The following is a 139,756-nucleotide window of genomic DNA, read 5'->3' as shown; positions in this document are numbered from 1 at the left end:
GAGCACCAGAGAAAATAAATGAATGCACGCTCCGTTAAATCATTACCAACTTTCCTTCCACTTCAGAAGTCGCTGAACCTTCTATCACGTGGCAAAGCAACCCAGCCAACAGGCCTCTCAGGTCTGTTCAAGTTAATGATTTATTGATCTTGTTGGCTGATGTTTTCACTTAATCCTTGGGCTTGATTTAACTGAGCTTCGGTAGTTAAAAAAAAAAAAATAACAAAACTAGTCAGTCTTGCTAGAATTCTAAACAAAGAAAAATAAGCCTCCTTGTTTATAATCATCTACTGTGGGGCCATTGGCTCTGTGGATCCTAGCAGGGGCCCCAGTTCAGGAGAGAAACAGTAATACGGAGGAGGGAAAGACCAGCAGGTGGGCAGCTGACTCCGGTAAAACAATTCTAGTCTCTGACCTCTGGCTGAGCCCGACATCTCAGCTTCGGATTGCCTGAGTCATAAGTCTCAGGGGGAAGCCAGCTGAGAGTTGCAGCAACCAGTTCCTGCTACCAGAGACTGGGAGGGTGAGCCAGCACCTCAAGTTCATATGCAAATGAAAGTTACACCCAATCCACCAAAAAAAAAAAAAAAAAAAAAAAAGCCTTTTGAGTTTCCTGAAAGGTCCAGACTTCTAGAGGCTTTTGCTAAAGATCATGTGGCCACCAGTTTATTTCACTTGATCCTTAATCCATTTAATCACTGGATTATTTCACAATCGATTTGATTTATAGCATAAATGCAAATTAAAGAAGAAGACTGTAATACAGTACGATGCTCACATGTATGAAGACATCTCAAGGAAAATCTAACTTGTGGGGGTTTTTTGTTTGTTTTTTTCATTCCAGTATAGTGAACGTACAGCGTTATATTGGTTTCAGGTGTACAATACAGTCATTCAACAATTCTGTGCATTACTCAGTGTTCATCATGGTAAGTGTACTCTTAATCCTCTTCACCTATTTCACCCATCCCCCACTCACCTCCCTTCTGGTAACCATCTGTTTGTTCTCCACAATTAAAGAGTCTGCTTTTGGTTTGTCTCTGTTTCTTTGTTCATCTGTTTTGTTTCTTAAATTCCACATATGAGTGAAACTATATGGTATTTGTCTTTCTCTGACTGACTTATTTCATTTAGCATTATACCCTCCAGGTCCATCCATGTTGTTGCAAATGGAAAGATTTCATTCTCTTTTATGCTAATATTCCATTGTATATATACACCACATCTTCTTTATCCATTCATCCAACAATGGACACTTGGGTTGCTTCCACAACTTGGCTATTGTAAATACTGCTGCAATAAACATAGGGGTGCATGTATCTTTCCAAATTAGTGTTTTCATATTCTTTGGGTGAATACCCACTAGTGGAATTAATGGATCATATCGTAATTCTATTTTAAATTCTTTGAGGAACCTCCATATTTTTTTCCACAGTGGCTTCACCAGTTTGCATTCACATCAACACTGTACAAGGATTCCTTTTTCTCCATATTCTCACCAATACTTGTTGTTTCATGCGTTTTTTGTTTTAGTCATTCTGACAGGTGTGAAGTGATATCTCATTGTGGTTTTACCTTGCACTTCTCTGATGAGAGTGATTGAGCATCTTTTCATGTCTATTGTCCATTTGTATGTCTTCTTTGGGAAAATGTCTGTTCAAGTCTTCTGCTCATTTCTTAACTGGGTTATTTGGGGGGGTGTTATTTGGGTGTTGAGTTGTATAAGTTCTTTGTATGTTTTGGATGTTAACCCCTTATCAGAGATACCATTTGCAAATATCATCTCTCATTCAGTGGGCTATCTTTTTGTTTTGTTGGTTGCTTCCTATATTGTGCAAAAGCTTTTTATTTTGATGTATTCCCAGTAGTTTAATTTTGCTCTTGTTTCCGTTGCCAAAGGAGACATATCTAGAAAAATGTTTATATGGCTAATATCAAAGGTATTACTGCCTATGTTTTCTTCTAGGAATTTTATGGTCTCAGGTCTCACATTTTAAACCTCTCTGAGCTTATTTTTGTGTATGGTGTAAGAAAGTGGTCCCATTTCATCACCTTGCATGTAGCTGTCCAGTTTTCCAGTTTTCCCAGTGCAAACTGTTGAAGAGACTGTCTTTTTCCCATTAACTTGCATCGGGTTTTTTTGTTTTCCTTAGTCAGAGCATGTTCCAGAAGTCACCTGCTTCAACTTTAGGGGAAGAAATCACCAGTGGGGTTCTAAAGTAAGGGGAAGCATGTGGAAGGCAGATTGCCCTGGAGTTCACACAAGGGGCAGGCCTCAGCCCCTCTGCATTTGAAGTGTTTAGCTCTCTAAGGAGGAGGAGGAAATCCTACAGGTGCTCACCAGGTGCCTCCTGAAACTGCATCCAGAAAAGTAGAAATAGCCAAGCAGTAAGACCTATGTCCCTGCGAGCCCCTGAACAAAGCAGAGGCCAGCCTACCTCAGCAATCCACGTGACTGGCACAGACCTCATTTAGCATCACACTAGCATCCCTAGTGTGGGAGGTACAAGACCAGGTATCCTCACTGACCAGGGCCACCATGTGAATGCAAGTGAGGCTAAAGAGTTCAAAGGGCTGTGTTTTCCCAGAGGAGGCAGCCATTCCTCAATTGTGGAAAATTTCTGAGGCACCTGAGTGACTACTCATTCATTTTTTTTAAGATTTATTTATTATTCATAACAGACACAGAGAGAGGCAGATACACAGGCAGAGGGAGTAGCAGACTCCTTGCAGGGCACCTCATGCAAGACTCAATCCCGGATCCCGGGATCATGCCCTGACCCAAAGGCAGAAGCCCAACCGCTGAGCCACCCAGGCGACCCTCTAATATGTTCTATAAACAAGTAAAATAGATTTCAGTCTTCCTTCTAACAAAGAGAGAAATTTGTTCTTTCTTAGCCATAGTTTAGAAAGGTAGGTGTCACATGTCATTAGTGTTGACACTACCTACACTTTTAAGATTGCTGTCATATGTGGAACAGATTTTATTGAGCTTCTGTCAGCATGTGATAATATCCATAATCTGGGCCTTTTGAGTTTCCTTTGTGAACTGATTAAATTTTAATACTCTGAAGGAAGGTCAGTCATTAACTGGTTTTTCAATATAAAGAGTTTTGTAAAGAAATTTCCATTGTCTTGATTTCATGAGAAACCAGTGAGAAACTCTTTGTATTCATCAAGATGTTTAAGATTTACTTCTCTTTCCTTTTTTTAAAAAAAATTTTTATTGGAGTTCAATTTGCCAACATTTAGCATAACACCCAGTGCTCATCCCGCCAAATGACCCCTTCAGTGCCCATCACCCAGTCACCCCATACCCCTGCCCACTTCCCCTTCCACTACCCCCGGTTCATTTCCCAGAGTTAGGAGTCTCTCATGTTTTGTCTCCCTCTCTGATATTTTCACTCATTTTCTCTCCTTTTCCTTTATTCCCTTTCACTAATTTTTATATTCCCAAATGAATGAGACCATACAATGTTTGTCCTTTTCCGATTGACTAACTTCACTCAGCATAATACCCTCCAGTTCCATCCATGTCCAGGCAAATGGTGGGTATTTGTCGTTTCTAATGGCTGAGGAATATTCCATTGTATACATAAACCACATCTTCTTTATCCATTCATCTTTCGATGGACACCGAGGCTCCTTCAGTTTGGCTATTGTGGCCATTGCTGCTATAAACATCGGGGTGCAGGTGTCCCGGCATTTCACTGCATCTGTATCTTTGGGGTAAATCCCCAGCAGTGCAGTTGCTGGGTTGTAGGGTAGCTCTATTTTTAACTCTTTGAGGAACCTCCACACAGTTTTCCTGAGTGGCTGCACCAGCTCACATTCCCACCAACAGTGCAGGAGGGTTCCCCTTTCTCCACATCCTCTCCAACATTTGTTGTTTCCTGTCTTGTTACTTTTCCCCATTCTCACTGGTGTGAGGTGGTATCTCATTGTGGTTTTCATTTGTATTTCCCTGAGGCCAGTGATGCAGAGCATTTTCTCATGTGCTTGTTGGCCAGTGACTACTCATTCAGTTAAGCATGTCCGATTCTTGGTTTCAGCTCAGGTCATGATCTGGCATCAGGCTCCTCACTCCGTACAGAGTCTACTTGAGATTCTCTCTGCCTCTCCCTCTGCCCCCGCCCCCCCCCCCCAAATAAATAAATCTTTAAGGAAAAAAAAGTTTCTGGAAAGCATGGCTCTGACACTGACCATGTACAGCAAAGATCCATGGCAATAAAAAATGATTAAACTTTAGTTTTGATACCTAACCACTTACCCCTCCTCACCTTAGGATTCCATAACCCTCAAGTTCCTGAACAATCTGGGACAATCTCCTGAGAAGGAGATACTGACCTTTCTGCCAGTCAAGGTTGTTTGGGTTTTTTTTCTGCCAGTCAAGCTTTAATTCTTTAAAGAAATGAGACCATGTTTGCATTCACAGTTAGGGAAGTAAGTCACACCATTAACACCCAGAATACTCCTCCAATGGGCAAAGCAGATACTGCTGCTTCCTGAAGACAAATTGAGGCTTAAGGAGATTACATAACTGTTACATAGAAAGGAGATTATGTAACTGTTACATGCAACAAAAGGACTGGAAGTACCCACACCCCGTTCCCAATATTTTGATCTGATAGGTTTAGGAGTCACAGTCTTGCTTTAATAATTAGTTCATATTGCCTCACAGATGAAAGATGGGATATTATGGCCAATTGCGCCATAAAAATAATCATTAAAAATAAATACTGCAAATAAATTCCCAATTTGGCCAGCTGAGACCTTGGGCAGATCCCTTGAACCAAAACCTTCCATGTCTACAAAATCCACACAGTGAGGGCTTGACTTGTCTCTTGCAACTGCAGAATTCCCATAATCTGAACAAAAATGAGCCTTGAGCATAAAACAGAAATTAAAACAGCCTCACAACGGCACTGCCGGGTATTATTATCCTGACTGTAAGAAAAGATAAGAAAACTAAGGTCTAGAGGGACAAACCCTCTTAGACAGGATCACTCCTCTTGTAAGTGGAGAGCCAGGAGGCATGAACATCTGGCTGCAAAGCCGACACTCATTGACACCCTACATTGCTGTATCAGTTATTCATATAAGATACTGCTTCTTGGGCTCCCCTGCCAGGAGGCTCCCACTATGATTTAGTCCAACATATTTGGGAGGAACCATCCATCATTTGCAGACTAGTGAGAATTTGTTCATATATGGCCATCCAAGGACTGTGGTACTTGGTGGAGAGCTGAGAATGCTGCTAATTTGGAAAGACATAGTATTTGACAAGTATGCCTGGAGGGAAAATAGGGGCTGCCATAGAATGTGGGAATTCAGGCACTTGAAGATTCTGGAAGGTAGCTCAGAGCAGCAGTTGCAAACCAATGGCCCACAGATGTATTTTTTGGTAGCACAGCACATTTTTATAATTGAATGAGTTGCTGACATTTTTTAATGTTTTCTTTTTTTTTAAAAAAATCCAGATTTCCAGCCCAGACTATGCATATCCACTTAACAACAATAAGCTGGAGCTGAGGAGCCATGTCCCCCTGCATCTTTACTTCTCTTCAGTCATGATTCCATCTCATTTTAGGAGCTTCAGTCATCATCCACTCCCCCAGGGACATCTGCGGGGGTCGAAGACCTGGTCCTAGAGACTTTGAACTGGAAGAGGAAGGAGAGTGGCTCCAGCAGGTAGGATGGGGAAAGTCAGACAGGGCAATAGGACAGTACTAAAGATAACTTCCCAATGATTCCAAATTTTGAACATAAGACTGGCCAACCCCTGTGCCATGAAGAACCCGCAGGCTCAAGCTAAGCAAAAAGATAATTTAAATTAATATGAGAACTAAAATTAATTAATTAATTAATTCAAGGACTAAGATCAGAGTACTGAACATTAGCCCAGGGCCACTCCACCTGCTCAGTTTACCTGCTCCGATATTGCTCTGCCTCTCTGATATCTCATTACCAATCTTTGTTTAATTTCCAGATTCTCTCCTACCCTATTTCTCCAACAAGATTCACTGAAACCGTGGTCTTGTGACTCATTCTTGGATTCTAAACCACTTCTGTCACAGAGTCAGTGACGCAGTTGTGACGATGCTGGCTGGATTATTCTGTAAGCTTCCCTCAATCACAAATAGTTAATGCTCCACATCACTAGCCATCAGGGAAATACAAATCAAAACCACAATGAGCTACCACCTCACACCAGTGAGAATGGGGAAAATTAACAAGACAGGAAATAACAAATGTTGGAGAGGATGTGGAGAAAGGGGAACCCTCTTGCACTATTGGTGGGAATGTGAACTGGTGCAGCCACTCTGGAAAACTGTGTGGAGGTTCCTCAAAGAGTTAAAAATAGAGCTACCCTACGACCCAATTGGACTGCTGGGGATTTACCCCAAAGATACAGATGCAGTGAAAAACCCAAGACACCTGCACCTCAATGTTCATAGCAGCAAGGTCCACAATAGCCAACTGTGAAAGGAGTCATGATGTCCCTCAACAGATGAATGGATAAAGAAGATGTGGTATATACACAATGGGATATTACTCAGCCGTCAGAAAAGACGAATACCCACCATTTGCTACAACGTGGATAGAACTGAAGGGTATTATGCTGAGTGAAATAAGTCAATCGGAGAAAGACAGTCATCATATGATTTCACTCATATGTGGAATATAAGAAATAGTGAAAGGGATTATAAGGGAAAGGAGGGAAACTGAGTGGGGAAAAAATAGAGAGGAAGACAAACCATGAGAGACTCCTAACTCTGGGAAACAAAGGGTTGCAGAAGGGGAGGTGGGGTGGGTAAGGGGATGGAGTGATTGGGTGACAGGCAGTAAGGAGGGCATTTGATGGAATGAGCACTGGTGTTGGTGTTTGCCAACACATAGTTGGCAAATTGAATTTAAAGAAAATATTTTAAAAAGAAAAAAAAACAGTTTATTGGGCAAAGGTTGTCGGTCTCTGTATTGGACTCAGCAGGAAAAGAATCTTAGCTGAGAATTCAGAACCACAGCTTGGACCTTACTCAAGCCCAATATATATATTCTGTATATATTATCTTTATAATTCAGAAGCCCAGAAATTAATATGAAAGTTAGCCCCAACCTTATGATACCTCTGAGACTCCAGGCAGAAACACATGAAATCATTCTAAAGAGAAATCCTCAAAGATTATACTACAGTCCTGTCCCCAATGTAAAAAACCCTTGAATAATCAGCTCTCAATTCAAAATTATGAAAAAGACTGTCACTGAGGGGCACTTGGGTGGATCAGTCAGTAAGTATCCAACTCTTGGTTTCAGCTCAGGTCATGATCTCAGGGTCATGAGATCAAGTCTCTGGTTGAGCTCTGCACTCAGTGGAAAGTCTGTTTGAGTTTCTCTTCTTCTCTCTCCTCCTCTGCTCCCCACCCCACTCATGCTCACTTGCAAGTGTACATGCACATGCTCTTTTTCTCTAAAATAAATAAATAAATAAATAAATAAATAAATAAATAAATAAATCTTTTTAAAAAAGAACTTCATTGAAATACAAAAATTCAGCTGCTGAGCTAAGCATCAAATTCAATATAGCTGAGTAGATACTTAGTGAACATGAAGAGAAGTCTGAGGAATTTACACAGCATGAAACACAAAGAATTAAAAAGATGGAAAATGTAAAACAGAGCTTAAAGGACATGAAGGATGGGAATGATGGTCCAACCTGTTTCTAATAAATATTCTAATTGGAACTCATACAATAGAATACTATATGCTGTGACAAGAATGAATAAATAACAAATACATACAATAATATGGATGAATTTCAAAAACATAATGTTGAGTGAAAGAGACACAGAAATGTATATGTCACAGATTTCCATTTTTATTAAAGCTCAAAAAGGAAACTAATCTATACAGATAGAAGTCAAAATGATGCTTATTCTTGATGGAAAAGGTAGACAGTGACTGGAAGAGCCTGAGGAGGCATTTGAAGTCCTAGTATTATTCTATTTCTCTTCTCTCTCTCTCTCTCTCTCTCTCTCCCTCTCTCGGGGGGAGGGGCAAGGGGAGAGAATCCCAAATAGGCTCCACACTTAGTACAGAGCCCAACATGTGGCTCAATCTCATGACCCTGAGATTATGACCAGAGCCAAAATCAAGAGTTTGTCACTTAATCAACTGAGCCACCCAGATGCCCCTGTTCTATTTCTTGACCAGGGTGATGGTGAAACAGGGGTGTTCAGCTTGTGAATACTCATCAAACTGAACACTTATATGCATTTTCCATGTATTTTATACATCAAAAAATTTACATTTGTAGGAAAAAAATAAAATCTTGTGATACAATAGAGAAAATGTGCAAAAGCAATATTCTTGGATACAAAGGCTGACATTTTTCTGGAAGTGACAAAAGGCATGACTCTGCAGACTCAGAACAACAATGGATCCCAAACAGAATGAGTAAAAAGAAATCCCCACCTGGACATAGTGTAGTAAAACTGCAGCAAACAACAGAGATCTTTAAAGCCACTAGCAAAAAAAAAAATAAAATAAAATAAAGCCACTAGCAAGAAAAAATATATATATTATCTACAAAGAAAGCACAATGAGATTGATTACAGACTTCACAATGATAACAAAAGAAACTGTAAGGCACTGAAATGATACCTTCAAATTACTGAAAGAAGGTAAGTATCAACCTGGAATTCTAAACCCAACTAAAATGCCATCTAAGAGTGAGGACATTCAAAAAAAAAAAAAAGAGTGAGAACATAATAAAGACATTTCCAAAGAGTCAAGATTAAGTGTATTTGAGGAAGAAGGAAATGGAACACAGAAGAGTAAGCTACAAAATGCAAAGGAGAGAAATAGTGGGTAACGAATAAGTAAATCTAATGTCATGGCAAATTTCAAGTGTGCAAAAATAAGAAAGAGAGTTGTTACAGATTGAATTGTATCTCCCCAAATTTCCTATGTTGAAGTCCCAACCCTCAACACCTCAGAATGTGACCTTATATGGAAATAGAATCATTGCAGATGGAATTTGTTTGGCTAAACTGAGATCATTACAGTAAATCCTAATTCAAAATGACTGGTGTCCTTGTAGAAAGGAGAAATTTAGACAAAGGAATATACACAGCAGGGAGAAGACCACATGAAGATCAAGGCAGAGATCGGGATGATGCCTCTGCTGACCAAGGCATGCCAAAGGTTTGCAGAAAGCCACCAGAAGCTGATGAGAAGCATGGAAAAGATTCTCTCATAGTCCCTAGAAGAAACCAATCCTGCCTTGATCTTGGGCTTATAGCCTTCAGAGCTATGAAACAAGAAATCTGTTATTTAAGCAGAGGAGGAAGGAATCCATCCAGCTAAAAGCCATTTTCAAGAGACACACCTACAACAGAAAGATTTGCGATGATTAAAACTAAAGAGATTTACTATACACATACTAAAAAAGACCTGTCAGAACTATTGTGGTAAATGGAATGGTGACCCCTTCCCCCCACCCCCAAAGATATCCCTGCCCTAATCTCCAGGATGTATGAATATGTTAGGTTACATGGCAGAGGAGAAATAGGTTGCAAATGGAATTAAGGTAGCTAATCTACCCTTTAAATAGAGAGATTATCCTGTATTATGTAAGTAGACCTGATGTCATCACAGGGGACCTGAAAAGTGGAAGAGGAGCTGTCAGAGAGAGATGTGACTCCGAAAGAACCGCACAGAAAAATGTAACATTGCTAATTTTGAAGATGGAGGAAAGGTGGATGTGAGCCATGGAAGGAGGTGTCCTTCCAAATCCAGAAAAGGCAAGAAAATAGAGTCACTGCTAGGCCCTCCAAAAAGGAATACAGCCCTGTCAACACTTCAGTCTTAGCCCCGTGAGACCAAGACCAGGGCAGACTCGTCACATACAGCACTGTAAGATATCAAGTTATGTTGTTTTAAGCAACTAAATTTGTAATGATTTTTTGCAACAGCAATACAAAACTAATACAACTACATTAATATAAAGTTAAATATACTTTGTATCCAACTGAATTCTTAAGGATAAACTGGTTAACACCTAACCGTCACCCCAATGTTGTAACAATTCTGCACCTGGATGTCCTTGAATGACCTTGCCTTAATATATGTGAAGCAAATATAAAAGCATTACAGAGAGGAATTGAAAATGTAAGAAATCTCTGAAGAACTGATAGATTAAGCAGACAAAAGGTAGTTAGGATGTAGAAAATCTAAACACACAATTACAACTTTAACTGAACAAGGAGAACCCATTGAACTTTATTTACTTGGCTCTAGTCTTAAATAAAAGGAAATTATGAGATTGTGCTTAAAGAAATTCAGGAGCATGTCTTGATATAAAAGCAATGTTTTAAGAAAAATTGGAAAATGCTACATAGTAAGTATTAGGAAGCTTCAAAATATGAAATCCCATGGTTCTTCTATTTCTATAGTTTCTAGATAACATTATCATGAAAATTCTGAAATATTCTTACAGGATAATTTGAGTTGAAGGATCATGTGATTGTGGTTCGGAACAGCTGAAAAACTGTGAGTTCAACTCAAATTGATGGGTCATTGCGGCTATATAACGTATGGGTGTTCTTTTTGTATCCAGGTGTCACGGTACCTCACCAGCAGCCTAAAAAACTGCACAGAAAATACTAAATTAAACAAATTAAAAATTCCTGGTGAATGACCATTGAAAAGGGATGAACCTGGTTTTACAGTGCAGCCAGATGAAATGCGTTCCCTACAAAAGAAAAGTCATCATTCCAAAGTGAAGTGTTCACATAGAAGTAATTATCTTAGCTCTAGCTGATTGCTTGGCTTCATAAAAGGGGCAAATTACCCCAAAGAGTAACAGCTCAAATTAATTTCTTCTTTCAGATATCTTCCTCCATTTAGAATTGATTCGAATGACACAAGTGTGCCATCTAGCCCAGGAAGGCCTGATCCATTTGTGAGACGTATTCTGTGAAATCATAAGCTGGAAATGCAGAGGATACTAGGTCACCTGAAATTTTCCTTACTTAACTCAGCTTGAAGTTCCCCTGCTTTCAACAAAGCTAGCTGACCACCCATCCACATAACAAAAGCCAAATGAATGTGCAAGAATTGCACAGAAGGACACTCGAAATGCACACTGTGTTGTTATGTAGCTTTCCTTTATTGCAAAACAATAATGAAAAGACACACATCTACATTAGCTTTCGGACATGGGAAGTCCCTAAAATTCTTCATGTTGAGAGCCAAGAGGTAATGGAGAATAAATAGCAGTGGGGTCTTCCAAGCTGAGGTAGCAGCTCTCCAGAGCCAAGAAAAAGCTTGGTCAGATTGGACAATGATGAATACCACAGTTCTACATGGTTAGAAGGTACAGCAAAATGGAGCTGGCAATGTGGCAAGATACAAGGCTAAAGAAGGAAGCAGAAGCTGCCTCTTATTTTAAGACAATTGTTCTCAAAGTAATTTAGCATTCATCTGCATCACTTGGAGGGCTTATTGAAACCCAGTGTCCTGGAGCCCACACCCAGGATTTCTGATTTAATGGATCTGGGATGGGGCATGAGAATTACGAGTCTAACAAGATTCCAGGAGATGTTGATGCCCTTGGCCCAGGAAACCTCACTATGAAAATCACTGCCCTGGGATGCTTCTTTAAAAAATAAAAAAATAAAAAAAAGATTTTTTTTTTTTTAAATTTATTTATGTGTGAGAGACAGAGAGAGAGGGAGGGAAGCAGACACACAGGCAGAGGGAAAAGCAAGCTCCATGCAGGGAGCCCGATGTAGGACTCGATCCTGGGACTCCAAGATCACTCCCTGGGCTGGAGGCAGACCAAACCACTGAGCCCCTGGGGTTGCCTCCTGAGATGCTTCTATGTTATCTTCAATGTTTTGGAAATAGAAAGGAGTGGAAGGCTTCTGGAGATACGTCATAGATGAACAGTGCTCGGTGCCTACAGAGGGCAAGATTGTGAACCAGAGTCAGAAGGGTGTGCAGGGGCCTTGATGGTGAAGACATTTTGAAATAGTTGAGGTGGGAAAGAAGAGAAAACCCAGACCAGGGGTTCGTAGGTACACAGCTGGTTATTTTAAAAGCGTGGATGAGATTGGAGATGATACTCTGTGGTGGCTAAATGTTATCAGTTGTCTGACTTTCCCTAGCAGGATGAGGAAGTGTAGGGGTAACAGAGAATGAGAAGCAGTGGTTTAGGTACAGGACTAGAGTTTTCCTAATTACTGAATAAAAAGAAGGGGGTAGGATGCCTGAGTGGCTCAGCGGTTAAGTGCCTGCCTTCAGCTCAGAGTGTGATCCTGGAGACCCGGGATTGAGTCCCACATCAGGCTCCTTGTATGGAGCCTGCTTCTCCCTCTGCCTATGTCCCTGCCTCTCTCTCTGTCTCATGAATAAATAAATAAAATCTTTAAAAACAAAAAGGGAGGGTGAGGCAAAAGGAGGTGAAATGTTGGACAGTGGTATGCTATTGTGACTTATAAGAAATATATATTAGGTCACTCAGATGACCAAAGTATATTTCTCATATATACCTGGTCTTTTTCCGAGGTTCCTAACAAATCCCAAAATCCTTGGAATTTCTTGAGCAATGGGAGCATTTTTAAGAAATATTTGGTCTCCTGTCCTTAGTTCCTGAGAAGCTTCAGAGCCATAAAGTGAAATGTGTATCTTGTTATTCGTAACAAGTCCCTTCCCACCACCATAAGTGGGTTTATGTTAATGAGGTGACTTTTGAGAAGCTTCTAAGGATGAGGGCTGGTAGAAAATCAACCCTGGGGACAGCTAGCTGGCTCAGTCAACGGAGCATGCCATTCTTGATCTCAGGATTGTGAGTTCAAGCCCCAAGTTGGGTGTAGAGTTTATTTGAAAAAAAAAAGAAAGAAGAAAGAAAGAGAAAGAAAGAAAGAAAGAAAGAAAGAAAGAAAGAAAGAAAGAAGAAAGAAAAAGAAAAAAAGAAAGAAAGGAGAGAGGAAAGAAGAAAGAAAGAAAGAAAGAAAAAGAAAAAAAGAAAGAAAGGAGAGAGGAAAGAAGAAAGAAAGAAAGAAAGAAAGAAAGAAGAAAGAAAGAAAGAAAGAAAGAAAGAAAGAAAGAAAGAAAGAAAGAAAGAAAGAAAGAAAAAGAGGAAGGAAGGAAAGAAAAATCAACCCTGAATAGAGTTTAGAACATTTACTCCCACCCCCTGAATTTCTGATGAGGAGAGAGGTTGGAGGTTGAATCAATCATCGATGGCCAATGAGTTAACCAATCATGACTGTAATAAAGTCTTCATAAAAACCCAGCATGAAAACCCAGTCCAAGAGTTTCCAGGTTGGAGAACGAGAACCTCCGTGCCTGACCCTAGGATAAGCTCCTTTGTTCAGGACCTCACCCTGTGTATTTCAATCAAGCTGTTGATTCCTAGCTTTCAATATCCTTTGTAATAAACTAGTAACCTGGTGAGTAAAAGGATTTCCTGAGTTTTGTGAGCCACTCTTGCAAATCAACCAAATCTGAGAAGGGGTCACGGGAACCTCCACTCCGGAGCCTGTTGGTCAGAACTACAAGTAATAGTGCAGGCTGACAATTGGCATGTGAAGTGGGAAGCAGTGTGGTAGGACTGAGCCCTTCACCTGTGGGGTCTGGTTACCTCTCTGGATAGTATCAGGATTGAGTTGAATTGTAGAACACTCACCTGGTGTCAGAGAATTGTTTATTGTCGGTGCAAGGGAAACCACACCCCCACCACCCCACACATTGGAATTGAATGCGCAGGACGTTCTGTGTCTAAACTACTTGGGAAAGGAAACTAAGACCAGTGTGTTCTGATACACTGATAGAAAAGCCAAGAGCAGGAGTCTGGAAGTCTTGATGACAATGTGTAAACGTGTAGTGGTAGTCATGGAGGGACAGTTGTAACCATAAGTTGTGACTTCAGAGTAATAGGTAAGCCAATGAATCTCAGAGTTAGAGAAGTTCCAGGCTAGGGCAGGAGTGAGTGGATGGGCTCCACGGGCTCTGAGAACCCCTTGAAATAATGGAAAATATTATGTGCTCTCCAAACGATATGTCTCTGAGGGGCCATTCACTGCTTTCATCTAAATTTCAAAAGACTTTCTGACCCATAACTGTTTAAGAGTCAATAGCAGAAGAGAGTGACAGAAATGGACTGGAGGTGATGGTGTCTGGGTTTGAAGAGTCCAGATAACCATGGAGCAGAGCATGGAGAGAAAAATGTTACAGAACTATCTATCACAGCCACTAACTCAGGAAAAGAACAGGTGAGCTCCAACCCCAGGGAACCAGAAGGGGGGCTGGACAAATCGAAAGCATAGCTCCTGGCTCTGTTTGCCAGCACTGTTGATGAATAAGCTCAGACAAAATCTTCACAAGAGAAGCCAATAACACAAGGGAGGGGGGTTTGGACAAAGAAATTTATTTCAGGTGCCAGCAGCCAAGGGAGGTGGCAGGCTCAAGCCTTAATAACTGACCTCTCGGCCTGCAAGATGGACAACTAGAGTTTTATAGAGAGGTTCAGGCAGATACATGCAAGAAAGCAGTCAGGGAGCATGTGATCATGGGTGGAGGTTGGTAGGTTCAGCCCATTATCAACGTCAGAGAAGGGAATGTGTGGGATGTGGTCTTCTAGGCATTCCATTGCTATCACGGCTTTTCTGGCCTGGTGGTTGGTATGTTCTGGGTCATTGCAAAACACCTTCACCAGTGCCTCAAGAAAGTGTGATAAGAAATAAGAACAATGAGTTTCAGTTAGAGCACGAATGAAGCAGTCTTCTCTATTTCAGGTTTTAAGTGTTGGGGTCTAGAGTGAAGCACGAGGTCTCACTAACAAAGACTATAAAGCTGGAAACCAAAGAATTAGAAAGCAGAAAAATCACAGAGTAGACAGGTGGTTGCGGTGGTCACCAGAGATAGCAGTTATAAAAGCACTTTGCACACAGCCAAGTACTTCTAATTCTATACAGGTTATTTATTATTTTGATTTTATTTTCTGATTACTAAAATCAAAATTCCCACTTTGGAAATTATTGAACATACAGAAAGGTTTTAAAAAATTTGAACAAATATGACAGAACTCAGATTAGATTATTACTGTTAATTCTGGTAGCTTTATGGTAAAATGATGAATAGCCAATGTACCAATGTGATCTTGGTATCTGGAAAGCCAAAAATCAGATTAAAGCAGCCTAAAAGAGGAAAGCCCTCTCTGTCAGGCAGCATTCACTCACAGGGGCCACTCAAACTCACTACTCCAGCCAGATAAGCTTGTGATTACAAAGACATTTATTACTATTATAGAGTCATGCCTACAAATAGTGAAAAAATGCCTGCAGATCTCCAGACTCTTGAGTTTTCAGTTGGACAGATTTCCTCTATAGCTCTAGCCTTTAAGTACTGACATCTAAATTTTACATTATATTTCTATGCTCAGCCCAGAACCCCACTTACAAATTTAAAAATTCATTTAGCGGGTGCCTGGGTAGCTCAGTCAGCGAAGTGTCTCACTCTTGATTTCAACTCAGGTTATGATGTCGGGCTCGTGAGACACAGCCCCGGATGGGGCTCAACACTTAGCTTAGTCGGCTTAGGCTTCTATCTCCTTCTCCTTCTCCCCCTCCCCACTTGTATTCTCTAAATAAATAAATAAATAATAATGTGGGGTTTTTAAATATTTTATTTATTTACTATAAAAATCCTATCTTCCAATACAAAATCTTATTTCCAAGTAGTTGCTTGGAGAAATCATAAGTGCAAATACTGCTTTTAAAATACATCTATATTTTCAATTTTTCTGAGCAGGAGTCTGATTGGTAGATAATCTCTCCATGTGAATAACACACAAAATTTGGATGCAACTCATTTTCTCCAACAAACAAGCTATTCATCATTTAGTGTAAAATCTTGACACTACAAATCCTGTGGTTCACATCAAAGTCCTTTTCTTTGAGTTTAGGGCCTATGGCTTGACTTTTTTCTTCCTCCCTTATTTTTAAACCAAATCATCTGTTTTCTAGTCTGGGTACTCTTAAGAACCACAAGAAGAGGGAGGTGGGTGGGGGATGGGCATTAAGGAGGGCACTTGTGAGGAGCACTAGGTGTTACATATGTAAGTGACAAGTCACTAAATTCTACCCTTAAAACCAATATTACACTGTATGTTAACTAAGTAGAATTTAAATAAAAACTTGGAAGAAAAAAAAAACACAAAGAAAATCTGGGTAGAAAATCTGAATGCAGATGTTTGTAATTTTTCCCCAATTTTCAACATTAGTTGCCTCACCCACACCCAGTTCAACAGCATTTTTTAGTCACTTGCCTTTAAGTCTTTCCCAAAGCATTCATTAAGTTTTCATCAAAAGAAAGACAATGCTTTCATTTCACCCTCCTATTTTATCAATTTATATATTTCAATAAATTATGTAACTATAACAGATATGTCTGGCATAAACACGTACAGAAATCTGATTCTTGGTGAGCACAAATCTCTACAGGTGGGGCCTTAAGGCACAAATGAGTAAGAAAGTATCTCACCAGAGAACAGACTCTGGCAGCCATATGTTTTAAAAGAAAAGTAGAGAATGTCAGTTAATTCACGAGTCTCATAAGAGGAAGTCAGGAGCATTAAAGGAAAACAGTTAAGAGAGCTTGTTATATATGCCAAAAAACAACAACAACAACAACAACAAAAACCAAACAAAAAAACACAGACCTTACAAATCTATTTTAATGACTGATGTCCAGAACACTGGCAACAGCACCTTCTGGTGAGGTTGTAGAGCAATAGAAGCTTTCATTCATTGCTGTTTGGAACACAAAATGGTAAAGCCACTTTGGAATACAGTTTGGCAATGTTTTACAAAACTGAACATAGTCTTACCATAGATCCATCATGACCCTGCTATGTATTTACACAACTAACTTGAAAGTTTACACCAATAAAAAAAACCCACACTTGAATATTTAAGCAATCTTATTTATTGCCAAAAATTGGAGGTAATGAATATCCTTCAATAAATGACTATATGAATGAACTATCATTAGGTCTTTTCAGTGTAATCACATTTATATGAAATCCTAGAAAAGCCAGAATTGTAGAGATCATAAACAAAACTGTGGTTTCCAAGAGTTTGAAGGGAGTGGGAAGAATTAAAGAGGTAAAATATAGAGAATTTCTTAGGGCAGTATAACTGTTCCATATGATGCTGTAACAGTGTATACATGACACTTTATATTTACGAAAAATATTTTGGTATTCACCAAAACTCTATAGAACTTTACAACACAAAGAGTAAACCTCAACATACACAAACTTTAAACATTATTTAGGTGGTCAGAGTACTCTAGGAAGGAATGGGGAAGGTGTCAAAAGATTCTGTGTTATAAATGTATAAAAAAAAACCACACTGAAACAGGTGGAAGGAAAAAGTCTTTACCTAAATAAATTTAGAAATGAGTAGAGTCTAAGGCAAAAGGAACTGTAAACAAATACTGTACTTTTGTTGAAAAACTTTTTTTACATGGAGATATGGGCTAGCAGTTCTGAAACCACAATGCATGGGGTATAGGAATAGAACAACGAAGTACGTTGATGGTGGGAGCCAGGTCTCTTGCTCTTGGACTGGGGGGTTACAGAGAGCTAAGCAGATCTGACCCATGCAGTAATGTTGGAGATGTATAACCCTCCAAAATATTTAGGAATCCATACTGGTATAAATAATGAATGGATGACAAGAGACAAATCTCCCATGCAGAAGAATTCCAAATAATTTTTAGAGATAAAATGAGAATAAAACTCCTTAAGTATGTGCTGTGCACAATGATTTCCTTCCAAAGAATGCAGCATGAAGAGGGGGAGAAAGAGAAACTTTATGGAAGAGATCCCCAATAAACACTACCCCAGCCATGTGGTCAAGGTCAATATCAACAATCCTAAGTTATGTTGATAATATGTACCCTTGATGTTTTAAGAATGACCTCTGTGATCTTCTTCCTCAAAACCTATAACCCCCATCTAATCATGAGGACAAGATCAGAATCTCAGTTTTATAAAATATCTGACAAGTACGCCTCAAAGCCATCAAGGTCATCAAAAATAAGGAAAACCTGTCACAGCTAAAAGAAGCCTAAGGTGACACAATGACTAAATGTAAGTGGTGTTCTGGATGGTACCCTCAGAAAGAGAGAAAGAGAGAGGGAGACATTAGGTAAAACCTAAAAAAAATAATCTGAATGAAGTATGGATTTTAGTTCATAATATACCACTATCAGTTTACCAATTGTAACAAATGCATCCTACTAATGTAAGATGCTAATAATAGGGGAAATTGTGAGTAGAATATATGGGAAGTCTATGTGCCACCTTCATAATTTTTCTGTAAATCTAAAATGGGATATAGGGATCCCTGGGTGGCACAGCGGTTTGGCGCCTGCCTTTGGCCCAGGGCGTGATCCCGGAGATCCGGGATCGAATCCCACATCGGGCTCCCGGTGCATGGAGCCTGCTTCTCCCTCTGCCTGTGTCTCTGCCTCCCTCTCTCTCTCTCTGTAACTATCATAAAAAAAATAATAAAAAATAAATAAAATGGGATATAAAATAAGAGGCTTTTTTTTTAAGTCAGCTGGGTTAGAGAGGCCTCTCACTAGCCAGGAAATCTTCTTTTTTAAGAAAAAATATTATTAAACGACTAATACATACTGATTAAACATCTATTCCTAAATCTTAATCCTACTAATAAAATTACAACTTGACTAAATAGATAGACCAAACTTCTGTTAAAAATGTGCTGTGTAACATTTGCTAATTTGGAAAAGATGAGAAAGAAAATGTTTTAGCAGAAGAAAATAAATAAAAGATTTAAAATATAGATGCAATTACAGTATAAAGTGGATCATTTATATTCATTCAGCAGAATCACAGAAGATTTTAAATGTCATAGATAGCAATGAAAAGTGACTGAAGAAGCAGTAAGAACCCTGTGTTAATTGTATTAAGGGTTTGTTTTTCTAAATCAAGTGCGGGAATGTATGTGTATTTTTTTAAGATTTTATTTATTTATTCATGAGAGACACAGAGAGAGAGAGAGAGAGAGAGAGAGAGAGAGGAACAGACACAGGCAGAGGGAGAAGCAGGCTCCATGCAGGGAGCCTGACATGGGACTCGATCCCAGGCCTCCAGGATCAGGCCCTGGGCTGAAGGCGGCGCTAAACCGCTGAGCCACCCGGGCTGCCCTGTATGTGTATTTTATAGCCAGGATCCAGACTTAGTCACCCTTTTCCTCCCCTGGCATATGTATATAAGGTGAAATAGCCTACCTCAGCCACAGCAGTATACATACGACCCTGATTGTCCTGATAGTCCTACTGTGATCATGAAACACTGCCGGCCTTTTGTTTTGCCATTACTCTGTTTGACTTTATTATAGGCTACATGGTGGATACGACTGCAGCAGTGGAATGGAATGATGCTGTCCTTGAAGGCTGACCCTGTGGAATAGCTTATGCAAATGCTTTGTGTAAGGACATCCTTCAGAACTCTCTCGGATTATATCCCAGAGACCTACTTATACAGTGCCAAATTGTTCTCTACAGAGAATAGTGTGGTGGTCAAGTTCATTTAAATGTAAATGGCTTACTGTATTATAATCCTAGACAATAAGGGAAGTTACATTGTGTCCTAGGTTAAAACAAGGTCCTTGAATGGCACCATCTTACTAGAACTATGCACAGCTACAGATGAGCGGAGTCAATTGCATGCACAAGAACCAGGCTCACGGAACCATAAATTGGTGCTGTGTAATCTGAAAAACTATGAAAAGGAAGCTAAGCTACCTTCCCAGAAGAGAAGAGAAGAGAAGAAAGGAGAGAAAGTCAGAATGACCCTTCAATTGCCTAGGATACCAGCATTGCCCAAGTGCCTAACCATTCCATGAAAGAAAAAATGCACAGTTTCTGTCTATATAACCTGGTCAACCATGGCTGAGTGAATAGCTTATCAGTAAACTGTAGGCAACCAAGACAGGAATATACTACAGGCAAATAATACAGGGAGGGGCGGTAACCATGGAGAAGGGGGACATCTGGCAGTTGGGATGGGAACGCATCCAGGAAAAGTTGGGTGGAGTTGGTTGGGAGCACCCATGTAATGGTTACATATGGTGAGGGAATACCCAATGCTTAGGGTTTGCAAAGGCTCTGGCTCATTTGGTTTCTTTGTGAGTTGACTGTTACACCCTGAACCATCAATAAGTAAATAGCGTTCACCTCACCACAAAGCTTGCTTGTCTACAGTGTCCAACTAAGACAAAGAAATTATAAGGGCCCAGTCATGCATAACCTACTTCAAACTGTGAATGTCTTGGAGTTCGTGGTCAAGGGATTCATGCCACTGATGGAATGCCCTAAACAATAGCCAAGAGTACTAGGCAATAGTTGTTCTCTGCCGTGTTGATGAGAACATTTTTTTAGAAGTGATTCTTCTAAAACCAAACGTTCTAGAAGCAGGCCAAGGGTAGAACCTTTGGGACACATGCAGAATATAGTACAGATGTCACCAGGGATCCGCTCTGTGCAGCTGTTCAGCTTTCATAGCCACGAGTCTTCTTGGATATTTCTGGGCCAGCATTAGTACCCATGCTCTGTGCATTCCTTATGTTGTCTGCCTAACATTCTTCTTGCCCTTTCTGAGAAAGTAGCTGACCTGGTGTGGAACAGAAGCAAAGGGCTTCATGCTGTGCTATCTCCCTAAATAGCTGTGGTTTGTCTTTAGACTCGCACAGAGCTACACAGCAACAGTGGATCACATTTGACCCTAGTATAGGAAATTACTGGACTAGACTAAGCCTGTCCCCTTAACTCTAGATCCAAAAATCCAGTGGATGACATTAGCACTTCTAAACCTAGAAATGTCCTTGGACTCATGGGATAAGATAGCATCATGGAAAGAGTGCTAAACTGGAATTGGAGGACTTTGTGTCTTATTATCGCCCCTAACTTAGTGATCTAGGACAAGGCATCTAAACTCTGAACCTTCATTCTTGGAATCTTCAAAAACAGGAGCAGGAATGTCCTGGATGGTGTCCACTGGCTCCTCTAGCTTCCCTCTCCATCCTGCCTTCTGTCCTAGGAGGCTGGCTTGTAGGAATCCCATTAGTCTCTTTGGCCCTCTACCTTCTGGTTGGGGCCCTCCAGCCCCAGGAGGAGGCTAGGAGGAGAACAGAGTGTGAGGCTGGGTGTTTACCCCCTGCTCTTTTCTGTGGGGTCTCCCAAAGGTCACTTCTCTCTAGGGCAGCCCTCTGTCCCGTCTTCTCCCAGCTGCTGGTCTGCTGGGGTAACCACACCACTGTTACTAGCCCTAAGGGATTCCAACATCCTGTGTGGCTTGCTAGCCCTGCCTATGCTTTTGTAAATGCTTTCATTAAGTTTAACCCCCACTGCATGCACTCTCATTTCAGAGTGCAAACTGTTTTCTGCCGTAGCCACAGCTAATACGATGAGCTGGATCAGAGGCATGTGAATATCATGGGGTGCCTCTGAGGTTCAATTTGCACTTTGACTTGAATTTTATGGATGCTAACTAAATCCCATGAAACCAGTTTCCAGAGCCCCATTTAGGAGTTTTTGGATTTTTCAAAATACCTTGACAGTTCTCTTTGGTTGATGCTATCATGAGTCTATAGAATACATTTCAACTTAAAGGGATATTTTACTAGCAAAATTCTACTTCATTTGTTTTATATACCAGTTTCATATAAAATGTTTTTAAGATTTTGAGAGAGAGAGCAGGTATGAGAGGCGGGGGGAGCAGAAAGAGAGGGACAAGCAGACTCCACACTTAGCCCAGAGCCCAGTACAGGGCCTGATCCCAGGACCATGAGATTATGACCTCAGCTGAAATCAAGAATGAGATGCTCAGCCAACTGAGCCACCCAAGTATCCCCTTTCTATTTTTTCAATGATTTTGTTTATTTGAGAGAGAGAGCAGGGGAAGGTAAAATTTTATTCGAAAAGAGGCTTTAATGCTTTAAAACGTTTGATAACCACTGGTAGATAGCTTCTAGTTCTCTTCCAAAATTCTAAGACTCTAAATATTACACTTTGAGGAGATGGGCAAGACTAAGCTTCTACGCAATGAAATAGGGTGACAGCCGCCAGTGGCAAAAGTATAGAGAGAACTCCACAGACCATTTCCACCCCTGCCCAGGGTGACAGTCACTGGAGATACCTCGCGAAGGTGATAGAATTCAATAGAGCATCCCTCCCTACTCCTTTATTTCCTTAGCTGAAACAGCTCACTCTTTTCCTCATCAAGATCTCTTAGTAATAATACTCATAGCCACCTACCATTTCTTAACCTACTACGTGTCAGGCTCTGTATATTTGTATTTGTATTTGTATTTGTATTTGTATTTGTAACTGCTTCATATTTGTGTATTTGTAACTGCTACCTGACATTACCACTAATATACAAAGTATAATGCTGGCAGCCCAGTTCCCCTAACCAACGGGAAAGTCCAATCCCCACCCCTTCTGTCCACCACAGTGCTACCCCCATCTACCCCACCTTCTCCAGGAATCTCTGTGCCTCACTAGTAAGGGAGGGGCTTCCCACCAGTCCTGACTGCTTCCTTCTCCTCCTGCTGAAACTCAGTCAAAGGCACTTCACCCCAAGCTAGACGGAATCTTCTTTTAGGTTATTCCCCTGAGCTACTTCCTTTAAGGTCCAACTCTGCCCTCAGGAGAGCTGGGTTGGGATATTTAGAATGCAGGGAGCCTCCGCAGGGACCAAGAGACACACCTGAACCCCGGACTCTTCACTAACACAAGGCTGTAGACAGCTTCCACCAGCTGCTACAGGTTACACTCCTTTCTACCCTATTGGTAATTTTAGTTTAGGGTCTTTATTACCTTGTCCCTGCTGAGAGTCCTGAACTTTCTGGAAGAGTGTTCTGAATTTTGACTCTGGGGGCAAGGGGTTAGGGTCTTGGTCTCCAAGGTCCAATGCTCTTCATGCAAGTTGCTCAAGGTTCATCCAGCTCTCTGCTTTCCACAGAGTAGGGGATGGGGAGAGGCCAGTGGAGTGCTCCCAATCCCCTCTTCCACTCCCTGTAGTAAGTCAAGTCTCCTCCGAAGTGATGTTTGCAGTCTCTACCAAGAGCTGGCCAAGGTTTTAGGGCCTGAATCACTAAGCACTGAGAACTATACACATCCTGTTGACTCATCTCCATCATCTCCATGTTCCAGCTGAGGAAGCAGCAGCTCTGAGACGTGATGGGCCTTGCCCAAGATCACCCAGTGAGCCTTTAAAATTAGGTCAGTTGGGTTCCAAAACTCAAGCTTGGTCCACAAGGAGGCTCCATACTCTAAGCACCTCTCTTTTGCTCCTTTAGTGTGGCTACAATAACTGAGTAATAATGATGGTTGAGCTCCCTCGGCTACAGCACACAGTGGCCCTGGCCCGACATCCAGGAAAAGGCTTATCTGCATCTTCTTCTTTTAGGGCAGAAGAAAATGCAAACAGTTACTCCTACTTCTAATTTCTATTATGAGCAGAAATCTCTCGAATAAATCCTACTGCTCTGACTTTTAAATTAATCTCGTATTGTCAGGATACCAGACTCTAAAATAGAGCACTGAGGGAGCCAGGGGTAATTTTAGAATCACAGTGAATTACAGAGCAAACAGAGGCTCAAAGTCAGAGTAAGGCAAATGTCTCTGATGAATGAGTTAGCAAAAAAATTTGTTCCACTTCAGTTCAAACCCCTGAAGTCAGACTATGCTGTTTTTAGAATATGTAAAGGTTCTGCTAAGTTCAACTCAAGTTCAGTGGTGTAAAAGAAGAGGCATACTCAGTTGTCGTAATACAAGAGAAGAAGCTCAGGCTTTGGAGGCAGGAAAGGACTCCGATCCCAAGGATGCATTATTTCACTTCTCTGAGGCTCAGAATCTCATCTATAAAATAAGGACAATACTACCTACTTTTTTGTGAAGAGCCAAAGAAATCATAAATCCCCGGCCTCAGGATAATCCTGCCACACTGAATAAGCATTCACTATTTTAATGAATAATGGTCCAGAGCACTTGATATTCACTCAGAAGTACTCAGTGAGGGTTGGTTCTCGAAGTTAAAGCCTTAGGTGTTGACTCAGATCATAAAAGGGAAAGGATAAGGTGCAAAAAAGAGAGGGGCCTAGAAATAGATGGTGTGAGCAGGACAAACAGACGAGGCAAGGTCATGGCAGGAACCCAGGAGGAACTACAAGGAAGTGGCTTCCCTTCCCACCCTCTATACCACCACCTCCTCCCACCCTTGCCCCCTCCTCTCTTCTCCACCCTCCATCTCCCACTAGAAACCGGAAATCAAGGGACTCCAGGTGATGCTATCTACAAAGGCCAGCCAGCTGGGGAAGAGGGCAGGAGGGAAGGGTAAAGAGTAGCAGCAGAGAGGTGGAATGGGGGTGGGGGGGAGAGAAATACAGGCCCTCGACTCATAACTCTGTAAACACCTTCAATCTGTCTCTATCCCTGACAGATAAACTATAACGTAACACCACATCTTTTAAGACAGTCTGTTGTTCAGAATCTCCACAGAATCTAACTGGCATTTCCCCAGCTGGCCTGAGTGGAGTTTTACTGCCTGCTGTGTCACACGGTGAGCACATTGTAAGACCAAACAAAAACACCTCAGTAGCTCTATCAGATGGCAAGGAGCCACCACACTGTTGCTTTTAGAAATTCCCAAATTTGAAAACAACTTAAGAAAATACTTAAAAATTAGAAGATTCTTAGAAAAAATCTTAAAAAAAGAAAAGGAGGAAAGAAAGAAATGTCTATGATGTCTGCTCTGCTTCTCTCTCTGCGTCATCCCTTTGTAGGGACAAGAACTATTTCAGCTCCTTTTGTGAGGACAGATGTGCCCTGACCTACCTTCCCTCCCTGACCTCCCTGAGCTATCTTTGAAACTGGGTCTGCACCGGGGCCCGCGTGTCCTCAAAAGCCTAGAGCGAATCACCAGGCCCTAAGGACCAAGGTATGTAGCTTTTGCTTTTCAGGCCTGCCTACCACTGGATATCCACCCAACCTGGGCACAAGCATGCACACACACACACACACACACACACACACACACTCAGCCACATTTCACACTGTAGTCTGCAATGACCTCCAAACTTGGAAAGCCTAAGTGTGTCACCCAACCTGGAGCGGAAGCCAAACTTCCAGGGTGAAGCTGGAGCCACAGCTCCACTTTCTCACCTGAAGACCCACAGGCCAACAAACTCAGACTCACAGACCCCAGGGCCCCAGTGTAGGGAGAGGCCGTGCAGTTCATGGACATTCTAGTCAATGCAAAAAATCTATAGCTACTGCCCAGCGTGTATCAGCAGTTCTTCCAATTTTTTGCATAAGACAATTTTCCTCTAGGCCTGTGCAAAGCATTCTTTGCTAGCAGTGTCCCAGACCTTCTAAATGTGAGGTAAAACAGGGGAGTCTTAGACTTACCCTCTGGGATCCCTGGGTGGCGCAGCGGTTTAGCGCCTGCCTTTGGTCCAGGGCGCGATCCTGGAGACCCGGGATCGAATCCTACGTCGAGCTCCCGGTGCATGGAGCCTGCTTCTCCCTCTGCCTATGTCTCTGCCTCTCTCTCTCTCTCTCTCTCTCTCTCTGTGACTATCATAAATAAATAAATAAATAAATAAATAAATAAATAAATAAGAAAAGAAAGCTTCCCTTTAAAAAAAAAAAAAAAAGACTTACCCTCCCCCTCCTCACAGGGTTCCACTAGCTAATGTATGAATTGAACTATAGGAAATTGCTGTTGTTTTTAAGGTAAAAATGGTCCAATGTTGGCATTCACATAATTCAACCTAAGTCCTAGAAACCATAGTCAAAGGATCCATGTTATGAATGGCTTGGAAAAATGCCTAACAATATCCCAAAGACAAGTCTTTCTGGGGAAACTGGATCAGAAGAAGTACATAACTGGGACCGAGATGGAGTTTCCAGTTGTCTTTGCCTAGAACTGATGGCCAGGGCTGTGACTTGTCTCCCTCCAGAGTATAGCAAGAATGGAGGTCCTCCCCAAACCAGGGCACCCACCAAGGTATGCTGGTGGTCTGGAGGACTGCCATAGAGGTGACAAAGTGGGAGGGTTGTCCCTTTCTGTCATTTTAAACTCTAGATAGAAGCCACCCCACAGGTGGCCCTGCATCAGCCTGGGATGTGAAGACCATCAGAAAGCACAGTGTGGTTGTGATGGCTCATTTTATGTCAACCTGACTGCACCATGGGGCACCCAGATTAAGCATTATTGCTGATGTGTCTGTGTTTGCAGAGGACGTTAGCATTTGAATCAGCAGATTCAGTAAGGTAAATTGCCCTCCCCAATGTAGGTGGGCATCATCCAATCCATTGAGAGCCCAAATGTAACAAAGATTGAAGGAAATAGGAATTTGCACATCCTCCTTTTTTCCCTCTGTCTTACTGCTTAGATTGGGGTATCTCATCTCATCTTCTTCTGCCTTTGGACCTGGATTTATACCATTGATCCCCCTGGTTCTCAGGCCTTTGGACTCAGACTTTTTAAAGAGTAAGCACATGTCCATGAGCCCAGGGGTGGAGGGTGGAGGGAGAGAGAGAGAATCTTAAGTAGGCTCCAGCTTCAGCTCAGAGCCCAACTCAGGGCTGGATCTCATGACCCTGAGATCATGACCTGAGCTGAAATCAAGAGTCAGACCCTTAACCGACTGAGCCACCCAGGCGCCCCTGGGACTCAAACTAAATTATAGCATTGGCTCTCCTGGGTCTGCAGCTAAGCTGAAAGAAGCATTGATCCTGCCATGGTGAGGGGAGAAGCAACCAGCAGCAGAAACCTGGGGTTGACTCCCTGACCAGGGAGTTAGATGGAGGCTAATGTAGAAACTAAGGGTTTCTAGAACATCAGCAAGAACCAAGGGAAGGCCAGGTCACCCGGGCAGGCTACTAGTCTCTATGCAGCTGTGAGAATAGATAACACATTTTTTTTAAAAGATTTACTTTTTTATTTTAGAGAGAGAGCATGAATGGGAGGGGGAGAGGAGGAATCTCCAGCAGACTCCCCTCTGAACACAGAGCCTGATGCTGGGCTCGATCGCACAACCCTGAGATCATGACTTGAGCTGAAACCAAGAGTCATGCTTAACTGACTGTGCTACTCGGGTGTTCCAGAACAGAACACATTATTAACCACCAAGATTACAGATCCAAATGTGGCAACTAGAGCTAGCAGGGAAACCAGCATCTAACAAAGTTCTGTGAGTCACTCCATACTCCGTGCATGCAGAAACTATCTCAGGCAGGTGAGAGAATAGAATACCTACAAGGGAAACCAAGCAACTCTTGTAAAAGGTGCACATACTAAAGAAGCTGCTTACATTTACTAGATAAGACAATATTTTTCCCCACTTCTCCTTGGGGGATGTTTGGGAGGAAGAGGAGGATAGCTGAAGAAGAAAATGAAGAAATCACATTTGCCCTGACATCTGAGGACAACGTGAGCAAAATCTGTGACCCTGCTAATACATACTTCTTCAATTTATTTTGGAGAAACAAAACTGAAAAAGCCTACACTGCAGTTTTTACTGAAACTTGGCACAAGCTACTATGAATTTTAGTTTATACCAAATATTTATCTCATCTGAAAGGTTCAAGATACAAGACTGTACAGGATTAAGTTTTCAATCCCAACTCTTCATGCCTCCTTGTATCCTGTAACCCTTCACTCTGGTCCTTCATCACATGATTCTGAAGTTAACTTCTACACAAAAGATTGTGTGAACCTCCCCACCCTTGCCATTCGCTTTGGACATGTGTCTTGCTTAGACCAAAGAGCTGCTGGCAGGGACTTGACCTGTGGCTATATGGAAGCTGGTTCTCTATTCTTCCATCACCAGAAGACAACAGGCCCTCAGCAGCCTGCTGATACCAGAAGGATGAGAACTACATGGAACAGAGCTACCCCAGTCAATCTGCAATAGGAAACAAAGTTGTCTCAGGTGACTCGTACATTCATAATGTTTATCGCTATAGGACATTGAGATTTTGAGGTTATTATGCTGCTGTAGCTGATGGCAAAAAAAAAAAAAAAAAAAAAAAAAAGACTTTAATGTGACTTCATCTATCAATATGGACCACAAACACAATATTGGAAAGCAGAGTATCTTTCATTTTACCTCTGACCAACACTGTTAATAAAGGGAAACTATCCATTCAAATAATAGAAATAGAATATAGACAAAATTTCTTCACTCCCCCTCCCCCCCATAACCACAATAAAAATAAATCTGACTGACAGGACTTTTCACTTCACTAGAAAAAGGAAGAACACCTGTCTGAACTTCATATCTTTCAAATGAAGTATGCTATTATTTTTAAGATTTTATTTATTCATGAGAGACACAGAGTGATAGAGAGAGAGAGAGAGAGAGAGGCAGAGACACAGGCAGAGGAAGAAGCAGGCTCCATGCAGGGAGCCTGATGTGGGACTCGATCCTGGGTCTCCAGGATCATGCCCTGGACTGAACACGGCGCTAAACCACTGAGCCACCCGGGCTGCCCTGAAGGATGCTATTATAAGGGATAGAGTAATCTCAATGAAATCTGTGATATGAACTCACTTTGCAAACTCTTCCTGACTAGGTAATTTTGACAATACATGGTGCTGGTAAAAAAAAAAAAAAAAAAAAAATGAAGGCAAAGAAACAGGTGAGTAAAACACATTTAGCCTGGAACACCAGAACCACGCACCGTCTGAAACAGTGAGATCTGGAGGGAGGTCGGGGGCTGGCCAGGAGAGACTGAGCAGAACCAGGAGGTGGGGCTGGGAACCTTCTCTACATCAGTGGGAGCCATTACCTGGTCTGGAAATCTGCTCTGTTACCTGCTGGGCCTGTGATGGTGGCAAGTGATAATCGCCTAGCTTTAGATACCTTGTCTGTAAAACAGAGATAAGACTTACTTATGCTAGTTGTACTGGGAACAAAATAAAAGCCATATTTGAAGCACCTAGCATACCTGGCCAGCACATCCTGCTCTACAAATGGTAAGTTTCCGTTCTACTGAAACATGACCCAGGGCAACATTCTTCCTCACGGGACAATGGTGAGCCAGAGGGAAAATAGGGAGGAACCTAATGTTCAACAAGAGGAAATGGCAAAATAAATCCTATTACATAAACTCAGTGGGATATTAAGAAGCCATTTTAAAAGATAAGTATGAAGTCCATAAAAAACTTAAAAATGGTTTGTTTAAAAAGACAAAATTCTAGATGTACTCTGATTATAATTATGTAAATATATGGGCTGCACAGAAAAGATATATGGAAAAAATAAAAATAGAATACTAAAATCATGAATTTTTTTGGTAAGTTCAACATCGTTAGTTATTAGGAAAATGCAAATTAAAGGCACGATGAAATACCATTATACACCCACCAGGACACCTAAAGAACTTCAGTGTACCTAAGTTACACCTTAATTTTTAAGAAACAGATTATTAATATTAAATAATTTAAAAATTTTAATCAGAAAAAAATTAGGAGAAAAAGTCGAGCAGATTTTATCTTATCTCTCTTTTCTCTCTCTGTTTTTTTTTTTTTTTTTTTTTTTTTTTTAGTTTGGAGAACTACCTGATGTACTCAGTGGGAATACATTTCTGAAACAAAAACAGTTGGCCATTTTTAAACCATTATGCAAAGCATAATGCAGTTAAATCTATTTTTGATTTTTTTTATTTTACTTTATAACATTGGACAATCTTTTCCAGATACTTCTGAGCTATAGTTTGTAGGTTAAGAATTTTCTGTGCTTCATTTGGGCCATAAGAATTCGTGAACAAGATCCTGCTAGCATTCAAAAACATTTGGGTATTTTCAGGAATATGTAAAATGTTTGATGTAGTATTCCAGCCTAGGCTACCTTATGTACTTGATGTGTTCGTAGATTCTTTTATGGTTAATGCAATCTCTTTTGTTGCAAACATTTCCCCTTATTTCACTTCTATCTTTTGATTATATATTGTATTCTAAAACATAAATCCTTAAAACCAAAGTTCCTCACAATTTAGTTCAAGTCACTGATTTGTCTTCTGTAGTCTCTTGAGCTCTGTCTCTCCAAGAGTTAAATTTTTGTAGAATGGACTTCCAAAGAGACACATTGAACTTCAAATTGTAGCTTGTCTGGGCAGTTTAGTTTACTTTGTAGATGTGGCAAGAAGCTTGTCTACAGAAATCCCTTCTCTAAGGGCTCAGGACTTGCCTTTTCACAATCAGTCCCAGATATTCTTGGGATCCCAGAACTTCCTCCAGAATCTGCCACCACCACCTCCCTGATCCCCTCCACTCCAGGGAGAAGAAGAGTAGGGAAGTTCTCCTCTGCAAGTATCTGATGGTTGGGGCAACTCCTGACGACAGTGACCTCCCATTACTGTTTATGACAAATGGGAATGGTTCCAAAATGGTGCCATCCCCATTTCTTTGGTAAATTCAACTTACATCAAATAATCCAACAAAGACCAGTTACTAACCAGTTCTCCTAATGAAATGGGTTTTCCCCTTTGGGACAAGAAGCCCAAGGAAGCTTTTCCTCTACCTCTGCTTGTGCTCACCAACCTTCCTCCCCCGATTTTTTACCTGGCATCTGACAGGTCTGGAAATCTTTCTGGCCCTCCTTCTGTGCTCACTGCTGCTGCTTCCCACACTGTGTGCATTCTGCTACTTCACCATATGAACTAGAGTCAGAATAAAGGCATTTAGAATTCCATACCGATATGCCATTAGAAAGGATCTAGGCCTATGCCCTTTGGGAAGAAGAATTGTTTTTATAGGCATGAAGGTGCTGTACTGCATTAATTTACAATTTCCAAAGGTAAAAAATAATCAAATCTTTCAATAACTATGACCACAATCATCAAAGTCAGATTACAGACTAAAAGAGTGTAATCAAAGAATGGTACGATGAGTTGTCAACCCAGCAGAGCCTCTTACCCAGCTAAAAGAGTCTGGGCTGAAAAAGAGATGTATACAATACCTCTCTCTGGGGGCTGCTCCTTACACACTACTTGGGCAGCTGACCTATTTCACTGTCGGAAATAAGGACGTGAGCTTGGATGTAATATTTTTTTTCAACATCTGTAGGCTTGAAAATAAATAGTTTTGAAAACCTGCAGCTCAGCACTTGGCATTTGACCAGAACTTTCCCAACTCCCAAAAGCCAAATCTGTTTTCTATTCCACTGTGGGGTGCCTCATTTCTCTTTCCCAGGAGAAAATGTGATAAAAACTAGAGGATTTTGTTCAGAGGACATATAATGGACGCTTAAAATGATCATAGAATAATAGTTTCTTATGGAAATTGTAGCGGGTCTAGGTTTTTCTAAAAATATGCATATAAATATTAATCTAGCACCCCAGTTTTTATTCTCTTTGATCTCGTCATTAGTAGATTAATGTCAGGTAGGAGAGATTAACACAGCTAACACAGACTAAATCACATGTCTTTTAGTATAATTATTTGCAGAAACCTGAGGATAAATTTTATAGTATCATGGATATCAGACCTTTATTCAAGAGGGGACAAAAAGATCTGATAATATACATCTTTATATGAAAATTCATTTTTTATCAGAAAAATGATAAAAATTGATTTGATGTAGCCTTTTAAATTAAAAAACAAATCTCTACAATGGGAAAAGAACTCAGAACAGTCCTATATGCTAAAATCTGAAAGTACAGATTTAGACTATCCTTGAGGGGTCAGATTTATTTCTGTGAGAATAATCTGGAAAACCCCTGTACAAACTTAAACCATCACAGAATTCAGGGTGGCAACAGGCCCACCACAAGGCCTATTAATTTTACACATGTACGTGTATTATTTTGACCAAAACTTTAAATGAGATCAAAATGTTTAAAAATGTTCAAATCAAAAGCAAATTGTCATTTCCAGGTTGGCCTGCAAAACTGGTTGTATAACCACCTCTGTAAACATCTGAAAGCACCCCTGCTTCTGTTAACCAGTTCACAGAGTCCTTGAGAAGGTCAGCCAGCTGTTCAGCTGCTTCCACTGGCCCACAGTGCAGCCCAGAGACAAAGTAAAAAAAAAACTGTTGTTCCCAGGCTAGACAAAGCTGCCAATGAAGAATGTCCCCATGGACACACCTCTTCTTTGAGCAGGTATCAATACTGTCACCACCTTGTGGAGCATAAAAAGGTGATTGCACATATGTCCACCCCATTGAGCTAGCTGTCCTCCTGCCTGTCTTATGCTGTAAAATGGGAGTTCCCTAGTTCATTTATGAGGTAAAGGACAGACTAGGATGTGTCTTGTCTGTGGGAAAATCTGCACCACTGTCACCTTCTCACAGGTCATCATGGAAAACAAAAGAGCTCTGGCTAAGCTGGTAGAAGCCATCAGGGCCAATTACAATGAGAGATATAATAAGATCCACCATCAGGGGGATGCAACATCAGAGTTCCAAAAAAATCCAAGGCTGTCATTGCCAAGCTGGAAATGCAAAGGCTGAAGATCTTTGCCCACCAAACTGGGATAAAAGTCCAATGTTAAGCATTCTGAACATAAAAAAAAAAAGAAATTATCCTTCAAAAAAGTTCAATCTCCTAATGATCTCTTCACTCTCCAAGTTCACATAGTACTATGCCTAGAACATGCAAACTCATGCATGAATACTTATGGCTACATGTTGTTTTATTAATTGGGTTAATGGGAGTGACCTGTCTTCTCTAGCCCAGTTACAGTCTACAAATTCTCATCTCCCCAAGTTTATGAAACATTCTTCGTCACTCTACTTTGTAAATACTCAATGGATGTCGTATCTCTCCAATCAGGCTGCAAGTTTATTGAGGGGAGAAAGTGTATGTTACTCATCCTTGGCCTAAATTGATTTAGGGCTAAGATCAATTTTTTGCTGTTCATAGCATCAAAGTTCCTAGAACAATTCTGCTCACACAATAATAGTTTGGAGGCAACAAGCAATGCCAAAGAGCATCCCCCAGGTACTCCATGTGCCGACACCATCTGCCGACATCCCCCAGGTACTCCCAGCTTCTGCAATTACCTCTACACTACAAGTGGTGAATAAGTTAGTAGTTCCAATAATACCATGGTTGAGGACTACTTATAAGAGTCAGCATAACACTAGTCTATGCTACAGCAACAAATGCCAAAATTTCAATGCCTTATCATGGCAAGAGTTCCACTCCTATTTATAAAATGCCTAATATAGATGTTCTTGATGTGGTGACTTAATAAGAGTCTGCTTCCATCTGTGGCTCCTCCATGTCAAAATGGTCACCACCAAAGGGAAGAAGATTTTGAAACCTAAGCTTGTTTTTAACTGCCTTGGGACAAAAGTGACCAATATCCATTTTGCTCATAGTCCATTGGCTTAATGTAGACCCGTGGCCCCAACTCAAGTATAAGCAGGCTGAGAACTAGAAGAGTCCATGGAATATCTGGTGGAGTATTGCTGTCTCTATCATGCAACTGAATTTTTTAAAAATAGAATCAGGGGGCCAGTTAAGGAATGCCACTTGTATAGAGAGATGACTCTACCCACATTGTTATGTGACAATGGTATTATGTTTTATTGTATCATTGAGTCAAGAGCTCCACCACTTTTACAAGATCCATATTAATGTAATTGATTTTCTCCATTTTGAAGGAAAGTAAGCCCTATAAAGAAAATGTGTTTTCTACTTCATGCAAAGCAATGAGGTATTATGAGTTGGCTTTGGAAAAAAGTTCTTAAAATAATATATCAGGCTCATCTGTTGAGGCCGTCCCTTTGCTGCAGCTTGCTATTGCCCAGTTTTCTATCTCTTATAATAGTAACCAGCTTTGAAGCCAAAATAAACTCTCTAGTTGTTCTTCAGAACACCCCATCTGCCTCATCCTTCAACACCAGGAGTACTTCCAGAGCTCTTAATGGCTGTGGCAAGGAATACTATAAATCAATTGTCATATGGCTTAATTCCATCGAGGCTAAAAAGATGTGCCTACTTCATCACAGTCGCAGGAATATTCAAACTTTTTAATTTCACACAGTAATTTTTTTCAGATCACTAGCTTAAGGACATCTTTGAGATGGTAAGTGGAAATAGTTATTTCCCAAGCAAAAAAATCATCTCGTTCTCTGAAAAACACCCCTTTGGGATCAAAATAATATCAAAAGAGAATAGTCACAAGAGTAAGTTTTATATCTATTAACAAATGCATTTATTCTATTTTTATGCACACAATAATAATTTCCTTATAATCCTTAGTTCATTAGAAAATAAAAAAGAATGGCAAAACTCTATTTTTGTAAATTATAAATAATGTTTTTATAACTTATAATTCTAACTCCTTAAAGGTTATGACAAAAAAAGTTATAAAAATCACATTGATGTTCTCCCAATATTAGAAAATTTGGAAATACACAGGTAAACACATAATCAGAGTATGGCATACAGTTGACTCTTGTTTCTCTTTATAGTTCCTCATAGAGCTACGAATGGAACTTTTCTTCTAGAATCTCTTCCAGGTGTCTTGTGATGGCATCACATTCAAATCAAAGAAATAAGGGCTGAAAAATGCCAGCAGCTGGCAAAGGCACCAGAAAGAAGCTATTCTCTTCTTGCAGTTTCTGCAATCACTAAAATTGGAAAGTGGTTACCCAGAATCAGAGTGAGGTAAACACACCCCCACACGTGCAAACACGTGTGCACACAAACACTTAAAAACATGTATACGCTACAGAAAATGCGTATGTGGATTCTTGTCTTTTTACTGGGCTCACTTACTGTATCAGTTCAGATGCTTTTGCATGTGATTTGAAGAAAGCAGAATCCATATTGTCCTAAACAGAGAAATTAACTGACTAACTAAACTAACTGTAATTTTAAATCTAAAGCAGTGCTTCACAAACTGTGTGGTGAAGGACAACAATCAACAGTGGTTCTAATGCACAAGACTTGTACACAATTTGCATCACTTGCAACACATCCCTTTTTTGGACAGCACTCAAACTGGTCTATAGAACTATACAGGTCCACTGGGTGCACACCCACATGTCTTGGCCATGTCAAATCACTGCAAAAGCTTTTCAATACCACTCTCAATTTCTGTGCTTATATATCACCCTACATTTTGAGCAGCACTGGTCTAGACATAGGGTAGGCATCAGTGACTTGTGTTCCATCTTCCCAATACTCAGGTTGTCTTCCTCTGTGTTCCACCTGCCTTTGGGGACTGGTAAGGAGATGTATGCCATGGTTCCAGTACACATTCCAGTCTATCCAGGAGGAAGACAGGGTTCTTTTAAAGGTATACCCCAAAAAAGCAAAGAAGAACTCTCCCAGGAGACCCTGATAAAATTTTTCACACATGCCATTGGTCTTAGCTATGTTACATTCCTGTTCCTGAGCCTGTTACAGACAAGAAAGAAGGCATTGTTCTTACATCAATTCAGCTGTAAGGGAGCTGGATCTGGGGTTCCATTCTTGGGGCAATGGGTTGCACAGGAGAAATAGTCTCTGAGAAATAAAATTAGGTGTATGTGGTAAAGGAGGGAAGGAGGGATGGATGTTTGATAGGCGATCAACATTGTTGGAAGCATAAACTAGGCTATTGGCATCATCAATAGTCTAAGGAAGGGTTATTAAATAGCCATTAGTTTAATAGCCATGTATTGAGCTTGGGCAAACAGAGAGATTGACTTGTCCTAGAATTCCGAGCACCCGTGGAAGGGACTATGTTGACTCAACTTTCTCTAAACATCTGTGGCCAAGAGATCGAATTTCATAGAACAAATATGGCTGCTTAAGAGAGAGGGTGTTTGAAAGAATGGTGGGGAAGTGGGAGAAGTTACCTTTAGGGATTTAGGGGAGAGAAGCTCCCAAGGAACGAGGAGTCATGTGAGCTGGGCAGATGCCACAGAAAGTGTCTCCTGCAATAGTTTAAAAATTAACTCTGTAACTCCCCATTCCTTAACTTTCTTCCAAAAAATACAGTCTGGAAAAGGAGGAGAAAAAAGAGTAACTTTATAAAAGTTAGACAAATTCCAATAAAGGGACATCCTACAAAATATCAGAACTCTTCAAAACTCTCAAGGTCATGAAAAATAAAAAAGTCTTGGTCACAACCAAGAGGCACCTATAGAGACAAGACAAATAAATGTAATGCAGTATCTTGAATGTGACCCTGGAGTGGGAAAAAATTACTAGATTAAAAACTGAGAAAATCTGAATAAAGTATGGACTTCAGTTAATAATTTATCCACATTGGTTCATCAGTTATAATAGATGTACCACACAGATGTCAGGTGTTAATAATAGGGCATGGGGAGATGGGAACTCTATCTGCTCAAATTTTCTGTAAATCTATAACCATTCTAAAAAGTAAAGTCTTTGAAAATTTTTAAGTGCCTGCTACTAAATAAATGGCTAAAAAATGAACTTTAAAAAGCATATTGCAAAAGAACATATCTAAAATAGCAATTAGAAAAATAAAAATGTATTCAACCCTGTTAGTCATGAAGGAAATGTAAAATAAACCACAATGAAGGATTACCCACCCATTAAATGGAAAAAATTTAAAAGACTGTCAATTCTAAGTGTCAATGAGATACGGAGAAATTACAATTCCTATACACTGCTGATGAGAGTATGAAATGGTGCAACCACTTTGGAAAACTCTTTGTCAGTATTTATTAAGGCTGAACCTACACATCCCCTATGAGCCTAAAATCCCACTCCTGCATGTGTGCATGCATATATTTGCTTATATGTTTGTATTCGGAAAAATACAAACACGGATGCACCCAAAGGTAGATACAGAGTATTTGTAGACATATTCAAACTAAAAAAGTGGAAATTACTCCCAAAAGATCATCAACAATAGAATAAATGAATACAATTGTATGATATGCAAATAATGGCATGTGGCAATGAAGTACTACAAAGTGATAAAAATGAATAAACTCCTGCTACACACACAACATGCAAAATTCTCACAAATATACTGTTGAGCAACAGAAGTCAGAAACAAAAGACTTTACACTGTAATTCCTATAATTCAGAACAGGCAAAACTAATCCAAGGTGATAGAGGTCAGGGCACTGGTTACATTTCAATAGTGATTAAGAGGGGCTCAAAGGGGACTTCTAGGCTGAAATGTCCTGTTTCCTTTTCCTTTTTTTTTTTTTTTTTTTTTTTTAAGAGAGAGAGAGAGAGCACACCAGCAGAGGTTGGAGGGACAGAGGGAGAGAGAGAGAATCTTAAGCAGGCTCTGTGATCAGCATGGAGTCCCATGCAGGGCTCCATTGCACAACTCTGAGATCATGACCTGAGCTGAAATCAAGAGTTGGGCACTGACTCAGCCACCCAGGTACCCCAATAATGTTCTGTTTCTTAATCTGGGTGCTGATGATGTGAATCTGTCCACTTTATGAAAATTTACCAAATTTACCAAATCGGCTCACTTTTCTCTATATTTGTAGTACCTCAATAAGGAAGGTTGTTTTATTTTTTTTTCTTTTTAAAGATTTTATTTATTTATTCATGAGAGACACAGAGAGAGAGGCAGAGACACAGGCAGAGGGAGAAGCAGGCTCCATGCAGGGAGCCCAATGTGGGACTCAATCCTGGGTCTCCAGGATCACACCCAGGCTGCCCAGGAAGATTGTTTTAAAAATTACCATAATTAAATGTACACCAGTGGATGGATAGATAAGCAAAATATGGCATATATATATATATGGATATCATTTGGCCTTATTTAAAAAAAAAAGATTTTATTTATTTATTCATGAGAGACACAGAGAGAGAGAGGCAGAGACATAGGCAGAGAGAGAAGCTGGGTCCATGCAGGGAGCCCGATATAAGACTCAATCCGGATACTCCAGGATCACGCCCTGGGCCAAAGGCAGACGCTCAACTGCTGAGCCACCCAGGGATCCCTCATTTGGCCTTAAAGGAAGGAAATTCTGATACAAGCTACAACATAGACGAACCTTGAGAACATTATGCTCTGTGAAATGAGCCAGATGCAAAAGGACAAATATTGTATGATTCCACTTATATGAGGTACCTAGGATAGTAATTCATAGAGACAGAAAGTAAAATACGCAGTAGTAAAATAGTAGCCCGGAGCCTCAGGGGGAGAGTGGAAATGAAACGTCAGTGTTTCATGGTACAGAGTTTCAGTTTGGGAGGACAAAAAAAGGTTCTGGAGATGGACAGTAATGAGGGTTGCACAGCAATATGAATGTACTTAATGTCACTGAACTGTACACTTAAGATGTTTAAAATGAAAAACTATATTTTCCAAATGAACATAATCATGATAAAGTATGGTAAATATTATCGTGGTGATATTACTCAGAAATGATAGGTTTTATAAGTAACAGGTGTGTTCTCTATTCTCCAGAAACTCTGATATATATTGAGCATTAATAACAATGTAGGCTAACTCTAAGTAAAAGCTCAGGAGGTGATTAGTGAAGAACAGGGAAACTCTCCAGAAAAAGCATAATTTGAAGTCCTTTTACAAGAAAGGGAAGAATCTGGCTGAGAGGAAGTGTGGGTGACGTTTGATCCAACAACACTCTAGGAAGATTTAAGCTTCTAACTGACTTTGGATTTGAATCTGCTTGAGTTGGATTCAAGCAGAGCACTGGTTCACTAACTCTGACTAACCTTGCAGTGGCCCACCACCCTGCCCACACCTTTGTAAGTAAACTTCCCTGAGTTACCCAAATTTGAATGAGCCACCTGTGTCTTGTTGGGACCTGGACTGACGTATGGAATCAAATTATAAGCCACCAGATTTGGAGTCAGCCTTGGGCAAAATTAAAAAGGCAACTACAGATCATGTGATACCCAATGAAAAGACTTGGAGAAAACAGTATGTTGACATACAATTTGCAAACTCAAAAAGGTGCTGGTTATTACCCTTCTTGGTAAGATGAGAAGACAGAGATAGTCAATATAGTTCAGACTTTCAGAGCAGAGAGCAGGGCAGGAAAGGTGGAAGGTGGATCTAGAAGGGCAAAGGGAAGCTATCCAGCATATTCAAGGAAAATGCTACAGAAGGTTGTGAGGTGGGTCAGTTGTGATACTCTTGGCTGTGAAAAAGAGTAGACCCAGTTAATAGAAGTTAATAGGAGGGATTTATTATTTTACAGTAGGTCCAGAAGAAAGGCAGTTTCAGAGTTTCAAACTTCAAAATTGAGTTTCAATTTCACCATGTCCTTAAAAGCAAGGGGCTTTCCAGGATGCCTGGGTGGCTCAGTGGTTGAGTGTCTGCCTTTGGCTCAGGGCCTGATCCCAGGGTCCTGGGATGGAGTCCCACACCAGGCTTCCTGCCTGGAGCCTGCTTCTCCCTCTGCCTGTGTCTCTGCCTCTCTCTCTCTCTCTCTCTCTGTCTCTCATGAATGAATGAATGAATGAATGAATGAATGAATGAATGAATAAATAAATAAATAAATAAATAAATAAATAAATCTTTAAAACACACACACACACACGCACACAAGAGGCTTTCCATATCACTGGCATGAAAGCAAAGTCTCCTTTCTGGGCCACAAGATGGCTGTAGATGTTCCGAGTGTCACATACCAACCCAACAACATGGAGCCAAGAATGAGAGTTTTGCCTTCATTGTTTTGTTTTAGTGAGGGCTAAACTCTCCAAAAAGAATATCCTCAGATCTTATCAGCCAGAATACTGGCCTACACTATTCCCTAGCAATTTAATTGACACTGTCACTTAAAGTTATCATGATTGACCTCCAAGACTCAGGGCAGAGGGAGCCATCAACTCAGGGTTCTGTCAACAAAGGGTGAAATTTTCTGAGGGGTAATATCCTACATGCTCATCTCAAGAGAGGATAACACTCTTTCCTCAAAAGATAGGGTTTCTCATAGCTTCTCCCTTCTTTCCACAACATGGATCCCCCAAAGTCATGGAAAAACTTTTCAGTGAGAGAAAGATTGGAGATTTCTCTTCCTCTCTGCACCCCTACCTTTAAGAAAGTGTAATGTGGGGGGGGGGGTTACTTAATATTCTTCTTTGATTCATTCCTTCAACAAACATTTGAGAACTTGTATCCAACTTTAGATAACAAAAAAATAAGACAAAGTCCCTGAATTCTGGGAGCTCACAAGAGATGTTAAGAGAGTGACACAAAGAGAAGGGACAGGTGTTTGCAGTCAGACAATAAACAAAGGTGGTCTGGAGCTACCTTCCACTCTGGAGAGCTGGGTAGGCATTGGTTGTAAACCAAAGGAAGCCCAGAAGATAGTTGCCTACGACTTATTTTAGACTCCATCATTAGAAGGGAGAAGCAAAAACCTTTACTAGGGTAAGAAAGTGGCAAGGAAGCAGGACAAAGCTTCAGGACAAAAATTGTGATTGGCAGAAGCTCTCGCTGAAGCTGAGTGGGATGGTGGTGATTCATGCAGGACACCCCCTCAAAACAAGGCAGGGAGGAACATGGCAGGACATCCTAGCCAAGGGACACCATAGGAGAAAGCCTGGAAGTGGGAATCCCAAAGCTAAATGTATACACCTGTGAGATTAGCCTCCCTTGGAGTAGAAGTTGGGGGTTAGAGGATAGAGAAAAATGTGATCAGAAACTACTCTTCATGTAATTCATTCCTAAATGAATGGTGCTAATAAATGACTGTAATAAAGATGATGATAGTGCTGATGCTGGTGGTGGTGGTGATGGTGACCCTGATGAATGACTGGTCAATTTTTAAGCCCCTTAGTTTAGTATAGGTGTTCCCTTGAGTACTCTTACAGTGCCACCTACAGGGAAACTTGAGAAAACTTGACCCTTTCGATGGACCCATAAATTCCTGAAGACCTGATTGATGCTTTCTGAGTAGGATGTTGTTAAATATTAAGCTAAGGATTTGTTGGGTTTTCACCCATACCAATATGAGCACTATATCCTGTTTGAAATGTTCCCACTTCGGAAACTTGCACCACCCCACCAGTTAATGAGCTTTTCTATACATAGTTTCTTCCAGTGTATAATTACTGGCCTGGCTTTATATTATTTTAGGATAGTGTCAGCAGCTAATTGTGGTACAGTCTGAATGCTCTGAAATGAGCTCGGCTGAGTATGAGAATAGCTCAGCAAATTTAGGGCTGTGTGTGCATCATTTTTAAAATCTATTGTTTAGTAGGACACTGAACATGGCAGATTAATGGTGGAGTCCAATTCAAAGGGCAAGCAACTATAGAGTATGACCTGCCTTACATCTCACTTTGAACTTCTCATTCCTCAGTACCTACTTGCCACACTCAAATACCATTGGACTTGGGTCTGGCCTAAGTGTACCAGGAAGCCTTGGGTCCTGGTGTTGCTGAGTCCCCAGACGTATTGCAGGCTCCAGCATAAGCAGCAGCATGTATTCCCCACCTTTCCATTCCTCTGGGGGCAAAATATGGGAAAAATATCTCTGTCATCTTTTGTCTCTCTTACATACTATTCCCTTAGGTATTAGGGTAGAGGAATGGAGTATCTGATGGATGAGTTTAAGAAAAGGAATGAACATTACTGGCTCGGCCACTCATTCCTTCTTTCTGTATGTCCCTTCTCTTGTGATCTTTTTGGGGGAAGCAGCTTTAAAAATGGCTCCCAAGATCCCCACTTCCTGGTACTCACTCCCTCATACAATCCCTTCTCCTTGTATAACTAGTGACTTGCTTCTAGCAAAGACAATATGCCAAAGTGATATGATATCAATTTCAAGATGAGATTATAAAAACCTATGACCACCATCTTGCTTATATTCTTTCTTGTTTTCTTAGCTTGCTTGCTTGTTTCAATGAAGCAAGTTGCTGTGTTGGAGAGGCCCGAGTGGCAAGGAGCTGAGGGTAGCCTCTGGCCAGCAGCTAGCATGAAACTGATGCTTCCTGCCAACAGCCCACGAGGAACTGAATCCTGCCAGCAACCACATGAGTGAGGTTGAAAGGGGATCTTTCCCATTTGAGCCTTGAGATAACAATAGCCCTGACCAATACTTTGCCTGCAGCCTGTAAGAGATCCTGAAGCCAAGGAGCTGACTAAGCCTTCCCAGATTCCTGAGCCACAGATTTTGTGAGATAATACGTGTGTGTCAAATAACTACATTGTGGGATAATTTGTTACATAGCAATTATTAACTAATATATATTCCTTGGCCTTTTCATCATTGATCAAAGCCTTTTTTTAAATTTTTTAATTTTATTTTATTTTATTTTTTTATTTATAATAGTCACAGAGAGAGAGAGAGGCAGAGTCACAAGCAGAGGAAGAAGCAGGCTCCATGCACCGGGAGCCCGATGTGGGATTCGATCCCGGGTCTCCAGGATCGCGCCCTGGGCCAAAGGCAGGCGCCAAACCACTGCGCCACCCAGGGATCCCAGATCAAAGCCTTTTTTAAAAAAAGATTTTATTGATCTATCCGAGAGAGGAAGAGAGAAAGAGCACAAGAGGGGGAGGGGCAGAGGGAGAAGCAGGCTCCCAGCTGAACAGTACTTGATCCCAGGAGCCCCGGATCATGACCTGAGCTGAAGGCAGATGCTTAAGCAACTGAGCCACCCAGATGCTCCTTGTCAAAGCCTTTTGTGGATAGCTTAAATAAAAACAGAGACGAGTGTGACTTACACAAATTTAGGATAGTTTACGGAAACATAGCAGCTACCCCACCATGCTAGGCAGGCAACATCTTGGCTTAAACCTAACTCAAAAAAAGAAAATGTTCATGCAGGTGTCAGATTCTAATATTCCAATATCTTCTTTCCAGTTCTTTCTGAATGTTGTCTGCACTATCATATTCCAAAAACATATTCCAGTACAAGGGAAGGGAAGCAAAAGATACCTAACATCCCTTCACTACCCACAAATCATCTCTCCAGCCTTGACTCTCCATTATGCTTATTCATTCAACATTTAGTAAACATTTCCTATTCTGACACTATTGTGGTTATGGAATTATAAACAAAAGAAATGAAGCCTCGCAACGGCCACATTTTAGCGATTGGGGCAATAAACAAACAAGCAAAAATACATATTGTAATGTCAGGTAGTGAGAAGTGCTATGAATAAAAATAAAATGAAGTAAGAAGGAAGTGAATGGCAGAGTGGCATTGGGAGGAGGGGCAGGTAGTCCAAGGAAGCATCTCTACTACTGGAATACTTTAGGAGAGATCTGAAAGAAATCACAAAGCAAACCCTGAGAAAATCTGACTGAAGTATATTCTAGTCTGATGAAAAAGCAAGTGCAAAAAGTCTGAGGCAGGAACAAACTTGGAATGTCAAGAAATAGCAGGAAAGCCAGCATAGCTAGAGCAGAATGAGCAGTTAGGCATGAGAGCAAGAACGTAGGAGAGATGGGGAAGGGCTTAATTGTAGAGCTTGGTTGGCCATTGTTAAGGGTTTGGGTTTTGAGCATGATGAAAGACTGTACGGAGTTTGAGTTTAGATGATTCCAGATTACCTAACTTTTGTACATGGAGAGAAACGAGCTCTTAACAGTCTGAGATATTTCTGGTAGAAGGGTAAATTGATAGAGAGCCTTTGGTAGGCTCTTAAAAAGTTGAAACGTATATACTCTACAACGTGGCAGATCTATTTCCAGTATATAACATGGAGAAGCCACCACACATTTACACAAGGAAACACACGTAAGGATGTTCATTGTAGTATTGCCTTCAGTGGCAAGACCACTGAAGGGCAATTGAATAAAATAAGATATATTCACTTGAGAGCTATTAAAAAGAATGAACAAGATCTATCTACATGAGCATGGATATGTTTGAGAAAAAAATGATAAGTGGAAAAATGAACATGTAAATCAATATGAATAATATCATTTATGTAAGTTGAAAGCAATAACCCATTCACAAGCAAGTATTACATAGTAGCTGTAGACGCTTAAATATACATATGTAAAGAAAATAAGGAATTAATTGAATGGACACCTATCATAAACTTATGATAGCAGTGGCGGGAAAAAGACTGGGACATGAGATCAAATGTCACTTAAGGTATATCTGCAGTATTTCATTTTTTGCAAAAACAAAAAGGCAAGCGTAACAAAAATACTCTATGTTAGCTCCAGGTGGTAAGAAACATGTGCCTTTTATACTACATTTTTCTACCTTTCTATCTATATAAGAAATAGCTCAGCTGCTCTACAGCAAGTAGTTGGAGCAAAAGTAAAGTCATTTTGCATACTTATGGCCACATGAGATTATTTTGCCTTGAACAGGTAAAATCAGGTATCTTTTTTGGACTCAGGAAGATAAAATGTTTTCCAGCCTTTTGGTGGGTAAAGTAGGCCTCTTAGAAGCCACATGCGGTCTCTGAGGCTTTGGGTCTTTGCACTCTCTCCTGTGAACGCTCTCCAGCAGCCTCAGAGCCAGGGTCAATGACGCTTTCATCATTTTATGTGAAGAGGTCTGTTCACACAGTCCTTAAACCTACATCCGATCAATTAATTTAAAAGGAAAAAAAAAAAAACCCTCCTCCCCGTCCCTGGGATGAGATCCAAGGACTGAGACATCCTGTGGGCTGAGAGAAAGTTTAAACCAAAATAAAGATTTAAGCCTTTAATCCATTGATTTCATTCAGCGAGGGGGCCTACATCAAAACTTGTCTCACTGGTTGTGAAGACTAGAAATAAATAAGCAAATTTAATTACATTTTCACCACAAAGCAAATCAGTGGGTACATCCTCTTAGTGCCTGAGGGAGGGATGTGGGGAGGAGGGGGATCTGTTCCTTCCTAGGAACTGGCACGTTTGTTTGCAGAGCCTCCTGCAAGCTGACACAACGGCCCCTTCTGCTGATGTGACAAATGGGCCCTCACGTTCCTTTGGCTCCCCTCTGGCACATTTCTACCAGATCTTACGTTTTTTTTATGCTAAGAGTTCAACCTCTGAGCCTGCATCCATCCATCACCCCCGCCCATTCAGTCTCAGGCAAACAAAAAAGGTTTTCCTCCTCTTTGATGTGGCAAATGAGACATTTACTGTTCAACCCTCAAATATGAGAAACTTGACATTTCTCTCTTCTTCTGAGTCAAGTGGATCATTTTGGGTCCCCTCCAGCCCACTCCCTAAATGAGCCTGGAGAGCCTGGTTAGGAGAGGATGTCTCCCATTTTTCACAGAATTATGTGAGAATCCTGAAGCCAGAAAACCAGAAGAGGGGCTGGTCCAGGGTTTGGACTTTGCTTTGTTGCTGGGGCTCCCTCTGGGCTCCTAAAAGCCAGGGTCTCTCAACAGACCACCCTGTGAAGCACAGAATCCTCCCCCCAACCGCCCTCCTCTCCAAAGCTGGCCTTGGCAGGCTTCCTGCTGTGATGATCAGAGGGGTGGTTAAATCCACAAACAGGTACATTCCTCCAGGAAGGAATCCTGAGATGTGTTTCTAAAGGCCCAGGCTGGGGGGATCCCTGAGTGGCTCAGCGGTTTGGCACCTGCCTTTGGCCCAGGGCGCGATCCTGGAGTCCCGGAATCGAGTCCCACGTCGGGCTCCCTGCATGGAGCCTGCTTCTCCCTCTGCCTGTGTCTCTGCCTCTCTCTCTCTCTATGTCTATCATGAATAAATAAATAAATAAATCTTAAAAAAAATAAAAAATAAATAAAAATAAACACCCAGGCTGCCACCCAAATTCAAACTCCACCTTTCTGTTCCTGTCAGGGTGAGGGGGAGAGCTTCTGTTTCTCATCCCCTTTGAGACTATGGAAAAATAAAATAAATATGGATGACCAAGTTACACCCCAAAATTGAACTTTCATGTTTAAATGTCTTCTCTCTTTTTTCAAGACCTCCACACCAATGGCGATAAATGAAACAGATACAAAATGTTGAAGTGTATGCATAAATAGATCTAATTTTTTAATAAGAGGACATATATTTTGCAGATTTTGACATGTTCATATCTCTCCTGGCCTTCTTCCTTTTTATAACTGCAACTCCCAACTGTGCCCATCATCCCACGTCTGTCTCCCCCAAACTAATAAGAGTGCCATAGCTATGAGACCATTCTGGAGTATACTAGTTTGTATTAATTATTTAAAGAATTCATTATCAAATGTCATGCTTTATTATGAACATAAATAATCTGTGGCATGCTTGATGAACACCACAAAGACCTCAATTCAACTGCATCTCTACTGCAATATTATTTCAACCTTTCCCCACCCTCTAAACCCAGCCCCAAACCTGTTTCACCCTCCACCTGTGACTCCCCCTACCTGCTTCCATTTCCCGCTGGGCTCTGGTCCCATCCTTTCTCTGGCTCGCCCTAAAATGCCAGTGTGACCAAGTCACTCTCTCAGTGCTGCTGACGGCCTTTAGAATAACAAGTACAATGCACCCCCACCCTGGGAATGTGGTATGGGTTGCATGTTCACCGCACACACCCCGAGCTCCAACCAGCACAGATTCCCCTAAATGCACTCTACCATCTAACAGCCCCCATTTCCTCCATTCTATTCTGCCTGTAATACCACTTTCTCTGCCTCTGTCTTCCCACTCCTCTCCCTGACACCTCAGCTTCATGGTGTGTTGACACAGCTGGGCTCTAGGTCCAACTGCTTGGGTTCAAGCCCAATTATACCTCTGCTAGGCCTTGAGCAAGGCACTTAATTTCTCTTTGTCTTAGTGTCCTTATCTGTAAAACTGAGATCATAATGTGTTAATAAAATGTTAATTTAATTGATGATGAACTGATTATAAATAGTAATAGCAGCACCTATTCATAGGATGGTGATAAGGATTCGATTAGTTAATACCTTAAGTGCTTGAAGCAATGGCTGGCACTAAGGAAAACCACACTAACAGTTCATGTCCAACTTGATCTCCTCTGAGGTATCCCCCTCACTCCTCCAGACTGCCTCCAGCACCTTGCCTCACTGTTATGGGGATGGTTTGCTTAGCATTAGTGCATTCCCTCAGATCAGTGATTTCTTTGTCATTAGTTCTGTGCCCATAGTGGCTCATATTACAATGAAAACATATTGGAGTTCAACCAACCCAGGGTTTTCCAACACCCACTGCACATTAGAATCACCTAGGGAGCTTTTAATATGCTTCCTGGGCACCAAGCCAGACCAATTATAACAGGATCTCAGAGGATGGGGCAGAGACTTCAATATTTTTTAAAACCTTCCCTAGGTGATGAAGAACCCCTGAGCTAAACCCAGGTCTAAATCTCAACTCCCTCACTTCCTAGATCTAGGACCTTGGGCAAGTTACTATAAAGCTCCCACAGTCTATTACCACATCTACAAGATGCGGATGGAAATGTCTATTTGTAATAGGAACATTCAGAGGGGCACCTGGGTGGCTCAGTCAGTTAAGCATCTGACTCATGATTTCAGCTCAGGTCATGATCTCAAGGTCCTGAGATCAAGCCCCACATCAGGCTCCTCACACTGTGAGGAGTCTGTTTGAGATTCTCTCTCTCCCTCTCCCTCATTTCCTCTGTTCACTCATGCAATTGCATGCACTCTGTCTCTGAAATAAATCTTAAAAAAAAAAAATAGTGACACTCAGAGTGTGATCCCACCACAAATCAGACCTCCACACAAAGAGATCAGAGTATTTACTTTCCTGCCTGCTACCCTGGCAGGTTATCAGAAACGTCTTGGGTCTCTCCATCAAATGCCGAAAAACTCCTATTGGACAGACGTTTCCTATAGATAGAACCATTTACTCTTATTCTAGTAACCATGACCTTCCCTTGCCTCTTCCAGTACTGGGGCCATGATGGCTTCCTACTCACTCCATCCTCACAGCCCTTCAGTATTTGTTGGTTCTCTTCAACTCTATCCACACTTTCATAAATAATCCCATTATTAAAATTTCCATAAGCTCATCTGAGTGTGCTATCTATAATCCTGCCTGATTATAATATGGGACAAAAACACTAAAGAGGGGGAAAAAAAAACAGAAAAAGAACTGGAATATATGGTTACATTTTTTTTTTTTTTTTTTTTTTTTATGGTTACATTTTAGAAAAGTATAAACAGGGACACCTGGGTGGCTCACTGGTTGAGCGTCTTCCTTCGACTCAGGTCTTGATCCCCTGGTCCTGGGATCGAGTCCTGCATCAGGCTCCCTGTATTAAACCTACTTCTCCCTCTGCCTGTGTCTCTGCCTCTCTCTCTGTGTCTCTCATGAGTAAATAAATAAAACCTTTATAAAAAAAAGAAAAGTATAAACAAAAACAAAAAACCCTCTTAAACCCTATCTTTACTTGCCAAATATTCTTATGGCAGCTTGAAAAGTCCTCTGAGTATCTATTGTTTACTATATGGAAAAATAAATAACCAGATTGTAGTCCATGTTTCTCTGAGACTTTATTTCAGACCCTTTTCTTCTTCTAGTTCATTCTTTTCTTTCCTTTACAATTTCTTGTTCTTTTCATATTGACAGAAGTCATCTGACAAGATTGCAGTAAAGATTTAAATGAGGTACTCCATGAAAAACGTACCTTGGGGGAAATAGTCTAACAGAATGGTCTCAGGCTTTGGTGCCAAAGTAGATTCAAAATCTGAGTCCCATTCCTGGTTCTGTTAACTAGGACAAGTTGCTTATTGCTTCTAAAAATGGGGTATGAATGGTATGAATTCCTATCTCATGGGTTGTAAGATGCTACATCATGATAATTATAATAGTTAATATTTTTTAATTCCTTTACAGGTCAGGCATTGTGACAAGGACTTTATATATGTATTTAATTCTCACAAAAACTCGATGAAGTAGGTAGTATTTTTAATCCCTAAATGAGGAAACTGAAGACCAGGGAGGTTAAGCAATTTGTCCAAGGTCAAACAGCTAGCAAATAACAGTGTTAGGCAATAATATATGATGTAAGTTGCCTAGAATGCATATTAGGTACATGGTAATGACATCCTCTGATATTTTGATAAGTATTAATTTTCCCCTCCAAGGGAAAAAACAAAACAAAACAAAACCAAAATGAGTTCAGGACAATCTAGTAAAGTTTCTAAGCTAAGTAGTTTTACTACTTTTTCTTAACCCAGTAGCCTGGAACTTAAAAATGAGCATAATGCTCAGTGTCTCACTCCTGTGAATTTTCCCAAGATAAACTATATCCACAAAAAGATGTATACAAGAATGTTCACTGTAGCCTTATTCTTAATAGCCTCAAACTAGAAACTTCTCAAAACCCATCAACATAAAAATGGAAAAAATGAATTATGTAGCACATCCATGCAATGGAATACTAGTCAGCAATAAAATGAAATGAACTACTGATATACACAACAACATGGATGGATCTCAAAAATATTATATTTAGTGAAAAAAGGCAGAAAATGCACCCCCTTATTCCCATCCAACAAGAGAAAGTAAGGGGCTTGTCACTAGTTATCTTAGAGAACTTTCCTAAAAGCAACACTCCCTGCATCTCTTTGGCCAGAGTTGGATCACTTGCCTGTTCATGAACACATTCCCTGGTCAGGAGGCTTCACTTATTCTTGTAGCAGTGAGGCACACCGATGAACTAAGAATAATCTCCCCAGCCCACTGCTGCTACTTAAGGGAGAAGAGCGGATTTTGGAGAGGCATTCGTAATATCCACTAGGGTGATTGGAAGGTCAAGACTGGAGTATGAGGCTTAGCCCAGGTTGTAGAGAATAGTAACAGACTGCAGAATTTGAGTTTAACATAATTAGTAGGGAAAAGAAAGTGACCTGGGGGAAATAACGATTGTAGTATTAAGGGCATTTTCTTTTTTCCATCTTTGCTAAGATAGAAGTTAGTTGAAATGGAATATACACATTAGCACTAGTATAAAAGAAACTGTGCTGTCCTATCATTTAAAAATTTATCTTGGGACACCTGGCTAGCTCAGTGGTTGAGCGTCTGCCTTTGGCTCAGGTCATGATCCTGGGGCCCTGGGATCAAGTCCCACATTGGGATCCCCACAGGGAGCCTGCTTCTCCCTCTGCCTATGTCTCTGCCTCTCTCTATGCATCTCTCATGGATAAATAAATAAAATCTTTTAAAAAAAGAAAGAAAAAAAAGAAAAGCTCATTGGATTTGAAGTCATAGTTTCTAAGCCTGGTTCTGTGGCATGTTAACTGTATAAACTTTGACTCCCAAGTCTCTTAACACCTCAGGGCCATCATTCCTTTATCAGTAAAATAAGAATAATAATGAGCAATTTCAAATATATTGTTATGAGAACTGTAGTGAAAGATATATTTATCACTCATTCTATCTATATTTATCAAGAATTTATTAAACACTTGCAATAAAATTTAATAATATAATAAAAAAGTAAGAATAAATGATGCTAAGAACACGAATCCACTCAATAAGTCACTGCTAAGCTCCTTGCTTTGACATTATTCTCTGCAAGTCATCTCTGGCTATCTATGCAACTCTACGTGTTTTGTTTTGTTTTGTTTTGTTTTGTTGTTTTTTCTGCATCCTTGAAAGGGGCATGTCCTCATGCCTTCATTCACCCAACAAACATTATTATGGGGGGAGTATGAAAGGCTGCTCTAGCATTAATGCTTCTTGCTTTCACGATGTGACTGAATTTAGTTATCCAGACAACCTGGCCCCCCCACTCATGATACAAACAGTGTGCAGAGCAGACCAGCACCCTCCTTAGTGCCTCTCCTTTTCCTAGATGACTTAGGATGTCTCCATTAGGTCCATGGAAACTGAAAGGAATCACATCTGTTGTTTGCTATTTTCAGAATCTCTTTAGGAAAAAAAAAAATATTTGAATGAATGGCAAACTTCTGCAGTTTTCCTTAGGACACTATGCCCTTCTAGTTGAGATTATAATTAAACAGAATCTAGCTATTTCTTTTTGATGCTTGCAAAGGTCATTGATATTCAGTACTCAGATATATTTCTTTACACCATAATGAAATGAAGCAAATTAGCCTGAAGAGAATGGATAGCTAACAAAGCAAGAGTTGCAAATGACCAATAAATGTATAAAAAAATTCCAGGTCTTTTGAGAGTGAGGATATCCAAACTAAAATAATAATGAAGCATCTTTTGTCACCAAGTAAATTTACAAAGATGAAAAAGAATGGTAATGCAACGTGAGGGAATTCTCAAATAGAAGTAGGTCTTTGCATTTTTCTACTCTCACAACTACAGCATTTTGCTAGAGCTATAACATTGGGACAAACTTCTTGGAAGGGAATTTGGCAGTAAATATCAAAATTTAAAATATGCATATCCTTTCTCCCAGCAATTCCATTTCCAGAACTATATAATAAGGAAATAATCAGAGATGTGAGTATATTTGCATGTACCAAGTTAATTCATTCCAATGTTATTTATAAGTGAAAAAAGTTGTAAAAATTCCAAATATCCAACAGTAAAAAATTTTAATACTATGTAGTCATCATGTTGTAGAAGAGTATTTTATACTAACATTGAGAAATATATACAATATAACAAAGGTTTTTATTTAAGCCACAAAATTGTATATACTATGATCCTTCTAAAAAACATGTATGTGTGTGTAAAGGGGAGAGCAAAATGGTGGGACATATGCAAAATAGTAACCCTGGCTATCCTACAGTTTTAGAATTAAAGGGATCTTTAACTCTTTTTTTGCACGTTTTTCAAGTTTTCTGCCATGAATACTTATTTCCTAATAATGGAAATGCAGGGAAAAAAGCATCTTGTGATTCTTAGACTTTTATCAAATTCTCCTTTACCTTAATCCAAAAGTACAAAATAAGTAAAGTTTAAAATAAGACAACACCATATTATTAAATTATATCTTACAGTATATTAGGACAAGGTCCAATTCTTACTACTACCTCTATTCTCTAGATTAATCTTTTCAAATTTAAGCTCATCTAACTAGGTATAACTAGTCCTCCTATGGCAAGTCTCAGATATATTCTCAAATCCATAGTCCCTACTGCTACCAATATTATCTTCTTTTTAAAATAAGTTATCTGGCTCTCTGCTCCTCCCCGTTCGACAGACAGCCGCATCTTCTGGTGCAGGGCCAGCCGCGTCCCCGAGACACGATGGTGAAGGTCGGAGTGAACAGATTTGGCCGTATTGGGCGCCTGGTCGGTCACCAGGGCTGCTTTTAACTCTGGCAAAGTGGATATTGTCGCCATCAATGACCCCTTCATTGATCTCAACTACATGGTGTACATGCTCCAGTATGATTCTGCCCACGGCAAATTCCACGGCACAGTCAAGGCTGAGAACGGGAAACTTGTCATCAACGGGAAGTCCATCTCCATCTTCCAGGAGCGAGATCCCGCCAACATCCAATGGGGTGATGCTGGTGCTGAGTATGTTGTGGAGTCCACTGGGGTCTTCACCACCATGGAGAAGGCTGGGGCTCACTTGAAGGGCGGGGCCAAGGGGGTCATCATCTCTGCTCCTTCTGCTGATGCCCCCATGTTTGTGATGGGCATGAACCACGAGAAGTATGACAACTCCCTCAAGATTGTCAGCAATGCCTCCTGCACCACCAACTGCTTGACTCCTCTAGCCAAAGTCATCCATGACCACTTCGGCATCGTGGAGGGCCTCATGACCACCGCCCATGCCATCACTGCCACCCAGAAGACTGTGGACGGCCCCTCTGGGAAGCTGTGTCGTGATGGCCAAGGGGCTGCCCAGAACATCATCCCTGCTTCCACTGGCGCTGCCAAGGCTGTGGGCAAGGTCATCCCTGAGCTGAACGGGAAGCTCACTGGCATGGCCTTCCCTGTCCCCACCCCCAATGTGTCAGTTGTGGATCTGACCTGCTGCCTGGAGAAAGCTGCCAAATATGACGACATCAAGAAGGTAGTGAAGCAGGCATGGGAGGGCCCCCTCAAGGGCATCCTGGGCTACACTGAGGACCAGGTTGTCTCCTGTGACTTCAACAGTGACACCCACTCTTTCACCTTCAACGCCGGGGCTGGCATTGCCCTCAATGACCACTTTGTCAAGCTCATTTCCTGGTATGACAATGAATTCGGGTACAGCAACCGGGTGGTGGACCTCATGGTCCACATGGCCTTCAAGGAGTAAAAGCCTCCTGGACCACCAGCCCCAGCAAGAACAAGAGGAAGAGAGAGGCCCTCAGCTGCTGGGGAGTCCCTGCCCCAACTTAATCCCCCAACACACTGAGAATCTCCTGACCTCCAATTTACATCCTAGACCCCGAGGAAGGGGAGGGGCTTGGGGAGCCCTACCTTGTCATGTACCATCAATAAAGTATACTGTACCCAGCCAAAAATAAAATAAAATAAAATAAAATAAAATAAAATAAAATAAAATAAAAGTTATCTGCAGGGTGGCTCAGTCGATTAAGCAGCTAGGTCTTGGTTTCAGCTCAGGTCATGATCTCAGGGCTGTGGGATCGAGCCCCACATCAGGCACTGCACTCAGTGTGGGGTCTGATTGAGATTCTCTCTCTCACTTTCCCCCTGTCTCTCAAATAAATAAATATTTTTTAAAAATTTTATTTTTGTTTAAGATTCATTTACTTATTCATGAGAGACACAGAGAGAGAGGGGCAGAGACACAGGTAGAGGGAGAAGCAGGCTCCCCATGGGGAGCCCGATGTGGGACTGATCCAGGATACTGGGATCACACTCTGAGCCAAAGGGAGATGCTCAACTGCTGAGCCACCCAGGTGTCCCAATATTTTTAAAAGGTTTTTAAGAAGAGTAAGTTATTTGTTTGTTCTTTACAATGGGTAATATATGCAACTGGAACAAAAACCCAAAATGTAAAATAGGCAGCTATGCCTCTAAAATATTTACATATATATTGTTTTCTTACCTTTTGATAGAAATAGCTTGTGCTTTTTATTACACAGGTGTATCTCTTATCAACTGATGTTAGGTTGATGCAATTGTCCATTGTTATATTCCCAATATTCTCCTTCACTTTGTTTTAGGTATGTTTTCTTCAGATGCAGGTAGTCAGGTTTTGTGTAGTCATTCAATCAGAGTCTTCTTATTGTTGTTATTAGGTGAAGCTAACTCACCTACATTTATGAATATGAACGGTATGTGTGGTCTTGGTTCTGTCTGCCTATTTTGTTATATTACTAATATTTTCATTGCCTTTAAAAATACCCTTATACTATGGGCTATTTCTTTAGTTTTATTTTTTTTTAATTTTATTTATTTATGATAGTCACAGAGAGAGAGAGAGAGGCAGAGACACAGGCAGAGGGAGAAGCAGGCTCCATGCACCGGGAGCCTGATGTGGGATTCGATCCCAGGTCTCCAGGATCGCGCCCTGGGCCAAAGGCAGGCGCCAAACCACTGCGCCACCCAGGGATCCCCTATTTCTTTAGTTTTAGTATGTTTTTTTAATAGTTGGAAAATGTCATGTTTTTGTTCTAATGGGCACATTCATAACTATAATTTTGCTTTTCTAATTATTTTGTATTTTTCTATTCTTTTTTATTAGCTAAGAAATGAAGATAGCACAAAATTCAAAAGATATAAAAGAGTGTACAGTAAAAAAATGTCTCCTTCTGCCGTCTCCCAACACTCATTTCTTACTCCTAGAGGTAATTATTGTTATAGAATTCTTTATAGCTATAATTCCATACAGTTTATTCAATCATTTGTTTTTAGACAGTGTCAATCAGGGTGCCTGGGTGGCTCAGTCAGTTAAACATCTGCCTTTGGCTCAGGTCATGATCTCAGGGTCCTGGGATCAAGCCCCACATTGAGCTTCTTGCTCAGCGGGGAGCCTGCGTATCCCTCTCCCTCTGCCCCCCCTCCTGCTCGTGCTCTCTCTCTCTCTCTCTCTGTCTTTCTCTCAAATAAGTAAATAAAATCTCAAAAAGAAATTTTAATAGACAGTGTCAGTTACTCCTATTGTAAGCAATAATAAAATATACTTCTTTTTTCTTCCACATCGCCACCATTGCCTTATTTTTGTTAATTGAAAATTGTTCTTGCTGTTTATCCTTACATTCTTTAAATATATTTTACATGTGTTGACATGTTAGATTTCACTGATTTCTTGTACCTCTAACATCAAGCGTTGCAATTACAGTATTGAGATTACCTCCAATCTTCTTACTACTCATCCTCCCAAATTTTGATAGTTGTGTCATTTCTACACTGTCAGAGTTTATAGTATGTATTTTTCACTCTTCAATCATTACATGAGTTCTGTATTAGTCTTAATCCTCTGAGTAGGATTCACATTCACACTATTTTTCCATTGAGCTTTCATTGGGCTGAGGTTTGTTCTATAGTAGTTTCTTCAAGAAAAGTTCACCGAAGCTAGAGTTCCTATATTCTTGATTATTCAAAAGATTTGTATGTTGTTTATATACTTAAAAATTGTGACTAGGAAAAAAATGCTTGAGTCACTCTTTCTCTAGGGCTTTTGTGAACAAAGCTCCATTGTCTTCTAACACCAAATGTTCTGCAGAACAGAGGCCATTCTGATCTTTTCTCCTTTACAGGTGGCGTAAGTCCTCCCATCCCTCACCCAAAACATGCCAAAGATTCTTGCTTCATCTTTGCAGACCAGTAACCCTACCAGGGTGTGTATTGCTGTTGATTAGTCTATGTCAAATAATTTTAGATAAACAGGTCTTTTCAAACCACAGAGTCAAGTCTTCTTTTACTACTACTAAATAAATACCTGGAATGTTTGTTTCTTTTCTGGGACAACTGAATATTCAAATCCTCTTTTACTCTTGGAAATGTTTCTAAACATACCTTTAAATATTTTTCCAGAGTCACCTGGGTGGCCCAGTTGGTTAAGCATCTGCCTTCCGCTCAGGTCATGATCCCCGGGGTCCTGGGATCGAGCCCCACGGCAGGCTCCCTGCTCAGCAGGGAATCTGCTTCTCCCTCTCCCTCTGCTCCTCCTTCCCCTGTTCATTTTTTCTCTCTCTCTCAAATAAATAAATAAAATATTTAATAAATATTTTTCCAGTCTCCTGAATTCAGTTCTCTTTTTTACATAACCACTTATGCATTATGTTAGGATGCTTTGTCTTCCCATTGCTCTCAGTTTCTTTCTAAGCCTTCGTTAGTTTGCTCATTTGTATTACATTTTGTTTGCTTTTCTCAGTGTTATCCATATGCTCCTTTGAGCTACTTTAATGAAGCTTTTATTTCTATAATAGTAAAAATTTATTTTCCTCTTCTTCTCTGAAATCTGTTAGTTTGTTTCATCTCCTTCTGTTGCCCTGCTATATTTTTCCTGAATTTTGTATATTTCTTCTCTGAGCTCTTGTTTAATAGACACCATCGAATGGAGCATGAATTCGCTGTGATTTTTAGTTATATAATGGTGCTCATGTTTGGCCACAATCTTTACTCTGAGGTAATACTTTTCTGATGAGTACTTTTTCGTCTCCCAATTGGTTGCCCTCGTTCCTCACTCTTCTTTCAGGATCCTTGTATAATTATGATTATACGGTTACAATTTGTTATAGGTTGCAAATTACAGATTACTGATGTTTGGTATTAGTCATTGTTAGATAATCAGTTCCTCTTACACCAATTACAGAAATTTCATAAAAGAGGGATGAAATTTCTAGAGTATCTGGTTTACAGTTAGGGTCCTCTGACACAGGATTTCATGCAAGCGAGGTGTTTTGCTTGTTTTTTGTTTTGTTGTCATTTGTTTTCTGTTTGGGGTTGGATTTTTTGGTGTCTACTTTTCCGCAATCCAGACTGGTAGCTTCTGTGCTACTCATAATAGAGTCTCGCTCTACTCCTCCTTATGGGTAAACTGCTTCTGGCAAATATGATGGGTCTGTGTGTTTCCCTTTGTTCCAAATTAACCGTAGTTGGTTTTGCCCTGCTAACATTCTGGGAGCTTTGTGCTCCGGGCGCCCCATCTCTTGACACCCAAGCCCGTATTTTACCTTCCCTGAATCTGGCCATCCTATCTCACATCTTGTGCTTCAGCATTACAGCTGTCTCCTCATCTATTCAAACATGGAGGGTTTTTTTTCTCTGTTTATTTTTATTTTCAGATATTTTTAGAGAGGAGACTGGCGGAAAACTTTCCTACTGTGCCATTTTAAACACAGATATCTCATTTTCTTTATAAAACACAGAGGGATTTTTTTTAATTATTGCATAAAGTGCAAAACCTTGCTTGCATATGCCCTGTGTTTCATAATCAGACCCCAGCCTGTTGCTAGACCTCCTCTTTCCTCCTTCCTCGCAGTACTTCTATACTGGCCACAAGACAATTTTATACATCATCCATGGAAAACATGTTTTCTTCTCCTGAGATGCATAACATATATAAACTTTATATATACATAGGATATAGAACAATCAGAGGCCAGCCTGATCTTTCCCCGTCTCGGGAGCTCAAGTTCTCCCTCCTTTTGCACCCCAAAAATGCCAAAGATTCTTGCTTCACCTTTGTGGTCAGTAACCTGACAAGATGTGTAATGCTGTTGATTACTCTAGGTCAGATTTTATATTAAAGGATGTTAATCGTACTTGATAAACATTTCAAGATAAACACAGGATTTAGATATAGAGAGAAAACACTCATGAAAGAGTGATCATAACTATCACAGAGAATATTTGACAAAACAAAACCAGATTCTCCCCTGAAGACATTGAAATGTATGAATCAAGAAGTCCTAGGTTTTACATAAGAAAATAATAATTTCTCCCTTTCTCCAATTCCTTTATCAATCTGAGATCCTTTTTTTTAAACAAAAGAAACTGTTCTTACTGAATTATACACACAGATAAGTGCACTAAGTCATAAGTTTACAGCTCGATGAATCATCACAAAATGAACACATATTTGTTATTCCCACCCATATCAAGAAACAGCATGTCTGGCCCCCAGAAGCCCTGCATGGGCCACTTTCCAGCCAGTACTGTCTCTTTCACCACAGAGGTCTCCAATATCCTAAACTGCTGATCATACAATGTGCTTTGGGTTGAGCTTTTTCACTTAGCATTATGTTTGAGATTTATCCATTTATCCGTGTGTTTGTTTATAGAACTAGTTTTTTCATTTTCTTTCTGTATAGCGTTCTGTTGTGTAAATATATCACAACTGATTTATCCATTGATGCGAACTTGGATGTTACCAGTTTGGGAGTACAAAGATGCTGCCAATATACGTTATTTTACATGTCTTTTGGTGAATATATATGCACATCTCTGTTGTGTATACCCGAGAGCAGAGCTGCTGAATAATAAGCTATATATGCCCAGCTTTTAGTAGACACAACTTCAGTATTCCAAAGTAGTTGTATCAAGTACAAGGCTCTTCTGGAAAGATCTTATGCCCATGGTGAATTTGCATCAAGAACTTATATATCAATTACTTTGGGACTGTAACAAACTATACCAGAATGCAATGGCTTAAAACAACTATCTGGCTATCATTCATGATACTGTAGGCCTGTAATTTCAAAGGCTAGGCCAATCAGGTTTTTTGCAAGGGTCATTCATGTGGCTGTAGTTATTCAGTGGCCCTACTCGGGTCAGATGGGATAAAATGTCCTCACTTAGGTCTTGGCTGAGCCATAAATCTTCAGCAGGCAAACTTGGGCTTTTCACATAAGGCAACATTCCAAAAAGACAAGAGCTGAAGCTGTAATATCTCCCAGGCCCTAGGCTAGGAAGCCATATGCCCTCACTTCTGCTGCATCACATAAGTCAAAGTCCATGATGAGGCCAATCTCCATTCAAGAGCAGAACAATAAACCCCACTTCTTCATGGGAAGGCCAGTAAAATATTACGCTCATTTTTCCAAGCTACTATCATCTTCTACCTGAATGCATTATTTAGTTTCCTCCCCTATGCAAAACACATTCATCCCACCCCAGGAACTCCACATGTCTCATCCAACTGTGGCATCATCCTCACCAAGATCTCACCATCTGTATCAGGTCCAAATGAGGCTCCCTGGGTACTTATCCTCAGGTGCACTTCTCTCAGTCTGATAACTACATTAATTTAAAAAGCAAGTTTCTGCCCCCCCCCCATACACAGCCCAAAAATATTAGTAAAGCAGAATAACCATAGTAGATACTCTGAATCAGGAGGAGAAATTGGAGAGGCATCGAAGTCATTGTTCCATGGCCATTCTGAAATACAGGCACAAGAAGTAGGGAATATTTCTTGATTAGGGTCCATTGCTGCTCCCTGGGTATAGAAGCATCCAGTCCATTTCTCTCAGAGACTCTTAGTTCTACACCCTGCTGTCTTGGCTTGGCCGTCTGAAATGAATTCTCTTTTCCATCAAAAATGGCCCATTTTGTAGCTGAGTAGCTTTTTCAGTCTGATGCCTACCTATAGAGAGTTGGGAGCCAGTTTTGACTGTCTCTGTCCCCTTTAGACTAAACTGGCAATGTTTCTGCCAGCAACATTCTCTTTAAAATGTTGTGGATTTCCTGTGATTCTGATACAGGTCTACTCAATGGGGCAAAAGTCACATTTATAATTCCGTGAGAGACAAGTCTCTTTCTATGTGGGGTCCTAAGTCAGGCAGTAGTGGGACAATGCTGTCTACTGAGTCTATCTGGCACTGCCTTCAGAGTATGACATTACAGCCACACACTTAATTTGGACCTTGGCCCCAGTCCTCATTTCATTTTGAGAATCTTTAATTGCCTATGGACAGTGGGGGAAATAAATGAGTTTATTTTCCAGGCCAGCAGCTGTTGGATCTTTTATATTTTCTCTAAATTATGCTTGCAAACTAAATAGTTGCAATTTGACTTCATCTGTGTCTTCTTATACCTTATCATATGCATTTAGGACCAACAAACTGACACTTCAACATCCTGCCTGGTGATTTCTTTAGCCAAATCCAAAAGTTTATTAGCAGTGTGTCCCATCTTCCAAGTTATCATAGACATCATAGTTCCAACTTCCATAGTTATCATAGTTTCACAAATTGTGGCACCGCTACATAACGCCACCTGCCACTTACCCAGATTACCAGAGGAGCTTCCTCTCAGTTTTTCCAGTCTCCACAAACAGTTGCTTTGCACACATTCAGCCTTTACTGAAAGTTTTTTCATCATTGTCTGATCTTTCTCTGGGGCAGGATGGTCTATTCAGCTATTAACCTTAAGAGATGAGGTAATATCTCCCTGGGGACAACGAGCAGGCTTGGTTGCTGCTTCCTCTAAGAATAGTAAGTTAATAAATAAAATATTTGTTTAAGGGGGGAAGGATGCTCGAGTGGCTCACTTGGTTAAGCATCCAACTCTTGATTTTGGCTCAGGTAATGATCTCAGGGTCAGGGTATCAAGCGGCCATATCCAGCTCCACACTCAGTGCTAAGTCTGCTTGAGATTCTCTCCCCCCCATACTTCTCCCCCCACTCTCTCTCTCTCAAATAAGTAAATATAATCCTTTTGTAAAAAAAAAAAAAAAAGAGTAGTGGGTTCCCTATGCTCTGTGCTTCTCAGCTGCATCTGACACCCATTGCATGGAAAATATTCATCTGAGCCACACCACATTGACCCCAGGACTTACAGGCAAAGAGAACCAAAGCAAATGTGCTGATGCTCAAGCTGCTTGCTCTGCCACGAATAGAAACTGTTCTATCTCAGCCCTGGGCAATCTGTGTGTATTACCAGCACTTGTGAAACAGCAACAGGGAAGTAGGGAAGGATCAAGTCCCTGACCTTACAGTCTCTGTCTCCAGAAGGCATTCTCAGTTTAACTTTCAATAAATCTTGACTCAATACTACCAAAGTCTGGCCATGACCTGCAAAAAACATCTCGCTTCCCAAAGATAAAATTAGAGGCAGCATTTTTTTCCCCAAATTCAGGATTATATCAGAATTCAGAGATTGAAGCAAATCGTATTGATGACTCTGTGCTCACATTGCTGTGTGTGTCCAGAGATGGCCTCACCTCAGATCAAGTGAAATACTGCAGCATTGTTGAAAATTGTATATTCTTCAGGTGCCTGGGTGCTCAGTTAGTTAAGCATCTGACTCTTGATCTCAGCTCAGGTCTTGATCTCACAGTTGTGAGTTCAAGCCCTGTATTGGGCTCTACACTGGGCATGGAGCCCCATTTAAACATAGATAAATAAATTTTAAGATTTTTAAAAAAAGAAAATTGTGTGTTCTCTTCAAGAAAATTGTGTCTTTGGGACTGTTTATCAATCTAGCAACAGAAAAATGCCAACCACTGGCTAACATGACTGGTTTATACAATTTCTAGATGAATATTATCATTTTTAACTTTGTGGTTCCCAAATACGTCTGCCTTGCAAACAATAAGTCAAAAGAAGAATAGGGATATTAGAAGGGGAATAAAGGATAAATAACACTCATTCAAGAAAGACAAATACTGTACGATCTCACTTACATGTGGAATTTTTAACAGTCAAATACACAGAAAGTACAAAGGTGGTGCCAGGGGGCTGAGAGGTAGAGGGAATGAGATGTCAATCAAAGGATATGAACTTCCAGTTACAAGATGAATAACTTGAGGGAGGGGCAAGATGGCAGAAGAGTAGGGTCCCCAGGTCACCTGTCCCCACCAAATTACCTAGATAACCTTCAAATCATCCTGAAAATCTACGAATTCGGCCTGAGATTTAAAGAGAGAACAGCTGGAACGCTACAGTGAGAAGAGTTCGCGCTTCTATCAAGGTAGGAAGACGGAAAAAAGAAAGAAAGAAACAAAAGGCCTCCAAGGGGGAGGGGCCCCGCGAGGAGCCGGGCTGAGGCCGGGGCGAGTGTCCCCAGGACAGGAGAGCCCCGTCCTGAGAAGCAGGAGCTGCACTAACCTTCCCGGGCGGAAAGGGGCTCGCGGGGAGTTAGAGCAGGACCCAGGAGGGCGGGGATGCCCTCGGGCTCCCGGGGACACTAACAGACACCTGCGCCCCGGGAGAGCCCCACACCCCGCGGCCGAGCTCCCTAAGGGCTGCAGCGCGCACGGCGGGACCCGGAGCAGCTCGGGGGGCTCGGGGGCGGCTCCGCGGAGGGGGCTGCGGGGCGGGAGCAGCTCGGGGGGCTCGGGGGCGGCTCCGCGGAGGGGGCTGCGCCAACGGGAGCGCGAATCCAACAGCGCAGGCCCCGGAGCACAGGGCGCCGGGACACAGCCCAGGATCCGGCCTCCCCCGGGACAGGCAGAGGCCGGGAGGGCCCAGGACAGCGAGGACGCTCCTGCCCCAGCTGAGCACATCAGCGGCCCCGCCCCGGAGCCTCCAGGCCCTGCAGACCGAGAGCTCCGGAGTTACTGCGGGGGCTGACTCCAGGGCTCCAGAGCTGGCCCCACCACTGCGGTTGTTCCTCCAGGAGCCTCACGGGGTGAACAACCCCACTGAGCCCTACACCAGGCAGGGGCAGAGCAGCTCCCCCAAGTGCTCACACCTGAAAATCAGCACAACAGGCCCCTCCCCCAGAAGACCAGCTAGACGGACAAGGTCCAGGGGAAGTCAAGGGACTTAAAGTATACAGAATCAGAAGATACTCCCCCGTGTTTTTTTTTCTTTTTTTTTCTTTTTGATTTCTGATTGCTTCCCCCACCCTTTTTTTCACCTTTCTTTTTCTTTCTCTTTTTCTTCTTTTTTCCTTTTTTTCTTCCTTTTTTCTTTTTTCTTTTTCTCTTTTCTTTCCTTCTCTCTCTCTTTTTCTCCTTTTCCCAATACAACTTGTTTTTGGCCACTCTGCACTGAGCAAAATGACTAGAAGGAAAACCTCACCTCAAAAGAAAGAATCAGAAACAGTCCTCTCTCCCACAGAGTTATAAAATCTGGATTACAATTCAATGTCAGAAAGCCAATTCAGAAGCACTAATATACAGCTACTGGTGGCTCTAGAAAAAAGCATAAAGGACTCAAGAGACTTCATGACTGCAGAATTTAGATCCAATCAGGCAGAAATTAAAAATCAATTGAAAGAGATGCAATCCAAGCTAGAAGTCCTAACGACGAGGGTTAACGAGGTGGAAGAACAAGTGAGTGACATAGAAGACAAGTTGATGGCAAAGAGGGAAACTGAGGAAAAAAGAGACAGACGTTTAAAAGACCATGAAGACAGATTAAGGGAAATAAACGACGGCCTGAGGAAGAAAAACCTACGTTTAATTGGTGTTCCTGAGGGCGCCGAAAGGGACAGAGGGCCAGAATATGTATTTGAACAAATCCTAGCTGAAAACTTTCCTAATCTGGGAAGGGAAACAGGCATTCAGATCCAGGAAATAGAGAGATCCCCCCTAAAATCAATAAAAACCGTTCGTCACCTCGACATTTAATAGTGAAGCTTGCAAATTCCAAAGATAAAGAGAAGATCCTTAAAGCAGCAAGAGACAAGAAATCCCTGACTTTTATGGGGAGGAATATTAGGGTAACAGCAGACCTCTCCACAGAGACCTGGCAGGCCAGAAAGGGCTGGCAGGATATATTCAGGGTCCTCAATGAGAAGAACATGCAACCAAGAATACTTTATCCAGCAAGGCTCTCATTCAAAATGGAAGAAGAGATAAAGAGCTTCCAAGACAGGCAGCAACTAAAAGAATATGTGACCTCCAAACCAGCTCTGCAAGAAATTTTAAGGGGGACTCTTAAAATTCCCCTTTAAGAAGAAGTTCAGTGGAACAATCGACAAAAACAAGGACTGAATAGATATCATGATGACACTAAACTCATATCTGTCAATAGTAACTCTGAACGTGAACGGGCTTAATGACCCCATCAAAAGGCACAGGGTTTCAGACTGTATAAAAAAGCAGGACCCATCTATTTGCTGTCTACAAGAGACTCATTTTAGGACACCTACAACCTGAAAATAAAAGGTTGGAGAACCATTTACCATTCAAATGGTCCTCAAAAGAAAGCAGGGGTAACCATCCTTATATCAGATAAACTAAAATTTACCCCGAAGACTGTAGTGAGAGATGAAGAGGGACACTATATCATACTTGAAGGATTTATCCAACAAGAGGACTTAACAATCCTCAATATATATGCCCCGAATGTGGGAGCTGCCAAATATTTAAACCAATTAATAACCAAAGCAAAGAAATACTTAGATAATAATACACTTATACTTGGTGACTTCAATCTAGCTCTTTCTATACTCGATAGGTCTTCTAAGCACAACATCTCCAAAGAAACGAGAGCTTTAAATGATACACTGGACCAGATGGATTTCACAGATATCTACAGAACTTTACATCCAAACTCAACTGAATACACATTCTTCTCAAGTGCACATGGAACTTTCTCCAGAATAGACCACATACTGGGTCACAAATCGGGTCTGAACTGATACCAAAAGATTGGGATCATCCTCTGCATATTCTCAGACCATAATGCCTTGAAATTAGAACTAAATCACAACAAGAAGTTTGGAAGGACCTCAAACACGTGGAGGTTAAGGACCATCCATCCTGCTAAAAGATGAAAGGGTCAACCAGGAAATTAAGGAATAATTAAAAAGATTCATGGAAACTAATGAGAATGAAGATACAACTGTTCAAAATCTTTGGGATGCAGCAAAAGCAGTCCTAAGGGGGAAATACATCGCAATACAAGCATCCATCCAAAAACTGGAAAGAACTCAAATACAAAAGCTAACCTTACACATAAAGAAGCTAGAGAAAAAACAGCAGATGGACCCTATGCCCAGCAGAAGAAGAGAGTTAATTAAAATTCGAGCAGAACTCAACAAAATCGAGACCAGAAGAACTGTGGAACAGATCAACAGAACCAGGAGTTGGTTCTTTGAAAGAATTAATAAGATAGATAAACCATTAGCCAACCGTATTAAAAAGAAGAGAGAGAAGACTCAAATTAATAAAATCATGAATGAGAAAGGAGAGATCACTACCAACACCAAGGAAATACAAACGATTTTAAAAACATATTATGAACAGCTTATACGCCAATAAATTAGGCAATCTAGAAGAAATGGACGCATTCCTGGAAAGCCACAAACTACCAAAACTGGAACAGGAGGAAATAGAAAACCTGAACAGGCCAATAACCAGGGAGGATATTGAAGCAGTCATCAAAAACCTCCCAAGACACAAGAGTCCAGGGCCAGATGGCTTCCCAGGGGAATTCTATCAAACGTTTAAAGAAGAAACCATATCTATTCTCCTAAAGCTGTTTGGAAAGATAGAAAGAGATGGAGTACTTCGAAATTCGTTCTATGAGGCCAGCATCACCTTAATTCCAAAACCAAAGACCCCACCAAAAAGGAGAATTACAGACCAATATCCCTGATGAACATGGATGCAAAAATTCTCAACAAGATACTAGCCAATAGGATCCAACAGCACATTAAGAAAATTATTCACCATGACCAAGTAGGATTTATCCCCGGGACACGAGGCTGGTTCAACACTCGTAAAACAATCCATGTGATTCATCATATCAGCAAGAGAAAAACCAAGAACCATATGATCCTCTCATTAGATGCAGAGAAAGCATTTGACAAAATACAGCATCCATTCCTGATCAAAACTCTTCAGAGTGTAGGGATAGAGGGAACATTCCTCGACATCTTAAAAGCCATCTACGAAAAGCTCACAGCAAATATCATTCTCAATGGGGAAGCACTGGGAGCCTTTCCCCTAAGATCAGGAACAAGACAGGGATGTCCACTCTCACCACTGCTATTCAACATAGTACTGGAAGTCCTAGCCTCAGCAATCAGACAACAAAAAGACATTAAAGGCATTCAAATTGGCAAAGAAGAAGTCAAACTCTCCCTCTTCGCCAATGACATGATACTCTACATAGAAAACCCAAAAGCCTCCACCCCAAGATTGCTAGAACTCATACAGCAATTTGGTAGTGTGGCAGGATACAAAATCAATGCCCAGAAATCAATGGCATTTCTATACACTAACAATGAGACTGAAGAAAGAGAAATTAAGGAGTCAATCCCATTTACAATTGCACCCAAAAGCATAAGATACCTAGGAATAAACCTCACCAAAGAGGTAAAGGATCTCTACCCTAAAAACTATAGAACACTTCTGAAAGAAATTGAGGAAGACACAAAGAGATGGAAAAATATTCCATGCTCATGGATTGGCAGAATTAATATTGTGAAAATGTCAATGTTACCCAGGGCAATTTACACGTTTAATGCAATCCCTATCAAAATACCATGGACTGTCTTCAGAGAGTTAGAACAAATTATTTTAAGATTTGTGTGGAATCAGAAAAGACCCCGAATAGCCAGGGGAATTTTAAAAAAGAAAACCATATCTGGGGGCATCACAATGCCAGATTTCAGGTTGTACTACAAAGCTGTGGTCATCAAGACAGTGTGGTACTGGCACAAAAACAGACACATAGATCAATGGAACAGAATAGAGAACCCAGAAGTGGACCCTGAACTTTATGGTCAACTAATATTCGATAAAGGAGGAAAGACTATCCATTGGAAGAAAGACAGTCTCTTCAATAAATGGCGCTGGGAAAATTGGACATCCACATGCAGAAGAATGAAACTAGACCACTCTCTTGCACCATACACAAAGATAAACTCAAAATGGATGAAAGATCTAAATGTGAGACAAGATTCCATCAAAATCCTAGAGGAGAACACAGGCAACACCCTTTTTGAACTCAGCCACAGTAACTTCTTGCAAGATACATCCACAAAGGCAAAAGAAACAAAAGCAAAAAATGAACTATTGGGACTTCATCAAGATAAGAAGCTTTTGTACAGCAAAGGATACAGTCAACAAAACTAAAAGACAACCTACAGAATGGGAGAAAATATTTGCAAATGACGTATCAGATAAAGGGCTAGTTTCCAAGATCTATAAAGAACTTCTTAAACTCAACACCAAAGAAACAAACAATCCAATCATGAAATGGGCAAAAGACATGAAGAGAAATCTCACAGAGGAAGACATAGACATGGCCAACATGCACATGAGAAAATGCTCTGCATCACTTGCCATCAGGGAAATACAAATCAAAACCACAATGAGATACCACCTCACACCAGTGAGAATGGGGAAAATTAACAAGGCAGGAAACCACAAATGTTGGAGAGGATGCGGAGAAAAGGGAACCCTCCTGCACTGTTGGTGGGAATGTGAACTGGTGCAGCCACTCTGGAAAACTGTGTGGAGGTTCCTCAAAGAGTTAAAAATAGAGCTACCCTATGACCTAGCAATTGCACTATTGGGGATTTACCCCAAAGATTCAGATGCAATGAAACCCCGGGACACCTGCACCCCGATGTTTCTAGCAGCAATGTCCACAATAGCCAAACTGTGGAAGGAGCCTCGGTGTCCATCGAAAGATGAATGGATAAAGAAGATGTGGTTTATGTATACAATGGAATATTCCCTCAGCCATTAGAAACGACAAATACCCACCATTTGCTTCAACGTGGATGGAACTGGAGGGTATTATGCTGAGTGAAGTAAGTCAGTCGGAGAAGGACAAACATTATATGTTCTCATTCATTTGGGGAATATAAATAATAGTGAAAGGGAATATAAGGGAAGGGAGAAGAAATGTGTGGAAAATATCAGAAAGGGAGACAGAACGTAAAGACTGCTAACTCTGGGAAACGAACTAGGGGTGGTGGAAGGGGAGGAGGGCGGGTGGTGGGGGTGAGTGGGTGACGGGCACTGAGGGGGACACTTGACGGAATGAGCACTGGGTGTTATTCTGTATGTTGGTAAATTGAACACCAATAAAAATTAATTTATTGAAAAAATGAATAACTTCCAGGGATGTAATAATGTACAGCATGGTGACTACAGTTAACAATACCATATTGTATACTTGAAGCTTGCCAGGAGCAGATCTTAAATGTTTTAACCACAAGAAATAAAATGTTAACCATGTGAGCTGATGGATCCATTAACTAACCTTACTATGGTAATCACTTCACGATATGTTGTGTCTATCAAATCATCAAGCTGCACACCTTAAGCTTATCCAACATTATATACCAGTTATATCTCAATAAAGCTGGAAAGAAGATTCATACCATATGCCAAGAAACTGCAAAAAGGACCTTGCTGACATTTAGGTGAAACCTTGTTATAACGATTGTGGTATTCATTATCTAAGAGATACTACAGCAGAGCACGTAGGAACACAGGCTCTGGAAAGAGACTACCTGTGTTCACAGCCTAACTTGAAAGTAATTAGCTCTGACACAAGGAGAAAGTCACCTTCTTGATGCCTTTGTGTCCTCATCTGTAAACTGGGAATATTGGCTCCTATTTCACTGGGTTTTGTGTTGAGTCAAAGGGTTAACACATGGAAAGTGCTTACAACAGTGCTGTTTCATTTCAGTAAATAATATCTATGTCAAAGATAGTAGGTGAAGAGATCGAGAGAACAATATTATACTGTGCAGGAGCAGGAACGACCATTTGCAGCACACTCTGCAGATTCCAAGAAACTGGGATAAAGAACTACTATCCCTGAATGCCTGAATTTCCTGATAACTAAGAAAAGTAACTCCTGAAGCTTTTCTTTTGCTCCATCAGCTTTCTCAAATAGAGGAATTCTACTTTTTCTGATCTTGGATTTCTAGTTTCCAGAACTATAAGATGATACATTTCTGTCATTTGAGGCACCCAGTCTGCACTGTCAGTGGTACTCTGCGATGGCAGCCCTAGAAAACAAGTACAAGATTCTCTGCCAAATATTTTCTTTCTTTTCTGTCTTTTTCTTTCCTTTTTTAAAAGATTTTATTTATTTACTCATGAGAGACACACAGAGAGAGGCAGAGACACAGGCAGAGACAGAAGCAGGCTCCCTCTGGGGAGCCAGATGCAAGACTCAATCCCGGGATCATGCCCTGAGCCGAAAGCAGATACTCAACTGCTGAGCCACCCCGGCGTCCCTGTCTTTTTCTTTTCTAATCAAAGTAAGAAATAGTGGGGCACCTGGGTGACTCGGTTGGTTAAACGTCTGCCTTCGGCTCATGTCATGATCCCAGAGTCCTGGGATGGAGCCCTGCATTGGGCTCCCTGCTCAGTGGGGAGCCTGCTTCTCCCTCTCCTCCCTGCTCCATTCTCTCTCTCTCTCTCTCTCTCTCTCTCTCTCTCTCTCGCTGTCTCCTTCACTATCTCCCTGTCTCTCTCTCTCTAATAAATAAATAAAATCTTTAGAAAAAAAAAAAAGTAAGACATAGTAGCGAAGTGTTTATAATGACAGGTAACACTTTCCTGCCCCATCCCTCCTCTGTTGCACCGCAAGAGCCTTTTAAAGGACTCTTACACTGCCACTCCTTCAAAGCCCTTCCCAACTTCCTGGAAATGCGCTTCAGGGCTTCTTGTTTTCACTCAAATTATTCTGATATGAAGACTCCCCTTTGTAGCACATAAAACTCCTATAAAACTCCTATGCCATGCCTATGTGTCATGGATGGTTTTTTTGTTTTGTTTTGTTTTTTGTTTTTTCTGTGTTTGAACTACTCTGAGTCAATCTCCTTTGGAAAGAGGTTTGCTTTTTTTTTTTTTTTTTTTTTTGGAAGCCTATTTCACACAGTAGGTGCTACAGCCAAGTGAAAATAAGGCTTCACACCCAAGCACGCCCGACTCCCTACTCTATCTGCCACTAGCCAGGCTACTTCAGTGCCTTATTCGTGGTTGCTATATTTTAAAATGGATGTAGGGAACCGATATCTCAAAACATTAAACTCACTGCTCTTCCTTTCTTCTTTCATTAATTATAGCATTGTGAAATATGAAGCCATCACAGAGCTGTATGTCCAGGAGATATGCAATTCTAAAGTCTCCAATACCCAAGTTAGAAGAAAGAACGTTGCCCTGCTCCAGTGATGTTCAACATGACCAGCCACTAAAGACCATGCAAACTAGGACCATGATGATCTATCACTACATGCCCTATCAAAACAGCTCAAATTAAAAATAACAGCAATACCAAATGCTGGCAAGGATGCAGAGAAACTGGATTCCCATACTTCGCTGTGGGAATGTAAAATGGTGCAGCCACTTTGGAAAACACTTTGGTAGTTCCCTATAAAACTAAAACATATGATCATCACACAAGCCAGCAATTGCACGCCTGAGCATTATTTGAGAGAGGGGAAAAACATGTCCCCACAAAAGCCTGTACACAAATGTTTATAGCAATTTTATACATAATAGCACAAATTCAGAAACAACCAAAGTATCCTGGAACAGGTGACTGGCTGACCAAACAATGATAGATCCATAAAGTGAAATATTACAGAGCAACAAAAAGGAACAATTTCTACCAATAATTGTTCTTCTAATTTCTATTTCTACTAATAATAAAACCAATCTGGGTGGATCCCAAGAGCATTATGCTGATTGAAAAAAAGCCAATCTCAAAAATATCATATATTGTACAATTCCATCTATGTAACACTCTCAAAAACTATGAAGTTTTACAGAAGGAAAATAGATGCTTGTTTGTCGGGGATGGACGGTGGCGGGGGCCGGCTGGCCAGGGTAGGGAGAGGGTGATGACCAGGAAGAGACAGAACAAGGAAGATCTTTGTGGTGACAGATCAGTTCTGGATGGTGTTGGCAGAGGTGGACACTGGAAACTACACATGTGATAGAATGCTACAGAACTGTCTACATACATTGTGCCAACATCAATTTGTGCTATAATTATTTAAGTTGCAACTATTAGAAGAAAGCTTGGTAAAGGGTCTTCAGGGCCTTCTGTACTCTCTTTACATCTTCCCATAAATTTGTAATAATTTGGAAATAATTTTTTTAACTCTGAAGTAGTCACCACTGAAGTCAAAAGATAGGAGAGTACCCTCGCTCCAGAAGTCTCCTGCCCCACACACTCCTCGCCACCCATAACCCTCCACATTTATCCTGTGGTGCTGAATTCTTGATTTGTGCCGTACACTCACTATCTCCATGCTTCCCCAAAAATATAGTGTATCTTTTGCCTAACTTAAACTTTACACAAATGGAAGCCATCATATGGAATCTTTTGAACTTAGCTTTTTCCACTAAACATCATGTTCGTGGGTTTCATCCTTAACATGGGTGGCTGTAGCCCTGTATTCCATCAAACGAATGTGCCACAATTTATTTGCCCATTTATTTATGCCCATTTATTGCAGTTGGGCTTTCGGGTATTTCTAGTTTGGAGAATGTTAAATTGCTGTTATGAGCAATGCTGTCATGAACATTGTTATACCCCAGTGCACAGGTGTGTGCTTTTTTCTAGAGCATATACTCAGGAAAGAAACTGCGGGGTCCTGGGATATGCTTATTTTTGACTTTATAAAAGAATAGTAAACTATTTTCCAAAAGGTTGTAGCACTTTTCAGTCCCATCAGCTCTGGGATGAGTTTGTGTTGCTCTTTTTGCATCCCGAAACGCAGACTTTAGCCATTCTGGTGGGTGCATGATTGTGTCTTATTGTAGTGAAAACTTGCACCTATCTCCCTGATATTCTTCAGTTGAGCATGGTTTCATTTATTGGCCATTTGGATTTTCTCTGTTATTAAGTGTCTGCTCAAGTTTTTGCTTATTTTCTACTGTGCATCTTCTCCTGACACATTTGTAGGAATTTTTACAAATTCTGAATACTAACATTTTATCTATGGCTTGTCTTTTCTCTCTTTCCTATTTTCCTTTCCCTGACTCAGTGTGGATGACGCTCCCCTTTTCAGTCAAAGGCATCCATTACCTCAGGTAAAATGATGATCAGTAATAGAATTATAGAGAAAAATAAACAGCTTTTGATCTCCTAAACTGATTATTTAAAACCATATTAATGGAGTGCCTGGGTGGCTCAGTCAGTAAAGCGTCCGACTCTTGGTATCTGCTCAGGTCATAATCTCAAGGTTGTGAGACAGAGCCCTGTGTAGGGCTCCAAACTCAGTACAGAGTCTGCTTAGAGTTTCTCTTTCCCTCTTCCCCTTCGATATTTAGAGAGCCATGCTCTCTATCTAAAATAAATAAATAAATAATCTAAAAAAAAAGAAAAATGTAAATTTTGTTTTTTATCACAATAAAAATATTACTGGAATCATTTTTAAATAATATTTTATTCATATAGAAAGAATATCTGCACGTTGAAAAATAGACATGTAAGAATAACTAAAATTTTTACATTTCCACCATCCAGAGACCCTCAGTGTGGTCTTCTAGATCTAAAAATAGCCTTACACTGTAACAATGTCTTATAATACATTTTAATGAGTACATGATCTCTACGTTTCCACATTAAACTTTTTCCAATTGACCTAAACATGTATGATTGTTTGTTTGTAGAGAGGGGTGGCCAGCGAGACAGAGGGAGAGGGAGAGAGAGAATCTTAAGCAAGCTGCACACCCGGCATGAAGCCCAACTCAAGGTTCCATCCCAGGACCCTGAGATCATGACCTGAGTCAAAATCAAGAGTCCAACACTAAACCAACTGAGCCACCCAGGGGCCCCAGTACAATTGTTTTTAAAACAAAATTTTAGGGCAGCCCGGGTGGCTCAGTGGTTTGGCACCGCCTTCAGCCCAAGGCATGATCCTGGAGACCCAGGATTGAGTCCTATATCAGGCTCTGCATGGAGCCTGTTTTTCCCTCTGCCTGTGTCTCTGCCTCTCTCTCTCTCTCTCTCTCTCTCTCTCTCTCATAACTAAAATCTTTAAAAAATAATAAAAAATAAAATAAAATTTTAAAACAGCCAAAACCTGTCTTTTTCTTTTTCTTTTTTTATTAAATCAGAAAGCAAAGCTCTGAAGAGGTCACCCATGACATTTATTCTTAAAACAAGAGCTCAGGAAGACCTGAGACCAACCTAGGGGAGCACAAGAAAACCGCAGGGTTGAGAAAGGGAAAGCATGGGTCCTTAGCTCCTGGATGAAGAGAGTGGCCTTGGGACAGCCTGGCCCTATCCAGGTGAACACGTTTAGCCCTGGCACTGAAAGTGAGTCAGAACCTCAGCCAAAGCTAGCAACCACTACTGCCACTCATTAGCACTTCTTGCTCTCCTAAGAAGCCATGGTGGTTTTGCTGGGTCGCCAGAGGTCCTTCCAGGCAGCAGTGAGCCAAGTGCCAGGTGACCCCCAGCCATAGGGATATCTATCAGAAGCTTCAGACTTTGCACAGCCCATCTGGACTCGTCCAGGATCCAGGACGTGTATGTTCCTGAATGCACCCTAATTCTTGAGCAAAGTGCCTTAAACAACCTATCTTCAACGGTTGTTTTAAGGATGCAATAACACCCCTGAAAGCACCCACAATAACATCAATCTCAGCCCTAGATGTCCATCTTCCTTCCTCTTAGGTAGGCCCATCTCTAACTCCAATTATACAGTAATTGGCAGAGTGCCAATGTCACCTGTACCAAGTATCCTATTCTCTGATAATTCAGAAGCTTACAGGAAAGAAAAAAGAAACACAAGTAACCGCATTGCGTGAGTGTAAGTAATGAGGGCGATTCTCCTAAACATGGCAATCTGACTGAAAAAAATTCCCAGCATGGAAATTTCCATACTGTTTTGAGCAATGGCGCAATCACTGAAGAAAGCATATGGTCCCCCCACTTTGAAGATCAGCACTCATTTCAGGGTGTTAACTCTTGTGTCTGTCATTCTCATGTCTGTTTCTAACTCTTGGCCTCATGAATATCCTTTTTGTCATTGCCCAAGATGCTTTTCATTAGCTTTTTAGGTCCTCAGAAATTATTAGGCCCACCAAAAAAAAAAAAAAAAAAAAAAAAACTATCTGTACTACAAAATTTTTCTTTTTATGTTTACATTTACCAGTTTAACCTCTTCCATTACCAGGCAACAAATAACATCAGTACTTAACTGAGTAAATACCAGGCACATGCATTGTTATTGGCAGTGAGGTGTTACAAAGGAGAAATCGGACATGGTCCCTTGACCTCTGGTGTCTGCGATCTGACTAAAAAGATAAGACAGCTTAACAGTGAAATCAGGAGTAGAAGAAGGGCCAACTAGAAATATCCTTAATTTTTACAATTCGGGATCCCTGGGTGGCGTAGCGTTTTGACGCCTGCCTTTGGCCCGGGGCGTGATCCTGGAGACCCAGGATCGAATCCCACATCGGGCTCCCGGTGCATGGAGCCTGCTTCTCCCTCTGCCTGTGTCTCTGCCTCTCTCTCTCTCTCTCTCTCTCTCTCTCTCTCTCTCTGTGACTTCATTAAAAAAAAAAAAAAATTTACAATTCACATCAGCTTTTCCAATGCCAAATTCAAAGGAAAACTTAACTTTTTTATGTTCTTAGCTTTTTTCACATTTATCATTTCAATAAGCTTTCATTTTCACATTTGCTTTAAATTTTACTATGTCATATTCATTAAGTTTAAGAGGAAATGAGAAGACCTAAGTGAAATAGGTAAAAAAAAAAAAAAATTAGATGATGTGTTTTTGAAGGAAAGAAACCTGTCAATTATTATAGTGTTTTTGTCTGAATATGAACCATTGTTAAAATCTTTGCATTACAAACCATTTGAACTGAATATAAACCATTGTTAAAATGTTTGCATTACAGGGGCACCTGAGTGGCTCAGTCAGTGGAGTGTCTGCCTTTAGCTCGGGTCATGATCCTGGGGTCCTGGGATTGAGCCCCACATGGGCTCCTGCTCAGAGGGGAGCCTGCTTCTCCCTCTCCCTCTGCCTGCTGCTCCCCATTTGTGCTATCTCTCTCTGTCAAATAAATAAAATATTTTTTAAAAAAATCTTTGCATATACAATATTTGCTCATTTAATTATTCAATGGGAACATGTCTCAGAGCGAGGTATGCAGGTTTTATGATGCCCACTTTACATAAAAGAAAGTGTACATGAAAGGTCATGTGATTTCTCCAAAATCTCACCAAGAGTCATAGAAGCAGAAATCAAGGGTTCTCTTAGTCTTTTCCTGTGTCCACTTCACCCTATGTTCACTTATTTCAAAACATTGCTACTTCAATGCATTTCCAGGTTCTTTTCATAGCTGATTAGTTATGCCTACAATGGCTTGGGAAGATCTCTTACATGTCCATTTGTTCTCAAAGGGTACTGGCCTTCACACAACTTCGGAGCTGGAAGGGCTCTTTGAAATCTAGTCCAACGTTCTCATTTTATAGATGAAGGTCCTGAGGCCCAGAGGTTAAGATGCCATAAGAGCAAGAAGATCACAGAGGTGATCAACGGTGTAAGAATAGATTCTATGAGAAAAGGTTAAAGACACTGAAATTGGTTCCCCCAAACAGATAATTTAATAACCTTTGCCTGTTAGAATTATGATTCAAGATAAGGAAGTTTTTTTTGTGGGTTTTTTTTTTTTAACTTCTCTCTGTCATTACCAAAAACAAAACAAGAAGAAATGAGTTTTGATTACTGTGAGCAAAAACAATGAGGCTGAATACAAGAAAGTATTTTCTGGCAGTCAGGATAATCAACAACTGAGATAGAAAAGCTAGAGATATAATTTACATAACCTATAATTCACCCACTTGAAGTGCACCATTGGGGGCACCTGGGTGGCTCTGTCAGTTAAGCATCCAGCCCCTGGCTCTTGATCCCAGCTCAGGGCTTGATCTAAGGGCCATGAGTTCAAGCCTTGCATTGGGCTCCATGCTGGGTGTGGAACCTACTAAATAAATAAATAAATAGCACAATTCAATGGTTTTCAGTATATTAATAGTTGTGCCACAATAATGGAACCCATTTTAGAATATTTTAATTAACTCAAAAAATACCCATACACTTTAGCTATCATTCCCAGTACCCCCATCTCCTCCAGCCCTAGGTAACCACTAATCTCTATGGATTGGCCTATTCTAAATATTACATGTAAATAAAATCGTATTATATGTGGTCTTCTGTCTTCTTTCCTTACCAAGTTCATTCTTGTTGTGGTATGGATCAGTACTCTATTCTTTTTTGTTGCCAAATAATACTCCATTGTATGGATAGACCCCATTTTGCTTATCCATTTATCAGTTATTAGGCATTTTAGTTGTTTCCACCCTTTGGCTTTTATAAATAATGCTGCTATGAATATTCACATGCCAGTTTTTGTGTGGACATATGCTTTTATTTCTCTTGGGTATATACCTAGAAATAGAAATGCTCGGTCAAATGGTTAACTCTTTATTTAGATTTTCAAGGAACTGCCAGACTGTTTCCCAAATTGGCTGCACTGTTTTGTATTCCTACCAGCAATGAACAAGGGTTCCAATTTCTCCACACCCTCACCAACATTGTTCTTATTGACTTTTTTTTTATTATAGCTATTTTAGTGAGTGAAATGGTATCTCATTGTGGCTTTGCTCTGCATTTCTTTGATAACTTATGATGCTGAGCAACTTTCCATGTGTTAATGGCTACTTATATAACTTCTTTGGAAAAATGTCTACTCAGATCCTTTTCCCATGAAAAAAAATCTTTTTTTAAAATATTTATTTATTTGGGGCACCTGGGTGGCTCAGTTGGTTAAGCATCTGACATTGCCCTAGGTCATGATCTCAGGGTCCTGGGATTGAACCCTGTGTCAGGTTCCCTGCTCAGTGGAGAGTCTGCTTCTCCCTCTCCCTGTGCTTCTTGCCACTCCCCCTGCTTGTGTTCTCTCTCATTCTGTCAAATAAGTAAATAAAATCTTTTACTTTTAAAAGATGTTATTTATTCATTTTGAGAGAGAAAGAGAATGTACACATCCATGCATGGGGTAGAGGGGCAGAGGGAAAGAATCTCAAGCAGATTCCCCACTGAGCAAGGAGCCCCACCCAGGGCTCAATCCCACAACCCATGAGATCACAACCTGAGCTGAAACCAAGAGTTGGACACTCAACTAATTGAGCTCAGAAAATTTTCTTTTTGAAAGGTTAAGTGTGTACTAGACTCTTAATATCTGGGTTGGTTATTTGAGACCTAATCCTCCATTATATAAATTACATGAGTCCTAATCAAATGAATTTGATTTATTCTAGTTCTTCCTAGTTTTATGAATCAATGGTTTGAAAGAATTTTCGTATCTCACGTTAGATTTTCATAGAATGGAAGCTGACCATAAAATGCATCAAAAGCTCCCTACTTCCTTCAGAGATGAACTTTTGAATAGAGGATCGTGGAGACACTTTGCAGGAGGGACCTTGGAGTGGTAAGTCCTGCAAAACAGGCTCTCTATATTGGAGACACTTTGCAGGAGGGACCTTGGAGTGGTAAGTCCTGCAAAACAGGCTCTCTATATTGGTGCAAAAACTGACAGAGAAGGGGCCAGTGGGCAAATGTGCTTCATTTTCTATGACACTTTGAAATTATTGCCTGAAAAGATAAACCCAGTTTTTGTCTGAATTACATTATGAGGTGATCCATCTTCAACCCCAGCTGAGAGGATAGCTGAGCTGTTTCCCTAAATGAATGATGTAACATGAAAATGTGCATCTCAAGATAAGCAATTCAGCAGAGGCTCAGTGCGCACATGTTCATGAAAGGTATGGCCATGGATGGGCAAAGCAAGGCCTTTGCTTCCAGGCCTTTCCCTTCATCTCAATAATAATATATCATGTTGCTTCATTTAAATGTGAACATTTCAAAAATATTTTTAAGTTTTTTTTTAAGTCTGTAGGCTCAACAGGCCCAAAAATAAGGCTCTTGATGGTAGGAACGAAGGAAGTGTGTACCCACTTATGAGTGGGTAGATGTAAGATTTGAGAGTTAAGAGTAAAAAATGATGACCAGTTCTGGGGCAGCTGAAGGCATCACAGTTGATCACTTGAACACAATATGAGCTCATTGAATAGTCAAGAATTGAGGATACGAGGGGTTTTTTCTTTTATTTTTTTAAGATTTTATTTATTCATGAGAGACAGAGGCAGAGACAAAAGCAGAGGGAGAAGCAGGCTCCCTGTGGGGAGCCCAATGTGGAACTCGATCCCAGGACCCTGGGACCACGCCCTGAGCCAAAGGCAGCTGCTCAACCACTTTAGGTGCCCCTAAAAATTTTACATTTTATTTATTTTTTTTTTAATTTTACACTTTAAAAAGGAGAAGATGGGACTCCTGGGTGGCTAAGTGGTTGAGCATCTGCCTTTGGCTCAGCACATGGTCCCAGGGTCCTGGGATCAAGTCCCCATATTGGGCTCCCTGCAGGGAGCCTGCTTCTCCCTCTGCCTATGTCTCTGCCTCTCTCTGTCTCCCGTGAATAAATAAATAAAATCTTTAAAAAAAAATAAAATAAAAAGGAGAAGAAAAACAAGTCATGGAGCTTTCTGATAACCCAAGACCATTCTGGTTCATCTGTGGCTAGATAGTGAGTGGAATAAAAGGTAAGCAGGGCCACAATGGAAAACATCCACCACAGTCCTTCCCATACCTGATCCTTTAGACTGTCTTCATCCACCGTGATGCTCCCTGCTCAGCTATTCTTCCACTTGTTGTGCCTGCTAATGAACAAATCGATAGATATTTCCCTGAATTCAGTCTTTGGTGTAGGTTTGTAATGCCCAAAGTTCAGCCAGGGTAGCCGAGGTTAGCAAGAACCTTCCAAAAAACAAAGCAACTGTCAATATATAAAAGGTTGGAGGGAGGGCTGGAATTCATTTTTAGTATGCTCTTCATACATCTTATAACCAGCTTATAATCATTCAATCACTGATTCTTAAGCTGCAAAAGTTCCAGTTTTGGATTCTTGGTAGGATCCTTGAGTGAAACGCCATGAGGACACCCCTCTGCCATCACCTGTGCCCATGAGCCAAAACATCATGTGATGGAAATGAGGACAAAGAAGCAAGGAATGGAGCCAAGTAATTTCAGGATTTGCAGAGACCTTGAAAGTGCTTAGACGTCACCAATAAAAAGTATGACCCATCCAAAAGGGTCTGCATATGTCCTATGAAACAATTTTGAAAAGCAAAAAGTTTAGTTTTAATTAAAGCTTAATTATCTATAAAAATTATAACAAACAGAATGATGAAATGCTAGATGTAGCAAACTAGGTCACGGAGGACCAGGACAACCTAGGCCAAACTTGGTAAGTGAATATATAATTTAAGAACTTAAACTACAAAAAAAAAAAAGAAAAAAGAAAAAAGAAATTAAACTACAAACCAAACTGCCAAAAACGTATTTAATAGGGAGGTTTTTTTGTTTCCATAGAAATGTATCTTTATCTATTTTAGAGATCAGTTTCTTTTTTTGGTGTTGATTACTAGAATAAAATTGAAATCCACAGATAAGGAAACTACACCTATATTTTCAAAGCTGAAGTTGATGACATGTGTGCCCAATCCAAGCAGCCCTCAATGGGTTTTGAGTTCTCAAAGGTCAGAGCTCCCTTTCCTCTCTGTGGCTTTGGGAACAGATGGGTTAGCCTAGGATTCCTGAAAGCCTAGATGGCCCATAAAGCTTATATGGTGGGCAAATTGAAACAGGCCAACAGCATGACACTGCTTACCTCCAGCGGGTCATAATTGCAGTCAGATGTCTCCATGGTGACCATGAGGCCGGAACTGTGGGATTAATGACATCCCACGACTGGAGCAACCACAGTGTAGAGAACAGCTTTGACTACTGTAAGTAATCTCCAAACCTCAAATTTAGATGAAAAGTTTAAGAACTTAATCCATACCGAGGAACCAATTTGAGTGGGTCTAGAGGGAAAGTCTCTTTGTGTAAGATCCAGGAGGCCCTTTTAGCTCTTTTACCTTCTGGAGTCCCCATAGTAGTATCAATGAGGAAGGGAAAGGACAGAGAACTTACTAGACAGAAAGCTAGAATGAAAAAATGCAAATATCATGATTGCTCACTGTTCCTTGATACTGTGTCTTAAATTAGCTGCTGACTGCTTCCATGTACTTAAGAAAGCATCACTTGAGTAGGGTTGCCCAAAAGAACGTAGACCATTGTCCTAACTATATGTGCAGTTATCCTGAAACAATAAAAAAAATGAGTTTTTATTTCATTTAGGTGGTTCCAAGGAAAAACCTTTCCAGGACCCATGTATGAGCACAGCTATTCTCCCTGACAAGGATCCTTGCAGTATCCAAGTAAGACTATCATCAGACCTTGTTCTGTGTCTGGCCACTGCTAATTGCATTATTACCTTTATAACAAAAAGGTCCTACTTTCTCCTACAATTGTGATATTCATGATCATTTCACTATTTATTCACTGACTAACCAAAGTCCAATCCACCAGGATTTTGTATCCTACTTTCCTATAGAAGGAAAGCCCTTAAAAGTCCTTTAGGGCTTTTAAGGGTTTTCAAGTTTGACTTTTAAGAACTGATTCTTAATTTCTCATGTCTCAAAATAAATTCTACTTAAAATTTTTAGAGGTCCTATCTTAGGCCTCTAAATATATTAAAAATATTTAAATATCTTACGGTTGTGTCCTCTCAGAGGCTCAGTATATTTATTTTAATTTCAGAGATTACTAGTTAAGTAAAGGAGGGAAAACATAATTCATTTTCATTGCAGGGAAGACTAAATCAACCACTAAGTGATAAAAACCTACTAACCTAATGGATTGCCTTACCTGATTCTCCTAGAACTTAATCCCCTAACTAGGTGTAAAAAAAGCCAGGGCACCTGGGTGGCTCAGTCGGTTAGGCGTCTGACTTTTGGTTTCAGCCCAGGTCATGATCTTAGGGTTATGAGTTCCACCCCAGCTTTGGGTTCTAGGATTCCCCTTCCTATTCCTCTGTCGGCCCCCCTCCCCCACTCACACATGCTCTCTCTAAAATAAATAATATAACCTCCCCCCCCCCCAAAAAAAGCCAAATCACAAAGAAAATTATTAGATGCAGGGGACTTGTCAATGGCAATGCCTTTATTACAGAGACTTTAATTTAGACCTTCCTTTTTTAAAAATTTTTTTAAAAGATTTTACTTATTCATTTATGAGAGACATAGAGAGAGGCAGAGACATAGGCAGAGGGAGAAGCAGACTCCCTGTGGGGAGCCTGGTACAGGGACTTGATCCCCAGATCCCAGGATTACAACCTGAGCCAAAGGCAGATGCTCCACCAATGAGCCACCCAGGTGCCCCTAATTTAGACCTTTCTAATCAGTTTTGCTCTATTGTTCCATCACTCACTTACATGTATATATGCTGAAACACCCATAACTCTAGTAGTGGGAGACAGCATTGTGTAAGCATTTTGGGAGAGCTATACAACTGGGACACAGTTATGAACCCTCAAATTAAAAATACCTGGGTGGCCAAGTAATAATTGTCTTAAAGCCCATATGAGGTGGATTACAGGAAATATGCTCTGCTCTATCCTCTGTGCCTATTTTATATCCTTCTAATGCACACAGTTATCTGGTTTCCAAAGCACACAGCAAACCAAATGATGAGAGCAGCTGATGAGTAGAGACAGCCATCATTTTATGTTGGTAGCTACATTAAGTGGCACATGACAAGAAAAAGAAAAAAAAAATGCTTTCAAGAAAAGCAGGTAGTGATATAAGACCTCAAACCTCAGAGCAATTTTTGTTTCAGAATGAGCAACCTAAGTGGCTTCTGTAGTCATCACCCTATTTCAACACAGTGTAATAATGACTTAATTATCCTCAAATGCAGTGGCTGGGAAGATAACCCTAGGGATCTAGTCCAATGCTCTGGATTTACAGATGAACAAGTGGAGGCCTACAGAAGCCTTGAGGGCCAAGTTCAGGATTATAGCTGGTTAGCGGTGGAGTTCCCACTGGAACCAGGATCCCCTGACCCCAATGCATTTTTTTTTTCGATGAAAAAATGGTTGGAGTCTCACTGGTTAAACATAATGATTGAATGAGATAATGTAGAGGGTTAGCATTCAGACACAGAAAGGGAGTGAAGTCTCATTGGCTAGTATATTGTGAATAACAAAACTGATACACAACTGTGGAATATTTTTAATATTAATCTCTGAAATAACTTTGCTCTCTCAGAAAATTGTCATGGAGCAATCCCTTCCCAGATGTTAAAATGTCCCCTCTTCAGAAAGATCGCCCCTGACCAACCTGTTAAAAATAGGACCACTTTCACTTTCTATCTTCTCACCTTGACTTAATATACTTTATAACCTAACACTTACACTTTTCCTCTACAGCTTGTCATTTTCTTCTAGTTTTTAAACAGAATAATTTTCTTTCCTTAGAAGAGACTTAGCCCTAATTCTGTAGCTCAGAACCACTAAAACAGTCAACACATACGGGCCAAGCCCCTGGAAGAACAGAAATCCCTGCAACTTAGTTCACCTGAATCCAACCTGAATAAGAAATTATGTAATCCCTTTATAAATGATGGTGTTTAGATGTAAATACCAATCAATAGTCCAGTTTTCAGCTGTGCTTTATCAGATTTTCCATATGCAGTTCTGTTTTAAAAGAAAATACTTGACTTTCAGCTGAATCCAAGCAACACAAGCCTTTTTACAACATGGTTTCAATATCATTCTTACTTTACATGGCAGTAAGAACTTAAAACACATTCCTGCTTTTCCCCTACTCCTTTCCCTCATGCTTTAAAAGGACAAAAACTATTATCTCTCTGATAATCAAGCAAAAACATTAGCATAAAGAAAGCTAATTAGATATACACTTCTATTGAGCTGGGAGGAGGACACCATCTGACATCTCAGCATTAGTTTGAACTAATGTCTTTAAATAATTATTTTAATTTCATATTGTTATAGCATTGTTTCTCAGTGAGAAGGGAGAGAGGTAGATTAGACTGTTAAGAGCGCTGAGTAGCTGAAGAAAATTTAGAAAAAATAAATATTACTCCTCAAGTACAAGAAAATACAAATACAAAATAATCCTTTCAAATGTTATAGTACTGGCTTTTTCTTTAACATCTCTGCCTACTTGCTCTTCCAACTATCTTGACATTCATTTGTGGATTCCCAGGTATTAATTCCTTGCCACTAGAGATCTAATTCCCTTCTCATGACTAATAATGTTCAATGTACCACCATCAGTTCCCTCTTAGGATTATACTTATATTGTGCATGAATTATAATCCTCCTCTGCCTAGCCTCTGAGCGCCAGGATGTCTCAGGGCTGAATCCTTGACCCTCTTCTCTCTTCGCCAGGCAATGCCACCTACTTCTGCAGCCTTATATGCTATGAATAACATGCCTCAGTGGGTATTTCCAGCCCTGTCCTCTTCCAGGCATCCCTGTCCAACTGCTTGCTGGATGTCACCACTTGAATGTCTCCTTAGCATCTCAAATTTACCATGAATGAAACTCACCTCTCAGTTTCTTCTCGCCAGACCTTACCCCAACTCATCCTCGTTTTAGTGGCATTGACCAAGTCCTAGGCAGCCTTGACTTCTCCATCTCACTTCCTCCAGAAGAGGATTCACCATGGAGCTCATGAAGCTTAAGCTTCCAGACCATTTGTTCACATAGAGGGGACCTCATTTTTGCTCAGTGTTTCACTTTTCTTTTGGAGAGCCCTCAAGTTGTGTTAAGTTTCGGGTCCCACAAAACTTGGATCTGCCTCTGTACCTTACATCCTACTCTTATTTTGGAAAGCAAACTATCTCAATCAGACTACTCTGGACACTATGGAATTGCTATATAGTCCAAGCCACCTTATTCTCTGACCGAAGTACTACAGTGACCTCCTCCCTAATGATCTTCCAGCCTCCTCACTCCCTCCTACTGTTTCCTATATTGCACCAAAATAACTTTCTGTAACTGTTTAAATGTTAAATGACCTGTTAAAACTGCTCATATCCCTTAAAATGGGATCCACATAAAATAAGTCATACTCCTGAAGAATCACAATGCCCCTGGCAATCTGGCCCCTGCTTGCCTCTCAGCCCTCCGCTCATATCTTACTCCTCTCTGGCTGTACCCTTCCTTCCTCCTGGAATACACCCAACTCCATTCCGCCTTGGGGCTTTTGCACTCGTTGTGTCTTCCAATGGAAATAGGAATTTCACCTATTTCTTCAACTGGTTTCATCTTTCAAGACTCTGCTCAGATATCTTCCCCAAGGTCCAACCAATCACTCTTGACCTCATTATCTTCTTTTCACTGGTCCTAAGATTTATCTAATCTACTCAGTTGACTTTTTTTATTGCCTGGAGTCTTCTAAAAGATAAGCTCCACAAAAGTGGAAACCCAGTTCTGTTCAATCCCCACAAAGAGTGCCCACTGCAGAGAAAGTGCACAATAAATATTTGCTAAATAAGTGAATAAGTAAAATGTCTAAAAAAAAAATGGTAACACTTAAGTGTGGCATAGAGCAGTACAATGCATGGTGTGGGTGGAATTGAAGAGTATGAACTATATTATGAGGTTCCTTTAATTTCTACCTCATTAATTACAGACCACTAAAAATCTCTTCTGCCAGTACATGCAAATTTGAGTTGTAGATTGATGTCACAATTGATATCTCACTGTGAACACCATCATAATGCATGAGGTAAAATGTGCACATCATAGTATCCAAACTGTGAGATGCTAAATCATATCAGTATCTCCCCAGTCTCTTTCCTCCAAAATAATGGCCTAAGAATGTTCAGAAAGTTTGAAGGTTATGAATGTTATCATCCATGTAGTCTGAATTGTATTAAAAAGTGTGAAAATAGAAAAAATAGTAACTGAGGTTTGAATCAATTTCCTTCAGATCGCGAAGGAAAAGTATTGTTTAAAATAACACGTTTATTGAGATACAATTCACATACCATAAAGTTCAAACTTTTTAAGTGTACAATTGTTTGGTGTATCCAGAGTTTTATATCCATCACCACCATCACATTCCAGAACATTTTCATCACCCCCCAAAAAACTCCATACCCATTAGCAGCCACTCTACTTTCCACCCTCTCCCCTCCAGGCCCTTGGCAACCATGAATCTACTTTCTTTGTCTATGGATTTGCTGCTTTTGGACATTTCACATAAATGGAACCAAAAAACATGTGACTTTTTGTGTCTGACTTCTTGCACTTAGCATAGTATTTTTAAGGTTCATTCATGTTGCAATATGTATCAGTATTTTGTTTCTTCTTATTGCCAAATAGACATACAGCATTTTGTCTATTCATCAGTTTATGGATATTTTGGATTGTTTCCACATTTTGACTATTCTGAGTAATGTTGCTATGAACATTCATGTACAAGTTTTTGTGTAGACATGTTTCCATTTCTCTTGAGCAGGTATTTAGGAGAATTACTAGATTATATGGTAACTTTGTGTGCAACTTTTGAAGAATTGCCAAACTGTCAAATGGACTGCACCATTTTACATTCCAATCAGCAATGTCACAGGGGTCTAGTTTGAGGGGTCCAATTTCTCTACATCCTCATTAATACTTGCTATTATCTTTTTTATTATAGTTATCCTAGTGGTATACCCTTTTATTGGTTTTGATTTGTATTTATATAATGCCATTGAACATCTTTGAGCATACTTACTAACCATTTGCAGTCATGTATCTTCTGTGTGGGAAGGTCATCTAAATGTCTGTTTTGCCTATTTTTTAATCTAGTGTCTTTTTGTTATGGAGCATAACAGTTTTTTTTATATATATTCTGGCTACAAGTCCCTTATCAGATATAAGATCTGCAAATATTCTCTCCCATTCTGTGGGTTGCCTTTTCACTCTCTTGATGGTTTCCTTTGAAGCACAGAGTTTTCAATTTTGATGAAGTCTAATTGATCTTTTCTCTTTTTTTCATCTTTTGTAGTTTTGGTGCCATATCTAAGAAACCATTGCCTATCAAAGGCCATGAAGTTTTATTCTTATGCTTTCTTCTAAGAATTTTACAGTTTTAGCATCTACATTTAGGTCTATGCCCCATTTTGAGATTTGCATATGGTACAAGACAGCAGTTCAGTTTCATTCATATACATGTGGATATCCAATTGTACCAGCAACATTTGTTGAAAAGACTGTTCTTTCACATGAACGGCCTTGGCACCTGAATTTGTTGGGGTTCTCCAGAAAAAAAGAACCAATAGGATATATATAAAGAGACCTATTTTAAGGAACTAGTTCATGTGATTATGGGGGCTGGCATGTGAAATCCTTAGGGCAGGACAGCAAGTGGAAATTCAGGCAAGAATTGATTTTGTAGTATGGAATCTGAAATTTGTAGAGCAAACCAAAAGGTATTTCTATGTCCTGAAGCAGAATTCCTTCTTCCTCTGGAAACCTGCCTTTGCTATGAAGCCCTTGCATTGGTTAGATGAGACCCACCCATTAGGGAGGGTAATCAATCTACTGAGAGTCAACTTACAATAAACGTTAATCACATCTACAAACACCTTCACAGAAACATCTACTGTTTAACCAAACAACTGGATGCCACAGGCTAGCCAAGCCAAAACATAAAATCAACCATCATAGCACCCTCATCAAAAATCAATTGACCACAAATATAAGGTTTATATCTGAAGTCCTCATTCAAGTCCATTGATCTTTGTGTCTATCCTTTTGCCAGTATCTCTGTGCTTTATAGTAAGTTTTAAAATCAATGTGTGAGGGATGCCTGGGTGGCTCAGCAGTTGAGCATCTGCCTTCGGCTCAGGGCGTGATCCTGGGATCAAGTCCCACATCAGGCTCCCTGCATGGAGCCTGCTTCTCCCTGTGCCTATGTCTCTGCCTCTCTCTGTGTGTCTCTCATGAAAGGATAAATAAAATCTTAAAAAAAAAAAAATCAAGGTGTGAGTCTCAACTTTTATTGGCTTGAGATTATTTTGGCTATTTGTAGTCTCTCACAATTCATATGAATTTTAAGATCAGCTTTTTCTGAAGAAAAAAAGCAGTTGAAATTTTGATAGTATTGTTTAAATCTGTAGATCAATTTGGGGAGTATTGCCATATTAATATTAAGTCTTCTAATTCATGCACATAGAATATCTTTCCATTTATTTAGACTTTCTAAATTTCTTTAGCTATTTTATATTTTCAGTGTACAAGTCTTGTATTTTGTTAAACTTGTTCTGAGTATTTTATTACTTTTTGATGCTATCACAGAGATTTTAATTTCATTTTCTGCATTGTTCATTGCTAGTACATGGTACATGATTTTCTGTGTAGTGATCTTGTATCCTGCAACCTTGCTGAATTCATTTATTTGTTCTAATAACACAATAATAATGGATTCATCAGAATTTTCTCTATACAAGATCATAATATCTGTGATTCTCCAGTACAATGTCGAATAGAAATGGTGAAAATGGACATTCTTATTCTTGATCTCAGGAAGAAAGCATTCATTTTTTCACCAGTAAGTACGATATTAGCTGTGGAGTTTTCATAGATGACAATCCATTTGAGGAAGTTTCCTTCTATTCCTAGTTTGTTGAGTGTTTTTATCATGAAAGCATGTTGGATTCTGTCAAAGGCTTTTTCTGCATCAATTGCAAAATCATGTCATCTTTATACTTTATTCCATTAATATGGTGCATTACATTGATTTATTCTTATATTATACTAACTTTGCACTCCCAGGATAAAACCCACCTAGTCATGATATATAATTCTTTTATATGTTGCTGAGTTCAATTTCCTAGGATTTTGTGAGAATTTTTGCATCAATATTTGTGTTGGTATGCAGTGTCGTTGTGATGTCTTTGGTTTTGGTATCAAGTTAAAACTGGCCTTGTAGAATAAATATTCATTCTGCTTCTAGTTTTTGGAAGAGCTTAGAAAGGATTGGTGTCAATTCTTCTTTAAATGTTTGGTAGAATTCCCCAATAAGGCCATCTAGTCCTGGAACTTTGTGGGAAATTATTTTTATTACTGAGTCTCTCTACTTGTTATGGGTCTATCCAGATTTCCTTTCCTTTCCTTTCCTTTTTTTTTTTTTTTAACATTCTATTTATTTAAGAGAGAAAAAGAGCACAAGTGTGTGAGCAAGCAAACAGGGTGGGGGAGGAGGAGCAGAGAGGGAGAGGGTCAAGTAGACTCCCCACTGAGCGTGGAGCTGAGTGTGGGGCTTAATCTCAGGACGCTAAGATCATGACCTGAGCTGAAACCAAGAGTTGGACACAACCGACTGAGTCACCCAGGCTCCCCTCTATTCAGATTTTCTATTTCTTCTCTAATTCATTTTGGTAGTTGTGACTTTTTAGAGATTTCCATTTCATCCAGATTATCTAATTGGTAGCATACAATTGTTCATAGCATTTCCTTGTAATTATTTCGTTCCTGAAATTGGATATTGATGCCTCCTCTTTTTAATTTTAGTAATTTATGTCTTTTTTTTCTTGGTCAATCTAGCTAGAGGTTTGCCAATTCTGTTGATCTTTTCAAAGGAATGCCTTTTTTCCTCTTCTTTTTTTTTTTAATTCTCTATTTCACTTATTTCCTTTCTTGGTTTTATCATCTCTTCTGCTTATCTGGGTTTAGTTTGACCTTTCTCTGGTTTCTAAGAAACTAGGTGACACTATTGATTTGAGCTTTCTCTTCTTTTTTATTGAAGACGTTTGCAACTCTAAAGTATCCCAAGAGGACTGCTTTCACTGCATCCATAAGCTTTGGTCTCTTGTGGTTTTGTTTTAATTCATTTCAAAGTATTTCCTAATTTCTCTTGTGACTCCTTTAACCCGTTTGTTATTTAGAAGGATGCTGGTTAATTCCCACTTATTTGTGAATTTCTCAAATTTCCTTTTGTTCTTGCTTTCTAATTTCATTTTACTGAGGACAGAGAACACACTTTGTATGATTTGAGTCTTTTAAAATCTACTGAAACTTGTTTTATGGCCCAACATGTGATCTCTTCTGGAGAATGCCCCTGTGCACTGGAGAAGAATATGTATCCCGCTATTATTAGATGGAGTACCTACAGATGTCTCTTAGGTCTAGATATATAATGTTCTTCATGTCTTCTGTTTGTTGTTAATCTTCTGCCTAGAGGTCCTATCCATTATTTTTTTTTAATTTTTATTTATTTATGATAGTCACAGAGAGAGAGAGAGAGAGAGAGAGGCCGAGACATAGGCAGAGGGAGAAGCAGGCTCCATGCACTGGGAGCCCGACGTGGGATTCGATCCCGGGTCTCCAGGATCTCGCCCTGGGCCAAAGGCAGGCGCTAAACCGCTGCGCCACCCAGGGATCCCCCTATCCATTATTAAGAGCGGAGATTGAAGTCTCCAACTATTTTGTTGAACTTCTTCCTTCAATTCTGTCATGTTTTGCTTCATGTATATTGGGTACACGTGTTTGTAACTGTTGTGTCTCCCTGATCGATTGACCATCTTTTTATCATAATAAATATCCTACTTTGTCTCAGATAATTTTATCTTAAAATCTATTTCGTCTGATACAAGATGGCCATTTTGGCTGTCTTTTGGATACTGTTTGCATGGTATGTCTTTTTTCATCCTCTTACTTTCAACCTACTTGTGTTCTAGGGAAAAATGCTTAAAACTAAATTCTTTTACTATGTATATTTTTATTTCAGGTGCTAAAATGCAGCAAATGATGGTTTTTAAATCTATTCACCACATTTAAATGAAAATAATCAGCATTAAAAAAAAAAGATGTTCTTCCTTCTTCTAGTTCTTAACTAGTTCTTGACTTATAAGGATTCATTCTAGAAGCTCAAATCTGAAGTCCTACCTACTTTCTAAAGGTTCACAAATCTGTTTAATGTCAAACCAGCAGGGAAAGGAAATTCCCAAGCAAGGAACACTGCTCAGGAAGTACTGTACCATGTCTCCAAATCCCTGAGAATCAAGTCAGAAAACTGGAAGTAACAGAAAGCACTATAAGGTAAGTGATTTCCACTTTGTTTGTTGACAAATCACTTCCTAAATCTAAATTAACAAAGTATGCAGGACACTTGTGTGTAGCTAGTTGGTTCTTTTACTCTCTAGCAAAGGTACTGTTGAACAGAAATAGCATGTGAACCATAAATGCAAGTCATATTTATAATTTTAAAGTTTCTAATATTCATATTTGAAAAAGTAAAAATAGAAAAATATAGTTAATGATTATCACTTATTAATAAGCATAAATAACACTTTAACTCAATGTTATTTCATTGAGTTCACATTTCTGCATGTGATCAACATAAAATTGTTATTCTTTTTTTTTTAAGATTTACTTGAGAGAGAGAGAGAGAGAGAGCACAAGCAGGAGAGGCAGAGAGAGAGAGAGGGAGAGGGAGAGAGAGAATCTCAAGCAGACTCCTCTCTGAGCGTGGAGTCCAACGTGGGGCTCAGTCTCACAACCCTGAGATCATAACCTGAGCTGAAATCGAGTAAGATGCTTAACTGACTGACTCAGTCAAGTGTCCCAAAATTGTTATTCTTAATTTTCTACTAAGTCTCTGAAATTTAATCTATAGCTTGTACTTAAAGCACACCTAATTTCAGACTAGCCACATTTCAAGTGATCAAAAGCTATAATGGCTAATGGCTACCACTCTGGACAAAGAAATGTAGCATTTAACACTGAAAATGGCCTTAAAATGCTCTATGAGGATCACATCAAACTTAAAATTTTTTTCCTTAACCACAATTTATTATACATTATGATCACATGACTGCTTATATAATAGGAGTATAAAAACATAATAACCTAACGAGTAAATGGCAATCAGAATTAAATGTATAAATCTTGGAGGTATCCATCTGCATCAGTAATGACAGCTAACATTTATTAAACATTTACTTTGTGCTAGGCATTACGCCAAGTATTTTAACACATGGTAGAAAATACTTCTGTTATGTCCATTTCATGGAAGAGGGAACTGAGGCTGAGAAAGTTTAACTTGAGCAAGATCACAGCATGTAAATTGTAAAGTCATTATTTGAACTCTCATTCTGGTTGGTTCTTGGAGCCTGTGATCCTAGCCTCCAAACTCTACTTCTTCCTAAAATGTATCCAACCACCGGCAGACATTCAGTGAATTTCATATATAAAACTATGAGAGAGAAAGAAACAGAGAGAGAGGAAAAGAAACTAATCGAATTCAAATTTCCCCTGCCTGTGTTCAACAATTTGCTGACTATTGTGGGCAGTGCCCTTTCGGAATATGAAGATTTCACTTGCCCCTTGTTGGCACGCTCTGACTGTAACAGACCGCTTCAGACAAGGGCTTGAAAGTCTTAATAAAAAGCAGCTGAAGAAATGTAAACAGTTCATCATTTTATTTCCAGCAACCAGCTTTCCTCAACAGTTCTCATCTCTTTTGCTGATTCTTCTCTAACCAACAAATGGCATCAATATTAGAGTTAGAAATCTTATTTATCAGTCAAATGCCTATTAACTACCATTAACCTGTCAACGTACTATTTAATTATGCATGATTGGGAGGGTGACTAATAGAAAATATACAAATGCACTTTATACACACACAAGTGTGATACATACATCTATATCACATGTAGTTTTAAGAGTAATTACTTGTCTATTTCTTATTTAACCCTAAAATCCATCTAATTAATAGAAGCTGATAATTACTGAGTACTATACAGACACTATGCTATGAGCATTTACAAATATTATCCTAAGTTTTACAATGTCCCTATGAAGAAGTATTGTTCCCCTTTTCCAAATGAGGAAACAAAGCCAACTTTTTTTCATTGTACCAGGTTAACTATTAATACAAACACCTGTAAATAATACCATCACCTTATATATGTATAGTTATACATAATATTTTCATTCATCTTATTTAAACTAACCCTCATTGTAAATTGTGATACAGACAGCACATGTTTACAATTACCAGGACAAGTAGTTGAGGTTCCTTTGGAGTCCTGTGGCAACTTTTAAAAATGTACAGATTGTTCATTAGGGAGAATCTTGTTTTACTTACATTCAGCATCCAATAAACCAGAAATGACAGACAAGACCAAATTCTACTCCAATTGAGAGAAGCTTTCACAGGGGTTTTCCAAACCTAACTTCTCCAGCCACTTCCATCAACATGAGAACCCATCAAACCAAGAGCAGTACCTAAACAAGATTTTGTGCTCTCTCGTTAAGGAGTCTTGCCTCCTGTATTATTATAAGTAGGTCATGACAAGGCTGTGCAGTACCTTCTGACACACATCAAAAAATCCCAAGTTATCGGGGCACCTGGTTGGCTGTCAGTTAAGTGCCGACTCTTGGTTTTGGCTCAGGTCAGGATCTCAGGGTTTGTGAGATGGAGCCCCACTTGAGGCTCTGTGCTCAGCGGGGAGTCTGCTTGAAGATTCTCTCCCACTGCTCCTTCCTACTATCTCTGTTTCTCTCTCAAATACATAAATCTTAAAAAACAAGAAACAAAAAACTAAACTACCTAGATTTCATGTCCCAGTTGAGAAAAACTTCCAGTCTTCCATTTTCCCAACCTCACCCTTTTTCACAAGGGGTTGTAAATGCTCTGAGCAAATATGCCCCGGAAGTAGTGTCAGGTCTAATAAGCTGAAGTGAAAGGTATCAGGTGCTGGCTGTTCCGTTAACCCATCCAAAGCAATGACAGCTAATCAGGAGCGAGCAAAACTTAAAAGTTTTCTACCACTCCATTTCATTTCCAATTATAGTTTAATGTCAGAACTTTTGTGATTAATATTATACCTTCATAACCATTATTATTCCATATTACAGATGAGAAATTGAGGCTTAAAAGACATTAAGTACTCACTCAAGTTCACATAAGTAGTAAGAGATTAAATATCCAAATCCATTCAACTCCAGTTCAAGGTTTTTTACCTTCCATCAATCTCCTTGGGAAATAAACCTATACTCTCGTGGGCTGCCATTATACAATATCTAAGTATTTTCTTATGGGGAAACAATACTCATAAACAAATAAGACTCTCTCCATGGGAAATGAGTTTCTAAGGGCAATAAATTCCCAGAAAGCTGAACATTAGGAACTCTCCAAACTGGCAGGCCTGCTGTTGAAAATGCAGTTCCTACTGGGGCTTCTTCCTGGACACCAAAACCGGTCTCAATTGTCCAAATGGCTGATATCCACTCCAAGTTTATAGGAATTTTTCCCATTTGGGGATCTCTTTGTTCATTACTCTTAAAAAAATCTCCTTCCTCTTTGATTGGATACTTACAATATTAAAAATAAGGCTGGGCTGACATTTCAAATTCTAGCAGTTGATATCACCACTAACTTGTTTTATTTGTAACCTGATTATTTCAGGTTATAATAAGTTTGTGCTTTGCCCCACCAAAAAATAAGCTCCTTGGAATGCCTGGGTGGGTCAGTGATTGAATGTCTGCCTTCAGCTGAGGGCTGATCCTGGAGTCCTGGGATCAAGTCCCACATCAGGCTCCTTGCAGGAAGCCTGCATCTCCCTCCTCTCGCTCTGTCTCTCATGAATAAATAAAATCTTTAAAACAAAACAAAACAAAAAACAAGCTCCTTGACATATTTGTAGACTTACATTGGAATTTCTATTATTTAATAATCATTAAACAAACATATGTAATCTACAGAGTCATTGCCCATAAAACACATACCACCGCAGATGTTAAAAAGTAACTGGAGGTCAGGCCATATCCTAAGCAAGCCTCTACGCAGTTTATCTTATTTCACTGGTAACCTAGACATAAAACAGTTTTGATAAGAAATTCCCCACATCTTAATCATCTTGGGTGAGGGAAAAGCTTCCTCAAAATCTGGATATGACCACCACTGACCTAAATAAATACCAAACAAAAAACAAAGAAACAAACAAAAAAACCTACCCCAAACTAATCTACATATCGTCTATCTTCAAATAAATAATGTGTCCTCAGAACAACGAAGCGTCACATCTAAGAAGCATCAGTTGCACAAAGGTAGGCCTGCGGACCTCTTGTAGGGAGTTCATCATCACTGCCACAGCTCAAACTTCCTAAGCCAGTTTTCCCCACCAATCGGGTTAGAATCCTCTAAAAGATCTTGGCCGACAATCACAATTGCATAGCCATCCCGGGGCCTCGGCCCAGATTCTGGACCCAGTGGCCTGGATTCTTAATATACAGCGAAGGTTTAAAGTCATTCACTTAAAAGCAAATGTTTTACGCAGACTTCAGAGAGCAGAACTTCATGAGAGTCAACAGGAAATTAAATTCCCTACAGGTTGCCACAAGTGTAGTACTCTCCATCTCACCCAACGTGGAACCTCCTCCTCCCTACCAGTGTCCTTTTGAGGTTTAAAAAAAAAAAAAAGAGGATCCCTGGGTGGCGCAGCGGTTTGGCGCCTGCCTTTGGCCCAGGGCGCGATCCTGGAGACCCGGGATCGAATCCCACGTCGGGCTCCCGGTGCATGGAGCCTGCTTCTCCCTCTGCCTGTGTCTCTGCCTCTCTCTCTCTCTATCATAAAAAAAAAAAATTAAAAAAAAAAAAAGAATTATTTTCTCTACTATCACCCTTAGCTCGGTAGGGGCTCAAGGGAAGTGCCCTTTGATCCGAACACAGCTTTGGGCATCTGGGCAGCTCTGTAGTAAAGGAAGATGGGACGTATTGTCTCTGCCAAATCAGGTCTCTGGGCCCCTGGGTACCGGTAGCAATCGATAAACGTTTAGATCAGCCCTGCAAACCAGTGTTGCTTTAGGGAGGGTCTGCCTCTCTCTCGGCTTCTCCCCATCATGGACACAACGGGGACCCCAAAACGAGGAATCCGGGGGAATAGCCTCGGATCCTGGGTGGGGAGGGGATGGAGGCATGTGTGCTGCGTGGACAGCTCGGGACGACCCCGGGCTGGGGAGGGACGGGGGGGGGGGGAGAGGGGAGAGGCCGGGGCTGAGTCACCCCGCTCCCCTCCAGCCGCCCAGCCCCAGGTGTGAGTCACCGGCGAGCGCGGCGTGGGGAAGGGGCGGCCTGAGTCACAGTCCTGCGGGAGGGAGCTCGGAGGGTCTGACCTGGGAACCCGCGGGTGGGGGTCCAGGGCCCCGAGACCTGGGGAGCTGGGGCGGGGGCGGGGGCGCAGGCCTCCCGCCGCGGACCAGGCTGCCCGCCAGCCCGCCGCGCCGAAATCTCCCGCGCTCCGGCGCTGGCCCCACCTCCCCGGCCGGACCTCACGCCCCGCGGCGCGGCTCTGCGCGGCCCGCCCGCCGGCCCCGCCCGCCGGCCTCCCGACGTCATCCCGGGCCCCAGCTGGCCGGCACAGTCCCCGCCCCGCCTCGCCCGCGACCAGCCCGGCGGCCCGCCGCCCCTCGCCAGTGACGGCACCGCGGGGTGCGTGGCCAATCGGCGCGGCCCCGGCGGAGGCGGCCTCGGCCCCGCCCCCCGCGCCTGCAGCCAATGAGGCGCCGGCGCTGGGGGCCGCGGCGGGGTGAGGGGTCGCGAGGCCCCGCCCCATCCTCCCCTTTCCCCTTTGCCCCGCCCTTTCCCGCCCGGCCTCCGCCCCCCAGCCCCGCGCCGCCGCTGGTGCAGGTCCCCGCGCTGGGCCCGCCCCCAGCCCTCCCGCCGGCCCGCCCGCGCGCCTCACGGCTCCTGTCTCCCCTCCCTCCTTCTCTCTCACACGCCTAGCGCAATGGCGGCGGCCGCGGCGGAGCAGCAACAGTTCTACCTGCTCCTGGGAAACCTGCTCAGCCCCGACAATGTGGTCCGGAAACAGGCAGAGGTAACCGAGCCCGCCGCGCCCCGGCCGGCGCGCCGCCCTTCCCCCGACGCCGCCCCGCCGGGCCTCGGCCGCCCAGCCGTGGCGGCGCAGGCCGGGCCGGGCGGCGGCCGCGCAGCCCACGTGTGAGGCGGCCCGCGGCGCCCGGCCGTGCCCCCGGGCCCTCCCGGCCCCGGCCGCCCGCCGCCCCTCGCGCACACGTGCGGCCCCCGCGACCCCCGCGACCCCCGCCCGGGGCGGGCAGCGGGCGGCGGGGAGGGGTGGGGGGTGGGGGGTGCGGGGCGGGCCCGGGCTCCCCTCGCCCCTTTCCCGCTCTCTCCCGGCGGGAGCCTCCCCCGCCCTGCTGGCGGGTCTCCACCCAGCCTGGCCCCGCGGCGCCCCGACCCCGGGCGGCTGCTGACCCGTCACCCTGCTTCCCTCCCTCCCTCCCCCCCCTCCCCCCCCTCCCCCCCCCCTCCGAGACGTGTGTCTTGCCCTCCTGCCTTCCTACTTACTTCCATGTGGTCCTCTTTCTCTGGTCTAGTTCGCAACCTCGGAAGCTGGATTTCCCTTCTCCGCCCCCCCCCCCCGCCCCGCCCCAATTTTGTGAAGTTGCCTTGAGGGTTTCTGTCCAAGCACCTTCCACCTTACTTTATTCTTCCTTCAGACACTTGTGCTTTGATCTCTAGAGATTTGTGGTCTCCTAACTGCGATGTCCTGGGACTTCCGTTGTTTAAGTGGGCCAGGGCCACCCTATGTTTAAGTCTTTAATGTCATTAAATCTAACCTGAATCTCTCTCTCTCTTTTTTTTTTTTTTTTTTTTAAACCTCTGGCTTGTGGCCTCCACAAAGTGTGGAGCTCTGAGTAGACTTATTTTCAGGAGACAGTATTTCAGGGGTCTCTGCAAGCTCCTTTACCAAGTAGCAGCAAGCCCCACTTGGTTCAGAAGACTGATGTTAACGCTGTCAGTGTTGAGACCGCGAGGGATGCGTGAGACGCCCAGAAGGGAGGGCAGGGGCTGTCTAGTGTTTTTTTTTTTTTTTTTTTTTTTTTTTTTGAAGTGCGCTCTCAGAACCTGTCTTCCAACTTGGCCACATGGAGAGGTCCCTGCCCCCACGTGATTGAGTATCTTTACAAGATTCGGTGAAGGATGTTCGGGTATTTTTACAAAGCAGAAATTTACGTGTAGCTAATGATATGGGGGGGGGGAGCTTGTCCTCCTGAATTTCATAGATGTCTTCAGAATCACAAAGTTAATATTTGCTTTGAATAGATTAGGATATGCTGGCTGCACTGAGTGGTTTTATGATACGTGATGAAGTCACTGTATTGGATGTTCAGTTCTGGGTGAAAAAGCATGTTGAACAACCGTTAGTCTACTGATTTTTTTAATTCATGTAGTATACATGGGATATATGTGTTCAGGGTAAAAATTGAAACAGTGCAAAATAGTTTTTTTTTATCCCGTTCCCCGAAGATAACTTTTAAGTGTCTTATGAGTCGTCCCTGAAAATACAAGTGCATATGTATACATTGCATTTTTACGTGAATGAGCCTCTCATATGCATACTGTTGTGCAAGTTGGATTTTTTCACTCAAAAGTATTTCAAGTTGCCACATAAGAGATTTTGTTAAAGCAGCTACGCAGTATTCCATCATATGAATGTATTATTTATTCAACCAGCACGTTTACGAATGGACGTTAAGATTTCCAGTGTCCTCTTAAATATAGGAGTACAAGCATTCCAATCTTTTCGGACTTGGGTTTGCTGGGTTTGCTTGTGGAATACTTTAAAAAGTAGCATTTGTCCTTGGAAGTAATGTGCATTGATTAGTTGCATCAATGTGCACTCCTATCAGAGGGATGTGATGATGCCTATAAAAACATTTTAGTGCATTCTGCTAACTCTGGGGGTAATTTTTCACCAAAATAAGTTCTTAATCCCAACCCATAATAGAAATTGCCATGTGTTGCAAAGCAGAACAGCATTGTAATTAGTAAGCGAGTTTAATTCTCCCTCTTCCCTCCAGTTGCTTAAGTCTCTATTGTCAAGCCTAGTGGGGAATCTCTCTTCTATTGAACTAAATACCAGTGTCTGGTTCAGCTTGAATTCCAATTGGTGCCTGTTGTAAATCTTTTTATCACTTCCATCACTTTAGGGATAGTTAGCAGCATTCAGCACATTTTCTCATAAAGAACAATTGAAAAGTACAGTTGACCCTTGAACCACGTAGAGGTTAGGGACAGGAGCCCCCACCCTCTTGACTCCCCAGACACTTAGGTAACAGCCTCCTGTTGACTGGAAGCCTTACCAAGAACATAAACAGCCAATTAGCACATATTTTGTATGTTGTATGTATTATATACTATATTTTTACAACAAACTAAGAGAAGAAAATGTTATTAAGAGTATCATAAGCAGGGATCCCTGGGTGGCGCAGCGGTTTAGCACCTGCCTTTGGCCCAGGGCACAATCCTGGAGACCTGGGATCAAATCCCACGTCGGGCTCCTGGTGCATGGAGCCTGCTTCTCCCTCTGCCTGTGTCTCTGCCTCTCTCTCTCTCTGTGTGACTATCATAAATAAATTTAAAAAAATTTTTAAAAAAAGTATCATAAGTAGAGAAGATACATTCCAATACCGTCCTGTATTCATAAAAAATAAAATCCGTGTATAAGTGAACCCATGCAGTTCAAACCCATGTTGTTCAAGGATCAACTGTACTGTTATGGTTATTCTCTTTATTCCTATCATTCAGGTAACACATTTTTGCTTTCTTTGTATATCTCAGAAACACTAATATGTAAATTAAGTATCATAAAATAGAAAATTCTTTTTTTTTTTAATAGAAAATTCTTAATTTGACACCAAAAAAAGTAAATGTTAGAAGGGAAGTTTCCTAGTCTCTCTATAACACAAAGCTGGACTGTAAATAGAGCTGCTTACAAAAGCAAAATATTATTTGAAAAATAAAAAGCTGCATATAATGATACTTGAATACCCCTTTTTTTGCCTTATGAAATGAGCTATTTATAAGTAATCAAACTAAATTAAATTGAGTATTAAAGTCTGATATATAAAAAAAATAAAGTCTGATATAGCAAATATAGAAATTTTTTTAACAAGAATTGACAAAATCTCAGTAAATATCTTTGTAATTTCATAAATACTTAGTTGATACAAATACAAGACTGTTGAGTAAGGTGACTTGTTTTGTATTCAAACATGAAATCAAGTACAGTAGAAGACTAATTGTAATTTACTGTTGAAAACATTGAAGGTCTTCAGAACTTTTAAAAGTTTTTAAACTTCCATTGTATAAACCATTTGGTGGGCTTTATATTTTATTTCTGTTAAATCTTCAAGAATTTTTCTCTTTAACTTTATAAAAAATGTTTCTGATGCTTGAAAAAATTGTTTCAATGCCACAAGTCTCAAAATATAATGATTAACGTGAATAAACAATTGAATAAGCAGTTGACAGGTAATACAAAGTTGAATGTCCATGGCATTCATGACAAGACATTTTATATGACATAAGCTTAAGTATTTTATTAATCATATGCATGGATTTTGCATTCTTATTTTTTCCATTGACTTTTTCATTGAGTTTAAAGATTTTATTTATTTATTAGAGACAGAGAGAGAGAAGCAGAGACACAGAGAAGCAGGCTCCATGCAGGGAGCCCGACATGGGACTCCATCCTGGGTCTCACAGGATCACGCCCTGGGCTGAAGGCGGTGCTGAACCTCTAAGCCACCGGGGCTGCCCTTTTCATTGATTTTAATATAGAACTTCATTAATGAGGTTTTAATTGGAGGAGAATAACATACTGAAAAATATACTTGATTTTTGAGAAACCAGGGTGTTTACTAGGTAAAAGTTGTAGTTAGGTAAAACTTGTTCCCTCTTTTCATATGCAAGGTAGGCTTACCATGAATATTTATGGAATGAGTGAAATGAGTGCTTACTAGCATTTTTTTATGGACATGAAAGGGGAGGTGAAATCTGCTTTACATTGTGTGATTGTGCATGGTGAAACCAAATGGAATTGAAATTCTTTTTTTTTTTTTTTTTTTTAAGATTTTTATTTATTTATTCATGAGAATACACAGAAAGGAGAGAGAGAGAGAGGCAGAGAACACAGGCAGAGGGAGAAGCAGGCTCCATGCAGGGAGCCCAACGTGGGACTCAATCCCGGGCCTCCAGGATCACGCCCTGGGCTGAAGGCGGTGCTAAACCGCTGAGCCACCCCACCCGGGCTGCCCTGGAATTGAAATTCTATTTGCCATGACATTGGCAGCATTCACTGAACCTGCCTGGCTTAGTGCTAGGAATATTCTTAGAAAGATTCTTTATATTTTTATATATATTCTTTATGTATATACTTTGTATTTGCTGCACTCCAATATGCTAGGTGCTAGGAATACAAGGAGAAAGAGATACCATCCCTATCTTCGTGGAACTCTATTTAGGCTGATAACCTGGTTTTAAGGCTGTGTTCTTTTTTGCCAAACTATTATCCTTAACCAAAGTTACGGTGTAAATGTAATACTATATCTGGATTGCCACAGTGGAACGTAACAAATGGGGAGAACCCTCTCTCAGGAGTCAGATGTCACTCTTACTAAACTCTCTCTCTCCATTGACTTCTAATTCCTTAAGGAATAGAGTTTAGTATTTGACCTAAATGTTTTTAAGTGTCTACTAGAATTAGCATAGTATAACTGTCAAGCTATTAGTCCCAGTTGGGCAAGGTTTTCTGAGAGTGATAGTTCAGTAAAGAATTTTTTTTTTTCTGAAACTTGATTTAGATCACTGGAAAGTAAAATGGTAAAAAGTTATAACATCTGCAGTGCATCAGGGGCTAGGCTAGGTACAAAGGATAAAAAGACATTTTTATTGTAGTGTGAGAGACTGTGTTTAAATGAAAAGGCTATACTGGCCTTTGAGTTGCATTCATAAAGATTAAGTGAGAAAAATCAAGGTACATCTCTGTTTTTGCAATCATAGAATATCTCTACATAAAATTACTTCATTTCTGTGTACAGAAATTCAGACCATCTTCTCCGCTTTTTTTTTTTTTTTTTTAAGATTTTATTTATTTATTCTTGAGAAACACACAGAGAGGCAGAGACATAGGCAGAGGGAGAAGCAAGCTCCCAACAGGGGAGCCCGATGTGGGATTCGATCCCATGACCCCAGGATCACAACCTGAGCCGAAGGCAGATGCTCAACCACTGAGCCACCGAGGTACCCCGATATTCTCAGCTGTTAATTCTTGTCACAGTTTTCAGCGTTGTTGTGTTCCTGCGTGCTAGTGTATTTGAGAGGAACCTAAGGTTATTGGGAGATTTTGAATTCTCCTTTCCCTCACATGTGTTCTTAGGATTAAGATACATTTGAGAAGTTTGAAAACCGTGTAGCACTGCATAAATAGAACTGGTTGGTTGGCGGAGTCATACAGACCCCAGGAGTGAAACACAGAAAGAGCATTCAGTGCTAGGGAGATTTTAAGTACAGTTGACCTCAGAAAACCAGAGTTGTTTCTGTTGCTTATTGTATGTGACCTTGGCCAGGTCATTTAACTTTTGAGCCTTTATTTCCTTATCTGTCAATATCTCAGGGATGCCACAGAGCACTTAGTAAAAGTTAAAATAAGGTAGACATGGATGGATTCAAGGAGACACTGTGTTTCATCTGTTGTCCTTGGGACTTCTATCCAGAGAAACAAAGTAGGTTATAGGGGTGGTGACTCTTAGAGAGCAGACAAAGGTCAAAGGTAAGAGTCTTCTTGGGGAAAACAATTCCAAATATATTTCAAAGAATAAGGTATTTTCCACAGTCCAAGACTGCTATTGTTAGAATTCTTAAATGTGCACATGAATCTATACTTCTTTTCAATTTAGTTTTGTAGACAGCATGTATTTAGATCTTATATTTTGATCCACCCTGACAATCCATCTTTTAATTGGTGTCAATTTTTTATTGTTAACTAATTTGTTCTCGTTTTACATTATTATTGGGAAAGGAAAGATGTGCCCTGAGTCACAAAACCTGGTTTTCTAGATTATTAAAATGATATTAAAGGAATTATATTAAAGTCTCTTGGCCAAATTTCTCCTGGCCATATTCATTTATTTATGTATATAAGTTTTAGTATAATCCTTGCTTGAAAGAAAAAGTAGCATAAGGAATGTGAATACTTTCTTTCCCTTTCTCGGATTTATTTCATTTGAGATATGTTTCTGTTGGTTGTTAAGTAGTGGTAACTTGAACCCAATTCTACATCTTCTGATCTAGAAAATGTTGACAAGATAAGTAGTTTTCCATGATGTAAAGGGATACTAGGTGAGCACTTTACAGCATGGTAGCTCAGGTCACATTGAAGATTTTTTTGGCCCTCTTTTGGCCTTGAGTTTTGTTCATTAGGGAAGCAAAGTTAGGGAAAATGCGCGTGCATTAGAAAAATCTTAAAGCTAAAGGTAGAAGGGAGCTTGAAAGTGATTCTCTGGACATCTTTTCTTTCCAACCAGCTGAAGTGTATTTTGTGGTAGGGGAAAATTTTAACAGCATGATTTCTCATGCATGAATCTTTCCCAGTCTTCATTTCATTTCTTTCCACTGGTGTGCTGATGACATTTTTAAACATATTCTAACCTTAAACATTTTTCTTTTTCCTGTAGGAAACCTATGAGAATATCCCAGGCCAGTCAAAGATCACATTCCTCTTACAAGCCATCAGAAATACAACAGCTGCTGAGGAGGTACTACTCTAATATTTGAGATTATGACATTCTTAAAAAACAAGTTGGAGGGGATCCCTGGGTGGCTCAGCGGTTTGGCGCCTGCCTTTGGCCCAGAGCGCGCTCCTGGAGTCCCGGGATTGAGTCCCGCTTTGGGCTCCCAGCATGGAGCCCGTTTCTCCCTCTGCTTGTGTCTCTGCCTCTCTCTCTCTCTCTCTCTCTCTCTCTATCTCATGAATAAATAAATAAAATCTTTAAAAAAAAAAACAAGTTGGCTATTAGATACGGGTCTACATGGGTAATGAGAACTGTTGCCATAGACGTTACCAGAACTTTGAACTTAGATTTGCTAAAAGATACTTTGCAGTTAGTTTTTTTGAGTACCCTATATTTAGAATGAAATTTCTTTTTTCCGTGTCAGGTTGATATGTCCAGGATATTTAAGTTAATTTTTTTTTTAAGTTAATGGTTTTTAAATAATTACATAAGAATTTACTAAAGTGACTTCTGTAGCTATAAAAAAAATTTCTTCCTTTAAACAATTCATTCTGAAGGAGGAAATTTAATTCAGTGTTTTAATGTGTGCCAAATGTTTTCTGAGAAAATATGTATTGTCTGTCTAATCTCTAAGGTAGCAAAGAATATGTGCTAAAGATGTTTAGGAATAAAGAGACACTTTGGTGAATCCTTTATAAATCATGGTTTTCAGCAAATGACCTTATAACTGTACCAAATTTAAATTTGTTGTTTCTTACTGCTTTTCTATGCATTTAACAGTGGATTTTTTTTTTCCCCCAAAGTAATATCCTTATATATAGAGTCTTAAGTGAATGTCAAAATATCCCAAGTCTAGAAATCTAGTCTCACCTCTGTGAACCATGGAATTGAGAATTTGTAAAGTGAAGGAAGACTGGCTGGCTCAGTTGATAGAACATAGGACTCTTGATCTTGGGGATCATGAGTTTGAGCCCCACATTGGCCTTAGAGTTGGTTGGGATTTTTTTTTGTTGTTTTTTTAAGTGAATTTTTAAAGCAAGACTTCTTTACTAATATTAAAATGTGATGAAAATGAAGTCACACTAAACTGCTATATAGTATTGCACCTGACTTGTACTCAGTTTAAATTTGATGTTCTGTGGCAATGCTTAGAAAACAGTATAAAAGTGCCCCACTTTTTAAAAATAGATGACAGAAGGCGCTTCTTCACCTTCGTAATATATTCTTTAATTCAAAATGAATGTCACATATGAAGAACAAACATAAAGTAATGGCTGTTTTAAATCTTGAAATTTGAATCAAGTTAGCTATGAAACAAATTTTAAAGCTAAGAATAAATAATACTAAAAAACTCTCGAATTTTCTTTTTAAAAACCTATGTTGAACCTTTTTTAAATCTTGATTTAAGAATTAGATGATTGTGAACTAGCCTCAGGATCTTGACTGGCTTCATACTTGTTAGTGTAAGTGTGAGAATTGCGTAAACTTGAGATTAGAGATTCTAACCATTTTGAATCCTTTCTAGAGCATTAAAATTTCTTTAAAAGTTTGCTGTATGCCAAAAGTAATTCAAATAAAAAATTCAGTGAAAAATGACTTGAGAAAAAAATTGGCACATTTTATTTGTGTGGCTTAACTCTTTTTTTGTTGGCCACAGTTCCATACTGATTATAGTGATAATGAGCTGCAGCCCAGAAATGAAAGAAAACACGAAAAATTGGTTTAATAGTTTCAAAGGCCTGTTGATTTAATATGATAAAATTTCAGAATGGTGTTTGTCTTTGGATAATCTAAAGGGGAATATTTTACAGAAAATGCCAAACTTAAATATATTCTACAGGTTTTAAATGGGATAAGAATATACACATTGAAATTGATTAGCACTTTCAGGCATTAGGAGCTTGTAATGTTTGTTTGCTCAAATGAAGCATAAAGATAAATGGATATGATAGCATGTTATCTAAGAGGCTAATGAAAGGGCTGTGAAACAACGAGATAGTCCAGGGAGTAATATTAGTAGGTACACTAGAATGAGAGAGCCAGATGGAGAAGTAGGAAAGGAGCATTCTAGGGTTTGCAGTTTATATTAACATTTATTTTTCTTAAAAGAAGGTATTACAAATAGAAATTAAAGGCAGGTTCATCATTGCTAAGATATGTTTCTGATTTGTGACCTGATGGGTTCAAGGGCTTTTCCTTAGCTATGAATAAAAAATAGCTTTTGGGTAGCGTTTTCTGTACACTAGGCTAATGTGATTAGAGAGAGTTTTATTTATTTCACCTGTTTTGTAAAAAAATCTAACAGTGCTTTTGAAATGAATTGTAAAAATAGAATAGTAAAATCCATCAATGGTGGAGTGAATGTAGTCTGTTGGCAATTTTTTCTCTTGTAAGACACCAAGTTATTAACCTTGTTATCCATTTATAGGCTAGACAAATGGCTGCTGTTCTCCTAAGACGTCTTTTGTCCTCTGCATTTGATGAAGTCTATCCAACTCTTCCTTCTGATGTTCAGACTGCCATCAAGAGTGAACTACTGATGATTATTCAAATGGAAACCCAGTCTAGCATGAGGAAAAAAATTTGTGATATTGCTGCAGAGTTGGCCAGGAATTTAATAGGTGTGTATGCGATACATTCATTATTATGTTGTAGAAGAAAATGAATATATCCCTTTTTTTTAAGTGGCATCTTTTTAAAGAAAGATTCACAAGTACCTGAGTACTATTTATTCTGTTCAAAATGAGAGTGATCATGGATTCTGCCTTTAGAGCCAAAAATAAAATGTTTGTGAAGTACAGTCATAATATGTACCTGCTGGTTTTCAGAACATCTGTGTGGAGAAATAGTTTTGTAATTTGCTTAAAAATTGTCAGTTTTATTTCCCCCTTAATCAGGAAAGTTTGGAAAGCACAGTGTAACTTACAACTTACTTTGTAGGTTAAACTTACCAACAGAAGTAAAAATCAGTGGACTCCAGGAGCTTTTATTGTTACATTTGTGTATTAGTAAATTATGCACATAGGCTATTATACCACTATTCTGTGTAGTTTATGAAATACCTCAAAATATTTTTAAACAGTGAAATAAAAGGAAAATCTCTAAAAATGCATTTTACCAATAATCAAAACCCTCTTTGGTCATATTAAAAATATTAACGTGATTGAATATGCTTTGTTACTTTTTTTGACAGATTCAGATATATGTTTTTTTCAGTGAACTTTATTTTAGAGAGCGTGGGCAAAGGGAGGAGGGACAAGGGAAGGGGGGAAAGAGAATCTTAAGCAGACTCTATGCTGAGCACAGAGCCCAGTGCAGGGTTTAATTTCACAACCCTAAAAAAAAAAAAAAAAAAAAAAAAATTTCACAACCCTGAGATTACCCCTGAGCTGAAACCAAGAGTCAGATGTTTAACAAACTGCACCCCCCCAGGCACCCCAATAGATACGATGTTAAACTCAGTTCATTTATACAGTATATCTAAAGGTTGAAAAGGATGCCCCACTAAGTATAAGGCTAAATGGGAATATCATTGGTTATAAATCATGACACTAATTTTTTTTTTTTTTAATTTAAATTCTGGTTAACATATAGTGTAATACTGGTTTCAGGAGTAGAATTTAGTGACTCATCACTTAAGTATAATACCCACCAAATTGCTCATTGCAAGTGCCCTCCTTAATGCCCATCACCCATCTAGCCCATCCCCCGCCCACCTCCCCTCCAGCAACTCTCAGTTTGTTCTCTATAGTGAAGAGTCTATGGTTTGCCTCCCTCTCTGTTTTTATCCTTCCCTTTTCCTGTGTTCATCTGTTTGTTTCTTAAATTCCACATATAAGTGAAATCATATGGTATTTTGTCTTTCTCTGACTGACTGACTTCACTTAGCATGATACACTGTAGCTCTGTCCATATCATTGCAAATGGCAAGATTTCATTCTTTTTGATGGCTGAGTAATATTCCAAGATTACCACATCTTCTTTATCCATTCATCAATCTGGACATTTGGGCTCTTTCCATAATTTGGCTATTGTTGATAATAATGCTGCTATAAACATTAGGGTGCATATACCCCTTCAAATCAGCTCTTTTGTATCCTTTGGATAAATACCTAGTGTAATTGTGGAGTATTAGGGTATGACACTCATTTTTTAATCTCCACTACCAGTATTGCCAAAATTCTTGTTCAAGTCAGCTGAGTGATATTTTTTTTTTAAGACTTTATTTATTTATTCATGAGAGACACAGAGAGAGGCAGAGACATAGGCAGAGGGAGAAGCAGGCTCCTTGCAGGGATCCTGATGTGGGACTTGATCCCAGGACTCCAGGATCACTCCCTGGGCCAAAGGCAGGCACCAAACCGCTGAGCCACCCAGGTGCCCCAGCTAAGTGATATTAACCAATTCTTAAAAGTAGGAAATGTGTTAAATTTTTTATTTTAAATAAGTTCAAAACTCACTGAAACCCTTAATTTTGAATTTTTTTAAGTAGCCTAGGGAATCTGTTTTAAAGTTTTTTTTAAATGTGCAGGTATAAAGTTTTATAGGTGACATATCATTTCTAATTCAAAATCATTTAATAATGCACGGTTTCTAAAATGTTTCAAAATGGTCTCTCCATAGATTTTTATTTTTCATTCCCTCTTGACCCCCAAGCATGACCTTTATGTTAAAGGGACTGATTAGGGTTGGTTTTTTTTTTTTTTTTTTTTTTTTTTATGTCAGCTGTGGCAATGTACACTTGTCATTTCAAAAAAGTTCAAATATAGAGGGACATTTTTTAAAAAGTACATGCATAACTTATCTGTAATTTCTATGTCTCTTAAAGTTCTTTGTGACAATATAATTGGTAAGTCATTTAACTGGTACAGATTTTTGTGGTTGTTCACTTTTATTTCAAAGTACCACAGAAATTCTGTTTTTTAAAATCTTATTTAAAAATAAACACCTTGATAGCATGAGTACTGCTCTGGGTCCTGGTATTCCCACTCCTAGATCTTCTCCAGTTTGCAGGCAATTTTTACAGTGTTTTGGCTTCAGGACCTTGATAACAAATATTAACTATGCCTACTTTTTAAACTTTTAATAGCAATAGTATAAATAAAAGATTTAGCCAATCATAGAGTCATAGTGCTGCCTTTTCTCCATATCCCACTCCTTAGAAATAACCATAGCCAGTGTCTGAGCACATAACCCAAAAGCATGGGTGTTTTTTTACAAGATTAGAATGCCATGTTATGGTTAAAGGACCTAATCTGATTAGGATTTTTTTTTAAATACATAGCGTGTAACATTTTCTATTACATACATTGGGGCGTATGAAATGAAAAGATTCACCCTTCATTTTTTGAAGTTTTGACTTCAAAACTTTATGCCTGGATCTCTTTACTTTTAGATGAGGATGGCAACAACCAGTGGCCTGAAGGTTTGAAGTTCCTTTTTGATTCAGTCAGCTCTCAAAATATGGGACTGCGGGAAGCTGCCCTTCACATTTTCTGGTACATACATGGATCTAATTTTCCTGAAAAATTGTCGTGAATGTGCAAAAGCACATTTTAATTGATTGTTTTAGTCTGACTTTTTAGACTTAAATAATGACTTTAGATGAGCTTTGTATTTGTGTTGGAAGTAAAACTGAAAAAACATAAAGCTTCTAATTTCATATTATAATCCTTTTTTGTACACAAGCGTTCTCTACAATTTTTTTCTTTCCTTTGTCTTGTATGATTCCACGAAAGACAGTTACTTCTTTATTTAGAGGTTAACACAGTACTGAATATAAATATGTCTTTTAGAAAACCACTATAATGATGAAATCTTGAAGAAGAAAGAAAAGGCTGGTGAATCCCTATTATTTTCTAGGTCTTCTATAGCCAGACTTAATAAAGTACAGTATTTTAATAAACTTCTATATACTTATAAGCAAATGGTCTAAGTTTAGAATTACGAGTATCTGCACTAAGAAAAATTTTGTCCGTGTTATCAGACAGTTCTACATTAAAAATATAATTGGATTTACAACATTTCAAGATTATATATTTTTTAAAATGCGATCTACCTTGAGCATCAGAAGAGAATAAGGGTAGAGATTACACCATTTTCCACGTCAGTTGTCAAATGTATCTTACCTATATTGGTAATCCAGAGAAGAGAATTAGTTAAAAGTATTCAGTGTAATTGTTAGCCACATTTAAAGCAGAGCAGAATTTGGACTACCTGGATCACTGACTAAACAAGCAGATTATTAGGCAGTGTGGTTACTGCAGCTACCATCTGAAACGTTGTACTTGCTTTTGCCCTATCCTGTACTCCAGGTCACCTTCCTGTGGAGACAGGGTGATAAGGATAAATTGTAGGGCTGGAATTGGCTGCTGAGTAGCGTGCGCGCACCTGGATTGCCCCTGCTTCCAGCCTAATCCTTTCTGCTCTGCTTGTTGCCATTTGTCCAAACCCCAAAAGAGGATTGCTTGGAGGATGGGTAGATGATGTTCAGCCTTCAAGGTTAATGCACACTTGAGTCGGGCTGATGTTTAAGGTTAGATTAGAACATTAGATGTTCCGGCTGACACTACTGAAATATAATGTCATTTTGGATCTTGTTTAGGAACTTTCCTGGAATTTTTGGGAACCAACAGCAGCACTATTTAGACGTTATCAAACGGATGTTAGTTCAGTGTATGCAAGATCAGGAACATCCATCGGTAAATAATTCCAATTCCATTAATATTAACACCTAATTCAATATAACCTTTAACTTGTGAAAGAAATTTCTATACTTGGAGATTATCTTTAGTTTTAATACTTTATAAATACTAGTTACTGATGAAAAATTTCATCTTGAGTAAGAAATCTTGAACTTGAATCCATCAAAAATTTCTCCTGTTTGACATTTTTTACTGTCTTCACTTTAGATAAGGACATTATCTGCCAGAGCTACAGCTGCATTTATACTTGCAAATGAACACAACGTTGCTCTATTCAAACATTTTGCAGACTTGTTACCTGGATTCTTACAGGTAAGAAAACAGTATAAAATAAGTGATCCTTAAATCCTTACTGGTTTTCTGCAGCGTAAAGTCTCATCAAAGTTCTCTAGTGCATTCAGTGTATTTGTTGCCTACTGTGTGCTGGCACTAGACACTAGGAGTTCAGCAGCAAACAAAATGCAAATCTCTAGCCCCATTGAACTCCGATCTTTTTCCCTTCGTAGACTCTCAGTCTCTTAAAAATTGTAGGTTAGGGTTTCAAAACCTTTCTATAACATAAATGATAAAAGCAATTTATGGCTATTAATGAATATGTAATCACATAGGTTATTGCCATGGAATCAACCAAATAACCTACAAAATGTAATGCCCATTTTACATAAGGGGAAACTAAAGAGCGGAGGTTAGGAAACTTGCCCAAGATCACAGTGTTGGTAAGTGATTGAAGCATGTCTCAAACCCAAATTGGACAGCAGTACTTAGTCTTCAATCCAGGGCTTGTAACAGTTTATACTATAAAGTAAATGGTTTATGGTTAATTTCACTTCAGGGTTATTATTATTTTAAGGATACCTTCTGCCTCAAGCAGAAAGTAAAATAAGATTGGGTAAGTTAGAGCAACTTGTTAGACCCAAATTTTGTAATAACTGTATTTTCCATTTTGAAATGCATAGGTAACATACATATGTACACATACAAGTTTAAAATATAAAAATAAATTGCCTTAAGTTGTTACAAAGAAGAAATAAAAAAGGAATAAACAGTAAAATGGCATGCTTTTCAACTTGTATATGGTATGGTATGACTTCAATGAAAGACATATAGACTAGGTGTTTTTTAAGTGACCCATGCAACACAGTAGCTAAACATTTGAACTGATAGATACTATTGACAAGGCAAACACCACAAATGCTGTTAGTATTGATGGTTTGATTTCCAGAAATGGTAAAGATCCAGACAAAACAAAGTTATGTATTCATCCTTGGTTTATACAGTATTTATACTTGGAGGGTGAGGGGGAACCCATGGTACATTAAAAACAAACAAAAAATAATTTGTGAATTTGGTTTTATGTTCAGATCATTGTAAATTAGGTTTTTGTTTTAGAAATACCTGACTTTTGTGACTGTGTGAGATGCATGATAAGCTCGTCATGTGAGTTCCTCAGAAGCATTTGTGTCACAGATGCAGGATATCTAGAAACCCTGGCCTTTGCTCTTCCTCAGTCATTGTGATGACCAAGAAAACTCCTGGGAGAAATAGCATCCCTATTGAGAACCACTGGCTTAGAGAGGATTTGGAAGAGCTAAAACTGAAAAGTTCCATATGAATTCTGCATATTTCAGTAATTTTGCAGGATTTAGTAGAAACTTTTCTCCCTATACTGTCAAACTGCAAAGATAGTTTAGGTCAATGACAAACATTAACTTGTCCATTCTATCATTTTAGTAGTTTATTACCAAAAAATTTTGTGAGTTACCCACTGCTACATTCTAATCTCAGATTTTTCTTCCCCTGAATTTAGAGTAAGCTAAAATGTTAGCCAAAACTTCTAGGAGTTGTCACTCTGAAATAGGGAATGGTAAGATACAGAGTGTATACTTAAATACACAGTGAGTTAACTTGATGTCAAAGAGAAATAAATTGAGTAATATTGGACATTTTAAATGTATCATAGGGTCTAGTAGTTACTGCATGTCTGAAAAAGACTAGGATATGGATATTGGAGGGACAGAGAAAAGTAATTCCTTAACAGCCTTAAGTTTGCTATGCTGGTTACTATAATTCCGGCTTAGATTTAAATCTTTGTATGTTTCTAGTTAATATTAGTCAAAAGGAAGGAATATATGCGGCTGTGAGATTTGCACTCTTTAGATTGCTAAATTGTTATTTAGTAAAAAATATTCTTCAATAATATTCTGTTGTCTGCCTTTTAATGTTTTGACAGTGAGACATCACATCTATAAAGTAACTTGAACCTAGACCTTTTTCTTTTCTCTTTCATTTTTTCTAGGCTGTGAATGACTCGTGCTACCAGAATGATGATTCAGTCCTGAAATCCCTTGTTGAGATTGCAGATACTGTTCCAAAGTATTTGCGTCCTCACTTAGAAGCTACTTTACAGCTAAGTCTAAAGGTAAATTAAATATTTCAGTAAATGTCTGTTTATCCTTTTCAGTTAATAATCTAAACTACTAAATGTATAAAATACGTTTTCTCTATAGTTGTGTGGAGACACGAACCTCAATAATATGCAACGCCAGCTTGCCCTTGAAGTAATTGTGACCCTCTCTGAGACCGCAGCTGCTATGTTAAGAAAACATACCAATATTGTTGCACAGACTAGTAAGTCAAAGGTCTTTAAATAGTTTGTTCATGTGGAAAAATTGTTGGATGAACTTGCTGAAAATTGTGTAAGCTCACAGATTTCTTGAGAATATTATAAAATGTCTTTCACAAACAGATGAATGGGGAGAAATTTATCTCTGTACACATTTATGTGCATGGACCCAATATGGTAACTATGCTGTAGACATTCTGAAGTCCCACAGTTGTAGGCATGACTTGTGACACCTGGATATCAAAATATATAGAAGACTTTTTTGGGGGAAATCGGATAACATGTTGAAAGACTAATAGAAGAACTAAACATTTCTCTTCAAATTGATCTATAAACGAAGACAATGTTGGTCATAAGGTTGATCATAGAATTTGTGTAAAATAACATATGGCCTGAAGTAGCCAAGTCAATTTTGGTGAGCAGAGTGGAGATCTTGCCTTCTCAGCTATGAAGATTTAGAAACTGTTGGTGGTACAGGTGTAGGCAAATGGATTGTAGGAAACAGGATTCTATGAGCAGATCCGCTTACATGGAAACAAAGCTGACTTTAAAAGATAAATAATTGGGGCGCCTGAGTGGCTCAGTTGGTTAAGCGCCTGTCTGCCTTTATAGCTCAGGTCATGATTCTGGGATCAAGCCCCATGTCCAGCTCCCTGCTGAGCAGAGTCTGCTTCTCCCTCTGCCTCTCATGTCCCCCCACCAAATAAATAAAATGTTTTAAAAAACTAAGAGAACAGTTATTGACCAAAGGTCATTTCTGTGGCAAAAATCTATCCCAACCTCGGATATCCTATAAAAATTAATTCAGGGTTGATTTAGCACCTAAATGAGCGACACGTTTTACAAACAAAGTTTAAGAGTAGAAAGAAGTTTTTTAAGACTGAATTACAAACCATAGGTACAAACATTGCTGAATTGGCAAATACTAAAACAATTTTTTGACCAGATACACTACAAGTGAAATTAAAAGACAAGCTGCAGGCTGGGCAAAAGCAGCTACAGTGCACACGGTCAGCAAGTTCAGGTCTGTAGGAAACAGACAAGGGCTAGGAACTGGAAATCCACAATGAAGGAGCTAATGAGCCTGCTCAGCGTCAGTAAACACCAGTGCAGTTGGGGAGTCTGGTGTCAGGTGTGGAGCAGAGAAGACTCAGAAAGCTTCAGGGCACTTCACACATGGTTGTGAAATGAGACAGGTCTCCTTTCAAACCTGGAGCAGTGCACATTTAATGCAGCCACTATGCAGAGCAGTTAGTCTTTCTTAGTAATATTGAAGATACCTGTAACAATTCCATGCCCTGAACTCACACTTGTCAAGGGTATATGGATAAGAATCTCATCAAAGCAAATTTTGTAATAGGGAGAAAATTAGAAACAACCAAAATGTCCATCAGTAGAATAGTGTGTTTATGTAATAGAATATTCTGAAGTAATTAAGTTGAAATCCATGTGTGTTGAAAAGGAAGCAAATTGCCTACGGATATATACATAGTATGGTACCATTTATTGTGTGAAAATTTAAATCTTGAGATAGTGCTATATTTGTTTACAGAAAAATCTGTAGTTCAAGTATAAAAACACTTTGGGAGTGAGAAGCATCGATTTTATGTTGTGCTCACCTCTGGTGAATAAAGAATATAGTAGGATCTGGGAAGTTTGTCTTTTCTTTAATGTTAACTCTTAAGCAGAACAAGATCTAAAGCAAATGCAACAAATATTTGTTAAAAATTTGTTGAAATTGGGCAGCCCAAGTGGCTCAGCAGTTTAGCACCGCCTTCAGCCCAGGGCCTGATCCTGGAGACCCGGGATCAAGGCCCACATCAAGGCTCCCTGCATGGAGCCTGCTTCTCCCTCTGCCTGTGTCTCTGCCTCTCTCTCTCTGTGTGTCTCTCATTAATAAATAAATAAAATCTTTAAAATAAATTTGTTAAAACTTAACAAACCAGATGTTGGAGGCACAGGCAGACTTTTCTGTCTCACTCTTAGAGGCAAGGTAAATCTTACTTTGTTTTTTACTTCTTAAAATTCTTGTTAATAAATGGTGATATTGATTAAAAAAAAAAAAAAAAAAACCATAGTCTTCAGAGATGAAATGATGATTTGCTTTAAGTTCCTCAGATGTTAGCAATGATGGTTGACCTTGAAGAGGATGAGGACTGGGCGAATGCAGATGAGCTGGAAGATGATGACTTTGACAGGTAATCATGCACCCAGAAACTGCATTAGAGGCTCCCTTGGTGAAATGGAGCGAACTTGGGTGGCAGCTGGAGTATAAGGGTTCCTGGAGCCCGTCTCTTCCCACCATATTCTGTAATTCAAAGTTAAACTTCTAAGTTTAGAACATGGGATACTCGGCTTTCTGTGTCAGATTTTATAAATATTTTATTTTTCATAAAATAGGTATTTTTTCCACCCCATTTTACTCTAAATTTTCAAGATTTTTTTAGTGTAAGAGTATCTTAAAGTATGTATAAAAAAGCTTTATTGTGAAAAATGCCTTTACGTACATAGACCTCATGTAGAATATTTGGTTCCGCACAGTTCCCTGCAAAATGCCCTGTTTTCCCAATTTCACACAAGTTAACCTTAGGCTAGAGAGGACAGTGGTGGTGAGATTTATACTGTAGCGTTCAGTGACACTGGAGCTACTGTTTAACTTGTTTAGACTTAGGCTTTCATGGATAAAGATTCCTATGGAAAATCCACTGGAATCGAATTCACTGTCTAGTAGTGATGGCCTCTTACATATGTATGAGACGTGCACTTCAGAACTCTATTAATGGATCTTTCAGTGGTCCTAAAGGTATATTCTCAGGTAGCGTTAGAAGTGGAGGACAGGTGGGTTGAGTGATTTGCTCAGGTTTTATATAGCCTATCTATAGACTGAGACTTCATGCTGTTCTTTTACTCTTTGCAGTTAATCAAACTACCTCCCTTTCTTAAAGAGAACTGAAAGTATTTCTCTGAAAGACTGGTAGTTGAAATAAGCTATTAAAACAGGCATTAGGTAAAATTAAAGACATTTGACTTAAAGAAAATACAGTGTGTTTTTCAACTTAGTCCCATTATTAAAAATGACTACTCTGGCTTGAATGCTATTTTGAAGTACATGAAAATAATCCTTCACTGGAAATAACCTCATAGGGCTAAAGGGAAGACCAGGCTCAGACTGAGTTTCCTTTGCCTGGTTCAGTTACTGTAATGTACTGCTCCCTATTCAAGGCACTTAATTTATATGGCTTATGAAGCTATTTTTCCTGGGCTAGATGAACAGGATTTTCTTATCTGGGAGTAAATAGGTTTTATTTTATTTTATTATTTTATTTACTTTATATTTATTTTATTTATTTATTTATTTATTTATTTATTTATTTATTTATGTAAATAGGTTTTAAATTATTTCAAAAGTAAGTTTAAATATATTCTCTAAAGAAAATTTGTAGCTTCATCTTTATAGTCTCCTCAACCCAGCAGTTTGAGATGATGCACATGACAAACTCATTACTAATCTTGCAGTTCAGAGACAGTGCAGAGGCCCTTCTGGCCAATTTTCTTCTGTTTTCCATGAAAACTCTGGTATTAAGTTTCACTGGTGCATTATTTGTGGCAACACAGTTTACATCCCTTTAAAGTACATAAACTCACAGCAAGGAAGTCATCCTCCAGAGTCTCAGCATGGCTTTCAGTTTTCTATGTTCTGTCCGTTGAGTTGAAGGATGTACAGGAAATGAGATAACAAGGCTCTCCTAAACATTGTACTCCTACCTCTGAGTCTTGAAAGCATTAAAGCTCAAGCGTTACCCAGTGAGGGGTGTGTGTGGGGAGAGAAATAGCAAAGTCTTGAAAATTAAGATGGAGACACAGCAGGACTTTTTACACTTTGGCAAATGAATCATGGAAATGTTATGTGCCCTCCCCTTTTTCTTTAACTCTGGATATTTAACCTATAAGTTCATAGGTTTAGAAGACTGCTTGAATTGGTAGTTTAATGTGATAACGTGTTTTAGATCTGTGTGTGTACAGTGCACTATTGTGTCTGTTGAACATAATGAATATGTTCTTTGGTCTCTGTGCAGCAATGCAGTGGCTGGTGAGAGTGCCCTGGACCGAATGGCGTGTGGACTCGGTGGGAAACTGGTGCTGCCGATGATCAAGGAACACATTATGCAGATGCTCCAAAATCGTAAGCTGGATATCCCAAAAGAGAGTAGTGTAGCGTGCTTTTCTAAATCTTCAGTTCTGACAGATGCTTAGACTTAATCTTTCTTTGCCTTTTTATATCCTGTGTTTAGTCCAATTTTTATATTATACTGATAAAATCCTATTTAGTCCTCTTTGGAACCATTCAGTCTTACGCTAAAGAATGTTTTTCCTCACTATTGCAGATATTCAGTTCTGTCTCTAGAATTGTCTTCAATCCATAGGGAAAAAAAATTTCAAGGAAAAGCTATAGATTTTCTCCCTACCCAGAAATAACTAGCTTTTAATTTAAATAAGACATCATTATTTCATGTCTATAAAATATTAGCATATTCAATTCCTATAATCTTCCTTTATCCACTACTTTTTGTTTTCAAAAATGTATAATCAGAAGAGAAGCCACTTCCATATTTCTCTTACTGTTTTCATAGCAAATATTTGGTCATTTGTATCTGTACCTTTAATTTATTTATATCAATATCAAAAATTATTAAATGTGTGTTATATTTTTATCTTTTTTTTTTTTTAAGATTTTTAAGTAACCTGCACTCACTGTGGAGCTCAAACTCATAACCCCAAGATCAAGAGTCGCATGCTCCACCAGCTGAGCCAGCCAGCCACCCCTTATTTTTGTCTTTTTATTTATAGAATTAAGGTGCTTGGCTTTTTTAAAAAATTCAAATACAGAAATGTATAAACTGAGAGTCCATTAGATTTAGAGGTGGCCAGTTAATACGTTTCTGAGACTTTTCTCTGACCTTCTTTTTGTATATGCAGTTTAAAAAAAAAAAGTGAACATAGCTTACGGACACACCATACTTACCTTAAGCTTTGCCCCAGGGTTAATCATATCACCACATAACAGCTCCCCCCTCATTTTTTTTTTTTTAACAACCACATAGCCTTCTATAATACCCCATTAGTTGTTAATAGTTTTTGTTGATTACAAATAATGCTAATGCATACACTCTTCTACAGAAATCCTGTATGGATCCTTGTATGGATATTTATGTCTATAGGGTACATTCTGTACAAGAGACACACTTGAGGGGCAAACCATTGGTTCTGCATTTTAAAGTAATAAAATGGAGTAATAATAGAATACCAGCTTCAAATGAAAGTGAACCATTGAGAACTGAAGCCCTTATGCAATTTACCTAATTCTTACCCCATGTAAGATTCTTTTGAAAAGGCATGGCCCAAAACCATTATCCCTTTTTAATGACGTGATTGTATATCTGGGTCTTGAATAATTGTCTTACCCCTTTTTTGCCTCCTAAATTTCTTGAGGGTTTTTTTTTTTTTCCTCAGAGGGATGGAGACAGCATTAAAGATTGCTTAAGTTATCAGAGCTGCTAGAAAGTATCTAGCTTTTCCATTTTTAAAATGAAGAAAGTAGCCCAGAAACATTAAAAGATTGCACAAGGTCACCCAGCTGTCACTATTTCACCATCAGTTCACAGTATTCTTCAAATCAGTTGTGAATGTGGTTGTGACATGTAGTAGAAATTTGGCTTTTAAATTTCTGCTGCAGTTTATTAGGTGGATGCTGAAGGCTTTGCATATATGGCAATGAACTCTAAGATATGTTACTGTTAACATTATGGCAGGTCTACTGCACCTTAATTTCCTCATCTGTGAAAGAGGAGAAAATGCAGAGATGTATTTAATGTGTGCACAAAGTGCTTCAGCAACAGCAAACAATATATAGCTCCTAGTAACATGTGCCCCACTTTCTTCCTTTTTTTAAAGATAGTTTTATGGGTTTTCCTTTAAGTAATAAAGAGCAAAATTTAAAGGAGAAACACTATTTCCAGATCCCCATACCATACCATCACATTCTGCTGAACTTATTTTCAGGAGCTCTGTCTACCGGAGATGTATAGGCATATCTTTTTTTATTCTCTGAACCAAATATGGACACTTTTCTCTATCAGTAAATATTTATTGTATCTCTTTTTTAGATTAGTAAATTCAGTGTGCAAAGATGAGCATCTTATTTACTGGTTTCTTAGGATGATTATTACTCGGTTGAAAAATTCTGGCTTAATGGTCTATTGAGTAATTGAAACACATTAAAAATATTTAAAATGGGGATCCCTGGGTGGCACAGTGGTTTGGCGCCTGCCTTTGGCCCGGGGCGCGATCCTGGAGACCCAGGATCGAGTCCCACGTCGGGCTCCCTGCGTGGAGCCTGTTTCTCCCTCTGCCTGTGTCTCTGCCTCTCTCTCTAGCTGTGTCTCTATGAATAAATAAAATTAAAAAAAATATTTAAAATGTTAAAAAAATATTTAAAAATATAAAAATATTTAAAATGTGACCTTGTGCACATTTTAATATTTAAAAATATCAAAAATGTTGTAAATAATAATAAGGGTGTAATTCTTAACAAAATTAGGAATTTTTCAGAAATTCCTTTTTTTTTTTTTTTTTTTTTTAAGAAATTCTTTCTAGTAGAATTAGTTACCGGCAGAGTTCATCTTTACGTGGGTTTTAGGCTCCCCAAAGTAAATAGTTAAATTGTAAAAGTTCTCAAACTTTCTGTTCTCGAGACCCCTATATACTCTTAAAAATTACTGAAGATCCCAGAGTGCTTTTGTTTATGTAGGTTGTGTCAACGTGTATACCTTTAGAAATGGAAACAAACACTTAAAATACTCACTTAAAGGTAACAATAATAAACCTGTTACACTTTAAGAAATAACATTTTTCATGAAAAATGACTTGTAAAACAAAAATGTTAGAAGAATGCATTTTTAAAAATATCTTCTAAGTATCTTAGCTGAATTTTTTTTCTGCTTTACTTATCTCGTGGGATTTTATATGTGTTGTAATCCTTCGAGTATTCCACTGGATCCCCATAATGAGAGTGAAAAAATATTATCAGGAGAATAGTTTTGATTCAGAGAACCCCAGGGTAGTTGGGCCCCACTTTGAAAACCATTGCTTTACTCAGATACTAACTTTCTATATTGATGTATCTTTTGCTTTACGCAACAAGTTATGTGAAACACCTTAAAGGGAACAGTTAAATGTTTAGAAATGAAAGTCAGGGAAATTATATATTAAAATGATAGGAAGGTTCAGTAAAATAAATACTGCTTAGCTAATATTCTATTAATCTAAAGTAAAGTTTGTCTATGTTCATTTACCATATTGCTAAATAAAAATTCTTTAAAAGCAGTATCTTTCCTCCATGGCTTTTTTCCTTTTTCCAGAAATGTGACGGGGGCTCCTGGCCGACTCAGTCGGTAGAGCATGCGACTCTTGATCTTGGGGTCATGAATTCAAGCTCCATGTTGAGTGTGAAAATTGCTTAAACAGATAAAATGATAAACTTGAAAGAAAAAAGAAATGGGACCATGGATGAAAATCAGTGAATCTATTCAATGAATAGGAATGTGTGACACAAAATCCAGATATTTGTTGTTTATGGTAAATCTTACGGGGAAAACCTTATTTCCAGTAGTTGGTATAAATACTAATAATTTGCTTCCATACTGCCTTTTAACTACCTCTGGAATAGAAATGCTTGTGTGATGTAACCGTCACTCCAGTGAAATACTCCTAGTCAGGCACTCTTTTCTGTCCATTTTTCTCATTAATGTATAAAAATATGTTGATAGTCTTTTCCAAATAAAGAGAACTTCATTTTATACTTCTTACTACCAGAGTGACATGCTAATCGCTCTTCTTTCATGTGTAATTGTTTTTTGTAGCTGACTGGAAATACAGGCATGCAGGATTAATGGCCTTATCTGCCATTGGTGAAGGATGCCACCAGCAAATGGAAGGAATTTTAAATGAGATAGTAAATTTTGTTTTGCTTTTTCTTCAGGATCCTGTAAGTACCAGTAAATATCTGACTAATAATTATTACCGTAGTTTCACATGGGAACCCATTGCCTTTACTCATACAAAGTAACCTATTCCAGCATCCAAGAGTAAGGTATGCAGCCTGTAATGCTGTGGGACAGATGGCTACAGATTTTGCACCTGGTTTCCAAAAGAAATTTCATGAGAAGGTAAGTAACAAGGCCTCAAACACTCAAGTCAGACTTTTAAGAAGAGGGCGTGTAGTATGTTATATGTATGCTTTGAAATGTGGCATTTCAGAATGTGTGCTCATCTGCTTTCATCTTCCAGGTGATTGCAGCCCTGCTACAGACCATGGAAGATCAAGGCAACCAACGAGTGCAGGCCCATGCCGCAGCCGCTCTTATTAACTTCACCGAGGACTGTCCCAAGTCACTGCTTATTCCGTATTTAGACAATTTGGTGAAACATCTGCATTCCATCATGGTTCTTAAACTTCAAGAGGTAAGTTACTAGGTTTTGAGCTCCTACTTAGAAATTAACATAGGTTAATTTAATGGGTAAGACCTAGAGAAAGAAACTTTTCAGCATGGCCATAAAGAATAGAAAGTTAGGATAGGCTATTTGAAGTAGAATAATTCGGTCTTGAACAGAGATAGGCCAATATTGGAATTGGGAAAGAAGATAGAGCCTAAAGGTTAGGTAAAAACAGTATTTGAATTGCCTTGAAAACAAGGCAGTTATTTTGAATTCTGATTTATGTAAATTTGGAAGAACCATTTTGTTCTTAACTGCTGCAAGAAATCATGATAATGTGATTGTAGGAAATTAGCGTGATGGCATTGTGAGGCATAAACAAAAAGGGAGAAGATTTAAGTCAAGACTGTCAGAAGATTATTTCTCAGAGAGCTTGAGTAGAAATTGGGGAAGATGATTCTGAAAGTCATTTCTCAAGAAGCAGTTAACAGTTTCTGCTAGTTTGAATTTAAAAAGATGAAGAAGTAGTAAAAAAATAATGTTGACCATTCTTTTCACCTGGATGGCAGAAGTAGATAAGAAAAAAATCCTTTTTGCTTTAAATATGTTAGATTTCAGACAAGGCCTGGCTATCCAGATAGTTAAAGCTTAAATAAGAGGTGCAACCTAGAAACAATTGGCTTATTAATGTTTAGTACAGCTATGTATGAGAAAGAGGATGCAGGCAAGAAAGGTAAGGGTTTAGATTCAGTTTGCTGTCAAATCCAATGAAAATAAATTGCTGTAAAAATGAAATGAATAAAAAGGACAAACAAAAGCCTTTTAAAATGATTATATTCAATGGACATAAAGTTAACTGTCAAGTTGTTTATAAGTAAAGTCAGTCTGTAACATCATATACTTGATTTTTCTTTTTTCAGATTTATTTATTTCAGGGGGGAGGGTAGAAGGAGAGGGAGAGTCTCAAGCAGACTGCCCACTGAGTGCAGAGCCCAGCTTAGGACTTGATCCCAGGACCTTGAGACCCATGACCTGAGCCAAAACCCAAGAGTCGGATGCTCAATCAACTGAGCCACCCAGTTGCCCCTAGAATATCAATTCTTGTACATTAATTCATTGTGAACCAGTGATAGTTCATAAGCCACACTTTACCTAATTGTGTCCTAAAGGAACAAGATACAGTGTCTCAGAAGGCAAAGGAAGGGGTTTGAAATGGGATGGGTGCTCAATTTCAGATGACAGCAGACCAAGAACATGATGAAGGAACACGAGTTAGTCTTAAGACAGAAAGAAGTAGACCCAAGATGAAGGCATATGAGTTGGTTGGTTATTCAGGAATATATGGATCAAATGTGACTTTACAAGTAGGTTTGGGTAGAGGGCTGAAGTGTAAAGAGAGTTTCTGTTGCATCCTCTTCTGCCAGATAGGCAACATGTCAGATTTTTAAAGACTAAAAGAAGGAATTGCTAAGATCAGCTGGGGAAGAGGATAAAGTGTATGGGCAAGAGTTGTACAAAGAGAAGGTAGTTAAGGAAGAACAGCATTCCTCTGAGATGAGAGGTAGGTCAAGACCTGAAATGTGGAGCAGATGCAGAAGGGAGTAGGTTACTCTCTTATGGAGGTGGTGGAAGTGGTAGTACAAGATGAAGAGCTCTGTAGAGAGTGGCTATAGTTGATGAGGGGGATGAAAGAAATCTGGAATACCCACTGGGTTAGATATTCATATGAATCCAAGGGGATATTGACAGGTGACAACATGAGCCCAGTGGCAAGTACACGGTTACTGGCCAGGTCAGAGAACTAGGTCTCTGGTGCAGGGGAAAGGTGAGCTCATCGGTCTCACCAGATAGTAAAACAGTGTGCAGGAGAGCTCTGGCACCAGTGGTGGTGTTAGTGGTACCTTCTAGGGAGAGTCAGGGAAGGTAAAGGAATGGACCGTAAAGGGAGTTCTCTCCACATATGGTAGGACAGCACTAAGTGGGAGTAAGCGAGGAAAAAGGACTAAGAAAGGCACAAAGCTGGGGATACAGAAATTGGAAGAGGAATCTAATTTGTGCTCAAGCACTAGTTGCTCTGAGACAAGGCCAACATGAGGAGGGAGCACTTTGTTAACAGAGAAGCAAGGAGATCCTCTCTCAGTAGTTCCACAGGGACTCTTCAGTCTGCTCCAGAACCTGTGGTCTCCACTCAGGCTGCTGAAGGGTGGTCTCAGCTTGCTGTTTCAGAGAAGTGTTTGAGAACTATCAGGGGACATGTCTTCCAGCCTCTTCATTTCCATGATTTGTTTTGTGTGTCTTCCTTCTAGTTGATTCAGAAAGGCACCAAGTTAGTGTTGGAACAAGTTGTGACCTCTATCGCGTCAGTTGCAGATACTGCAGAGGAAAAATTTGTCCCCTACTATGACTTATTTATGCCATCACTAAAGCACATTGTCGAGAATGCAGTTCAAAAGGAACTCAGACTTCTCAGAGGAAAAACTATTGAGTGCATCAGCCTCATTGGTCTGGCCGTTGGGAAGGAAAAAGTAAGTAATTTATTCCAAGGTTGAATTTACTATATGTAATTTGGCTGTGGAGGCATTGAAGGTACTAGAGAGCCTTTAATTCTGATAAATGATTTTCTGGATACTTGTTTTTATCCATCATCTTACTCTTCTGTCACTCCTACTTTGTATGGAAATTCATTTTATCAGTGTTAATATTAAGTTTTTTCTTAATTCAGTTATGCTCTTGAAACCACCCCCCCTTTCCTACCACATTTACAGTCTTTCTCCTGGGAGGTATGTGGAGTTCAAGATCATATGTTTAGTTTCACCCATTTAAACATGTACTTGGAAACGTTCCACTTGATTTCTTGTTAATCCAAAAAACATCAGGTGTCCCGAGATAGAAATTCTATATGCATATAACACTTCAGAAAAATAATTAGCAAGGACTGTTCACCAGCATATTTTCCTTCCAGCCAGCACCTCAGAGTTGTCAAAGCCAATCAAAGGAAGTTTCTTTGTCATTGACCCCCACCCCGGGTTCTAACTCTCAGAACTGTCAACATTAGAACCTCTCTGATTGGTCTCCTCCAAAACCATCAGTATTAACTTATAAATAGTTTTCTGTGGGATACTGAGAAGCTAACCAGTAAAACATTTTTGTGTTCCATACTCTATGTATCTGGCTTTCAAACTGTCTTTGAAACACGCTGTCTACACAAGGGAGATTGCTAGAACTATACAGAGTTAAATGAAAATGATATAGTTCTAGAGAGCAGTCTAAAATTTTCTTTCTGGAATTCGATTATCTTTTTACTGCTGGAAATAACAAACCATAGAACAAAACTTTATGTCATTAGAAATACCTTTACACTGCAGTTAACCCTGACCTTCATTGAAGAATCTATTTTTCTAGAAAGAGCACTAAGTCTGTGTAATATATAGATGAACATCTTTGAGTGTAACCCTTGTCTGAGGAGTTATGACCCATGTGGATAATGTAATGGTAACACTGGTGTTAATTTTCTCAAATATTTTTGTCTAGTTCATGCAAGATGCATCAGATGTGATGCAGCTCTTATTGAAGACCCAGACAGACTTCAGTGATATGGAAGATGATGATCCTCAGGTAAAGCAGCTTGGACACATTCGCCTTGATCCATTGAGGAGTTGTGGCTAATGCAAGGTTAATGAACTCGACAAAGAAATTAATAGGCTTCTTGAGATAACCCCTGGTTTCAGAGACATTCTTCACTGGTTTTCCTTCACTTCTCATACCACCTTTTTGTCAGCCTGCTGTAGCTGCCCCCTCTAAGATTCTCAATTTTTTTTGGTGCTCTTACGGTTCTGTCCTAGGCCCTCTTAGCTGCTGAGCAGTGTCATTTACATTGTGGCTTCAGTCTTCCTCTGTATGCTGTGACCTCCAGGTCGTTCTCTGAATTCAAGATTTATTTATCCAACACCTTATGAGACATCTTTGTTTGGATGTCTCCCAACCTTCTCAGTGCCACATGACTTCCCTCCCCTGTTGAAAAAGAAGTACAGAAACCTAACAATCTTAGAACATGCTCTGCTTTTCTTTCTGCCGTGAACAAACATTTGTTTCACTTAGACCCCCTCCCCCACTCAGCCTGACTAACCTCTGCTCATATTTCACATCCTGTGTGAGACTTGATACTATGTCCTTATGACCCTGGGGTGTAAATTGTGTGTCATAATCCTAATAGTATTTACGATGCCTAAAGTGTAACAGGCATTCCATAAATAGCTGCTGAATTACGTTTTGACTTTATACGGCCATGCTGTAATTGTTTCCCATAAACTTAAAGTTGGTTTTGTTCTGTTTCGTTTTAGAGTAGGAGTGGGTAGTATGTGTATGAATGAATATGAGGTAGTTATATTGGAAAGTAAAAAATCCCTTTCTCAGTTATCGAGATGATAAATTAGAACTAGATTCTCTATAGGTAATTTGCAGGTGATTAAGACTGTGTAAACATAGTAGTAGAAGAGGTGTCTTAAACATAACCCAACCACTTTGAAAAATTAAAATAGCTGGAAGAAAGGGATGTTTTGTTTCTTGGGTGTTAATGTTTAATACATAGAATGCTAGGCAGTAAGGATACAGATAAAATAGGTTCCTACCTTCAAAAGGTAATGCCTAGGAGTTGGTATGATTAAGTGGGTTTTATTTATGTGGTCCAGGTATTAGAGAATAACCGTATATTGCTTTTTGAAAGTAAGAGAAAATAAAACACGGTCCTGGTCTTTCTCTTTTGCCTCGCCTGCTGTCTGTATCCCAGGGTAAAGGTTCACAATGATTCTGTTGTTTCTGAATGTTTTTAAGTATATGACCTTAGAAAATGTACTTCTGTCTAAAAGAGATATGAATGTAAAATGAAACATTATTTCTATAAAATAGGGAAATGGCTTTCTCTGTGATATCTTTTTACCCATTGTTTTAAAGTCAATTTTAATTTCTTCCCCCAGATCTCTTACATGATATCAGCATGGGCCAGAATGTGCAAAATTCTTGGAAAAGAATTTCAGCAGTACCTTCCAGTGGTTATGGGGCCTTTAATGAAGACTGCTTCGATTAAGCCTGAAGTAGCCCTTTTAGATAGTAGGTGTCTTCATGAAGACATAGCAGTCATAAAATTCATCTCTGTGACTATTTTTAACATAAATTTGTTTTCTTCTCTGTTAATAGCCCAAGACATGGAGAATATGAGTGACGATGATGGTTGGGAATTTGTGAACCTTGGAGATCAGCAGAGTTTTGGTATTAAGACTGCAGGATTGGAAGAAAAGTCTACTGCTTGTCAGATGCTGGTGAGTGTGTACAGTGTTTACCAAATTTCAGTTGACAACTTCCCATAACACATACATAAATATTTCTCAAGGCATTTTTTCTGTAGATGCTAAAGAAGTTATTTTAATGAGCAAGAATATATTCTTTAAAAAGTAAAAGGTAGAAACCTTTTGACCCAACATTTCTACTTCTGGATAAAGAAATCATATAGGTGGGGCACTTGGGTGCTCACTCAGTCACTTAAGCAGCCAACTTTTGATTTCAGCTTCGGTCATGAACTCTCAGGGCCCTGGGATCAAGCCTGCTATGCTCAATAGGGAGTCTGCTTGAGGATTCTCTCCCTCTCCTCCTTCCCTTGCTTACTCTCTTTCTCTTATCCAAATAAATAAACCGTAAAAAAATCATATACATAAATTTCTATTTCTAATTCTATTCTGTTTCTAACAACAACAAAAAAAAGAAGCAGCTTAAATGCCTGCTCTTAGGAAGATAATAATACGATACCCTAGACTATTACACGGCTGATACAAAGCTACATGAGGGCAAGGACTTTTGTCTGTTTTGTGTTTAATGTATAGTAGATACGATGACAAAGGATTACTTTTTGAGTGAATGATCAGAAATTTGCTCATGATACTGAAAATAAAACTGGTATGGTTTCACTTATATAAAAATATAAACATGGTAGGGACATCAAAATGTTTGCAATGATTATCTCTTTATAGTATTTAGGGTCTTGTGTGTAAGTTCTCTTTGAGTTTTTTTCCCCCCTATAGACAGGGACAATATATTTTTTAAAAGAATTAAGTTATGGTTTCAGATTACAAATTTAGCAGTTAAATAAGTCTAAATAAAAATTAATTGCTTACAGTTTATCTTGTATTAATAAAGCACCGTTGTGTTTTCTAAGTCATTTACACTTGTATTTCTTGAACTTTTGCTTATCATCAGTACTTACTATATTCTATAAATATTTATACCTACAATAATTTATAAACATTTTGAGTTTTTCTGGTATCTTTCTCAAGTAGAGAGCAATTATGTCACATCTCAGAACTATCAAATCTTTTAATGTAGTGGGAAAAAGTAAAGAAACAATGGTTTTTATTTTTTTATTTTATTTTTTTTGAAACAATGGTTTTTAAAACAGCACTGTCAGGGGCGCCTGGGTGTCTCAGTCACTTGGGCATTTGACTCTTGGTTTCAGCTCGGGTGGTGGTGTGGGGGTCATGAGATCAAGCTGTATCAAGCTCTGTGCTGGGCATGGAGCCAGCCTGTGATTCTCTCTTTTCCTCTCCTGCCCTCTCCCCCAACCTCCATTCTCATGTGCTCTCTCTCTCAAAATAAATAAACAGTTCTGTTTTTCTGTTTCACTGCTGAAATGATTTTTTTTTTCTTTAAGATTTACTTATTGGGACACCTGGGTGGCTCAGTGGTTGAGCGTCTACCTTCGGCTAGGGGTCTGATCCCAGGGTCCTGGGCTCAAGTCCTGCATCAGGCTTCTCATGGGGAGCCTGCTTCTCCTTCTGCTTATGTTTCTGCCTCTCTGTATGTCTCTCATGAGTAAAAAAGTATAATCTTAAAAAAAAAAAAGATTTACTAATTTATTTAAAAGAGAGAGTGAGGGGTAGGGCAGAGGGAGAGAAGGAGACTACTTAAGCAGACCTCCCACTCAGCATGGAGCCTGAAGTAGGGCTTGATCCTGAGATCATGACTTAAACTGAAACCCAGGAGCTAGATGCTCAACTGACTGGGCTGCCCAGACACCCCTGAAAATTTTTTTTTTTTAAGATTTTATTTATTTATTCATGAGAGACACCGAGAGAGAGGCAGAGACACAGGCAAAGGGAAAAGCAGGCTCCCTGCAAGGAGCCCCATGCAGGACTTGATCCCAGATCCTGGGATCACGCCCTGAGCCAAAGGCAGACACACTCAACCACTGAGGCACCCAGGCATCCCGATTTTTTTTTCCTTTTTTAAATAAAAATAACAGCCTGTTTGCAGACAGAACAGATAGGCTACAGTTACATTTTTAGTTTTTGGTTTGGTTTGGTTCTTTGAGAGTGAGAAGACAAGCTGGAAGGGAGGAGCAGAAGGGAGAGGGAGGGAGAATCTTCAGCAGGTTCCACGCTCAGTGTGGAGCCAAACACAGGGCTCAATCTCAGGACCCTGTGATCATAATGTAAATAAATCAAGAGTTGGACACAACCAGTTGAGCCACCTGGGCACCCCTATATCTGTTTTTTGAGGTTTTTTTAAAGATTTTATTAGAGAGCTAGAGAGCTTGTTACAGGCATTGACGGGAGGGGCAGAGGGAGAAGCATACTCCCCACTGAGCAGGGAGCCCGACATGGGGCTTGATCCTAGGATCCCAAGATCATGACCTGAGCTAAAAGTAGCTGCTTAACCAACTGAGCCACCCAGGCACCCCTCTGCATGCAGCTTTAAATGTATTTCTAGTCAGGGTACAGCATCCTGTGGTCCTTAGGATTCTATTTGTTAAATACTAATACCTAAAAACTAACATGGATCTTGATTTGATTTCTCTTTCCAATATTTTGTTTTCAGGTTTGCTATGCTAAAGAGTTGAAGGAAGGCTTTGTGGAATACACTGAACAGGTTGTCAAACTGATGGTCCCTCTACTGAAATTTTATTTCCATGATGATATCCTACAACTTTGAACACAAAACAATTAGTTAAATTATAGCTTATTCAAGTATTAGACTTTGTGTTAACCGAAGCCTGTGTCACCTTTATTCTTTGCACTAACTATAAGATTATAAACTTCAGTTTTTCATGTGCTTTAGTTTCATGGTTTTTTTGCTTTTGCCAAAAACATGAAGAAGAAAACTTTACCTGTCTTAGTTAACAGCTTTTTCTGTGAACGTCTAAAAGATTTTAAGAATTGATATTTTATTAGCAAATGTTTACATTTTTATATAATTGCTACATTTCTCAAATATCTTTTGATGATGTTAAGCAACTAAGACCATTCTAAATACATTAGAGACCCACTGATAACTTTCTGTGGCATAGCTCTACATTTCAAACATGGATACTACCTTTGGGGAGAAACATTTCTTGATAAATCTGCATGTTAAATATTCTCTTCTCAACATGATAATAGTAGTTAATACATTTAGAAACATTTTTATGCCTTTACATACACAGTTTCATACATAGATTTAAAGAAGAAATAAAGGACAGCTCAACAGTGTTTGAGCCCAGACCTAAACCCAGATCTGCCTGAGTGCAGAGCCCCTGTGTTGTAGTTTTTCATGCAGTATCCCATAGTGGCATCCTTTACAGAAGACCACTTTTGCCCAACAGAAATATACCATGATGCCAGAGGACAAAGAAGTCTTTTTTAGAGGAAATCTCCCGACCTGATTTTATAAATGATATTAGATAGGGAAGGGCATCTTGATCTTCATTGCAAACTGAAAAGGCTCTGACAGGAGGAGGTCCTCATTCATTTTCCCAGGAAAATCATAGCTTTGGTTCCATTTATTAGAAACATATTGCCTAAAGTTTTGGGATAGGAACATCTTGAGACCTGCTCTTAAGGATCCCAGATCCTTTCACCTTTCGGTCTTGCTGCTGTGTTGTAGGTGACAGAAAAGATAAGAGATAAGTCTTAATGGGTAGGGAGATGTCTGTTTTTATACACACGCTCTATTTAACATAAGCTCCTGTATTGCAATCTCAGATAAACAAGTTATCTGGCGCTCAGTGAGCACTTTAACATTTACATAAGCAAAGTGATAAGAACGATCTTTTGAGGATAGTGATTACACTAAGCGGATCTAAGAATAGTGATCACGTTTCCTTAACAATAAACGTGTTCGAGTGGCAGCAGCAGAATCCATGCCTCTTCTCTTGGAATGTGCAAGAGTTCGTGGCCCTGAGTATCTCACACAGATGTGGCATTTTATGTGTGATGCTCTAATCAAGGCCATTGGCACCGAACCAGATTCAGATGTCCTCTCGGAAATAATGCACTCCTTTGCAAAGGTAAATATTCTTCTCTTAAAAATATGTATAAGGTTGTGTGTTCATTTATTAGTCTTGCTAAATAAATAAAATTGAATCTTTTTGTGCTATAACAAATGATTCTTAATTACCAGAAATGTTTAATTCTTTTTTAGTTTAATGTTTTGGTGTTGTCCTTTTTGTGTTTGTTTTTTTCAGAGTAGCTGCTCTTACAGTCCATTCTTGGTTAGTTTCCACCATCATTTACCTGATAATCCAGCTCCAGAATCTTGGCTCATTTCCAGCACATACATAGTTTCTGTCCTATTCTGTTTTGAGTCCTTCTGCTCTTTGCATTACCTTTGTGCTGAGATAACCTCCCTTGGATTGTTCCAGAAGTCTCTCTCCTTTCTCTCCCTTCCAGTTCATTCTCCTTTGCTTGAGCATGAACTTGCTCATAATTTGTCACTCCACTTCCCATATTCTTGGTTAGCTCCATGGCCTACCTGCTCCACAGTTCGTTTTAAAGTTTCATCACCAGTGTTTGTCCCCTTTTACACTCCTGCAGTTAAGTTTTCTTCTATTTTTCCAAAGAATGCATGCTGCTGGGCCTTAGTGCCACACACACACACACACACACACACACACACACACACACACCCCAGCTCATGCTGCTTGGCCTTTCTCCAGCTATGTTTGTGTAGAGTATGCGTGTGGTGATTAAGCTCCTTAGGAGCTGGATGCTCTGCTCTATCTTTGAGACCTCAGCACCTAATTGTAATGCCCAGCATTTAAGATACGCTCAGGACATGTTTCAAATAATGCTGTTTAAATTCTTTTTGAAGTACTGTCATTGTAACACAACACACCAAGTATTAACTACTCATTTAGTCATTAGTCTTCCAGGGTACCGAGTTATGTTAATTTTTCTCATGCTTCCATGTGATTCTTAATGGAATTTAACTTTTGACTCTTAAAACTTAAATCCCATGGCCTGCTTGCTTTCCTTCATTTCACTGTAGTGCATTGAAGTCATGGGAGATGGATGCCTTAATAATGAACATTTTGAAGAATTAGGAGGAATATTGAAAGCTAAACTCGAAGAACATTTTAAAAATCAAGAATTGCGGCAAGGTAAGTTTTCCACACTTTTATTTCTGAATGTAATCCTTGACCATTTTGGCAATATTTAAAAAGACATTTATTTGGGTGTGTTTTAGTTAAAAGACAAGATGAAGACTATGATGAGCAGGTGGAAGAGTCACTACAAGATGAGGTAAATTATTCCCTTCAGAACCTAATTTATATGATCACGTGCATCTGGAAGATTTTTAAATGCTTAAGTTTCTAGAAAGTTCGTTATCTGACTTGTCATTCTGATGGTAATTATCAGTACTTTCCAGCAGAAGAATCTAACATATATTGCATATACTAATTGAGAGAAATAAGTAATTGAAGTTAGCTTATTTGTGTTTTGGATGTTATGGGAGAGTTTTTGTTGGAGTACCTCACACATAACAGCACTTATAAGTTCACCTAGTATTTTACATACTCCTCTCAGTAACTTTTTATTTGGTGGTGCCTTCAGCATTTTAAAGATAAGTGAACTCAAACTCAGGTGTTAAATGACCAACTGGAGCCACACACAGTTGACAATCTAGGACTTAAGGCCAGATCATTTTGTAACATCAGCTGTCTTTCTACCGTACCACAGAATAATGCAGGTTTTCTTACAAATGCTACACCTAGAGTGGTCGATGTAAGTCATCTTCACCTTGTTACTCCATTTTCTCCTCATTCACCTGTGTATTTAGGGCCCAGAGTGTGGCATGTGGCCATCCTGGTGGACCCATGCTAACATGTGCAGGTCATCCCATTTCTGCGTGAGGTGCTCACATGCTCACACACATTGCTCCCAAGGATGAAATGTAGTAATTGACCCCACATCCTTTCACCAGTCTGCTCCAAACTTAGAAACATTCTTTCAGAAAACAAAAAATAATGCTAAAGTAAAAACACAGAACTTCAGTATTTAAGTACGTTTCCAGAAAACTCTGGGATAAGTACAAATTTGCTCACACCTTTAATCTACCGATAGCAGATAGGAGACGTGACCCCCAATCATCAAGGTTACTGCGGTCTCCAGACTCTTTCCTGTGCCCTGAAGAAGTGATGAGAAATTTCTTAGATCTTTTAAAAAATAAATGTAACTGTTGGTCATAATGGAGATGCTTTTTAATACATATGGGTGTTACGTGTTTTTTTTGTTTTGTTTTTGGTTTTAGGATGATAATGATGTTTATATTCTGACCAAAGTGTCAGACATTTTACACTCAATATTCAGTAGCTACAAGGAAAAGGTGTTACCATGGTTTGAACAGCTGCTTCCGTTAATTGTCAACCTCATTGTAAGTGTTGCCTTTCTTTTACCGTTATTTTAGGTAGTTGCCTGGGATGTTTTCAGTGTAGCACTTGAAAACACACTTTCAGGTTAAAATGGGTCTTAGAAATCATAATTTTCAGAGTAGATCTTTAATTTTATCAAGTTTATTGCATTGCCGTTGATACTTTCTCACTTAATATATGCTTATGGTTGGTTAATTAACTTTTCCGTAGTTCGATTAAATTACAATGTGTTCCAGAGACATACAAATGACTTTTCATTATTTGAGGTTATGTGTGTCCTGCTAAATTAACAAAATGATTACTTTTTTTTAGTGGAACCTAGAGGATTCAGTTAAAATCCTTGTTATGTACAACCAGTAGTCGTTTATTGTGGATGATGGCCTTATGTATTCAGTTTTTAAAATATGCATGAAAAGCAACCAATAGGAGTTTGTCTTGTTTTGGCTTTTAATTTTGCATTGTATTTGGTAATGCAGCACGTTTTTTATAAAGGAAATATACGTATCTTGCTGCTTCTGCTGGTGGTTCTGGTATGTGGTAATGTCATGGTGAGATTCTTTAGAAAATCATACAAAGTCTTTCAAACTTGTACTTCATTAAATCTGTGTTGTAATTTGAGGATTGTTACAAAAAGTGATTATTACTGTGTTGTTTTTCATCGTTTGTAACAGGAATATCCATGTATAAGCTGATAGTCTAGAGAGAATTTTTTTTTTTACATTCTTAATGTACTCCAGTATTCAGAGCTTAAAAGATTATCTCTTTTATAGTGTCCACATAGACCATGGCCAGACAGACAATGGGGATTGTGCATCTTTGATGATGTCATAGAACACTGTAGTCCAGCCTCATTTAAATATGCAGAATATTTCTTAAGGCCGATGCTCCAATATGTATGTGACAACAGCCCAGAAGTCAGGCAAGCAGCTGCGTATGGCCTGGGAGTCATGGCACAGTATGGTGGAGATAACTATCGTCCTTTTTGTACAGGTACTTTCATTTGTTGGTTATAGGCATCCCTTTTATCATTTCCTTCTTCTCTTTTCTACACTTCCAAATATTATATAGCTGTTTTTATTGTATTCTTCCCTTTTTCAAACCTCTCACCTATAGTGCAAATGAATTGGCCTTTATTCTCATAGAAATGGAAATGAAGTTTGGATGAAATCTGAGCCTCACCACTCCTGCCCTCCAGAGTACAGTTCATTCAGGGTTTGGGCATTATACCCCAGCTGCAGCATAGGATTTTTTTTTTCCCCTTAAGATTATATCTATATGGAAGAGTGAGAGCACACATGAGCAGGGGGAGAGACAGAGGGGAAAGAGAGAAGCAGATTCCCCACCCAGCACAGGGGCTCTATTCAGGCACCCCTAGCATAGGACTTTGAAAACATACTGGGGTCCCTGTACGGTTAGTGCAGAAATATAGAGAGGCTTTTAAAGGCTTAAATACCCTGAGGTGAGGACTGTAAATCTGGGGGCTCCCAACTTCGTGTAGTCTTAGTAGAGTGCTGGCACTCCTGGCCGAGTGGGGGCAGCCTGCTGCCTTTCTTTACTCTAGGTCTGGTTCTGCAGCCAAGAGAACAAAACATGTCATGTGTTACACCTTACTAATTCTTCACTATAATTGATACAGTCAAAGCAAAAAAAGAAATTTGGCATAAGAATGTGAGATTTTAACTGACCTTCTTGCAATTGCTTATTTTAGAAGCACTTCCACTGCTGGTAAGAGTTATTCAGTCTGCCGATTCTAAGACCAAAGAAAATGTCAACGCTACAGAGAACTGCATCTCAGCAGTAGGAAAAATTATGAAATTCAAACCGGACTGTGTAAATGTTGAAGAAGTCCTGCCACATTGGTTGTCTTGGCTTCCACTACATGAAGACAAAGAAGAAGCTGTTCAGACTTTCAATTATCTGTGTGACTTGATTGAAAGGTAAGAAAAGGGACAAATAGACCTTATTTTTTTCCTCTTTATTTAAAATAGTGTTTCCTGTGCACAGCCCTCAGATGTTTAAACTGTAGGACAATTAACACTGCCTTACAATTAGATCTAATTTTGACTTTTTTTATGGAATTAAATTCAACAGATAAGGCATTATAGAACATAATGTTTTTAAGAAGGTTCCCTTTTAATGTTGTCATCCACCCCGTTAATCTGGTTTTTATTTGGCTTTAGATTTTTTGAAATTTCAGCTTTACTGAGGTATGATTGACATACATCACTTATTAGTAGAATAAGATTAAAGTAGGTTTGTTGTTCATGCCATTATTTGACCCTCTTAAATTCTGGGTTTTTTCTTTGGATTCAAGAATCAGCAGTATAAGGAAAGTATTCCAGACTGGTAATCAAAATCTGGCCTTGGGCTCTGGCAATATTAGTGCTCTTTTGTGTTCATGAGGATATCAAAGAATTGCAACAACCTGGAGGCTATAGAAGCTATCAAATCAAAGGCGTGTTCTTTGGTTATCTGTTTTTCTATATCCAAGTTCTAAATATTAATCAGATCTAGGCTCTGTCGCTGCTTTTATTCATGAATAGCTCCAAGAGCCACAACTACTCTCCTGGAATTTGTAGAAATAGGCCAGCAAGTGTATTCCATCGTGCCTGTTTCAGTTCAAGTTTGCACAAATGTTGTGTTTGAGTGTTCCCATGGAGAACTATCATTAAGGGATGTGATAGCCATCCTGGAGACTGTACACTCCTTATCTGCTCCTGTCTCTGAAGCCACCAGGTCTCCATCATTCTGTTTGATCATCTCATCTCCCTTGGAAATGACTTCTGAAAGTTTCTTAATGAAAGACTAGAATTCCAGTTAAATTTACTATTATGCTTCTTTCCATTAAACTTGCTTAAAGTTTATTTCCCAGATTACTCTTGAAATGCCCCTAAATCCTTTTGAACTTCAAATTTATTTGGAAACCACTTTCCCACGTGTAAGTAAAATACATGTTAAGAAGTTTATTCTTAGTAAAGCTTTTTTTTCCCCCTTAAATAAGTTACAAATTATTTATAAAGCACTTAGAACGTTCTATTCTTTTTTGGCCCTTAAAACAAACCTGAAAGATGAGTCAAGTATTTTGTTCTTAATTTACATGGGAAAGCACTGAAGAGCTAATAAATAAAATTAGCTGTTTTTACTCCCACTGAATTTGATTTTAGTGAATGCATAATAATCTTATAAAAACTTTGTAACAAAATTCCATGTTGGAGGAAGCATGTAGGAAAGTATGAGTGCTTGAGTGATTTCTCCTTATAATTTTCATTTATAATTGCTTTATTCTCTTTGGTCAGTAATCACCCCATCGTTCTTGGCCCAAACAATACCAATCTGCCCAAAATATTCAGTATAATTGCAGAAGGAGAAATGCATGAGGCAATTAAACATGAAGATCCTTGTGCCAAACGTCTGGCTAATGTAGTTCGTCAAGTACAGGTAAGCTGTTTTGCTTAAATTGGGGAAGAGGAAATAAAATAGTTTTTTGGGAGGTGTTTATGGTTTTTTTTTTCCTGTATTAAAAAAAAAAAGAAATAGGTACCAGTTTTCATTTTTATATTCTTTGTCTCTGAGTTTCAAATTAATATAAAATCTGTCTATATGTTCTCATTTTTTTTATTACCACTAAAATATTTGTCCTAAACTTGAGACATTTTGAACCTTGCAATTGGTACTTACTCACACATACATGTCTTCTAGGGGTTTTTTGCATTTACTCAAATAAAAAAAGAGATTTTAATAGTAAATAAGCCGTCAGCTACCAAAATCTTTTCAATGATTTATGCTTCCTGAATTCTAATGTATTGTTTACTTGACAGTGTTCTCTATCTAGTGTAGCTTTATCAGGTCAGATTGAATGAAGAAAACTTAGAGTAAATGAACTTTAAATAAATGGAACCAGGTGTCTTGCTTTTATAATGATAATCATGAAACTACCTCAGAAGAAAGTATTTGGCATTATTATAGTCTACCTAATGATGATTAGTAAAATCCTTCCAGATGACCATTTCACTGAATCTAAATCTATGAAACTGTTTTTTCCTAGACTTCTGGAGGATTGTGGACCGAGTGCATAGCACAGCTCAGTCCTGAGCAGCAGGCAGCCATACAGGAACTCCTGAACTCTGCCTGAGGGCCTTAATATCACCACCAGAAAACTAACTCCAAATAAACGTTTACCCTTTTGTTTAGGTTTCTTTGTTTTGTTTTTGAGCAAAAGAGGACGGTAGAGTTGTGTTGTCTAGGCCATTCTTCTGCAAAGCTCCAAGAGTGGGAAGAGAAGCACTGGGTTTCAGAGTGGTGTTTGAAAGGATTTCTATCGTACCACTGAAGAGGTTCCCCGTAAGCCCTACGGTAGCACTGAAGAGTATTTTTCTATTGGTGATAAGCCACTCACGTGAAGGTGAAAGGGAAGTAAAATTAAGTTTTCTCATTAGACATAATGAAATTTAAGACAAAACAGCTTTAAGATCAGCTATTCAGCATAGATGTGTGTTAAAACAATTTGCTCTACACCTAGTGTTAATTTTATTAATTGGAGTGTGAGTCTTTCTCAAGGGTAGAAAGAAGCCTTCTACCCAACAAACTAGTAGATCTAAAAATTGAAAAAAGAAAAAAAAAGCTGAAGACAAAAACAAGCATGAAGATGTCATATTTGATGTCACTTTCGGGTTTTTCCCCAAAAGGCTGATGCAGTGACTCAATTTGGAAAGCTTTCAGCTTCCAGTCCTTGAATGTGAAGTGTCGTTGGCATGTCTGGCAGTAGTCTCTCATTCACTCCTCAATAAACAACATTGAAATACGAAAGAAGTTTGTGTAAAAATTCAGTACTGTCTGGCTTTGATTCATTTAATGTTTTTAATATAAGAATAAGCTAATATTTTTTTAGAGTAGTAACTATGGCTTTGAGTGTTTTCTTTTCCCCCAGTATTTTCCTTGTGCAGTTTGAACTTTAAAAGCATCTAGTTTTTACCATTTTCCACTTTAATTTAAGCTAAGTTATATATCTATTCCTTCATGATTGGTATCCTTTTAAGGCTTGCAAATTTTGACCAATAGTTTTTTTTAAATTAGGATCGTTCTGGTAGATAAAAAAGATTTGGCTTAGTATTTTCACTGCAAATTATAATTGATATGGAGCCACACACAACTTTCAAACTTTTAATTTTATGATAAATATTATGCCTAAAATTATTTACTGGTAAATTCAGGAAAATGTGTGAATTTTTTTTTCTTTGTGTGTTAACCTCATACCAGTAAATGACTTGCTGTTGTTTCTTTACATAATTTTTCTAAGGGGTCTTAGTAGATTTCTGTTGAAACTTCAGTGTTAACATTTTTATAGTTTGTACTAAATTTAACCGTGATACAAAAATGAATTTTATGCATTAGATCAGAATTTAAAATTAAAGATTTTTTCTTTAAGTGATTTGCATTACTTTATTAAAACTAAATCTGAAATGGAATAGAAAAAATGAATTATCTTAAGATGGTTCACTTGGTAGCAGATACCATACCTTCAAATACATTTTCAGTTTTCAGCACAACATTGGTAGCCCGGAGAAGCTTCAGTAACTGGCAGAACAACGTTGAATGACTTCACCAGCATAGACATTGCTTTCAGTGGGCACCTCAACTGTTTTGTAATGTGTGGGGAGCAATGTTTGGAGCTACTTTATACCCTGTATTTCTGTTGGAGTAAAATGTGTCGAGACAACTTCTTTGTGCTTTCTTACATAGAGTTTGAAAAGCCAGTTTGTGTACTGATGCCTATCACAGTTTCACTTTTGTTTTTAATTTAAATTATTACTACACTTAAAACTAAAAATGTGGCACACTTGCCTGAATTGAGATGGAAGTGTGGTTGGAGAATGGCTGCAGACTTGTGGAGAATCTAGTGTCTGCAGAGTTCTGTGCTAACCACTTAGGAATATGACTCTCATAGCTTCTGGTTTAATTAAACATTATGGGAAAGTCATAAAATGGACGAGTGAAGAGTGGGTAAGATCCCTGAAGGAAGAAATAAAAGGGTACAAATCCACCTTTCTGGATAAATGTAGAGAAACATGTCATTGAAATTGAATTCATCAGGAAAGGTTGGTATTGAAGGCCGCTCATGTGACATGATCCTGAAATCCAGGACTCCTAACTAATTGTGATATGTTCATGAACTAGCAGTTCTTTGGAATTATCTGGGGAAACATTTTTAATACCTCATTTTGTCTACACAAGATGAAAATTCATGTTTTTTCCTTTTGTACCAAATTTAGTTGCCTAGTGGCCTTGTGTGTCAACCAGTAATGGTATATTTATGAATCCAAGCTATTTCTGGAAGGAAATAATGTGTGTGGCTCTTAACATTTTCTGGGTATTTTGTAACAAAGGATTAAGTTAAGTGCACAAGTGTTAGAAATTTGTAGCAAAACCCATTTGGAGTATTTTTTTAATGCTGTAAATTTAAAGAAAAGTAAATTGTCTTAAAGCTAATTTGACACTTCTGTAATGGGAGGCAACTTTATCATGACTCTGGAGTTGTAGTTTGGCTAACAGAACCATCACAAAATACATAAGCAAATAAACATTCTTGATGCACCTGGTCTCATAATAAATAAAGGGGGGGTGCATACTTAATAGTGGTGTGAGCATTATATTTTTTGATCTAATCTTGAATGATTGCCTATTCGGAATTTTAAGCAATTTGAAATACTGAGGGGATAGCTAAATGTTTTTAGTGTGGCTTCATTCTGCCTATGAATACTGTATCAAACAATTTTTTGGTTCCTGTCTTGTTCCATAGAAATGACTTTGCTCCTTGTGTCCCTCTTTGCTTCAAAGGAGTGATGGCCAAGACCTGCCATCTTTCATTTCCTTCACTCCAAATGTTATGAGTACCACTGTTTAAGAATGAATAACCTGCAAGGAGTAGGCCTAGATTTTTATTTCCAACACTTGAACTTTTTTTTTTTTTTTTTTAAGATTTTATTTGAGAGAGAGAAAGAGCACAAGCAGGGGGAGAGGGAGAAGTAGGCATCCTGCTGAGCAGGGAGCCCAATGTGAGGTTCAATCCCAAGATCCTGGCATCATGACATGAGGAAGGCAGACGCTTAACCGACTGAGCCGCCCGGGCCTCCAACATTTGAACTTCTGCAGCTCAGGAGCAGGGGTAACTAAAGTCATCCTGGACCCGACTGCTTTCCCCTTTTTTATACACAGCCCTATAATCCTGTCACTAACTTGACCATATTTGACCTAATTCTATTATGTATTTTGTTCATTTGAATGGACAGATACTAACTCTGAAAAGAAATTATAGCTCGTTTGTTACTCTGTAAAAAATGAATCCAAAAGCAGTGCAATGTATGATTTTTATGCAAAACAAGTCTCAGTTCTAGTTAAGGCAGCAGAGTGTACTTCTGAAATGTGTTCCTTGAGAATTCTGGATCTTTCATTGTTTTCTTCTGGTCTATACATTTCTGTCTTCTAGACTAGCATTCAGATTGTGATGGAAATCTAGATTGTGTGTTTGCTGTGGATTAGGAATTAGTTCCCTGTGTTCCGGAGGCTCTGTGACAGTTGAGTAGAAAATGTGTAAGTTTTGAATTGCAGCCTGACAACAATATGGGTCTTAAAGCACACCTTGAAAGAAAGATCATGGTGCTGAGTGATGAAAATCAAGGGTCAGCAAACATTTTCTAAAGGGCAGTAAATGTGTTAGGCTTTGCAAGCCCTGGAGTCTGTTAAAGCTACTCCCTTGCCATTCTAACGCCAGAGCAGCCACAGAGGATTCTGAACCAAAGGATGTGGCCGTGTCCCATCAGTCTACAAAAACACTGGCTGTGGGACACCTGGGTGGCTCAGCGGTTGAGCGTCTGCCTTTGGCGCTCAGGGCGTGATCTGGAGACCTAGGATTGAGTCCCACATCAGGCTCCCTGCATGGAGCCTGCTTCTCCCTCTGCCTGTGTCTGTACCGCGCCCCCCCCCCCCCCCGTCTCATGAATAAATAAAATCTTTAAAAAAAACCCACTGTGGTTTGCTGACCCCTGATTAAAGTCACTGCCTGGGTTTAAAAATATGAGTGTTGACAGCATGGGTGGGCAGATTTAACCTCTGT

At 39.5% G+C, this 139,756-nt stretch overlaps 1 protein-coding gene and 1 long non-coding RNA gene across 5 annotated transcripts; both read left to right on the top strand.

Moving 5' to 3' along the window:
- Positions 1 to 626: 626 nt before the first annotated feature.
- LOC140608302 (uncharacterized) lies at positions 627 to 7,453 on the top strand. Its single transcript, XR_012010322.1, has 3 exons — positions 627 to 929; positions 5,591 to 5,691; positions 5,990 to 7,453. It is a non-coding gene; the product is annotated as an uncharacterized lncRNA (long non-coding RNA).
- A 71,962-nt stretch (positions 7,454 to 79,415) lies between these two features.
- On the top strand, positions 79,416 to 136,472 carry IPO5 (importin 5). 4 transcript variants are annotated; one of them, XM_072782577.1, is made up of 29 exons: positions 79,416 to 79,491; positions 79,886 to 79,965; positions 89,535 to 89,645; positions 95,338 to 95,431; positions 102,096 to 102,176; positions 104,581 to 104,773; positions 107,548 to 107,650; positions 108,757 to 108,853; positions 109,064 to 109,168; positions 111,153 to 111,275; positions 111,364 to 111,484; positions 113,590 to 113,677; positions 115,556 to 115,662; positions 119,399 to 119,523; positions 119,615 to 119,704; positions 119,826 to 119,999; positions 122,279 to 122,497; positions 123,504 to 123,587; positions 124,946 to 125,078; positions 125,166 to 125,287; positions 127,836 to 127,932; positions 129,110 to 129,282; positions 130,263 to 130,374; positions 130,461 to 130,516; positions 131,526 to 131,648; positions 132,417 to 132,636; positions 133,355 to 133,583; positions 134,943 to 135,084; positions 135,692 to 136,472. In XM_072782577.1, exons 4-29 carry the CDS (start codon positions 95,342 to 95,344, stop codon positions 135,776 to 135,778), a joined length of 3,294 nt encoding a protein of 1,097 aa, XP_072638678.1. In that variant the 5' UTR covers positions 79,416 to 79,491; positions 79,886 to 79,965; positions 89,535 to 89,645; positions 95,338 to 95,341; the 3' UTR covers positions 135,779 to 136,472. The 4 variants fall into 4 exon arrangements, with proteins under 4 accessions (XP_072638678.1, XP_072638680.1, XP_072638679.1 ...); XM_072782578.1 differs by having other exon boundaries at positions 79,474 to 79,491; positions 89,538 to 89,645; XM_072782579.1 differs by lacking the exon at positions 95,338 to 95,431 and having other exon boundaries at positions 79,417 to 79,491.
- Positions 136,473 to 139,756: the final 3,284 nt, after the last annotated feature.

The sequence above is a fragment of the Canis lupus genome, chromosome 17 (assembly GCF_048164855.1).
Source record: "Canis lupus baileyi chromosome 17, mCanLup2.hap1, whole genome shotgun sequence".
In the NCBI taxonomy this organism is placed as follows: Eukaryota; Metazoa; Chordata; class Mammalia; order Carnivora; family Canidae; genus Canis; species Canis lupus.
This window is presented reverse-complemented; position numbering and strand designations above follow the sequence as displayed.

What these genes read in the sequence shown, in the direction of transcription:
- IPO5 (XM_072782577.1), top strand. Translation starts at nt 95,342, where the DNA reads ATGGCGGCGGCCGCGGCGGAGCAGCAACAGTTCTACCTGCTCCTGGGA. An exon ending in CTTTACAGCTAAGTCTAAAG is followed by an intron (nt 111,276 to 111,363) that starts GTAAATTAAATA and finishes TTTTCTCTATAG; the next exon opens with TTGTGTGGAGACACGAACCT. An exon ending in ATGTAGTTCGTCAAGTACAG is followed by an intron (nt 135,085 to 135,691) that starts GTAAGCTGTTTT and finishes GTTTTTTCCTAG; the next exon opens with ACTTCTGGAGGATTGTGGAC.